The sequence below is a fragment of the Strongylocentrotus purpuratus genome, unplaced genomic scaffold, assembly GCF_000002235.5.
Source record: "Strongylocentrotus purpuratus isolate Spur 01 unplaced genomic scaffold, Spur_5.0 spur5_contig_847, whole genome shotgun sequence".
In the NCBI taxonomy this organism is placed as follows: domain Eukaryota; kingdom Metazoa; phylum Echinodermata; class Echinoidea; order Camarodonta; family Strongylocentrotidae; genus Strongylocentrotus; species Strongylocentrotus purpuratus.
The window spans coordinates 1,884,065-2,028,243 of NW_022145554.1; the positions used below are offsets into that span (position 1 = coordinate 1,884,065).

The window sequence follows — 144,179 nt, forward strand, 5'->3', positions numbered from 1 at the left end:
TTTAATTATACAGTTTACTAAAAATGGAAACCTAAATTTGGTCCGTTATCATACCATTTAAAATTTTAAAGTTTACTCACAATGTTCTATACCTCCTAAACACAAGTTGATTTTCAGCAAAGTTGCGACTTCTCACTAGATTTTTCATCAAATAACTGTCTGATATATATTCCAGAAGCTTACAAGTGCTTGCTATCGAGATAAAATGGGTCTATGGTCGAACCTTTCTTGACGGGGACTAATATTGACCTGGGCATAGTTTCACAAAACCGTCATAATTACAAGTTTGCCAACATCCTATTGAAAAGCATTTAATAAAATTAATACCTGTTGCAATGGGATGTCGGCATACCAGTAGATGGGATGTTCGGTGAAACGATGATCAGATCTTCAGCTGTAATCTCGAGAATTTGGGTTTTGAATCTGGTATGGGCCTAGAGCTTTTGATGTGTAAATGTTAAATAGCAATTTCTTAAACACCCTTGAGGTTGACTTTAATGAGTATTTCTGAGTTTTTTTGGGTTTTTATAACTATGAATGAATAAATGCACTACATAAAATACATACATACACAAACATCATACAGTTCAAACAAAAAACACATCCATACACAAAATCTAATGGATAACCAGATATTACTTGCAGTGCTTTATAAAATATATTTATTCATTCATTGTGAAAATCTATAGAATAATTCAACATAAATTAAAAGAACTGGTGTATCATTTGACATGAAAGATCAACATAGCATGATTCTAGAAGATGCTTAATTTTCTCTGAATGATTTCTTGACGACCACAAGCAATACATACTAAAGACAATACATTAATTGAATTGAATCTATAAAGACAAATAAAAAATGACAATAATACAACAATGAATGGACTTAAACAGTGCTCTGCCTCTACTACACAAAAACATGTTCATGATGTACACTACTTTGAAGCTTCCTCGGGTATTTCAAAGACCATTCAAGCAGGAATAACTTTGGTGAAGATCATTACAATAACTTCCTTCTCAATAGCTTTTTGTATATTCTTTAAAGTTTCATCACTACTGATAAATAAAATGCACTATGAAATATAACAAATGCGGGGGCTATTCCGAGTATTTTTAAGAAATTTATGGTGCACAGACATAAATCTAAAAAAAAACAAGGAAATCTATTATCACAGTCTATCAAAAGTTTTAGTACACAGGCTGACTGAAGATGTTAATTATTCTGTTTTTCTAAATCCCAGGAAACATTATAGTACCAAGAGCAAATTTAAAAAATGCATGATTCTGTGTAAATTTTGCAACTGTATTCCTTCTATTGAACAGCTTCATGCCACACATCTTCCCAATCATTGCTATTTCAGCTTGTAGCTACAATACATATTCTAAATTTTATGTAGGAAGTAAATTATACTTCCGTTCTTCTATGCATGTACAAATTACAAAATATGCTGAAGGAATTTTTGGAGTGATAATATCTTTCTTACAAAAGGCATGAGTGTCACTTTCAATACCGGTATTTTCTAGAATAAGAGGTGAAAAGTGTATAACTCGAGAGCTTAGAGAGTAGATTAACAAGTAACCAGGAAGTCTCGGGTATTGTAAATTGATTCATTTAATACATTAAATACAATAAAATTAATACAATAGCACGAATATTACCCAAACATGGACTAGTTGTGAAAATAACCCAATGTCTTATGCATGTTAAGTTATTATGATTTTGCAGTTAAATTTGGACTAAGCCACATGCATTCTATTTAAAATAGTTACGGTAAATATCATGTGTACATGTGCATGTACCTACTGTAATAAAGAGTATATGTATTAGAAGTGTACATTAAAAGCTACTTTTGGTCCAATTTTGCACTATATTTGAAGAATCTGCATAACATCCTAGCATTAATGTACATTTACATAGATCTCATACACATTACTCACATAGAAATCTAGCTTTACCTCTCTACCAACAGTGCTAATTTTAAATCTTAAAAGGGGGTGAGGCAAGGATAAAACTTAAGATAATATATTTTTCGTGACCAGAAGTTCAAGGCTGAATCCATTATATTACAACCTCATCCTTATATTTACTCAAGTTTCTGCGAGAGGTGGACCAATGAACTGGGACGAGACAACACTCACCACACTTACGTAAATGCTTGAATGACAAAATTCATGACTCATATAAAAATCTATATAAAATGATATATAAAAGGGAAGCCATTAATCAAAGCTTTCAGACCCCACCATAGTTCATAGCCATCAGGCTGTATCAACGATCCTCAAGACACACAGATGGACCTCTCCAGGGGGTGTTTCACAGAACTAATCATCAGTGACAAATGACAGTTTTTGTTATAAGCTACTGAAATCCTTGCTTCTGATTGGTCATAGCAGATTTGTCACTGATTCTTGTCATTTGTCATTAAGAAAGGGCTTTGTGAAACAGGACCTCTAGGACCATCCTCAGATGAGCTCCACGTAGTTTGCTGGGAAAAGACCAAACTCGCCACTGGGGGCCTGCCCCCTCCACCACCCTTCATCGATCTGCTCAATCTGCGTGATGATGTCACCGGGGTCAAAGGTCACCTCTGTATCATCCTCGGCCTGGTAGTCGTAGAGAGCCCTCGCTGTCATGCCCTGGTCCTGGTCCTGGCCCTGCAATGCTTCTAGGAGGACCAAAACAAAATGCCCAATTAGTCTATCGGTACTTCTTCTACTACTCATAGTCACATTTGTATAGGTCCGTATTCTACTGAAACTTAAATCCGACGCTGCATTTCAGCTCCTGTTCGTAATTGGGTTTGATAAAGGATACTAGATTGAGGTTAACGTTTTTGTTTGTTAAACGTAATCTTAGACCCAGGTTTGGGTTTAAATGAATTAGTAGAATATGGGCCATATTGACCATTTCATTTTTGGTCAGTCAAAGTTCTTTCAATCCTCAAATGGTCAAAGATGGTAATTTACACGGAGTATTCATCCCAGTGGATATAATAGAATAAATATCATTATCCTGCAAAAAATAAATACAGCACACAAAATAATCAAAAAGTCAATTTCTAAATTTTCTTTTTTGGTTAGGGGGGGGGGGGGGGGGTAGTTGTTGGACCATACTCGCCAAAAAGACTGCTGAATGCTGTCTAGAAAGCAAATCATATTAACAAGAACAGTTTAACAAGTTCCTTTTTAATCAATTTTCAAACTGAAAGATATTAACAACTCAAAGCCCTGCTTTAGTGACCCCCTGATATTCTCTGTGGCACATAAACACCATCCGTAATGACTGACCTTGGTTTTCATAAAGTTCTTGTTCAGGTTCCTCTGGGTAAGGATCCTGGGCTGGCGTCTGGTCCTGGTATGGGTCCGACTGGGCTTCTGGTTGGTACTGATCCTGCTCGGTCTGAACCTGGTCTTGATACGGATCTGAATAAGGTTCTGGCTCGGGCTCGTATGCTGGTTCTGGTTCTGGTTCCTGTTCGTATACAGGTTCCGGCTCATGTTCCGGTTCTGGTTCTGGTTCCCATACTGGTTCTGGTTCCGGTTCCCGTTCTGGTTCTGGCTCAGGGACAGGCATGGGAGGTCTGGCAGCAGGAGGTCTGACGGCGGGAGCACGTGATACTGGGGGTGGGGCTTCCTGGTCTTCTGTGACCGGCTCTGAAGAGCTCTGCTTCCTCTGAGATATCATTGCTGCCATTTCCTGTTTTTGAAAATGGTACAGACACTCTCAGTATCAACTAAGCACTAGGCCTTCCCTTTTTTCAGTTGCATTCCCTGAATGGCTCATTACATTTGAGAATATTAAATAATATCAATACGACTTGAAAACAATGAGCATGTATTGTAAAGCCAACCTTATTAATTGGGTCATAAAGTGAGAAGATGAGTACCGGTATGGTCATCAGGCAACTGTAGCCATACAAACGTTATCTTTTGACATTGTTTTCACTGTTTGTATCCTAAGAAACCATGCAATGTCTGTTTTCAATTATTATTTTAGTGAAGAATTCAAGACCCCCCCCCCCCCGCCCCAAGGAAATCTATTGTAGCCTCATCATCATACCCCTGTATCCTGCTCTCCCTCTCTCTTGCTCTCTTTCTCTCTTCCTTCCCTTCTCTTTATATCCTTTTCCTCTTTTCTTTTCTATCCCTTTTTTCAGGACTCCCACATGATCAAACTGGATACTTTAATGAATATTAACAGGTTTTGTAGAACATGACTGAAAAGACAACCCATCTACAGTGGTAATTCTCTTCTGTTTTGCTTGAGTGGCCTTTGATAACAGATAGGTTGACTGTATTCTGTGTCTCCATACATACCTTTTTCCTCTCCTCTGATTGCCCTGTCCTTCGTGTAGGAGCCGCATCTGATTCCTGTTTGTTTTCCTGTCAAAACATAATAATTTGGAAAGTCAAGGCAATGACCTCTCCCTTGCTTTAGGGCTCATTAACATAGGACACCTCAAACTGCTTCATTTGTTAACTCTTTATATGCCACACAACTAATTTCCCTGTGCCACACTGTATTTATCAATACAAGAGGGTGATACCTGATATACCAAAAGCTTCCAGATTATCCATGTTATCATTAGAATTTTTATATTCTTCTTCTCCCCCCTCCTCCCTCCCTCCTTCCCCTCCTCCTCCTCCTCCTCCTCCTCCTCCTCCTCCTCCTCCTTCTTCTTACTGCTATTTTTATTATCATTACTACTGATCTTATTATTACTATTATTGTTATCATTATTCTCATCATCATGATCAAAACTAAGAAGACTTACCCATCTTGACTGTTCTGCCTTGACAGCTTCTTCATGTGATCTCTGTTCTTGTCTCCTACAAGAATCGATAAAGGGGAAATGTCTTCATTACAGGTGCTCCATTCCTTCAATAACACTTAGCTTTGAACAATTGTCATAAACGAACTTTCACAAATAATTTTGGAATACAACTCTTTTTTTCACTTGCTAAATTGTGTTAGAAATACATTTCCCATTGGAAGAATGAACTAAGTATAGTGGATGCTTCTGTGTTCACATTCTGAAGCCAGATTTGGCGCCCACAGCAGGGAAGGAGTTAAAATCAGTGCTAAGCAACTGACACATATTCAAATGTATTTGATCGATCAGAATAGCAATATCTCTTTTCTTAACCCAATACAAATATACAGTTTGCCTGATTAAATGTCAATGGGAATTTCAAATATCTGAACAGCACATTCTGTAAAAAATGTCATCCTCACATCAACAGAAAAGTACAATTACAACTACATAGCAAAACTGCTCTCTACTTCTGTATATTTTTTCCTTACCATCTAACCCCCTCCCCAAACTAAACAAAAAACTAAACAAATATGTCAAACAATTTTGACAGCAAAATATGACTATCAAAGGGTACACAACCAGTCACTATTTCTAAGAAATAAGATGGCAAAATGAAATTTGAGTGTGATTGCACAGAAGACAGAAAATACAAACGGAAAGACCAAATACAAATTATCTCCAAACATTAGTCAACAGTACTTACTTTCTACCCTCAACATCTTTCATTTTCTCCGCCATTCTTTTCTCGCGTTCAGCGCCTTCCCTCTTTTCTCTCTCCACTCTCTCCTTATCAATGATGTCACGTTCTTGCTGTTTCTTGGCCGTCTCTTGCTTGACACGGTTCTTCTCATCACTCTGTTGAGGAAAAAAGATAAAGGAAAAGAACAAATGTAGATGAGGTAAAGAAAAGAAAAGGAGTAAAACTAGGTACATGTAATGCTATCATTCATAGTGAATGAATTCATTGACCAGTAACCAGGGGTTACGGAGAGAAACACGCATAAATTAAAATACATTAACTAGTAAACAGGTCTACTGCTCAAAAACATGGTGGTTTTGAAGAGGTTAAAGCCAATCTCCACTAGTTTGACCGGGAGGGATTAGACCTCCCTGCATGGTCACTGGCAAGTGGTTATCTTAATAAATCAGCTCTCAAATAACATAAAAAACTAGATGGAATTTTGACTGCGCGCAGTCGAAAATGATGCCTCCGCCATAGAGCAATTTAAACAAGTTTGGAGTTTAAATCTCCAGTGGTTCTTGAGATATCATGATAACAATCTCAATGTATGGAATTTCATAAGTTGACCTCTGTGACCCTTGACCTCTGACCTACGTGCTCCAAAATCTAATCAGATTGTCTTCCTATGGTGATACACACTATCATTAAGTTTGAAGTTTAAATCTCCAGTGGTTCTTGAGATATTATGATATGGTGATACATACTATCATTAAGTTTGAAGTGAAAATTCTCCAGTGGTTCTTGAGATATCGCGATACAATCTCAATGTATGGAATTTCATAAGTTGACCTCTGTGACCCTTGACCTTTGACCTACGTGCTCCAAAATCTAATCAGATTGTCTTCCTATGGTGATACACACTATCATTAAGTTTGAAGTTTAAATCTCCAGTGGTTCTTGAGATATTATGATATGGTGATACATACTATCATTAAGTTTGAAGTTTAAATCTCCAGTGGTTCTTGAGATATTATGATATGGTGATACACACTATCATTAAGTTCGAAGTTTAAATCTCCAGTGGTTCTTGAGATATTATGATAACAATCTCAATGTATGGAATTTCATAAGTTGACCTCTGTGACCCTTGACCTTTGACCTACGTGCTCCAAAATCTAATCAGATCGTCTTCCTATGGTGATACATACTATCCTTAAGTTTGAAGTTTTTACATCTCCAGTGGTTCTTGAGATATCATGATAACAATCTCAATGTATGGAATTTCATAAGTTGACCTCTATGACCCTTGACCTTTGACCTACGTGCTCCAAAATGTAATCAGATTGTTTTCCTATAGTAATACACACTATCACTAAGTTTGAAGTTTAAATCTCCAGTGGTTCTTGAGATATCATGATAACAATCTCAATGTATGGAATTTCATAAGTTGACCTCTGTGACCCTTGACCTTTGACATACGTGCTCCAAAATCTAATCAGATCGTCTTCCTATGGTGATACATACTATCCTTAAGTTTGAAGTTTAAATCTCAAATGGTTCTTGAGATATCGCGCTAACAAACTCAATACAAGGAATTTCATAAGTTGACCTCTGTGACCTGTGACCTTTGACCTACGTACTCCAAAATCTAATCAGATCGTCTTCCTATGGTGATAAATACTATTCCCGAGTCTTAAGTTTAAATCTTAAATGGTTCTTGAGATATTGTGATAACGGTCAAACGGGACGGACGGACGGACGTACGGACGGACGTACGGACGGACGTACGGACGGACAACCCGAAAACATGATGCCTCCGGCACCACCTTCGGTGGCGGAGGCATAAAAAGGGGACAATGTTGGACCAATGGGTACCGCTTAGTCACTGTTGGCTACATAGAGGGCGCAACTAGCTACAAGTAGTGCAGTTCCGCTTAAAGGAGAAACCCACCTCTGTATCTTGCCAGAATTTATCACTCCTCTTTGACTTGATTTCCATGGCTGCGTTGGTCTTCTTGTAGACGGATCCCACTGGTCCTGTCTGCCCAACATCTCCCGTTGGCTTCTCCTTGTGGAAGCCATAGTTGGAGCCGGAAGATTTGGCCACCAGTTTTAAGATGCTATCCTCGTCGATGTCATCTTCTGAGCGAGCATTTACGGTCACGTGGGCTCCCTGGAAGATAAAACAAAAGAATTAATAGGGAGATATAACCCCTGCCATGCCACCATCAATAAATCATACATGTACATGTATGCATAACTCATGCCCAATCAGATAATCTGGTTTCCAATAGACATCGAGGGCCCTATTTTTTAGAGGACCTATAACAATATTCTATTCATAATATGTTTTTAGTAGTGCCCCAAGGGAGAAATCACATAGAAAAATAGAAACTAACAATAGTTTTGTAAACAATAAACGGGAGGGTTGTCTGTGACTACATTACAATCCATTGATCAATTGCCAATTAGAGATACATATAGATTTAGTGATAACTCTCTTATTATTTGTCAGATATATTTCAAACTTTCTCCATTCTGTTTCTCAAATTGTCCTGCCTGAACACAAATGACCTCAATACAAAGTTTTTGATTGCCATTTAAAGAAATAATGATAGACAGAAACAAAGAAAAAATAAAAATATAATTGAAATACTAAACAAAAATGGTCTGCTCTCATCATACCCTGAATAAGTTGGCGACATCTTGGACATGTCTTGCACAGGTTCCCTTCTTGGAAACGGGGGCTCCATCACCGATCTGCAGATTAAAGACACAGCAAAAATATCAGATCATCACCTAACTTCTCTCTAGTACAGTCAAACCTGTCTATAGCGACCGCCCAAGGGGAACACAAAAAGTGGTCTTTGAAGACAGGTTCCTTTAGTGTATGTTTCAATAAGAAACCATTTTCAACGGAAACAAAAAATGTGGTCTTTGTAGACAGGTGTGACTGTATTATCAAAGAGTTTAAAGCAAACCAAGTTTGTGTCATGGAACTGCACTTGTGACAGACGGGCTGAAAGCAAATGGAAAGTGGCTATCATGCAGTAATATGGGGGTGATTGGAGCACTATGAACAAACTAACAAATACTTGTTGGAAATTAGGTGGTACAAGACAAGCTCCTGTGACAATTGCTCTGTGGACAATATCCCACACTAAACCAGGAATGCTAACTTTAACCCTAAACCAAATTTAATACCCAATTGCAACCCCAATTATAACCCTAAACTTTTCACGAAATAAAGCCTGGGGGATTGTCACCGGAGCAAATATTGGATCACCCAAAATCACACTCACTGAAAAGCAGAAATGTAAACGCACACAGGTTGGGACTTCTCCAGCTTGATTTAATTATCATTGGTAATTAAATAACTACATGTACAAGTACTATACACTTTCTACAAAAGTTGAGTAGCAAAGATCATTCATCTGTGGTCTTGAACACCCATTGCATGTTTCTGAAATTTCTGATACTTCTGATATTTCTAGAGCTCAACCTCTCTTTAAGTAAAAAAAAAAGGAGAAGGTGCATTTCAACATTTCAATTCTGTGACTTCATTTTGAGATACAGGCCTACTACTACTCACCCAGTTGATGAGTACATTCTTATGTAGATTGCTGTTAGGGTCAATGACCCTCAAGAAGCAATACTGGATCTTGGCGCAGTTCATGGTATCTGCCATCTCCTCAATGCCATCCTCTACAAAATAGAACACCAAATTTATAAAACCCCAAAAGAAATAATAATAAAAGGAAAATAAAACAAAACAATACAAAATCTGAATTCATAATCGAGTGATACACACTGCTGGAAACAGGTTATTAATGCTACAATAGATTCGTTCATGGACACTTATCTGCGCATTGGCAGATCAAGATCATCTGTACTAAATTGCAAAGCCCATCAAGACGAATACTGGATGTTTGTTTACAAAAATTATGTAATACTTATTTATTTATGTAATTCATGGTACATATATATATATGATACTCCTGCAGATTTAAGTGTTCTTCTCAAGAGGGTAACAAACAGGTATCCTTGAAGCACCTCCATCACTTTGGCAGTGATTAATCTTAAACGCATGGATATTTGAGGTCATTTGTATTTTGTAACATGTGCTCCATATAGATCTACAAGGGTCCATTTTTAACCATAAATTTGTCATAATGCAATTCTGACAAAAAAAAGAAATCACACATGAACATAAATTTTGCCCCCCCCCCCCAAATGAATGCAAGGTGAAGAGGAAGCTGCTGTTCAGAGCCTGACAATTCTCTTTAAGGATTTTACAAATAATTTTCTTCCTTTTGGTTGTCACCTCCTGCGGTCTGTAAACACACTTAAAAAAAAAAATATCTTTGAATTTTTCTTGCCAATTATTATAAATATTTTAGTAAAACTGTTTTTACTCTTTCTTTTATTCTATGAGGTGCAATCTGATCAATTTCATCATTTTGTTGACATTCAAGATTTTTTTCTTTTTAATATACAGTACGTGAAGTACTGTATATGAATGCTACATAATACATACCTCCCGTGTCATCTACCTTCAAGTCATATGTTTTTCCTTCGTAGCCAAAAACAGCCCTACGGAGGAGAGATGAAGCCAGAATTGTGATGAGAGGGAGAGAGAGAGAGAGAGAGAGAGAGAAAAGGGGGGGGGGAGAAAGAAGTGAGAAAGAGAAAATACAGGAAGTGGGAAGTGGGAAGACAATAATAATTACACTGAAGTACAAGTAGACTGATCACATCGTTTCTTCAGGGCGTGACCACACATAGGTACATTACTATATATCCTGGCTGTGTATTGAAAGCTGTTTTATCAATTCTCAACATTTCAAACACCACTGTACAAAACTCAACTGATTTCACTCAAAATCAGTACTTTAGTGACATTGATGAATAGCAGTAAAATACAATTTTTTCAACTTACTGATGTTAAAAAGAATAATTTAAAAATTCAAATTGTAAGTCTAGTGTCAAATTTGATCAGCCACAATGGTTTTATTGTGTGCATTAGTATGCAATAGTGTGTGGTGTGTATATTTGTGTATGGGTCTAATAATACCTGCCTCACAGCAAGTATGCAGTGCTAGAGGTCAATACGCATTAGCATTGACTCTTGAGCTCTCTATGCTTTGCTGGAGTGGGCGTGACCTCTAGTCTCTGTGTTAATTGATATTTGGATTATTATTAGGAGACAGGGTTAAGTAAACCGTAGGCTTAGTTCTTAACTACTGTACTACTACCATTATCAATATTATTATTATTATTATTATTATTTATATACTGGTAACTGCGTTTTTCCCAGAGCGGCCCAAAGCACTACAACATGCAACAAGAAGAATCTTACAAAAAATACTTCTTGCTCCAGAGGCCAAACAAATGATAATACTGTTGTAGCGGCTCTTACATTCGCCCTACTTACATTCGCCCTACTTTCACCGTACATTTATGTCTCCTGTATTTTTCCATCACGCTACTTATTTATATGCATTATTCGGGCCACGTGTGTATTTCTCTCCAATCGCGCATCGTGGTTCCGCACTGTTCACCCCGCGTATTTTCAACTCCACGAGGTTTTTCTTCACTCCCGCTTTCACCTTGGTCGAGTCAAGACGTCTCCGCAATTTCCTCTCCAGGCTGTATTCTTCTGTGCCTTTCGTCTTTTCTACGGCACGTCAACTCTTTCTCTGCCGTGTTCATCGGGCTGCAGTCTCCCAGTGCAGGGGTGATAGTGAGCACTAAAAAAAAAATAGGTTTTTTGTTTTCCCCTCAACCACGCCCCCCTTGAGTAAAAAAAAAAAAAGGCGATTCGCGGGGAAAAAACGGCATCTAACAACATTCCCCCCTTTCGAGTAAGAAAATCGGGAGAAAAAAATAGGGCAAAATAGGGAAGAATAGAGAAAATAAGGGGGGAATCAGGAAAATCAGGATAAAAAAGGGAAGAAAAAAAAAATCTGGTAAAAAAAAAAAAAAAAAAAAAAAAAAAAAAAAAAAAAAAAATTTTTTTTTTTTTTTTTTTTTAAATCGGGAAGAAAAAAAAAATCGGGAAAAAATCGGGAAAAATAAAAAAAATCGGGAAACCGATTTAAATCGGGTTTTTATCAGGCCTGCAGTGGAACGTTATAGTCAGGACCGACATGGCGCCTGACTCTCCGCTGGGAGCTGCCAGTTTCTTTGTTCCGGTAGCTCTTTCCACTCACGAGCTCATCATTTCACCGTAGCTCATCTAAACATTTCTTCATCAAAGTCCGGCGCATCAAACGAGCAACAATTACTACTCAGCACCAGTGCCGGCTTTGCATGTCTACATTTCTACTTGCCTCCGACATCAAGCGATTCACTGCTTCGTCGTCGAGCGCCACATCTCTTCTCTTCTCTTCTCTTCTCGCCTGAGAGCTTCAACCACATCTTTATCACGAGCGTCAGCGTCGAGATCCTTCACCGCTCTTCAGCCACGAATACGAAGCTGCATCTCCGCCTTCAAGCCTCCGCACATCATCGCGTGAGCCCCTTCCTTCGTTCTGAACTCTCTTCATCTTCATTGGACTTTCGACGCCATTTCTATTCTGTCGTAAGCTTTCATTCATTATGTACATCGCATTTATTCATGTTCATTCTCACCCTTAATCATTATGTAATCTTCGTGCAATATTCACATTTTCAAGTCTGCTACTTTTGCTTGACTGCACTTTGCAAGTGCATTGTCAGCTTTGTTCAGTACCCAATAAATTAACGAAAAGGGAATACTTTCTTTCTTGTATTTTATTGTCAGTGCAACCTTGTTTCCTCGTAGCTAAAATAAAAATAAGAGTTATGTTGTGTGACGAGTGAACACGCTCTCAAATATCCATTCACAATACCTCACACTCATATCTCTAAAGTGGTGACCCCTCGTTTACTTTGAAGCTTGGTTGTACGGATTTATTATTCCCAGACTTTTTGGACTTAGCAATGTTTTATAAAATGTCTTCATTCTGGATTATGTATTGAGTGTTTTTTTATGCTCTTGCATTTATACACGTTTATTCGATGCATACCATGTCAATACTCACTGTTCAATTTTTGGCAACTAAACAGCCGTTCGCATACCATGCTTGTTGTATTACATTCTTTCAACATGCCATGCTTGTACATTTCTTAGGCTGTTGTAAATTACTGCATACACTATACAATACATGCACTTTTACATATTTATCAGCCATTGATTCTTGTGACATTTTGTACTTTGCTCATGTATATCTTTTTCGCCTCTCATCTGTGTATTGCATACACAGCTTCAATTCTGGCAGGGGAGTAATGTAGCGGCTCTTACATTCGCCCTACTTACATTCGCCCTACTTTCACCGTACATTTATGTCTCCTGTATTTTTCCATCACGCTACTTATTTATATGCATTATTCGGGCCACGTGTGTATTTCTCTCCAATCGCGCATCGTGGTTCCGCACTGTTCACCCCGCGTATTTTCAACTCCACGAGGTTTTTCTTCACTCCCGCTTTCACCTTGGTCGAGTCAAGACGTCTCCGCAATTTCCTCTCCAGGCTGTATTCTTCTGTGCCTTTCGTCTTTTCTACGGCACGTCAACTCTTTCTCTGCCGTGTTCATCGGGCTGCAGTCTCCCAGTGGAACGTTATAGTCAGGACCGACATGGCGCCTGACTCTCCGCTGGGAGCTGCCAGTTTCTTTGTTCCGGTAGCTCTTTCCACTCACGAGCTCATCATTTCACCGTAGCTCATCTAAACATTTCTTCATCAAAGTCCGGCGCATCAAACGAGCAACAATTACTACTCAGCACCAGTGCCGGCTTTGCATGTCTACATTTCTACTTGCCTCCGACATCAAGCGATTCACTGCTTCGTCGTCGAGCGCCACATCTCTTCTCTTCTCTTCTCTTCTCGCCTGAGAGCTTCAACCACATCTTTATCACGAGCGTCAGCGTCGAGATCCTTCACCGCTCTTCAGCCACGAATACGAAGCTGCATCTCCGCCTTCAAGCCTCCGCACATCATCGCGTGAGCCCCTTCCTTCGTTCTGAACTCTCTTCATCTTCATTGGACTTTCGACGCCATTTCTATTCTGTCGTAAGCTTTCATTCATTATGTACATCGCATTTATTCATGTTCATTCTCACCCTTAATCATTATGTAATCTTCGTGCAATATTCACATTTTCAAGTCTGCTACTTTTGCTTGACTGCACTTTGCAAGTGCATTGTCAGCTTTGTTCAGTACCCAATAAATTAACGAAAAGGGAATACTTTCTTTCTTGTATTTTATTGTCAGTGCAACCTTGTTTCCTCGTAGCTAAAATAAAAATAAGAGTTATGTTGTGTGACGAGTGAACACGCTCTCAAATATCCATTCACAATACCTCACACTCATATCTCTAAACTGTAATTATGATCTAGAGTTAGTTTAACTTCATTGTACATAGAGGGGGAAAATGAGGGCATCACCATCATATCACTAAAAATTATGGCCGGAGATCGAGAGTGTGATAGACACAGAAATATGAGGTGAAATTAAGCAGTCCATACCCGGAAGTTGGCAACCATCGGTCATGACGCGCAATTCACACGGGTAATTTCCCCGTGACTTGAGCTCGCCGACAAGGCCAGCGCCCCTGGTTCAACTGTTTCCGCAACCACACAACATATTCACACACCTGTTCCTCTTTCAAACAGGAAAACCGATATCTCATCTCTTGGATTCTAACCAGTATGGTTATACTCACCAGTCTGTGGATGATTTGTCACTACAGACGTCCTTGTATGCTTTCATCAAGGCATCTCGATGTTTTACAAAACTGATCGACATTTTGATTTCAGAAATCTCTTCCTCCTCTTGATCTATCCTGTAATGTTATTCCCGTAGATGGCGCTTAATTGACATGTTCTGTCTTGGATCAGAGTGTATACTTAGCTTCTTTTCCGTATGTTTTTTACTACTTGTTTTTGTGTGATTTTGCTCTTATCTGCCACCGAACTGTCCAAAACTGCAGCCTTCAGATCCATTTTACACCGTCTTGTTAATTTCATATTCATAATCGCCTAGCTATAAATGAGATGTTAGATATAGGGGGCAAGTTCTACGATATAAAAGCCCCCCATGGATCCCCGCATGGATCCCCGCATGGATCCCCTATTATAATTCTCTCCTCTCTCTCATCTCTATCTCTCTCTGGGAAAATAGGATATCGGGGTCGGGGTGGAAGCTCCAGCCTCTCCCCACTTTTGATCAGTTTATTACACGTTTCAAAATGCGTTATACACATTCCATAATGCTTATGTACGCCATAATTTTGTTATAACAAAATAAAGATAATACTTTTGGGCTTCCTCGATCATGACTTAATTTGCATGAGATTAAAGGACAATCCAACCCTTGGTGTTATTGGTTTATTGTATTAATGCAGGACAAAAAAAAGAAAAAAGAAGAGATACAGAATGACAAAATTATGAATTTAATCTGACCAATGAAATATGCGATCACTAAATCTTTGCAAATATCAAATTGGGAGTATGGTCTGCGAAAAATGATGCAGCCTTAATTGGACAACTTTGTCTCTTAATTTAGCCATTCATCTTCTTCTACTTGTAATCATCAGGGCTATATATGCAGCCTAATCTGAAGATTGTATGTAGATTACCAGTTATGGAAGTAGGCACATTACACACCTTGTTTACATCCTGTTTGCGAGAAGCGTAGTGTATTAATGTGAATCGGGTGTGACTCTCCTAGTAAAGTAAGGATCTCAAGTCAACATTTTTTTCGAGGTACAGGGGTTTTTCCCACATATCCGAGCATGCATCAAAAACAGAGGGGAAGGGGCGCACTTAAACTCAACTCAACAACTTTTGATCTACAGTTTAGCTATGGTCACAATTTTTTTACAAAAATATCTAGACTTACTGCCTTCTAACGTGTCATTAATCATGTCTCACTCTTTCTCTCACTAATACTGGCATCATGACGACTCAGTAACATCGCCAGACTGACTCCAAACCAATCGACTTGTAACCATTTCAGATAATTGTTATTTGTTTCTTTGGTCTATCGTTTGTTAGGTGTCTATCTCAGTGTGACTAAGTTGTAATGTTAATAGTTGAGTGCATAATCAATCTGTTCAGGGTTTCTTTACTGCCGTCCTCTCCATTTAGAAAGTCCCTTATTCAAAGATTTGAAGAAAATAAAAGGAAATCTTACAAATCTTTCTTCTCTTCTTTCTCTCAAGAGCACCACAGCTGTCACTTCAGCCCAACAATCTTTTTTTTTTACTTTGCTACATATTTTCTATTTAATATATTCTATGTATACTTTGTTTTCAAGACGTATTGTTAACCAGCCTCCAAGAGACTAATATTTCAACATGCTCTGCTTCTAGTTAGTTCCTCTTTTCTTGTGCCATTACTATTATATTTGTTGTTTCTTTGTATATTTTTTGTAGTATACTTTATTCATTGTATTATGTTTTGCATGAGAAATAAAATCATTTGAATCATCTTTCTCCTCACAAACATCAAACACTCTACAATGTATAGTAATGACCTCTTGTACACACTCACAAAGAAAGGTCTTAGTCAGAACAAGAATAGTCCATATTCATCATCAGCATTTACATTTTATTTTACAAAATGGCAGACTCAGATTTCTGCCCAGGAAAATTGTTCCTCTTTTAACATATATGAGTAGAAATAGTCACTTTATACAAACAAATTTTACATTTACCATTTATGCATGATTCTTTGAAACTACTTTTCTCTAAATAATTGGAAAGAATTTAATGAAAAGAAGTAACATTTCAACATTGAAATGGAATGACACTGGCATTTTCTGGTGTGCGCAAATTCAAAGCAATGCCAAAATATCTTTATGATCAGTGCTACTACATGCATAACAAGACAAACGTTTTTCAATGAAATAATATAGAACATCACAAAGACTTTTGAGAAATTAACTCAAGGTCATGATAATTTTCTACAGCCTATTGTATTCAATTTGAGATTACCCAACATGCAATGTTTGACAGATGATGGAAAAGGCTTTTCAATTTGTCTTAGGTTGATTTTGGCGAGTTGTGTTGTAGGTTATGTAGATCTATCTTGTTTGTAAAGATTGGCAGGGGTGAGAGTTCAAAAACCTGTAAGTCCCATCACTTTTACAATGCAGAAAATCAACTATATTGGTAGATACAGCTAGCAGCAGGCACGTAGCCACAGGAATTTGAGTTCTTTAATAACCAGGGGTGATAGTGAGCACTAAAAAAAAAAATGTAGATTTTTTTCCCCCTCACCACGCCCACCTTGAGTAAAAAAAAGAAAAGAAGAGGATTCGGGGGGTAAAATGGCATCTAACAACATTCCCCCCTTTTGTAGAAAAATTGGGAAAAATAGGGAAGAATAGAGAAAATAAGGGGAAAAATCAGGACAAAATCTGGAAGAAGAAAAAAAAAAAAATTTGGGAAACCGATTTGCATTGGGTTTTTATCAGGTCTGAACAACAAAGAGAATTCTTGATTTTCTTTTTCCCCTACGCTTTAAAGTTTTAATCCTTGCGATGTGAACCAGAGCTCATATTGATAAAACATTACGAAGCCTACATGTCTGTTTGAAAGTTAAACTTTTGACCTCAACACAAAACTTTACATGCAAAATTTTAAGCTGTTAAGCTTACTAATAAATATCTACAACATAACCATTGCCAATTACGACAGGAAGTCAAGTCAGGTCATATTGCTGACGAAGGCTGCAGCTGACCCGCTGAAAATGTCGATGGTAAAGATTTCATATAAATTGCGTTAACAAATTTAACTTTCAAACATACTTATTACAAATACAGATGAACTTTTATGAATGAAGCCTACACATACAATTGTAATTGTCAAATATGTATTATGGCCTACATGCATGTAATAAGTTGACAACTAGCTTGGTATTATATGAATAAGAGACCAGGTGGTTCTCTTTGATCTCTTTGGTCAACCATGCATTCAATAGGTACAAATGCTATTGAGCTACAGTAATTTTGGCTGTGTTGTTCTCCGTGCCTGTGCAAAGCATGCAGCTGAACATCAGATCACCCATGTTAAAATTCTTTCTGAAACCTGTATAATCATACAGATTACCTCTCCTGATAAACCATTCCCTTGTTTTTACCTGGAGTAGCCTTACATATGCAAGACTCAAGTTCAATGTCCAATTGGAATACCGGTACATGCATATTTTTTTCAAGAAAAGACATTTCTCAATCTAGCTTTTAATATCTGGTCACAGGATCGATCACGAGGCAATCTCGTAACCCAAGGCATCCAGATTCTGATCCAAGAGTTGCAGTGACGACTCCCTAAGACGTGAGAGAACTTGTTTCAATTCGGGCTTCCGGAAGACCTGCAATGAGACAAAATAGAAATAGGTTGGAAACCTTGACACTATATGGCCCTTATTCTAAATAAAAGTCTAATAAAGGAAGTAAATCTAATATCTAAGTTTTCCTTTGGTTAAACAAAAGATTTCCTTAGGGTTTAATCTACTAGGTTGAAATTAGTAGAATTTGGATCCATGACACCAATCCTACCTACTTATCATAGAAGAAAAATAAATAATAATGGATCTTGTGGCAGATTAGCTCAACAAGTTATCAAATAAAGTCTTCTTCTACCTGCACATGTAATGTACATGTATATGTACTTCTGCTACTGCTACTACTAATTCAGGAAAAACCAATCCGAACAACATCAATGATATCTGTTTGATAAGCTTTACAATTTACAACTACAAATTAAGGAACATGGTTATTTGTTTTAATAATTAAAATTAACAATGTTGACTATCAGAAAAATTGCACTTTGTACAACTATAAAAAGAACATGATTGTTCCTTTTAATAACCCAAGTCACCAACGTTGACTATCAGAAACGCTCTTCCACATAATATGCACCTTGAGCACCCCACAGTGTGGATTTGGTGCTATATCAGTTACATTCATTATTATTGTTACTATTGTTAAAGTATGAAGTCATCCTTTTTCTGACCTTATAGAGCTGGTACTGCTCCGATGCCATGATGTCAGCTAGAACCAGGCAATGGTTGAACTGTCGCGTGGAATGAAGAACAGAATGTAACAGTAGACACATCTTAGGGATGCAGAGCTCTCTCAAGCGTTGCATCTGACTCAAGCGTACCTCATCCACTTCTTCGTCTTCCTCATCCTGAAAGAAAGGGATGAAAAAATATTCAATCATACAAAAAATGGGATTGACTGTAGAATATCCCAACAATAGGGTTTATGCATGGGGATGACCAAAGCATAGGTTTAGGGGAAGGGTCAGAATTAAATTTAGCTAGGAAATTTAACAGTATTCTCTGGATTTACATTAGCTTCATACCTGGTAAACTTTATGATGGGGCACTTGATTGGGTAATAAAAAGAGTTCATGCTTACAAAAGTCTGGTCGACCATCCATCCACCATCTACAAATAGAAGCACATTGTACATGGTGTCTGAGACTCCCTTGGTGAGTGCTAGCACTGTCTGATCCCATCTCTCCAACTCCATCTAGACAAAAAAAAGAGGATTGGAAGTATATTATGAAAATACATGTATATCTCTTTTATGAACAAACAGCATGTAGACACCAAACAACAAACAAACACTTGCAACTATTATTTAGTCTTGAGGAAAATTGCTTTAGAAATTGTATATAAGAAACACGTTTAATGCCAACAAAAAAAGCAAGTCACATGATAAAGATTTTTCCAGATAACGATCTACCTGTATTCATGCTGTTAAATTGCTTTATTTCAACAGGGTTCCCAGAAATAATTTTTTAAAAATTAAAAAAATCCCTGATTTTTCCTGATCGAGTTTAAAATTTGTAGATCATTATTTCACCCTATGTTTATTTTCAGTTTGAAACGTCTTCAATGAACAGTAGTAGCAGGCCGTAAAGCATAAGCAAACTCATCACACAACAGCTGTGCTGTTTGGCCGCAAGGCAAAATACAAAAGGCTGACCATCTTCTTTCATTTTTCTCCAATTTCCTGATTTTTTCCCCCAAGTAAAAAAAAAACTACAAATATTTTGCCCAATTGCCAGGATAGCTGAGATCTCTGTACAAGAAACCCATGGGTCACATCTTGAGAAAGTACAGATTATTTCTTTAAGGAATTGGACCAACCTCATATTCCTTGTGCTCATGTTCATAGCGCACTTTGTCGTGGAAGTTAGCGTCGTCCGGTAGGCAAGGAGGACCAGGCTTTTTGTTGTGGTAGTGAGCGAACCAGTCATTGTAGGCGTCAAGGGCATCCTAAACAAAAGCCAATTTCAATATTAATTCTATTTATACCTCAAATGCAAAACATAATTGTACAAACATTGTATACAAAAATACATGCAGTATAAACACAGGCAAACACTGTAAAGAAAAGATGACATGACAATGTGGCCTTGTATACATGTAAAAGAGCTTAATTCCAAAAGGAAGTATCCACTATTGACCAAAATTGATATTTTATAGATGAATATGTGCATCGGACCACATTGGAATTAAATGCACTGTATTGCATTGTTTTCTTTTCTTCAATAGGTACAAATTTTTCTTTTACAAATTTATGTTTCCAAAGAGACTAAATCCAGTACTGCAATTACCAATCTGTTCATTTAAACCACGTTCATCTCTTAAAAGCCTGAGGTGCATGTAAATGTAGAACAAGATTTTTAGAATATAAAACTTCAGCTTAAACACGGTATTGTGCCTTTTTGATGATTAACTGTATTAAGATTAAATGTAACGGATAGTCCAAAAGTATATTTCCTCAAAAGATAATATGTTGGAGAATGAGGCTTTGCATCAATTTCGGCTAAATTGATGCAATTTTGTACATTCACCATTTAACAATTACAATGCAAAGATATATGACAGAGGTCTTGAGATTACTATTCATACATCATTTGTGCATTAACAGTTACTTTATGTTCACAAAATTAGAAAAATAATTTGTTTCACCAAGTGATCCAACAAATACACTGACGACAACTGTTGTTGGTAATGGTGATCTTACCAAGTTGGCCTTAATGTAGAGATATTCCCTGATAGCATTGGTATCTTCAGCAGGTGGGGCACCAGACCCTGCCACGCCTACTGGTAATGGTTTCCTACTAATGATAACACTACAGTGATCTTACCAAGTAGGCCTTGATGCAGAGATACTCCCTGATAGCATTGGTATCTTCAGCAGGAGGGGAAACAGACCCTGCCATGGCCTTCCAGTTTCTGATGATCACATCGATGGAATCTTCTGGAAGCTTCTTGAAGACCTCTCTGGCTGCGTCGTGCTTCGTGGTGGCTAAAGGGGAGATGGAAACATGCATTAGAGAGACTTGGAAGATGGATACATGAATGGGGCTGGTCAGATGGATTGTTCTGCATTTATTAACATATTGAAATAACTGAGTGTAATTGAAAGTAATAATTCTGTTTATAATATGTATAATAATATTACATTTATAGAGCACATTTTCATTGGATACAAAGCGCATAAAAAAGAAATACATACAAAAAGAGAGCACATTATCATACAAAGCTTACATTAATTACAGATGGAGAGGTATATTGCAACAAATTAGAAAAGATATGTTTACAGATACCCCTTGAAAGCAGGGAGAGTATGGCAATTCTTTAGTAAGGAGTTCTAGGTTTTGGGGGTAATAACAGAAAAAGCCTGATCACCTATCACTAGTTTGAGGGACGGTGAGTGTATTACTAGTGGCTGATCGTGTATTATACATGGATGTGTGCGAGTGGAGTAGATCACCTGGGTATGGTGGGGCCTGATTATTGACATTATTTAAAGGTAAAGACCAGTTATGGTCATGCGATTGCATTGTGAAAGAAACGTTGTTGAATCGATCAGAAAAGGTTGATCATCTAGCATCTAGCATCTGCAAGGTTCTGGAATCATCAAAATGATAAGAAATTTGGCCCATTCTTCGTAAAGTTACAAGCACTATACACAGAAAGATGTATATGGGACTACCCTATATTTCTCACAGACCATGAGAGAAACAAATTTACCAAATATATGAATTAGTAGGCGGTTTCCCGGCAAATTTTTTATCATCATGTATTATTCAAAACATATTCTTTCACATGATTGGTAATGAGAGCTTCCATTTCATTTTTTGAAATTGGGGCGTTTCCAATACTGGTCTTTACCTTTAATATCGCGTACATGTATATGTGACATCAGCAGAACAAGGGTCAGTGGGTACTAATTACCTTTAAAAAAACCTTTCATTTGGTAAACCTCACTAAAATTTTTGTGGCATTATATGGGCTAAAGATGAGGGAATAACAGACAAAATGAAGAATAGCATAAACACAAAACCCAATTTGGACTTTTCTCTCTGGAACCATCTACTAACCAAGGAAAGTTCTGATGATAGCGTTGCTCTGCTTGACAGCTTCAGCCCTCTGTGATGGATCAAACACTAACCAGTCAATGGCTTCTATCTTACGACGATCCTCCTACAACAAAAACAAAATTCATCAAAAATTGTAATTATCTTTATTACTACTTTATAGTCTATGCAACACAAATAATCTCCCTGTGCCACAATGTATTTATCATGGGATAAATTATACTAAAGGCTTCAAGATTATGAAATGTTTACATGAAAGATTAATCTATACTGGTTTCAAAAGGGTCGTCATGGACCAGAAATGGTAAATTCTGCAAAGCCATTGAGATGCACAAAGTGTAATAATAACAATATTTATAATGATAATACATTACATTTATATAGCGCATCACATGAACACTTCAATGTGCTTAACAATGGTATTATTATTAACCTTGGTCACTAGATTTGACGTCTGAACATAAGTGTGCACCATATCCAATCCGGTCAATGGCGTGGCTTGGATCGTAGATGAATTACGTGTTAATTTAAATCCATAAAACTATAATTGTGACTGTATTTACCTGTGATGTAGCTGCTTCCAATGCTGCTGTGCGTACGATATCTGAACCAGGTTCCCCGTCTTCTTTGAATCTCAATGTCTCCACGACCTTCTTGGTGATTGCAGCTACATCCAATCCTGTCAAGACAAATGCATATTTTGAGATTTACAAAATGCAGAGTTTGTGAGGGGTATTTCCCAGACAAACATAAAACGACAGTAAATGAATGAAAAACAAAACCAAAAAAAGCGTCAAATCAATTTGATTTTACAATAGTTTCTGGGCGTGATGTTTTCTACAATGTATCAGTGTTAGGCATTTTTACACAATATATTCTTATCCAAAGCATGTTTAAAGAGGTGTTTTAGCATTTGAAACGTGAGCAACTAACCTTCATGTTTTGGTAAAATTTGTAACAAGCAACACCCCTTTAGACAGTAAGGCCCGAATTCACAAAGGAGGTTTACATTTAACCCATGGTTTAAACCTTCATTTACATTACCCATGGTTTAAAAATTAGCGCAAAATATGTGTACCTTGCCTTGCGCGCGTCTAATATTGGACCTTTTGACTGTGTCATGCTTATTTTGCGCTAATTTTAAACCATGGGTTATGTAAATGAAGGTTTAAACCATGGGTTAAATTTAAACCTCCTTTGTGAATTCGGGCCTAAGAGTTCAACAGACAGACAACTATGAAATCTTTTCTCTAGAATCTACAACTCTGCTGTTCTTACCGGCATCTTCAGCTAGCTGTAAGCAGTACTGTCTCTGATTCTTGTCATGGATGCCTGCAAAGAAAACATGGAATGATCAGTTGATGTTTGGGCGACACATGCTCTACCGGCAATTTTTGCAATCGCACTGGCCATGAGTATATGTGGCAAAGACACTTGGCTATTAGCCTACAGGACATGGCTAATCAAAATCATCTGAAGAAATGCCAATCAGAATCCATTGCATAGGAAAGTACTGGAAATTCAACTTCAGACTCCCCAGTTGTGGTATAATGTATGACAAATAAAAAGAACTGATGTGATACAGGACTTGCAGATTATTGATAATCTACAAAAATTAGCTTGTCACAATTATTTGATATTTGTTAACAATTAGCAGGACAATAGCATAAAACCCAATTTCTCTGTGAACCAATATTATGGTGACTAAAATCATTGTACAAACCTACAAATTAAAAAAAACAAAAATAAAAAAGGAGGAAAAGGAAACCAATAGATTTGATAACTCCTGCAAAATTATTTACCCCTTCTCCAATGATTTTCAAAAAAATTGAAACATCCTTCTTACCTTCCAAAAACTTTGCATACCACACAACCTGCAAATCAGCTGGAAGTTGTGAAACGTATATGGCAACCAGTTCAGTCTTATTGTCAGAGATTAGATCCTGTGAAAGTGGAACAAAAATATCATTTTATTAGTATTAATAGTAATAATAACAATAATAACAATAGCAAGAACAGTAGCAGGAGCAGCATTAGCAACCAGAACTGCATCTTTCTAAAATTTAGACTTGAATGCATGCTAGTATTATAGAAATATTGACTGCTACGAGAGGACTGGCTGTTTATATATGCATTTCCCGAGAGCCAGTATAGAAACAGCCAGTCCTCGAGTATTAAAGCAGTTGACATCCCTTTTATATGCCGAATTCAAACAAAAATCTACCAAGAATTCTTACCATATCTTTTTATCGAGTAAAGATTGGTTAAAACATCACAAAAAAACTGATAAATTGTCTGTTTATCACCGCCCGAAAAATGACTGAAATTTTCAATAAGTTGGGAATCGCAGACAAAAAGCACTATATGATGTCCGTGATTGCTCAAAGAACATTTTAACACGTAAACCAATGGGTATCGCATCAAGATTTTTATATTTTCCCAGTAACTGGAAATTTGCCGGGATTTTACTTTAATTTCTTTACGGGAATGGCTAAAATCACGAACTGCAATTTCGACCAAACAGATGGCTGGATTTCTTAAGTGAGGTATATAATGTAGGGCAGCAACATGCACAATCCCAACCAGCACATTTGATATCTTGTAAATTGCATTCCTGCTTGTTTACAAATTTGTGGCTCAGAAATTACTCCCTTGTTGATTTCATGTAGATTCCTCCTTGCCTGGAATGTACAAATAGTCAATTTCAACTCCTGAAGCAACCCTTTGAGTCAATTTCACTCTTGGTATTTCCTGAGTAATATACAAGCTGTCAATCAAAGGTACATGTACATGTAAGAGGTTTTGTGACCTACTTCTCCCTGAAACCAGTTATACCAGATCAGACCAGATCAGACCAGATCAAACACATTGTAATAATGAGTGCAGAACTTCCATGCTTGTACACACATGTATCGTCATTTTTTACAAGAATGCTACAAAATTAATCAATCAATTGATTTTTGACAAAATAAGGCCCAGAGCAAATGTCAGATCATCATGTCAAAGACATATATAAACATGACGTAAAAATGTACATGTTGGAATTGTGTACCTTGACGTAGGCCTCGATGACAGAGACGCATATCTCCTCTCTGGTTTGTAGTCCTAGAGAGCGTAAGGTGAGGGCTAGATGAGCCATGAAGCGGACTAGATGATGAGAAGGACGTGGGTTATTCTCTCTCAACCACTCACTCATTTCTTCAAGAAGGGCTAGAAGGAGAAAAATATGGTGTATAAGTGATTACTAGTTGTCTTTTCATATTCAGTTAAATTTTATTTAATGTTCACTATCTACTAGCCAAATTCATGGAGAAATCCTTTAACCCATGGTCCAACCCAAGGTTTCATTATCTGTGGACTAAAATAAGCACTAGGAAGCAAACAAGTCCTGTTTAATGGACTTGAAGCTGAACCATAGTTTTATGTACACCAATCACCTACAAAATAATTTGTGTTCAAATAACAAATAATTTGTGTACAGATAGAATGTATTAAACCAACCTCATAAATATTTACCTGGCTTTCAATGGGCTAATGATTAGGAGTAAGAATAACATAACACGTAACTTAGGAACTGTTGTGAAGTCTACTCACAAGTCACTTTTATATCAATTGAGAGTGTATTTAAACTTTCAAGGTCTCTCTTCAGAAGTAATATTGAAGCTCATATTTTAAATATAGTATTACCACATGGTACTTATAAAATATAGACAAAAATAACCTTTGGTTACTCGTACTCGTCCAAATTGACCAAGGTTGTTTATTATGATAAACAACCTTGGTATATTTGGTAAATTGGGACTAGTATGGTTACTTCACAGTGCATTCAGGACAGGGAAGTTGATAACTTACTATCAATATCACCCAGTATGATGTATTTCTGTATAAGATGAAGCTTCTCTTTGGCTTGGGCTTCTACTTTCTAGAAAGAATCAAAGAAAAATAATACATATGAAAGAAAACATAAGTATAGTACATATTCTTGCATTAAATTACAGTTAGATGTAGTGAGTCTTGGTGTCAAACTCTACTCTCTGGTCAGCCCAAAAGGATCATGTCGTCGGCCTTATGCCAAAAGGGCCTTAACCCGATTTTGGGGGTTATTGAGTTATTAACATCACCTTGTAGATTTAATCATTCTCTTTAAAATGATGTGCTTCACTTGTTGAAATTCGATTAATTTATGAAGATAATTATGAATTTCAAAAGGGCCTTAACGCGTATCTCATCTTTTTCCTTACAAGGTACGCCAAAAGGGCCTTAACCTACACGGCAAATCTTTTATCAATGACAGATTATTTCGTAATTTCCATTTAATTCAATAAATATCAGTAGAAACACCATTAAAAACATGATTAGTCTAGAATAGACACAATGTACTTAAAATAATCACTGAAAGCATATGTCATGAATTTAGATCATGAAATCTGAGTGAGATTTAAATTAGGTATGGATGCATGAAATGCGACCGACTCGTTGAAGTACGCAGATGTCAACGTATGGGACTGTGATGAAAAATAAACAACGAAAAAGGTGTTCTAAATGTACGATCTCTAAAAAATAACTTTACCGATAGCTGCATTATATCAATAAAAATATTCAGATATCAAAAATACTTTTTCAAACATTTTAATTAACCAGTTTTATCAGTTTTCGTGATCCAATAGCCGTAGGAGGGCCTTTCTGGCAGACCAAAGGTGTTGCGAAACAAGAAAATTTCCTTATGCCAGAAGGGCGCTAACTATGCGCGCGTACTATGCGCGCCCTTTTGGCATAACGACGCGTAGGTTACGCCCCTTTTTGGCACAATGCCGAGTAGGTCACGGCCCTTCTGGCATAAATATGCTGCCTTCAAGCCTTATGCCAAAAAGGCCCTAACATGTTTTTTGCACATAGCATGTACAATTCTGAATATTTTATAACACATTTAACACATTTCATGTAAAACTGAATAACTTAACATATTTATCGAAATTGGCTTCAAAAACAAAAAAACGACCACAAACTTTTGATTATTAGAGAGGCCAAAACCTTTAAACGCGATTATCTCGGAATGGCCAAAAGCAGTTAAGGCCCTTTTGGCATAAGGCCGACGATGTATGCATAGTAAATAGGGTTTCATGTACATTAGCGCTACTAGAAATGGCAAAATAGTAAAAAAAAAAAAAACTATTTATTTAGAAATTGTAAAACAAATCATTTTTAGTCGGACACATGTATTGTCTTGTATCTGCTGTTATAGTGTCTTTCATCTGTTGTCTTGAAAGTAGGAGGTCTTTATCTTTTAACACATGCTCCCCTACAAAAAAGATTGTATATCTAGATAAAGAATTCATCCATCAATGTTTACCCTTAACCTTGGATTTATATAGACTGAAAATTAGAGACATCCATGAGTAAGTGTCCCTGAAAAAAATTGTACTTATAGTGAAGAGAAAGTTAAGAAATAGAATAGCTCAGAATGTAAAATATGATGTGCATTTACATCTATCTATACATGTATAAATATGTATACAGGTTTACTAGAAATATGGGCTTCAATTGAAATGACTACATTACCATTCTATGGAAGGGAAAATTGACTTACTTGGTTTGGATGGGCATGAAGCTCTTGGAAAATCTTGGGTGGAGTGAGACTGCAAAAAAATAGTGAATAAAGAATATATTATCTATGTCAATCTGACATACAGATATCCCACTTTAATAGATTGATGTTGTTTGGTAGAGTTTTTCTCTTGATCTACCAACTCTAATGATCAGCAAGTGAGCTCTAAACTCACCCACATCCCTCTGTAGTAAGTACACATTGGCTCTGCATGATACATACATGACCTAAGTTTGGCTGGAACCCATCAATGAGTTCATGAATTCACGCCATCACGAGAACGGGACGAACAGACATTTGTATGAACGGACAACCCGAAAACATAATGCCTCCGGCTACCTTGTTGCGGAGGCACAAAAATGCATTGTTTGTGTGCTTTAGCGCTTCAGCTTTGTTTACATCTGGACCAAAGTTCACAGAGCCGAACCAGAAAAATTTGGACGTGATCATTTTGATACCTTTCTTTGAAGCTCAAAAATTCACTCTTTGGTGTAGAAGGGATTTGGGCAAGATATCTACACTAATAAATACACTTCTTCCTCATGCTTCGTCACTACGCAATGGGTTAGGTTACTTCAAACAATAATACTCCTGCTTACTCTTTGGTGTAATAGCCCTGGGGTAGAGGTTGAAGGGCCCTATCTGACCTCAGCTGGTCCCGGATCTCTCTCTCTACTTCCTGGTCGACTAGAACCTTGAAGTACCCCCAAAGGCAGTCCTCCCACAGGTCACAAGCCGGTAGCAGCTAAATTAGTTGAAAATATAGCAGTTCAGAGTTTTCTTATTTTCTAAATCAATCAGTTCTTCTTCTAAAATTGTCAACAATTAATCTCATTTTCCACTCCTTTATAGTTTGAAGAAAATAAAATGGTTATTAAATGAACCTTTATGAAAGAAATTGCAAAATCTAACTAAAAAATGCCAATTCATACAAAAAAGAAGTGATTTGATATTTTACAACGCATTGCTAATTTGTAGACTTTCATAATTAGTTACAATTAAAATCACTGCTATTATGGGTAATTCCTGGCACTTACGATCAAAAGCTAATGCAAAAACGTCATTAAGAGAAGACACTTTACTGCCAGAAACCCATTCCTATGGTAGAATACATTCTGTTTGTCCACAATGCCCTCCCTAACCTATTTGCCATACCTCTCTCAGGTTTCCACTAAGGACTGCATAGATGGCCCTCTCATACAGATGGAATCTCTCATCCTCGGCCATTCTCCAGCAGACATTCTTCCAGATGTCTCGGTACATGTTGCCTTCGATCGGGGCCAGGTCGCCTGAGGTATGAACTGAAAGAGAACATAAATAATGAATACATACTCCGATTCCTCACTGGAGAACGGAAAGAATGCTCTGCAAGAAGGACAATTTCTTTGTAGATTGTGCACTGACTAATGAAAGTGTCTTTCATCAGAAAAAGGCAGCATGACAAATTGCAACAAACATGTAAAAGCCAGACACTACTAGAGAAAATTGAAGAAAAAGGAAACTGTTTCTGCACTGTTGGTGAAATTTACATGAAGGGACACAAAAAGATGAATGCAAAAGGAATAGTAGTTTGTGATTCTGTGAATTAAAATGTCTTATCTCACATAACTGAATGACAGTTTAGGGAATACAGACACATGCATTAAGCTTAATCTACCTCTATGTGATCAAAATATGAATTTCAACAATTACACATTTTACGTTGTAGACATGTCTTTGTATGCCATTACATTTCCCTAAGCTACTCTAAGTCATCAAACTCACAAACCTGAGGTCATATTCCTATCATGATAGAGCCTCCATCCCTCTAAGGACGCAGCCCTCCACGCCTGGCCGGACTCCTTGCACAGTCTCTGAGCTTCCTCCAGCTTCCCGGCCCGGATGTTGGCGAAGACGTTCAGGAGCAGCCTGGTCTCGTCCTCCTTGTCCAGGTCAGCCAGAGGTCGGTTCTCTCGGATCGGGGCATCCGGGTCAAGAGAGGTCACCATCGTCTCTCTTGTTGATGACCCCGATACCGCCCTCTGCTGCAGGTCATGGAGAGTGTTTTCCCTGTAAAATAGAAAGCATTAACAATGATATTAAGGGATCTGTACCCTCGTTCAGTGAAAAGTGCCAAAGTCTACAGAGTTTCCATTTAACACATCTATTGTTGGACTACTCTTTGTAATAGTCCAGTTTACTTTCAAAATACGGAATTTCTCAAGAGTATTTTTCTTTTCAAACATGTACACTTACATGTGTTCATGTTTGCGGTCAAAATTGACGACTCATGTTTAACAATTATGTCAGCAACTCAAGGGATATCGACAGGTAATTAAGAAGATGCATTCTAAATTGATGAACAGATATAAAAAAAATACTTCCTAAACACTACAAGAAACTATAAGGGACAACACACTCACCAGCACACTGAATGCGAGTAGAACTGGACTTTATTGTACGAGAATGCAGACTGATCGGCAGCTACGCTTTCCAACCAATCTACAACGATCTGATGTTGTCTAACGACGGCGTCCCTCTCGAACAAAGAGTCTGCAATCTCTCTCTCGCTGAGGTGTTCGGTCTAAACATCATAGTGCGGGTAAGTATTGGAATGCAATGGGAAAGACGGTTAGTTGACATTGAGTATTAAAGGTAACAATGGAAAGTATCACTATCAACATACAATTGGCATCTAGAAAATAGTGACCACTCTAGAAAGAGTACCACATAAAAATGTTTTTTTTAACCCAAACTTATGAAATGGATCAAAATAAGTTGAGACACATCATACACATTAATAAAGTGTGCAGACAAAAGGATAATTATCAACCTCCAAAACCTGGTCAGGGTGGTGAGGGAACAATGTCTTTGCAGTTTTCTTTTCTTTGCCCTAAGCTCTCGCAAACTTGGCCTTGGTATCTTTCGCTACCAATAATGAAATTCAACCACATAGATTAGGAATTACTCATATATTTACTTATTAGAATATCAAGGCAAATTTCATATTGAAGGCATTGGGTTGTTCAATGTTCCATAACTATGTAAAAAATGTCTTGCTTTTGTTGGTTGCTGTACAGTTTTGGATGGGGAGAGGGGGGGGGGGGGGTGGGGTTAGAATCACATTATCATACTACATGTGATATTATTGTACATATGTTTTTAAATCTTTTCATAAATTGTAAGCAATTTTAGCCATCGGCTGCTATAATTTTGTTTAGTAAACAACGAATGAACAAAACACAACAAAATCTTTAAAATAAATAAGTAAATAGATAAATGACTAAATCTTCCTTACATGAATTCTATCGACAATGATAGAGCCAGGATCTTGATCTTCCGCAGACATTTGTCTGTCCTGATACAATGAACCAATCAGTCGCCATGTTGCTTTCTCCTGGGTCAGCAGGCGAAGCACTTGAAGTGTGCGGGAAAAGCTGCAAAAGATATGAAATAAAGTTACACATACAGTCAGTAATTGATACAAAAATCTATAACCCCAGGCAAAACTTTTCCACTGCCTTTAACAAAGAGATTCTTAGTCTTGCCCTTTCAAAACTTTTTTCATCTCCATCAATATCCTCAAATGATTTATGTGCATTTACAGAGTCCATTCCCAGCTTTTCAGTCTCCATTTCCATCTTTTTTTTTCTTTTTTCTTCTGCAATACATCCTTTGCTCCACGCTTACCTTTTGATCTTTTGTTTTAAAGATATTAACCAGAACAATTATAGTGTTACTCTTGAAAGAAAGGTAGTAATAGTAAGAAATCACAGTAATGCAACAAATTAGTCAACTGATGATTAAACTAATGTGCTTAATTAATGCAAAGTCATTGTGAATACGTACTCCACATAAGAATTTGTCATCAAGTCGATAGTTATTTTTGGGGTCAACAACTTCTGATTTTTAAAGCTTTAGATTTCAAGTTTTTAGAGAGATGATACTCCTCTGATGGACACTAAAATAGCATATAATTGTAATCTATGGGTTATAAGCTTTCTGTTGATATATAAATCTTAAGAAAAAAAAAAAATCTCTTACGACAGGGTCTTTAATTGCACAATTTTATCTTGTCTGATACCTTTTCTGACTGGGTAGAGTTTTGGTCATGAGTCTGTCCAGCATGGTGACCTGTTCATGACAGAGACGTTCATACTCAGACACCAAGGCAAAGACATCGGTCAGAGACTGGTGTTTCTTGAAGGCATTCAGGAACTCATCAAACAACCCTTCCGTTGCTGGAGATTGTATGTAAAAAGGAAAAATTTGCATTGACAATAAGAACATTGATACATATATGTACCAGCACATACATTTTAGCACTCTATTATTTAGTAGGATAATTGGACGAACAACTGAAAACAGACTGACATGGACACCATATTCATATAACAATACATACACTTTGAGTCCATAATATTGATTCACCAGAGTACTTCTGAAGAAAGTTGGCTATGCTTTTTATTCAAAACTCAATTTGATAGGAGACATAGTTTCTCACTTCTGGTATTTCACAAAAATTGCCCCAATTTTGTGGAATGACCCTCATGCGCTCACATGTCTGACTTTCTGATAAAAATGAACATCATCTCACAATTTCTGCAACCTCAAAAAGTGCAAGATATGTCTGTTACTCACCTAGTTGTCCTGGATCCTCTTGCAGCAGGAGATTCGCCCTGGTCATGTCCATGGTGACACCTGTTTGATCCAGCATTGAGTTATCATACTGAGGACTGGACAGCATAGAGGCTTGCAGGTTCCGGGTCGGTTCACCCATGGACATTGAAAGCTGCAATTTGCAAATTGAGTAATGGTACATTGTTGATGTGTTGTGCAATTGCAATCAATCTGATTATCAATGTCAGACTTGCTTCATAACAAATGCTTGATTGAATATGATGCGGTAAACCATGTTTCTTTTTTTAAATTGAATAATGGCATAAGAGTAACAGGTTTCACATTTCTGTGTCAACGTACTACCTTTGTTGCACACAGTTACTATTCATAAAAACATTATAATAACAGCTGTGTAAGGTATAATACTTTTTGATACAAAAATGAAAACTTTGAAACCTGCATGAAATTCATCTTAACCCCATAAATTATAACCACATTTTAACATTGGATAACAAATATTGGTATTAAGAAGAATTTTATGCCGAAGAATATTAGTGGGATGCGGGGGTTTAGCAGTAGATTACCTTGGCTGACGGAGTAAGAAAGGATCTCGCTGGTGTGAATCCAACTGTGTCTGAAACATCAAACTCTGATGTCATGGGTGGCTTCTGAGGTGTATCTGGCAAAAAGAAAAGGGAGGGGAAGGGCGGGGGTAAAACATTTTAAATCTGAACTATGAGAAAGAGGGAGAGAGAGAATAAACAGAGAAAATCCCACATGCTTTATTCTACATTTTTTCCACTCTACAAAGTACACACCTTCAAATATACTCAACACAATTTCTATTGGAAAGATATTTCATAATTTTGTTGGTCCAAATTCAACACAATATAGAGGAGAGAAGGTGGGTGGGGGGGGGGGGATAATTTTAGAAAGCGTTGCAACTGACATCAATGAAATAAGTTGTGCCAAAGGACTTTTTATCCTTCAATTTAGTACTTGGTATGTGATATCTGAATTCAGAGTAACTTCTTTACTAATGTTTTAGTATCCCGCTGAATACGAAGCCCAAGTCTGTAAAGAAATTTGAGTTTGAGTTGAGTTGAGGATTTATTATCCAAACGTTTCAAATACAGTAATATAACAACAATAAATGTATGTTTGATCATGACTTACATGTTCTGCGTTTCATCTCACTTGCAGGTGTTCTTGCTGTTTGGTTGAAAGGCCATACTCCTGGGGCGGGTGTACCCTGTAAGCCAGTTGCTTGCTCCAGCATTCCCATTGCTGTAACACATAGTCAAGGACAAACAAAACAAGGGTATGGTGACATCAGACTCACCGACTGACAGCTTACAAGACCAACTGCCTGCGAGACTGTAAACTGCATAGTTTCTGTGCTTTATAAATGTATTTAAAACTTTAGAAAAGTCGCTAGAAGTGCCAGAAGTGTCATAAGACCAACAATCTCAGTTTCCTGGGTCATTTGTCTACCAGACATTCGATCTTGTGGACCTGACAAGTTTTCTAATATTCATTTTTGCAGGCTGTATGAAAATCCACTGGAGAGTGGCCAAATATATTTACGTAATTTCCATAGATTCTCTGCCAACTTCTGTGGGTTAGTTTATACTGATACTGACCTCCTGTTCTAAGTGATACATTTATGTGCAAGCTGTACAAAGTATGCCATATCAAAATCTCTTTCTGCACTGTTTAATTGAACATGAGTGCTATTAAAGGTAAATTCACCAAAACAAGTTTGCATTGATTGCTCCTCAACTTGCTATTCCTATTAAGATCACAACCACACACAAAGATGATAATTCATTCCTACAAAAATGAATTGCAAACATGATTTCAAATGATTTTTCCTTGAAAATGCAAATAAGCTCTAACTTTTGCATTTGTAAGTGTAAAAGGAAGTATTATGGTTTTAATCAAAGAACAGTAAATATGACTTGATGAAATTCGTTTGTGAAGGATACATTTTCTGATGCGGTCATTCTGCAAGACATTGCTCCGCAGCTCTTCTCTTGGTTCTATCGATCTGTCTAGGATGCTGAATGAAAGATCACCTTGTCTGCAAAGAAGAAAAGACAAAGGAACGTTCTCAAGACAACTACTTGGATATTAATCACACCATATATGAGACAAGGTTATCATTTGAATATTTGTTGAACAGTATAACTGTCGACAGCAATAGTAGTTTCATGCCATGGATAATTAGAACGTAATGTTCAACAGTGTAATACGCATCTTAACATAATAACAACAACTTTTAATGGAATTTCCACTGAATAGACCAAGGGACAGATCTTGAAGCAAAGAAAAAAAAATGCTTCACAATTAAAGTACATATTGCAAAATTACTAATATACATATGTTTACCAAACAATTATAAATGCACCTCACGATTTCAACATTTTAATTTTGTCGTCTATCATTTTCCCTTTTTCTGGCAGTAAATATTAATAGTCTTTCTTATTTATCTTATTGTACAGGCAAAGTAATCATGACTATTTATGAAATGAGTTCAAGAATGGAGGCAAACAAATCGGTCAAATTAAAAAAACATGCATCATTCTTTCTACCACGCCTAACAGGCAAACATGTTTCTGTCAACAATTGAAAAGTTGATAACAGCTGGAAGTGATATTGCGCTGATGAGATACCTGCACCTGTGTATCTCTGTGATTTCATTAAAAGGAAATGGCGGCCCCCACGACTGTGTGATTCTTGGCATTTTGGTTGTCTTTTTGCTTATCTCTCGACTTAACATTCATTTTGTAGACCCTTTGTATAAAAGAAATACTTCCATGTTTTGGGGCTTGTGCATTAGTGATATGCACTGCACTCGGTTAATTCACAGTGAGCCAGATAATGAACTCAACAAGTATCCGATTGTGACTTAACTTTGGGTGCATTGCATATTCACTGTGAAATTTACTCGCAAACATGAATTATTTGTATTTAAACTTACCTCCCCTGACGTCTGTTGTCTCTCCTTTGATCAATAGACCTGTTCATTGTGTGTGGGTCAAAGGAGGTGTCTGGCCTCTGCGAATACTGAAGAATAAAAGCATGAATAAGTACATTTAGTAGGAATCTCTACTGCTCTGTAGATGAATGGTTATCTTTTACCAACAGTTGCCATGATTGTTTTTTGGAAATAAATTTGTTGTGAGTATGACGACTTGTGCAATAGTCGGGCGGAAACGTGTTCAGACAGCTTGAACTTGAAAATGAAGAAACAAGAAATAGATCTGATGACAAAACATGATGCAGAATAGGTGCATGAAGTTAGTGACTGTAATCTCAGATCCTCATTAAATTCATGCAAGTAATTCACATCATGAATTGATGATCTTTACGGTTGCTATCTTCACACAGCTCAGGTGCGTGTGCCTGCCCGAAACCCATCGTTGGCATGTAGATCTACTTGTAGTTGTATTCTGCAGAGGTTTGGTGTGAAACCTGTGAGAAAGTATAGACCTCTAGAGGTCTAACTAATGTCTTTATTTTTGGGAGAAATAAAAAGATAAGAAAATTTACACGAAACAGGTAGGAAGCGACTTTTATTAAATCATCATGATCATGACCATTATTTCAACAATTGTTTAAGATTTAGTTGCTTTTTGGTATGTTATAGGTCTAGGCCTAGTAATAGAAGAGTAAAGGAGCCGTAATCGGCCAGCTCCAGTTTTCGGCCGATTGGTTGGATGCAAGGTAAAATCACTCTAAAATACATCGCATAATAGCATAACACATATCCCACACATACCATACCATGCCAGTGTCACTGAAGAACCATATTTGCAATGAAAAATATATCCTAAAATATCACATTTTAGCGATGTAATCGGCGGTCCCGCTACCCGAATCTGAAAAATCGAGTATCTTACGCGTGTCTGTAAGAAATATGGGTACCATAAAATGAGCTTTATTTCAAGTATTTTTCAGATTTAGAGCCCGATTTTGTGCTAGTCGCAAGCTCAAAAGTATCTCATCGCATGTATTAAATCAATGCAGCCGCACACCGCAATGCAAACACGATATCTCTGTCTAATTTAGATTCCAATATCCGATCACCACAGTACTAGTTTTCGGCCTGGCGAGCTCCGGGGAGCTCCGGCGAGCTCCGGGATATCTGCTCCGCCCGCTAGTGCTATAGATCAGCACGGAAACGCACGGCGCGTGCGCGCGCTTCCTATTGACTTTGTACAAGCGGCCGAAAACTGGTACGCTATGCCGAAAACTGACTCCGAAACAGTGAAAATTGAAATGAATATTGTCATGGCAATTCGTGATTTTTTTTCTGGGATTCTTGTTTTCTTTAAATAATAATAATATTTGCTTCATGATTTGAACAAAAAATGATAATAAATAGGAAGTAAAGGGTCCTAAAAATAGGATTTTGTCTTAAGTGGCCGAAAACGGGCTCCTTTACTAGGCACATTCATGGGGCACTAGAGGGCGCTTCGGTCGCGTACGAAAATCTGAATAGCCTTGCTGCGGTGGGTCGGCAATAATCAGCCCAAAACTTGGATATGGGAGGTTGGAAGGATATATCTTTTTTATAATGTTATCCGGTCTTACCCTTAACCATCCTATGTTTAATCTATTTAGAAATAACATGCGAGTATGATAAAAGAAACATCGGGACCATTACTGAAGTAACTTTTAAAATATTAGCCTAGAAATGACCACCAAACGGAAAAAATTGACATTTTTTCCCAACAAATCTTCATAAAATCTGAGTTATAAACAAGTCACATCTAGGTACACTCATACAAATACGATTTTCTGAAAATTCAGGTATGATTTTTTAAGTTTCTTTCAAGTATATTTCTGCGCATTGCAGCGCCAATATTCTTCACTGCTTCAAAATCACCCTTGAATTTTTTTTTTGCAATGAATTTGATACGACGTCCGCGAGTGTTCCCCGTTCCTTGCGTGTTGAAAGTTTGGTAATACATAGTTTGCATTGACTCGCGCACGAAAAAATGGTCGAAAACAAAATGTCAATTGAAAAAATAAACAAGCTTTTGTACAGTTATAAGAGTTCTACCGAGGTTTCTTTATCGATTTAATTTATTATATAGTCTCAATTAGAATTCAGAATTATCTCACTGAAAAGTTAAGAAACCGACGATGTTCTCGATCGTAGTTATTTTCATTTTGCCAGCAGCCGATCTAGCGTTGTTTGGGCAAAAAGCTAGGCCGCTGCCTTCCCACCACGAACCTTTCTGAACCCGCTAAAATGGCGCGCTGCGGAGCTCCGAAGCTGCGTTGGTATCGCTGCAAACTCTCAGCCGGCTAGCTCCGCACGACGGACCATTCGCGGTATGGCGAGAGTGTGTGTGTGAGGTATGATTTTGGATTCGAGAACGCACGTAACGAAACCGTGCGCGTCATTTTCAGCTGTCGAATGTGTACGACGAATTTTACATGTACGATTTTTAGTACAGATACTTGGTCAGTTTTCTTCTTAAATCTTTGGTTTTACAACATTTAAAAATATAGTTTCTTCAAATCTGCTCCTGACTCGGTTCAGACTAATTGTCTGATGTGTTTTCAAGTCAATTTTTTTTTTGCATGAGTTTGCCTACCTTTACTCTAGATCTAACTTTAGAGGTCTAGCCTACTAGTACTAGTAGGCCCTACTACTAGTAGGGTGTCTGAACGATTTTTCAATTTTCAATTTGGGATCGTTTTTCACCATTTTTGTTTGATATTGGAATAAAAAATGTAATCAGAATAATACCTTTCAAATTTCAAGACTCACCGATGTTTCTATCAAAAGATACAGCCCCTCAAAAATTGTGCAATATTCATAGCATTTTGGTCAGAATGGACAGAAAAGTGGTTCACGCAGAGTTATAATTTCTGCTCAAAAGCTGCACAGCTAATGCACAGCACGATATGCAAAGTGTGGAGCAAGGGTATTTTCAAACTGTTGTAACAAATGATCCCTTGGGACTAGAGAAAAAATAAGTGCATGGATATATTCTTTACAGCTGGCCCAACTTATCCCTCGGGGGAGCAGTTCGTGAAATTGGTAAATCTCCGAGTTACCATGGAAACGATGTTTAAATCGCTGTTTTGAGCAAGATATTTTTAGAATTCCGGGGGTGGCCCCCTATGGGGAATATGGAGAAAAACCTGCTCTTTCATATGACACCACATTTATTGAGTTTCACCTTCAGGATCATTTGTTATAAAGGTTTGAATTTCTAATTTTTCATAAAACCATTGACCAATTTTGCTTGGTCGCGCAATGCATGTAGACCACATAGGGATGTGTGCAATCTCTATGGGAAAGATTTTAGCACACAACATCGGGTGCGCGATCAGACACCCTACTACTAGGCCTATCATCTATCTAGGGTATTTCCACGTTGGAGTCACAGGTCGAAAGTATGGTCATAGTTCTGAACAAGCGCCAAAACAATGACATGTCAGATCAGACCCAACATCATTAACATCAACAGTATACGGAAGAAAAGGTACTACTACTACTAGAGGTCTAGGTAGATCTACTGGTACTATTCTAGTTCTGTTTCATCAATCAATCAATGTCAACGATTTTTGTTTATCTTTCTTCTCCAGATGCACGACACTGACACTGACAGCACAAGCACAATTTATAGATCACCGTTAGTGTATCATCGTACCTTGTGCTTGTCTCAAGTGCGGGGTGTATAGTTCAAGCAAAAACCTTCTAGATACAACTGAGTAGGCCTACAAGAACTCTATGTGCAGCTAAAAACATTTAAACATCGATGTCACCACCAATGACATGGACGGTACATCAAAGTGCATGCGCGGGGCAACCCAATGTAACCAAGTTTGAAGATCAAGACAATAATTGGGTCAATTCATCACATTCTGCATTGTGAAACTAACCTTCCAAATATCTGCCATTGTAGTGTCACCTGGCTCAACAAAAGAACCAGAAGCACGGTCTGAAGGGCGACCAGCTGATTCTTTCTTTCGCACATTTTTCTTTCCCGCCGTGAATGTCGCCATTTTGCTTTCAACTCGTCCAATAAAATACGTGCTGTAAACTAGCTAGATGTTTCCGCTCCGATCCCATGCCCAATGATTATATCTCCTAATTAAGGGCATGATAGTGGGTGCTGACCTCACCTGGGCATCGGATATTATAGCTGCATAGACCTACTTTTAAAACAAAAGTGCCCCCACACTTTTCCCAAATTTTTCATTGGAAAAGTGCCCATTTTCTTTTTTAAAAACTGCCCCTTCGGATCCCCTTCTCAATACACGTGCCACTTTTCCTTAGTGGAAGTGAACCACCTATCGCTTTTTCATAAGTCCCCTTCACTTAATTTTTCACGAATGTCCCTATATTCACCTCTGATAAGCGCCCCTTTTCCTTCGACAACTGCCCTTTTTCCTATGCAATTAGCTAGCTTTTCTATCTCTGGTAAGTGCCCCTTTACGAGAAGTAGGCTTACCCCTTACCGCTTCTAGCTGATAAGTTTATTTTGACACAAGCCCCTTTTCCTTCTAATAACCATATTTCCTTCGGATAAGTACCCTCATTCCTTTTGAGCCTCTTCCCCTTTTCTAAGAGCCCTTTACATCTGATAAAAGCTCCGATTAAAATCCGATAGGCGCCCTTTTCCTTCAACACATATAAATGCCCCATAATTATATTCTCACAAAGTCACAAGTTCCTTTTTTCATCTCTTTTCCCCTTCTGATAATTGCCTACTTTTCATTTCTCCATAACATGCACCCCTTATTTATTACTAGTAACCTTTTTCTTTAACTTTCCTAGAGCTCACTCGCTCGCATTTATATTTGTGTTACTTATAAAAGATTTCCCCCCAGTCTTTCTTCATTACATTGTGATTAAAACTCATCAGGGTTTGTTTGCGTCCTCTTTTTACGATGTAAATGTTCGCACTGCAACCTCCCAAATCCTTGAATGCTCGCTTGCCCAATAGCTCGCTCGAAAATTAATATTCAGACCTTCACACCCACTGCAAAGTATGTTGCTTATGCTAGGAGTCCACTGGGCCGGCGCCAGTTGGCGCCAGTTTGCGCCAATGCAATTTACTGTGGCGCCTAGTGTCGCAAATAAGGTGCCTAGTGGCGTGTAGTGGCTCAAACTGCCTCCCAACTGGCTCGTGGTGGCGCGTAACGGCACCAAATTTGAATGTGGCGGCAAGAAAATTTTAAAATGTTTGAAATTTTCGTCGCGCCACTTGCATCGAGCAATCAGCGCCAAGTGTCCACCAAGTGGCACCAAATGGCGCGAACATATCGCCCTTTGGCGCAAACAATCCGCCTATTGGAATCCACTGGAATGTAATGGCGCGCGCCAAGTTGCGCCAATGAGATTTCGCGCCACATGGCGCCACTTGGCGCCAAGGGGCACCTTGTTTGCGCCACTACGCGAGCCAAACGGCACCCGATTGGTGACTACTTCGCGCCAAATGCCACCTGATTGCCCGCCATTCGGCGCCACTTGTCGCCTATAACAGCAGGGCGGCATCGCAGGACTTTCTCACAGTGATGGCGGCAGTTCCCCAAGCTCTAGGGATGAGGTTGTGCTGGGCATCCTCCTGGTCCAACATGCGGACGTCCAGTGCCTGATAGTGCTTCCTGATGAGGTTGTGCAGCATGACGGCAGCTTCAATGAGCAGGCGGACTGTGTCTGGTTCCTGTCTCATCTGGCCAAGGAAGCACTGGAACCGCAGAGCCAGAATACCAAAGGCATTTTCAACCACACGCCTTGCCCTGGACAGCCTGTAGTTGAAGAACTTCTGCTGTTGGTCCATGTTACGACGGCCATAGGGCTTCATCACGTACGTCCTCATGGCGAAGGCATCGTCTCCCACGAAGAAGTACGGCATAGGGTGCTCTTCATCATCATGGGGAAGAGGAGCTGGATCTGGGATGCCTAAAGTGCCAGCTTCAATGCACTCCTTCAGTTCACTGTTGTTGTAGATCTGGGCATCAGACTGATGGCCAACCCCACCCACATCGATCCACAGGAACTGGTACTTTGAATCTACCAGAGCCATCAGGACAACCGAGAAGAACTGCTTGTAGTTGAAGTAAAGGCTGCCTGATTTGTTGGGCTTCTGGAGACGGATGTGCTTTCCATCATAGGCTCCCAGACAGTGAGGAAGATTCCATCTGGCTTCAAAATCACCTGCAACCTCAAGCCAGCCTTCATTGGTTGTGGGGGGGGGGGGGGGGGGGAGATGACTTCTGCAGCATACTCATCCACTACCGCTCTGGCTATATTCAGGGACAAACTTCTGGATGGTTTCCTTGCCCACTCGGAAGTTGTAAGACAGCTCGGCATAGGTGGCCCCAGTGGCGAGATGGCGCAGGAAGACGGACAACTTGAGACCAGGGGAATGGCCTTCCTGCTGTGGGTGTCCTTCTTCTGCAAGTGGGGTGTAAGCCTGACCAACAGATCATCAAACATCTCTGGGGACACCCTGGTGTAGTTCTTGAACTTCCTCCTGTCATTCTCACTCAGCTCTTCCATCAAAGTGTGGTACTGTCCACGTTCGGCCCTCAACTGTGGGTGGAGCATGGGTCTAAACCATCAGTTGTGCTTCCTTTTCTTCTTAGGAGGCTCTTCTTCTTCAGGATTGGCCAGCATAAGTTGATAGGCAGTGGCCACCTCAGCATCTCTCATCATCTTCTGATGGAGCAGCATCATCACTCCAACATTATCAAAAGCCTCAGACATATCAAAATTGTAAATATTTAGTAGAGATGTTGTTCATACAGCAGCTGAGGAGGGTCTGAACCAGGTAGCCAATGGCCGGTATTTATTTAGTCGGCAAGTAGCGCCAAGCGGCGGCAAGTTCAAACCAATTTGGCGACCTTTGGCACAAACTAATCACCAAGTGGCGCAAAGTATCCGTCTATTGGCGCGAATGGCGCCAACAGGGTGAATTTTGGAATCAAATGGCCGTGTAATGGCGCAAACTGGCGCGAACTGGCGCAACATTTTGGAGCAAGCCGGGTGGCATTTGGCGCACGCCATATGGCACCCAGTTTATTCCACTTGGCGACACATGCCGAGTGGACATTAATTCGGCGCCACAGCGAGCCACTACGCGCCAATCACATAATCTTTGGCGCGAACTGGCACCAACTGGCGCCGGCCCAGTGGACTCCTAGCATTAAGCAGCATCTTGTACCACGTAATACGAGAGAAACAAATATTGATGTCATCCCTGGTAGTGTAATCACAGTCATGACGATGTACACGCATATACAGTCATGTTTACGAACGTCTAAATTATGTTCACTTTGAGGTTTCCCTCTGTATGTATCCCTTTCAAGTTATCCAGAAAGTGCCTTTTTTGTTAGTGCCCGCCCACTTTGGAAGACGCTCCGCCGCCCTTGGAAACAGGTCGGTGAGAGTTAGAGCAAAACCCGCTTAAAAATAAGAAAGTTATGAATATTTGATGGTGCGATCAATCAAACACAAATGGGCAACTCTGCCACGCATTTTGCGTGGTCGACGCCCATTTGTCCTGTACCAAAAAAACTTTAAAAATGATTTAATTGTCTATTATACATTCACCCTAAATATGATTATTACAAATTTGATTAAATGCAACCCCTGTATGAAACAAGTCTATTCAGTCCGCAATAACAAGAATATGAAAGCTTGCAGGATACGTCACAGTGTTGCCAGTTTGCGTTTCACTGATTAAGACAACTTCAGTTTAAATCGGATATTGCTCAAACTTTAAGTAATTTGTTTTTCCTGTTTTTCCTGCTTTTATGAAAACCAAAGATAATACCAAGGTGGACTTTCCCTTCCGCTCCCTTCTTGAAATGATTTTCCCAATAATTTATTCTTTATATAGATAACGCTTATAAGTCTCGGAACCTTTTTTGATCAATTAAAAGAGTCAAAGAGTTTGATCAATAAAGTTTGAATTTTTGTCAATATCATTTCATGAAAAGAGGTAAGAAAAGTTATTCCAACTTTATGGATAAGGTACACTTTACGAACAAAACGGAATGAATTGGGAAATCACATCATGTCAGATTCAGAAAATGAGAAAGCACAGTCATTCTACCAGCCCTCAAGGGGGGGGGGGGGGGTGGTTATTAAAGAAATGTAGACGCCATACAAAAGACTCTGCAGTGACTTACTAATGAAAATTGACGATTAAAGTTTATTGCCCAGAATATGATGAAAAAATGTTTAAACATACAACTTATAATTTCATATATTTGTTGTTGTTGTTGCTGATATTACAGCTAGAGTATTTTCCTTTTTTACAAATATATATACTTTCTTGTAAAAAAAACATGCAATAAAAGTTACAAGTACTAACAATCTGGAAAACGGATCCTAGCACATTCACATCTGAATACATAAAACGAAAGAAAAATAAACAAATGATTACTTACAATTCAGTTATGTTAATTAACATAGGAAAAAGGGCAAGTTTCTTTTTCAGCATGCGTTATTCATTCCATGATATGTGTAGAAAAGTATCATCATGAACTATTTTAGCTATTTTCCTTCTCTGTACAGTATAGATACGTGGAACTTCATGAAAAAGATGTGTCGAAATTGCACTTTGTAGAATGCATGGGATTCTATAATTTACTTGGCCCTAATGTAATGACGATGACATCGATCATGATTATCGAGACTGAATCTTTATGACTTGTAACAAATCATTTATGACAGTTGTATGAAAGCAACAAACACACAGACACGTGGTGAGTGATAATAATAATAATAATAATAATAATAGCCTAATAGTCCACTCTAAATTTTATTAAACCGAAACGGAAATTCTTTTTGCCCAATTGATCGTGAGCCCGGCAGCCACTGAGCAGCGCCAGATCGACGTTTCTCTATCCCTTATTGACGAACGCCAAACAAGGTAGCAACAAATCTCATCTTTTAACGTCTTTTGGTATGACGCGGCCGGGGTTCGAACCCACGACCTCCCGGTTGTGTGGCGGACGCTCTACTGACTGAGCCAACACTCCGGTAATAATGATGATAATGATGATGATGATAATAATAATATTAATAGAGTCTTGCAAAGAACCAATGTCTTGCACAATGCCACTCAAGTCGCTCCATAATAATCACCCTGGCTTTAGCACGGCTGCCATTACCAGATGAGGTACACATTTAGCCAGTTACCTCACCTTGAAGTTGATGGAATATAGCAAATGTAGATTAATGTCTTTATTGTACATGTATAATGAACGACAGCATTATGTGAACATACCACCAATAGGTCTAGTAATAATAATATAGTTATCAAAGTCCAATCATAATAAACGTATTAAAGTTCATGTAGGGATCTTTTACACTTTGTCCAAAGCAATTCATCGAGTTTTCCAAATGTGAAATTTGGTAATGCAATGTACAATAATATTGTATGCACGTACACATGAATCTTGACATGGGTTTAGCTCAACACTCCGGGTGCCGTATGTTAAACATGTTAAAGGAGCCACTCTGCGTGTGAAATAGTAAAATTATACTGTAACAAAAGTATACCGGTACTAAAAGAAAATGATGTTGTACTTATGTTTGGAAATCTCAAAATCCTACAGTCCCTTGGGAATGCATCCAGCATACTCGACACTTGTTTGAAAAGGCTGGATGGGGGCACAGTCGACTAGGATCGAGTAAAGGCATTGCCCCTGTTCCATGATTTCCAGGAAGCCATCATACATTGACATTATACATGATGATGATAGTCGACTGTCCTATGGACATTTTCCTTTTTCAGTAGAGCTCTTTTTCAGTAAGAGATTAAAATCACCTTCACCAAAATTTATCTAATGTATTCTAAAATACCACTGCTAAGAGGAAACCCAAGAAACATAAAACGAGAAGCATAATCAATACAGTCCTGTTTCTGTCGACGTCTTCCAAACGTTTTAGTGCTCCAGGGCGAACCGTTTTCAATGCTATCCCATGTAGGAGATCTTCTCTACATTGGAGGATCCTTTGGCGGGCATCTGGTCTAGAGTGTGGACCTACCATTCTGTTCCAAGGTGGAAATGCTGGACTAAAGTAAAAGTGGTAAGCCAGTTTCGGATCTGACAAGAGCAGACTCCAGAAACTTGGTAGAGCCCCGATTGCTCGAGCAAGCTCGTCGTTGTAGGTAGTCGGGAGGATCTAGAACAGAAATAGAACAGTTAATGATGGCGTTATTCATTTTAAATAAGCTGCTGATTGAGAAGAGTTTGTTGCGATATTACGAATCAAATTCACTGTGAAATGATCAGTGCAATTGTTGATATTATAAACAAAAACAATATCGCACAATAACGAAATTGGGTCGACTTAGAAGAAATACAAAATAATGTTCCTATGATCAATGAGATGTACGTCCCGACTGATGAATCAGCCCCTATAGACTATGCTCAAAATAGTGATCAATACAACGTAACAACAACATTCTGATCAAAAAGTGATCTCTTCGATAGGGGAAATATTGTTAAATGCAAAATGGAGGGTTTTTTCAGCGCTTATTCATTGCAGAAAATGGTATGAGTAGTACCAACAGAATCACCTATTTATTATGCATAATGGCTAGAACTGCAGCCTTCCAAATTCTGGAAACTAAAAAATGAATTGTGTGCTCATTATGTTTCTATACATGCTATAGACCCGCATGAAAAAAATCTCTAAACAAAACAAAAATCGTATAGAGATACCTTAGGTTGGTTTACACCATACTGTTTGACGACAGCGTCCTTTCTTCTTGTCACGTCCGCCATCATGTCTTGATGACTTGGTAGTTCAACCTCTTTCTTGAACACCTTGAGGGCGTACCGAACTTGCAGCTCCGCCGTCGGTCCTACTGCACCACGTGACCGGATGTAACCAATGGCCGCAAGCGTAGGGTGTGCAAGCCTGGGTGGTATGACGTGCATGTAAAGCTCTAATTGATTCGAGTTACCTGAACAAGACAAGAAATAAGCGCACTTCAATGAAATATTTATCACGTAAGACTGTTAACGCTCGTCTATGAGTTTGCCCTTTAAAATATACTTTGATAATTTTTTTGAATGATTGCTTTATCTTTTATTCTACAATGAAATCAGTTATTACTAAAAATAGTTTTCTGTCTGAGCAACTTCTTCCAAAGATAGGCAGAACTCGTTCTTAAAACGTGGAGGGGAATCATTATTGTACCTCAGATTTTGTGAGCCTTTAAAAAAAAAGGGATTTTCTTTTTTTCTTTTTGTTGTTTGAGGGGTAGAATAAAAGACAAGTGTCATGGGGACATTTCATAATTACCCCTCTGTCCTTGAATCGTGGGTTCCTCCGACTATACTTACAAACAGGCCGATATATTGTCCTTTGCTTGATAAATAAACATCGAATACATTATCAAACCTTGATTCTGTACATGAACATCTTACCCAATATATTTTCCTTCAGGAATGGAGTTGCTGGATTGTACCCCGTACCGTAAACGACACAATCTACATCATCCAAGTAAGAACCATCATCAAAGATGACCCTAGACCCTTCGAACCGTTGAAGACCACTCCGGACCACCACCTGCCCGCTCATGATCTTCATAGGGAGTTGGTCATTTATCATGACGCTGTTGCTATTGGCGGGATGCTTGCTGCTCTGAATCCCGAGTGCTCTCCAGTCTAGCAAGGACTGCATTTTGATCCCTATCAAAGGTTTGAAGATCCAGCTAGGAATCAGATCTCTCCATCTTTGATTAACGTATGCGTCAGTGGGCATCCTGCCCATAATGCGGGGCACAATCCAAGCACCATCCCGCATACTGATGTATACCTAGAATATGATATTGAAACAAGGACAAAAAAAAAGAATTTTTGTTATATCAGTGAGTGGTAGATCCAGTATCTTGTTAACAAAAATATGGAATGAAAATGACTGAATAGACAGAAGAAAGGGGGTGATTCCGGAAAAAAAATCACACAACATTACTGAGGAGGCAATTTTGTTGTGTACTTACGGTATGCCAATTTGGGTTTCCAAGGTGAGGCGGGAGAGGGCCGGGGGCAATGAATTGGCCAGTTGTGCCCCTCATTTTGGGACCATTTTGGGACCAATCTGTGGACTCTGGACATTGTCATATGGTTCTTTGGAATGCTAGATCTCTTAAGAAGAAGATGCACATGGTGTCAGACTTCGTAATTACACAACATGTGGATATCTTGGCACTCACTGAAACATGGCTCACAGGAGATGAACGTGATGGCCGGGTCTTGTCCGATTTCTCCAATGACCTCCCATCTCATGAGTTAATTAGCTCACCGAGAAGGAATAGATCAGGTGGTGGCGTTGGTGTATGCCTACATCGAAGCTTCAAAGTTCTTGGAAAGGACTTCGGAACTCTTGAATCCTTTGAATATCTTAACATTCTCATTTCAGCTGACCGTCAAAAGCCTCTTCGCTTGGTGGTAATCTACAGACCACAGAGAACTATTGATCGACGATCAACATCTTCCATCTTTCTTGATGAATTCGCTACCTTTCTTGAAGGATTGGCATCTGAACGCAACCATCTTGTGATATGTGGTGACTTTAATTTTCATGTCAACGATGATAAAGATCGAGAGGCTATGTTGTTTCTGGACTTGATTTCGTCAGCCAACTTGATCCAGCACGTTAACTTTCCCACCCATCAAAAGGGCCATACGTTGGACTTAATTCTTACAAGAGCGTCGGATGATGTGATTTCTAATGTTCACTCATCACAATTTCTTCCTTCAGACCACTCATCCGTCGGCTGCCAACTTAACATCAAGAAGCCGGATCCTATGAAAATTGACATCAGTTTTCGCAAACTGAAGGACATTGACATCCAAGCTTTCCGTGAGGATATTCTAGAGTCTGAACTTTATAGATCACCTGCTTCTGGTCTTGACCAGCAAGCTGTTCAATATAACAGGGTACTTCAAGCTCTACTTGATAAGCATGCCCCTCTGATTACTAGATGTGTAACTGCAAGGCCTCACTCTCGATGGTTTACCGATGATCTCCGTAAGAGTAAGCAGAGGGTAAGACAACTTGAGAGAAAATATCGTCTCTCCAGAGCCGAAATTGACCGCCAAATCCTGAAGGATGAATGTCGTCTCTACAGCAACCGACTTGCCATGGCTAAAAGGGAGTATTACTCTGAACAACTTGATGAATGTGATACCCATCAACTCTTTCAAAGAGTTGATCGTTTGTCTTCTACCTCCACAAGGATGGTCCTCCCGTCAGATGATGACCCTCGTCTATCTCTTGCCGATCGTTTCTGTAATTTCTTCAGCACCAAGATTGATGTCCTTGTCAGGTCTCTCGAGAGTCTACCTTCAAGTAATCTAGCCCATATCAGTTTTCGAAGCACTCTGCAATGTTTTGATGCCTTTTCTCCAATATCACAGGGCCAAGTTTGTGGACTGATCCTAAAGTCTCGTTCAACTTCCACCCGACACGACCCAATCCCTACTTGGCTGCTGAAGAAATGCATTAATGAGTTAACCCCGGTTATAACATCTATTGTGAATGCTTCAATCACCAATGGTCATTTCCCTGATTCTCTCAAACATGCTCACGTGACTCCACTCTTGAAGTCCACGAAGCTGAGTCCTGATGATCTAAAGAGCTACAGGCCTGTATCTAATCTTCAGTTCTTGGGAAAGACTGTAGAGAGAGTCGTGTTAAAACAAATCCAGGAGTATTTGTCCGAGCATAACCTATATTCTGAGATGCAATCAGGATACCGGCCATATCATAGTTGTGAAACTGCCCTGCTAAAAGTTTCAAATGACATTCTACTTTCCCTGGATAAAGGCGATGAAGCGATTCTGTTGCTGTTGGACTATTCTGCAGCCTTTGACACCGTGAGTCATGATGCCCTTCTAAGCCGTTTGCATGATAGATTTGGACTCAAAGACACAGCCTTGGAATGGTTTCGATCCTACCTCACTAACAGAACTCAGTCTGTTTTTGTTAGCGACTGTGAGTCACATGTCAGCTCTTCGAACTTCGGAGTACCCCAAGGATCTGTTATCGGTCCGTTAGCATTTACACTTTTCTCGTCTCCATTAGAGGATGTCATCAAACACCATGGCATATCGTGTATGACTTATGCAGACGACACTCAAATTTACCTCGTGCTAAAGAAGGATAACCATGCTGTTGCTCTACAAAGACTCAGTGCATGTTTTACAGACATTAAGAATTGGTCCATACAGAATGGATTGAAATTAAATGAAAATAAGACGGAGTGTATACACTTTCTTAGCAGACATAGGACGTGTAGTCCGATTGATGATGTATGTCTTGATGGTACTGACATAGAATGTTCTACAGGTGCTAGAAACCTTGGGGTCACATTTGATAATAATCTATCTCTGAAGACTCATGTGAACAATGTATGCAGATCTGCCTCATTTGCGTTGCATAAAATCGGTAGCATCCGTCAGTTTCTTACTAAAAAGACCACCCAGAGACTTGTTCAGTCACTGGTCATGTCTCGTATTGACTTTTGCAACAGTCTTCTGTATGGTCTTCCTGATGCACAAATTAACAAATTGCAGAGAGTACAAAATTCAGCTGCTAGACTTATTGCAAAGCGTCGTTCACGTGAGTCCATCACTCCACTGTTGAGGGAGCTTCACATGCTAAGAGTCCGGGAACGAATTGATTTTAAGATCCTCTTGCTGACTTTCCAATGTTTGACAAAAACAGCTCCAGTCTACCTTCAAAGGCTGATATCAGAATACTTACCCTCCCGCAACCTGCGCTCAAACAAGAAATCACTCTTAATAGTTCCTGCCACCAATACCCAGTCTTATGGTTCCCGAACTTTTTATGCAGCATCCCCTCAACTCTGGAACAATTTACCTCAATGTATAAAACAAGCAGATTCAACAGACAAATTCAAATCCATGTTAAAAACCTACTTTTTTGTTAAATAGCCTTTTTCATTTGCATATGCAGCCCCCTCGATTGTCCACTATCTATTATGTATAACTTAATATCTGGCTGTAATTCCTTCTCTTTCTATTTTTCTTAAGCGCTTAGAGACATATTTTGTGATAAGCGCTATACAAATGTTGTTAATTATTATTATTATTACTTGATAAACACTAGCGAATGCTCAGTGGACAAAGAATGATCTCTACATGACTATAGTCGAGATAGAGGAACTATATGCGACTGTGATGGGGATGAACAGACGATGAAACCCCTTTCAGTCTGCTCCCCTCCTCCCAGAACCCTTTACCCCAAAGAACTAGAGGGTTTCAACCCCAAGGCTAGGCCATGTGTCCTCCACTGGACAGGGCTTGCGTAGTGTCTCAAGAAGAAGAAGAAGAATGATTGCAGACCATGTTGGTGTGTTGGTTGGTATGTATATATATCAGCAAAAGTACACATTTTTACCTCACGTGTTTTTCGAGTGCGTTTCGAAACTTAAGTGAAAAGGGACATGCGCGAATTCCTGATACAAATTGCCCCTTTTTGTGAGTAAAATATGTCATCCATTTTAAAATAATTTTTACAAGAAATTATGGCCATTTCGTGATATCCCCGTAACCATAAGGATTAATAATATTTACCTTCTTAGCATGATCACTACTCAGAATGGCAATATCTCCGGCAGAATGTGAAGCCCCTGTAAAATAAAAGAAGTTGGACAAAATACAAATATTATCTAGTTCTCAAAATAAAATATTACCTAAACAATAATACATACAACCTGTCAACTTTGCAACGTTTATCATATGGTTTTCATGTTCTGTTTTGTTTTAATCTTGTTTCGTTTTTGTTTAACTTGGGATAAACATACAAAATTACCACCCGAAATATTGAAGGGTGTGTCAAGTCAAAGTCCTCTTTTATGCCGCCTGACAAGCAAGAAACACATTTTTAGAGCTCATGGTGGAAGATAGATTATTGGAGTGATATGCTCATATCCATGGGTGTCGATCCGTAACTGATACCTATTCATCAGGGGGGGGGGGGGGGGTGATCTATTCATTCATCCCCCCCCCTGATGAATAGGTATTACGTAAGTATCGACACCCATGCTCATATCTAAAGTACACACTATAGTTACATGCATGCTATAATCCAAAAACATATCTGTTTGTTCTGGGATATAACAATTGTTCTCTTTCATTTTCGTATTTTCTCTCGTACTAGTTTTTAATCTTTTTTTGTACAACGCAGACGTTATTAATGTGATTCCACCTTTGGCACTATAGGGCGCCTTGAACATTTGATTTTAAGTGGATTTGGTGTCTTATAAATGTTATATTATCAGTATGATCGCTATTATTATCATCATCATTACTATCATTTTTTGAAATTATCATTATCATCATCATCATTATCGTTGTTATTATGTTCACCATCACAAATTCACAATTATTTACCAACGACTAGGATTGTCTTGTCTTTGAAGTTTTGCCCACATCTGAATTGACTGCCATGTAAAATTTGACGACGGAACTCATTTTGACCAGGGTAATTCGGAACTATACCGGACGAGTACATTCCGGTACATACCATAACAGCATCAAATATCTGTAGTGAAAGAGAAAAATCGTATAATACTAGTATATAAAGCTGGTTCAAAGTCGGGAGTGATTTATAACAGCTCCATTGAGATATAAACAACATAAAAATTGACTTTGATAAAGGTTCAATTCAATTCAATTAAAATGAACATTTATTTTCTTCCATTCAATTCGACAACATATTTGACATCTGTTCAAACAAATACAATTTATACGTAGGAACATAAAATATAAGGATTGCAAACATCGTGGAGCTTCATATTAACTTCATATTTAAAAAAAAAAAAAAAAGGGGGGGGGGCATGATAATCGCTTGAACAGAATTCTGCCCCTTCACTGTTTACTATCTAGACAGGCTATCGACACTACTTTTAAAATATTATATTTTAATTAAAACCAATTAATTTCAAGTAAACTGATAAAGCTCCATTTTATTTGAAGCGTTACAGTTTCAGCTGATTGACACGGTTTTAGATCTGGAGGCGCTTACAAAATTACCTCTGATTGGGGCTGCCCATCCTCGTGTTGGGTACACACATTCCATCTTCCCGTTTCGCGAAAATCTGGAGTCTTCGTTACCTCTACGACTGTTGTGTTGAACTGGATATGCTTGATCAGATCAAACTCCTCAGCGTACCTAATATAATAATTCCTTACGTCTTCCCTCTGTGAAGGAATCAAGTTATCAGATCATAATTTATTCAGCGTTGTTTTCAGATATAGTCTAGAGAAAGAATGAGCAGATGCAATCCCTCAATCCAAAAAAAAAAAAAACGTTTTGCAATTTCAATTTCACTGATTAAAAATGGTTTCAATAGTTCTCACATTTAAAAGAACATTAACATTAATTTATTTTTCAATAAGTAAAGTTTAAGAAGTTTCACTCTTTTCTTATGATGCTTACGTTCTTTCTTTCATTATTATAAGAACCCGATGTTAATACCTTAAACTTACGGATTGGCGCGCAGACCTTTAGGTTCAAATTCCACATTAAACAATAATCATAATAGTTATGGTATATCATTGTGTAAATTAACCAAAGGATCTGTCCGCTCAAAATTTACATGCATTTTTTGTACACCTGCGTCATGCTGGGTGTTCCTTTTACTCCTATAAAATGCATTCAAATTGAATTGGATATACTTAATGCTTAAATAACTGAAGGTAACTTGACAAAATCATCAAGTAACGGAGTCATTTAACATGTCAAGCTCATGTTCTTTTTATTTTAAATTTTCATCATTGATGCGTTAATCATTGATGCGTTCTATTTACCAATGGATATGGTGGAATGTGTCTTTGAAATGAGAAATCACTGAAAGCCATCATCTCCTTGTTCACGTTTGTGACGAGTCCATCATAGATACCAGCTGGTCCGGTCGGATCGGATCCTACTTCTTCATTGTAAACCCAGGTGCCACCTATTATACCAGAAATTAATTCAAATGAAAATGAAAAAGCAGAGCAAGACTATAGACGAAAGTTACTTTTTTAAATACTTTAGGATATATATGCTAGGTGAAAGTAGAACATAATTATAATATATATAATTATGAAGTAGTACTTCACTTGAAGAAAACATCTGAAAACATATACAAGTACAATACTTTATAATTTGTTGATTGACTATTAAAGGGACAGCGCTTGTACCCTCTGAAAAAGGCGCTTTGTAAATCCAAATGTTATTATCATTGTTATTATTATTATAATTTGAGAAATCAAAAGAGATTAAGAGAGTAATAATTTGTGTCGCCCGGCCTTTCCGTGTTCCTCCTTACTGTTTCCTTCTACAGAGGTTGCAAAAATTGTTTCAGCCGGGAGTCGAACCAAGGCCTTAACCACCTTACCGCAGAGACGGGTCGGCCCCTCAGAGAGAAAAAAAAGGAATAATTAACCCGTTCTCGTGGTATATATAATGAAGTATATAGACTGCCAGAGGAAAATGCTGTAAGCCAACGACAGTTTGAGTGTTTTTAATGATATACGTTTCACAATTTTTCGAGAGTCTGTATGTGATATGTTATCAATTGATACACGGTATCGTGTATTTCGTTTTTGTTTATTTGTTTATTTTTTATTTCTACGTTTTCAAAATAATACATAATAGAGAAATTAGCTCTAATATACTATAGCATCGGCATATTCACACGGTCGATATATTTCTCTGGTATTACCTCAGTCGCACTGCGGCCAAACCGACTTCAAACCGACTCCTAACCGACCTATATAATATATCTGTTCTGTCTGTTGTCTGTTTGTTGTCGATCTTGTCAGTTTGACTATAAGGTACTATAAGCCTAGTCATTGTAATACAAACAGTACACTCGTAGGTAGGCCTTTATCACGCCTGGTATATCTCCCCCTATTGTTCATAGACCGGGTTCACGTCGGTTCACGTCGATACACGGCCGCTACGTGCACAATGTACAGTCAAGGAGATATCAGCTATTGAATTCTACGTGCATACATGCAGTCATACGGGACATTATTTATATATACTTTACCTAGTTGTTTGACCTTTTCGAAACACACGGGTTGTAGCCCTTCCTCGAGACATGTTTTTATCGCAACAAGACCGGAAACTCCAGCTCCTATGATAGCCACTCTCTTCCCGTTCATTTTGGCGCCGTGTATATTAGACCTCTTCCACTCCAACCAAATACAAGTATGAAACCGTAAACATCAAAATATAGTTTACCGGTGAGCCATCGCAATATTTTACTAATTTTTAGTAGATCATTATGCTTGCATCAGCACGTTCTATTCCAAGTGTATTATATGAAAAACAATATATCAATTTTGTTTACTCAATTCATGTCTACTAGCTAGCTCCAACCAGTGTTCGAGTACGTTGGAGTGGACTTTGTACCGATGTCGTTTCGAATCAAAGTTCGCACCAGTAGCGCAGGGGCTATTTTTAACGTTTAACTTTGAATCCGCGGCTCGAGATTTTATGCAGACGGCCCGGCCCCCTCTATTCGATAACGTTTGCCAAGCCTTCTGGAATGACCCCAAATCTCCCGATTACAGTTTTCTCTTATTCGTCGTTACTGTCACCATAGACGGTGGTAGGTCTATGCTGTCACTAAGCACCATTTCCTTGTCTTTCCCCCTTTCTCAGCCGACTTTTCTCTCCCCCACCCATGTATGTTCCCTCTCTTTGAAAGCACCCCTATATCTCCGGTGGAAACACAAATTCGGACCCTCCGACCGCGGAGTGGGAGGGAGGGAGGGAGGGGGGGGGGGGGGGGGTTCTTCTTTTGCTTTTCTCCTTTTTTTCTCTCATTGTCTCTGTTTCTTTTCTCTTCTCCTTTTTTTCTCTTCTTTTCTTCCTCTTTTTTCCTTTCTTTTTTTTGCGCCGCCAATAGGGGGGGGGGGGGGGGGGCGTTTCGGCCCCCTGGATCCGCCACTGCATTATGAATCCCGATTTTCGAATCATCAGGAAAGAGTTGCAATTCACCGATTTCAGATAACACACTGCGCGATATCGAGAGCGCAACATAACAGCTATCGTAAATCATCTCGCGAACACCCGCTGAGTTTACGAGGCGGCTTCGAAACTCGCTCAGACCATGGACCCTATGCTCTATGGAAAGCCGTTGGTGACTTTATTCACGTGCCCCAGACGTATGGAACGCGGCACACGTCTGCTAAATTGACCAATCACCGCCTGTTATTTAGCAGGCGCGTGCAAGGTGCGATAGCACACGCCTGTTACTTTGCCAGACGGATGCGCAGAACGCTCGTAAATTGAATTTTAAGACAACCAATCAAGTCCGCTGTTACAAAGCTGCTCAGCTCAGTACGTACGGCGCCTGTTCGCTATTACAAAACTGATCAGGTCAGTACATATTGGATAGGGGACATACCCACGGCCAGGCACGGATCCAGGGGGGCCGAAGGGGTCTCCCCCCCTCTCCCCCGCCAAAAAAGAGAGAGAGCTAGAGAAAGAAGGAACAGAAGTGAAGGGGAAAGAGGAGAGAAAGGAAAGAAAGAAGAGGAAAGAAAAGAGGGGGGGAAGAGATCAGCGGGGGGGGGGGGGGGGGGCGACTGAGGGCCTTGCCTCCGAGGCTGTTGCCCCCCTCCCCTCTCCCCCCAAAAAGAGAGAAGGAAGGAAAGGGAAATAAAAAAGAGAAGAGGAGTCAAAGGAAAGGGGGGGGGGGAGGAATAAGAAAAGTAATGAAGGAGGATTATCAGTTACGATTTTCTCGCCAACAATTTGTTTATCCTCAGGGGGGGGGGGGGACAAAAAAAAGAGAGTAGGAAGGGAAAAGGACAGAGGAGAGCTAAAGGGAAAAAAAAAAGGAAAAAAGAAAAGAAACAGGTGAAAAGAAAGGGAGGGGGGTCAGATGCAATTAATCCAGCCAACAACATGTGGTTCGGGTAGGGGGTGAAAGGCCTTTGCCTCCCCCCAGCAAACTTTAAAAAGAGAGAAGGAAGGGAAGGGGAAGGGAAAGAGATGAGAAAGGGAAAGAAAAAAAAAGAGGAAGAAGAAAGGTAGGGGAGATCAGTTGCGATTTTTCCCGCCATCAAGGTGTGGATCGGGGGCGAAAGGCCCTTGTCTCCCCCTCCCCCCTCAGCAAGAAAGAGAGAGAGAGAGAGAGAGAGAGAGAAAGAAAGAAGGGAAGGAGGGAATGGGAAAGAGGAGAGAAAGGGAAAGAAAATAAAGAGTAAGAGGAAAAGAAAAGGGGGAAAAGATAATTATGGTTTCGCGCTCATCTCGCCTCCCCCAAACGAGACCAAGCGCCAGATACGCCACTAGACACCACTGGCGTACTAATTCGAAGGGGGGCAGACTCCCCCTAAAGTGGTTCATTTTTAATTCGATTTCAGTGATTTACAAATGTCGTAAAATGACATGATTTTTTAGTAAATTATACTGTTTTATGAGTTTGTTGGAAAATGACGAATTCCGAAAGTTACAGTCAGGCGAAAAATATGCTTATTTTGAGGTCTGCAAGTCAAGGCTCGCGGAACATAAATTGGTGTGGAGTCTAGGGGCGGAGCCCCCGGAAGTTCAGGGGCAATGGGCATTCATTACGTTCAGATGAGCATATTTTGATACCTTATTAATGACACGGGTAGGACACTAATTGGCGTGGGGTCCAGGGGCTGAGCCCCCGAGGAAACTCAGGGGCTATCGGGGCATTCATTACGTTCAGATGAGCATATTTTGATACCCCGGAAACTCAGGGATTTTTAGACATTTTATAACTGTCAGATAAGCATTCAGGGGCACGCCTTAGGGCCCTAGGTGGGGTCAAGAGGGTGAAGCCTCCGAAATTTCATTTAATTACGGTCAGTTGATCATATTTTAAGACTTCATTATTTTGTGACACTGGCAGGTCACAATTTATTTTTCTTACTTCTCCCCACTTCTCTTGAATAAACTTTTTCAAAATAGATGGGGGACCCATGCCCCCGAGCCCCGCTGTGCCGCGAGCCTTTACATGTAGACCTCTAAATAAGCATACTTCTCGCCTGACAGTAACTTTGGGAATTCGTCATTTTCCAACAAACAGTAACTAGCAGTAACTAGGCTTGTAGTCCGGTCAGCTCCGTTTGGTATCCTGAGGTTTTGAGAATTCCAGTGTCATGGACAAACGAAAATCTTGAAAATTTTCATTGGCTAAAATTGTATAGTTTCTGGGTGCCTGGAGATGGTAGGTCCATAAGTTCTAATAAAAGCTTCGTTCACATATGCCTTCCGGTCACAAAACCTTATTATCTTATTTAGCTCAAAATCTTGGAAATCTAACTTCCTTACTTATTTGGAAAATAAATCGTGAAATATTGTATATTTACGAAAAGCTTGAATGTGGTATAACCTAAAGGGTAATTCCACTTCAAAATAATTCGCTTTCAATAGATGTAGAAAAACAAGAGGAGCAGAGCAGAAAAAATGAGTAAAATCGGATAACTAATAAGGAAGTTATGATTTTTTTTTTTAATATGAAAAACTATGGAAGAATGGAAAGCACTACACAAATTGCCAATTTGGTTATCAGTTTGTGACGCCATTGCCTCACTATTTATCAATTGCTTTATATATTTTTATCCCATTAATTTCCCTCTTTTGACTTGATTTCCCCATGCCTTTGCCCAGGTTATATGATTTGTATCGTTTTGCGGGCATGACATTTCACAAGATTTTTTATAAACTTTGAAAAATTGAAACTATTTTCAGAATATTGTATATTCATAATTATTGACTTTTATATAAATAATTTTTCAGAATTCACATTTTTCATGATTTAACTGAAAACAATTACTCTACATTAGATTATTATTGCATCCACACAAAAACATATTATTGTCAATATGACTTGGATGCTGGTGTTAGGAGATGAGATTCTCAGGGGGAAAGTGAGAAATGTATATTACCAATAGAAAGAAAACAATAAGAGGATAACGAGGCAATGACGTCAGGAGCGGATCCAGGGGGGTCGAGCGGTCCTTGCCCCCCCCCCCCCCCGCAGAGAGAGAGAGAGAGAGAGAGAAGGAAAAGAAGGGAAAGAGGAGAGAAAGGGAAAGAAAGAAGAGGAAGAAGAAAAGAAAAGGGGGGAGGAAGAGATCGGGGTTGAAAGGGCCTTGCCTCCCAGGCTGTTCCCCCTTCCCCCCCCCCCCCCAAAAAAAAGAGAGAGAGATAGAGAGAAGGAAGGAAAAGGGAAAGAGGAGAGCTAAAAGGGAACAAAAAAGAGGAAGAAGAAAATAAAAGGGTGAAAAGAAGGGAAGTTGCTGTTAATCCCGCCAACAGCGTGCGGAGCGGAATGGGGGCCGAAAGACCCTCGCCCCCCCGGTCAACCTATAAGAGAGAAAAGGAAGGGAAGGGAAAGGTAAAGAGGAGAGAAAGTGAAAGAGAAAAAAAAGAGAAAGAAGAAAGGTAGGGGAGATCAGTTGCGATTTTTTCCCGCCAACAAGGTGTAACGTAGGGGGGGGGGGGGGGGGGGCTCTGGTGTACTGATAGGGAGGCGGGGGCGGCTTTGGGGAAATAAAATTCAAACGTGGTTTATTTCTAATTCCATAACGGTGGTTTACAAATAATGCTAAAATGACATAATTTTTCCGAGATTTGTCCTCATTTTTTAGTAAATTACCTATATTTTTGTATGCGTTTGTTGGAAAATGACAAATTCCTAAATTTACAGCCAGGCAAGAAATATGCTTCTTGAGGTGCCTACATGTCAGGGCGCGCGGAACGGCGGGGATCGGGAGCCTCGAACCCCCCCCCCCCACACACACACACACAATTAACAAAAAAGTATATTAAAGAGAAATAGAAAGAAAGAGAGCAAGAAAGAAATAATGGTTAACTGCCAGTGGCACAAAATAATGAGGTATCAAAATATGCTCATCTGACCGTGATTAAATGCCTATAAAACCCCTAAGCTTTCGGGGGCTTTGCCCCCTGGATTCCACCTAGGGCCCTAAGGCGGGCCCTTAGATGCTCATCTGACGGTGATTCATTGCCTTAAACCCCTGAGCTTCCGGGGCCGGGGTGGGGCAGTGGGGGCGGTCCTCCCTTAAACGCTGGCCCCAAAAAACAAAAACAAAATAAGAGAGAGGAGAGCAAAGGAAGAGGACATAGGAAGAAAAAGGAGCAGACAAAGAAGATTTTCGAAGGATTAAAATCAGATTCGAGAACGGTTCAACGAATCGTCTTCTTTCTATAATGATTTAAAGGTACTATGTCCCTTTTGCAGCCAACCTCAAATTCTGTAGAACTTTGCAGGAATTATGAATATGTCATGTATGTCCTATCTGTGAAATTTAATGTTAGCAGTGTCCTCATATTCAAATTATGCAAGGAAACCTGTTTACTTGCTGGACTTCACTGTCAGACACTATTGAGTGACTGACTGGCTTTTTTCCTCTTTGGTAATAACATACATGAAAAGAGTTGTGAAGGGTACATGAGCATTTGTCTACATCAATAACCCACTTCTTTAGATGGCCAAGATTAAACTGATTGAATGTTTGCGCAGCATAAAACGTATGACCATTCGGTACAATTGTCTGAAAATCAAGACTATTACTTTTGGGCTCTATAGCCCTAAAGTCGATTTGACAACTAATAGTCGTTATTTTCCCACTTAAAGACATTTTCAAGCCCCACCTTATTTAGGGAAGTTCTAAATTAGTATTATCTTTCAAATGCAATTGGAATTTAACTTTTTCATTTTTTTGGCCTGCAAATGGGACATAGTACCTTTAATAAAATGTAAAAGCTTCCGCGCTTCGCGCAGGAGGAGGGGGGGGGGGCTGAATTTAGACGAGGATTAAGAGACGAGAACGGTACAACGAATCGTCTTCTATCTCTAATAATTTATTGAAACGTAAAAGCTTCCGCGCTTCATGGAGGAGGGAGGGGGAAGCTCGCCCGTCCCTGTACCCACCCCCCATTACGTCACCATGCTGGTCACCATTACGTACCAATATTTGGGTCGCATGATTTCAAATTTGGGCCCCCCCCTAAGAAATCCTGGATCCGCGCCTGAATGACGTCACAGACTCATGAGTGAGTTGCCAATTTGTCTTGTGATTTTAAAAGTTTTTCATGTCATTAAAAATCCAAACCTTTGAGGTTGAGGGTCGCTTTTCATAAACAATTAAATTAAAATTAAATTAGAAATAAACAAAATGATAATAAGAAAGCGAAATAATGAATAGGGAACGTCCCACGGCTGTGGCGTAGGCGCAAGGGGGGGGGGGGAAGGGGGGGTCGCCATATGGCCTCGATTATTTGTAGAAAACATTTATTGAAAACGTACAATTCTGAACAAATAAAGAAAAAAGTCGTGCCCCAATAAAGTACGCGACCCATCATCCTGCCCCTGCCCCCCCCCAAAAAAAAAATCATTACGACCACGCTACGCCATTCGGTCTACCCTCCCCGCAGTATTCCCTTGGTACGGTACGAGTAAACAGCGGGGGCTAGGGTACGTCGCCGCCCCCAGAAATAAAAAAAAAACACAAAGAAAATGCAATAAATTATCAATAATTCATTGCATTTGGCCCCGACCCCTAACATAACAAAATTCTCTATGTGGGCATGCCTTGAACCATAATGCATGGTCCTACAGAGTTCCTATTAACTAACATCTACATTATTATAAGAGCAGTTTCATTATCAAATCGAATAAACACTTACATACAGATAATGTTATATATGTTTTGTTCTTATACACATCATATTTATACCTAATATGGTGATCAGGGGCGTCGCTAGACCTTTTTCAGTGGGGGGGGGGGGGGGTGTAGAGGCCAACGATTACCGACAAAACTAGCCACCAATTACCGACAAAATTAAATTTCCAATATCTACAAATTTAACCCTATAAACCCGGGGCCGAAGGCTAAATTGTTTTTCCTATGGACTATCTATTGTACTTGCATATGCGCAAATGGTCATTTTCCACGACGACACAAATATACGAATTATTTCGTCAACTTAGTCAGCATTCATAGCTATCACGGAGCTAGGATCTTATTTTAGGGAGGGGCGGAAGCTTAGACGTTTCCTTAAATTATTAGGAAAAGAAAACTATTTATTGTACCGCTCTCGATTGTTAATCCTTGTCTGAATTCAGTTTCTTCCCCTACCGCGCAAAGCGCGGAAGCTTTGACGTTTCATTAAATGATGAGAAAAAGCAGACGATTCGGTGTACTGTTCTCGACTCTTAATCCTTATCTGAATTCAGTTCTCCCCCTCCCGCGCGAAGTTCTGAAGATTTGACGTTTCATTTAATTATTAGAGAAAGAAGACGATTCGTTGTACCGTTTTCGACTCTTATTAAGCCCTATTCATCTGAATTCAGTTTTCCCCTCTCGCGCGAAGCGCGGAAGCTTTGACGATTCCTTAAATTATTAGAGAAAAAAGACGATTCGTTGTACCGTTCTCGACTCGTCTAAATGAAGTTTTCCCCTTCCGCGCGAAGGGCGGAATTTTTCGGCGTTTCATCACAGTATAGAGAAAGGAAGACGATTCGTCGTACCGTTGTTGACTCTTAAACCTTGTTTGAATTCAGTTTCCCCGAAAATTTCAAACCTCTGATTTCTTTAGCTGATATTATAGGAAAGTGAAAATACAAGTATAGTAGTACATATCTCACCGACTTCAAACTTCTGCATTGATATAGTACACGAGGATCGAGCAAAAATACCGACACAGCTGACCTGACACAGCAACATATTTACCCGTGTCTTTCTTACTCCCTCGACAAGACGACTCCACCCAACAACCCCCTTCTCTTTACTCCCACTCCTCCTCTCTCAGGCTCTTACCTCCCCTCTTTCTCCTCTCTTTCATCCCCCGTTTGTTTTCTTTCCCTTTTACTCTTTTTTCTTCTTTTTTTCCTTTTCTTTCTTTTCTTTTCTTTCCTCTCCTCCCTCTTTTTCTCTTTTCTCTTTCTTTCTTTCTTCTCTTTTCTTTCCTTTATTTTTCTTTCTTTCCTTTCTTTTCCTTTCTTTCTTTTCTTTTCTTTTTTTCTTTCTTTTCTTTCCCTATCCCTCTGTTTTTCCCCTCCCCCTTTTCTCTTTTTTCCCGACGGCAGCGCAATTTTTCCGACAATATCCTGACAGGTGGGGGGGGGGGGGGATGTCGCACCCCCACCCCCCCCTTGGAGACGGCCCTGATGGTGATTCGTTATACCCTAACTTTAAATTAGACCTTCATTGTACCTAGGCAATCTCATCTAAACGCGCTAATCTATTATCCTCTCAGATTTAGAAATAATAATACTAACATAGAAATATGTTGTATTCCTCCAGCACACAACACATACATAATCTCAGGTGTAAATATCGTTTTAGGAAAACGAACTTATCAATCAATACTGCAATCTGCATGTGATTCACCTATAATTATTGCACTATTATTATGCTTCGACTACCCATATGACATATAACATAGAAATATAAAGGAATAATCATAAACTATATACAATTAAGACAAGAAATATAGACTAAAGAATATTAAATTGATTGTCTCTAAGAAATGTGATAACTTCCACTTATGCAATATACAGCAATACATGTTGTATTATAAGCCAATCAACATCCAAACATCAACCCTTAAATATAATTAGGCCTATGGGATAAATATGAGCAGGTTTATTCGATTGAAAACTACCAAATAATAATGGTCAGACAATCCCTTGTGCCAAGTAAATGCAAACTCTTCACAGTGTTTCCAACTTCTAATCTGATAAGCAAACATGCCTCCTATCACTAATCCCCCTGTCCTAGCCCAATGGAGAGTGTTGCTCAACAACACAACATTAACGAGAATATTGGGGGAGAAAGGGAGAGAAAGAGAGAGTGTGTGGGTTCCCCTACCACGAGTGAGGTTGACCTCTGTACAGAGTGACCCAAGAGAGATAAAGGAGAGATGGAAGAGGGGGAGAGATCTTGTTCCAACACTATGTATCTACACTGGATCATACACATTATCACAATGGCACTGTTGCATAGTATATCACCTAATTTGCTATTAAAGTAGGTTCTGAATGATAGACTGTAAATCTGGAAACTACCATTCATGATATTAGACTTACCTTTTCTTTATCAACCCTAGACTAGCTTTATAGTATTTAGAAACTCCAATACTAGGTGGAGGATAAACGTTAATCATATAGCAGTTCGGTACCTCGTTTATAATTTGACATACTATTCTTTGCATATCAGAAGGTTCCAACCTCATTGGAAGTACTCTTACAATTTATACTTCTTTTCTGACATAGAAATCAAAGTCAATACTTTTAAGAACGGTAAGAGTACCACGTGCGTCGATCACCACGTGCAAGGCACATTTTTGCTTGTCTGCGCTGCATGCACTCACCGTACACACACACACATTAAACTCCATATTAAACAAGATATCTGATTGGTCAATCGATTCCAGACGCATGCGCAGTAAACAGCATCCGTCTGGAAAAAGGCACACGTGTGCTAATAAAGTAACAGGCGTGTGCTATCGCACCTTGCACGCGCCTGCTAAATAACAGGCGGTGATTGGTCAATTTAGCAGACGTGTGCCGCGTTCCATACGTCTGGGGCACGTGAATAAAGTCACCAACGGCTTTCCATAATGCTCAGACCATAAACGTACATTATGCTCAGACGGCTCTCGCTTGCTAGTTCTCCATAGCTGGTAACTTCTTGCTTTGACTACACTGTCTACACACGTTGCACTTTAAAGCGGAATTGTGCTGTTGTATGTGGGTAAATATACGAATATTATGTTCACTTATAATAATATACTGTTAAGATAAAGGGAGAGCATCATCGAGAATGTTTGTGATTACAAAATATCACATGATTCAGAGAGGGTGATACAAATTAAGTGATAATGGCTGCCGCATCAAAAGCTAGGTGTAATGTTTGCAAAGCTCTTTGGAAGCGCTTGGAGACTTTATATCATAATGTGTTATGCGCTATAGAACGGGCTATCATTATCATTATATGACAACTGTTTGATCTTGTCAGTTTTAGGATGAAATTTTGAGCACGCAACAAATGACGCAAGTACTAGGATTTTACACATATACTATAATATCATGTATTTATGCTTGGGAGCAATTAGCCTGGATAACGTTTTTATCTTATTTGACTTCTTGGTTCTGTTAATGACGTAATCGTCTTTTATCCAAAAGATCATGGGTTGAAACCAAATCGATGATACGATTATAATGCCCTTTTGGAAATGCATGATTCCTCAATTTCACACTTTTGGGATTTGAAAAACAGGTTCCCCTGGACGATTGCACGTTACCAATCAACAAACCGTGCTTTCTCTGTAATTATCCACAGGTCAGAATATATCAAAGACATGGCATTCTCTAAGCAGCAAGATACGTCTGGGCAACTGGTCCAGCTTTCAAGTGCGAACATCGGATTCGCCCTGGATCTTTATCAAACTCTTCAAGATGAACGGAGAGGTACAAATCTGTTCTTCTCCCCTCTCAGCATATCGACCGCCCTGGCTATGACACAGCCAGGAGCCCGAGGTGATACAGCAACTCAAATCGCTGATGTCTTCCGTTTCAATCAGATAGACCAAGATCAACTTCATGGAACATTCAAAGAGCTAAACAACTTGCTTTACCAAACAAATTACGATTCTCAAATTCATTGCGCCTACAGGCTATATGGCAAATCTGGCTACAACTTCGTTCAGCCATTTCTTGAAGGAACTGCTTCCTATTATGGAGCAGCCATAGAGGTGGTAAATAACTTTGCAGCTCCAATTGCCACTCAATCAATCAATGACTGGGTTTCAAAGCAGACCGGAGATAAAATCAAAAACCTGATTGCTCCTGGAATCCTAAATGAACTCACACGCCTTGTCCTGGTGAATGCCATTTATTTCAAGGCGAACTGGAAAGCAACATTTTGTGCCCACAATACTAAAAAGGATAAATTCAAGGTTTTCGATATGAGAAAGAAGGTTTTCAAGAGGAAGAACGTTCCGGTGAGTCTAATGAGTCTAAAGAGTAGATTTGATTTGGCTGTTGACAAAACCAATGACTGTCTTGTGCTAGAGATGCCTTATCAGGGCAACAATCTGAGTCTCTTGATTGCTCTTCCCACCAAAGATGATGGCCTTGGTCAACTTGAGACGAAGCTCTCTGTGGACGTCCTGCAATCCTGGGACGCAGGGCTCGAATGGAGAGAAGTGGACGTACTATTACCAAAGTTCAAACTAGAAGCAACATTCCAACTGAAGGAGGTTTTGCAACGAATGGGAATGCCCGACGCTTTTGATGAGGATAGGGCTAACTTCGAAGGCATCTCAGGAGATAGAGAGTTTCACATCTCTGCCGTCATCCACAAGACCTTTGTTGATATCAATGAGGAAGGGAGTGAGGCAGCTGCTGCAACGGCTTTTGGGATGAATGCGATGATGTCATTCTCTCCACCAGGAGAACGTGAGAAGCCGATCCTGTTTCGAGCAGACCACCCATTTCTCTTCATGATTCGTCACCGGCCGACGAAATCGGTCCTTTTCATGGGACGAATGATGGATCCCTCATAGATTTCGACCCCCATGTCCACGCTATAAAAATAATTACATTTTCTGTTTTGGCAGTTTAATCGAATTAACAAAATCAAAGACTTTTCGTTCATTACGATGTTTTCTGAGCCACGCAAATAGCTTAGTGTTGATTAATTCCTTTGTTTATTCTATAGTGTGCATGCAATCAACTCTATAAGCTTGTAAATATAATCTATTACTTTGGAGAGATAAACTGTTTATTAATCAGGCCATGACGTCATAATATAAATGTTTCTTACCGTTTGATACCCAATGTCTCTTTTTCTTCAGACGAGAATCAAGTAATAGTTGATGGGTAGAGGTCACTGCTATCGTATGCCGATTACCACAGACTGGTTATATTGGTTTTAATTATTGCTATACAACACACTAAACATAGAACCCAACATTTGAAGTTATTTAACAGTATTAACAAGGGCAAATGCATAGGATAAAAAAATATGCGAGTGTTTGAAGAACAAAAAAAAACTACAACAATGTATTGTAATTTAACAAGGGTTACATAAAAACGCATAGCAAACTATATTCTTGACATATTATTATTTTGGGTATAAAGATTATTCATATACGGTACTCCCTTTTTTACACATTAGCCAGCCCATGGAATTTTTATTGGAAGAATGCGTCATAAAAAATAAAAAAGTAGGTACCTGACTAAAATTCAAAAGTAAATATCTGAAAATCCCAATTACATATTAAGTAGCTTTATTGCTTATTTACAGAATGTATTATGTGTGTAAATATTTGAACGGTATGATCATATAACCTTGTGCCCACTGACAAAAATTGAATCAAATTCTATATATATATATCTTGAATATAAAATGGAAAATGAAAAACTCAGCGTGTACGTGTAGATATATAGGCCTATATACAGAAAACAAACGATGTTCGTATGTTCATAATGCTTCATAATGCTTCATATAGGCTATGTTCATTTTTTTAGTTTATGTGTTTGAATCGTCAAAATGTACCTGCGAGTCTTCAGAATTCTGTCCTATAGGCTTTTACGAATCAATCGGGTCACGGCGCCTTGAATCGGGAAACACATCCCATGAGGACCACAGTTGCCCCTGATTCAACATACTTGAAGACACCCACCGTACAAAAGATTGTGGCAATTTACAGCCAGCACGCCGCCCCGCGATTCCGTTGTTTAGCAATAGCCTTGTACTGAATGAAATCGAATCAACTGAATTCAATTAATATCCGGTGGCTCTACTGGTGAATATTTGAAAGATACTTTAATGTAATGTCATTGTTTATCTTGAATCTAATAAAATATAGTTTTAAAATGGAAATTTTTCTCTACAAAATGTCTGTCTATATCTTCCCCTTTCGAAACCTATACACCATCATGAACATCGTCTCTGGCATTCTTTCTTTTTTCTTTTATATATTTCACCGGGTTTTGTTTCCTGTGTTTTCTTTTTCTCTTCATTTTCCCTCCACAAATGTCTTTTTTCTCCAGTGACCCACTCCGTCTTACATACAATACCACACGGAAACTAGCTGAAGATCGGACTTTCACTATAACTGCATCTAAATATTGGAATAGACTACCCTTAACCTTAATTCTCAGGCAATCACCATCTGTCCCTTCATTCAAAAAGGGACTTAAAACATTTCTTTTTTGTAATCTCGATTTTTAGGATTCTGTAAGTTTACATTTTCATTTTCTGTAGAATTCTTCTTGTTGTAAGCACTGTACGGGCACTTCTTACTCCTAAAACAAGAGGCAGCTAGGATGAAAAAAGACACTTATGAGAATGGGAAATGGGCACCTATCATAATATTTGATAGGAGCATTTATAAGAATCAAAAAGGGGCACTTACATAAAATGAAAATTTACATTAGTTGAAACAAAGGGGCATCCATCAGATTTTAATAGGGGCATTTATCGGAGATGAAAGGGGGCTTTTATGAAAAGGGGGAAGTAGCTCTTATTAATAAGAAAAAGAGGCACATGTATCAGAGATGAAAATGGGTAATTATGAGAAGGGGTAGGGGCACTTATAAGAAGGAAAATGAGCATTTATTAGAAAGGAAAAGGGGCACGTGTCAAAATAAAAGGGGGCAATTATTAGAGGTGGAAAGATTATACTCTACTCCATTGAGTAGTGGATTTATTGATATTATTAATTCGGAAATTGTTCGTTATAACAGTCTTCTGAGTGCAACATGTGACTGCTGGATAAGAAATGGGCCACCCGTAGACGATATGGTCCTGATCCCCGCCCAAGACAGCATTGTACTCAGAAACCGGAAGAAAAGTATACACCAAGAAGACACAATTTCATTTGGCATTTAGAATCCATGCATAATCAAAGAGAAGCAAAATAGAATAAAGTAGGATGTGAATGTTTAAACGTTAATTTTTTTTTTCAGGAAAAATGTCGAACCCTCCCTTAGTCAGGATATATCATGCATGGTATGGGAGGGGGGGGGGGAAACATTTTTGCCCCCCTCCAAAAAAAAAGCCACCCCTCAAAATAAAAGCAGTAAAGGAGTAAAGATGGTTGTATTTTTAACCCAAAAGAACATAACAATAATAAAAACCTGAAGTAAATCACATACCAAATTCCATTCAAAGAAAAGGAAAGTTAACGGAATTAAATTTCCTAAACATTTTATGATAGTGATACGCACATATCGTGGACATATTGTCTGTTTTTTTTTATAGGGGTGAGAAGACATGAGCCCCTGAACGCTGGGGTACTGATAGGGCGGGGGGGGGGGGGACGTTATCTCTTATTCGATACCAGTGATTTACAAATGTTGCTGAAATGACGTGATTTTCCGGTATTTTTTCTCAATTTTGTTGTAAGTCATACATTTTAATGCGTTTGTTGGAAAATTAGAGATTCCCAAATGTACAGTCGGGTGAAAAATGCTTATTTAGAAGCCTTTATGTCAGGGTCTGCAGAACGGCCGGGCTCGGGGGCTCGAGCCCCCTCACTTTTTGAAAAAGTTTGTTACAGAAAAAAAAAAGAAAGAAAGAGAAAATGAGGTATCAATATATGCTTCTCTGACCGTAATTAAATGCCTAAAACCCCAGAACTTACGGGGGCTCTGCCCCCGGACCCCACCAAGGGCCCTAAGGTTGTCCCCTGGATGCTCATCTCACCGTAATCATATACCTAAAACCCCTGAGTTTCGGGGGGCTCTGCCCCCTGGACCACATCAATGGGCTTAAAGAGGGCCCCTGGATGCTCATCTAACCGTAAATAAATACCTAAAACCCCCGAGCTTCCGGGGGCTCTGCTCCCTGGACTCACCGCCTGCCAGTGTCACAAATAAGGTATCTAAATATGCTTATCTGACCGTAATTTAATGCCTAAAACCCTGAGCTTCTTGGGGCTAAGCTCGTTGACCCCCTCAGGCCCTGCCCCCCGGCAATTTACACTCTACCTGATCGTTAATACTCCACTTTGAAAAACGTTCCGCGGGGCCTGCATGTAACGTGTAAGAGTGGTTGTGATGCAGATTTTTCTTCTGCCCCCCCCCCTCCAAACGTTTTTGCTCATTACGTCATTGCCCCTGGATGATGAGCCCCCTGGAATGTTTGCCCCAAAATCCCAAACTGCTTCCGGCGTGCCTGGGAGGGGTTGCAACCTGCCACACGCTTCTACCCTTTGGTTGCTTTGATCCATTGCCGAAAGTATTTTGGCACCTATCACCCCCCCCCCCAAACCACAGATAAAAATCGACACCCTTGGGTGGGAGGTTTCTGTGTGTGATTAGTATCAAGTATCATGTATCAAGTTTATTTGTCTTCTAGAAAACACATGTGACAAAATATAATCATAACAGTACAATGTAGAATAGAGAAAGACGAGGAGACCTTGGTTGAAGCACAGCTTGTTAAGGCCCCTTCATATGATGTGACAAAGATAACTGATTCATGAATACAACAACAAATATGGAATAAATAAAACTATTTACAAAATACTCTCAGAGAACAACTACCCAACGATGCATCGACCACAACATGGATGACTACAACAAGTATACCTGAAGATGCACACATCCACATCACACCGGGTGAGCTAACAAACTCACCGTGTGTGTGAAAAAATGTATCATAATTGAGCAAAAATCAACCCACCCATGGGAGGGCGATCTACTGTGGACCAACCCAAGCTGACACCAAATCGAGACATTAATGAGTTATTGCTCTCTGAGTACAGAGGTCAAGAACGACAAGTAGGAATATATGGTATTAGTGCGTGTATTTATTGGCGGTTTGCCAGGAAGGGGACATGGTCCCATGATCCTGAAATCCTGTAATCATGTGATCATGTGATCATGTGATTATGACGGATGCAATTATGTAAATATATTATGAGTCATACAGTGTACATATAGTTGGCCCATTTAGTAGCAGGCCCTAATAACTTTGACTACACACGTTGCATTTTGAAGTGAGTTGTGCTGTTGTATGTGGGTAAATATACGAATATTATGTTCACTTATAATAATATACTGTTAAGATAAAGGGAGAGCATCATCGTGAATGTTTGTCATTACAAAATAGCACATGATTAGAGGGTGATACAAAGTGATAATGGCTGCCGCAGCAAAAGCTAGGTGTATAATGTTTGCAAAGCTCTTTGGAAGCGCTTGGAGACTTTATATCATAATGTGTTATGCGCTATCGAACGGGCTATTATTATCATTATATCTGACAACTGTTTGATCTTGTCAGTTTTAGGATGAAATTTTGAGCACGCAACAAATGACGCAAGTACTAGGATTTTACACATATACATATAATATCATGTATTCATGCTTAAGAGCAAATAGCCTGGATAACGTTTTTATCTTACTTGACTTCTTGGTTCTGTTAATGACGTAATCGTCTTTTATCCAAAAGATCATGGGTTGAAACCAAATCGATGATACGATTATAATGCCCTTTTGGAAAGGCATGATTCCTCAATTTCACACTTTTGGGATTTGAAAAACAGGTTCCCCTGGACGGTTGAACGTTACCAATCAACAAACCGTGCTTTCTCTATAATTATCCACAGGTCAGAATATATCAAAAACATGGCATTCTCTAAGCAGCAAGATACGTCTGGGCAACTGGTCCAGCTTTCAAGTGCGAACATCGGATTCGCCCTGGATCTCTATCAAACTCTTCAAGATGAACGGAGAGGTAAAAATATGTTCTTCTCCCCTCTCAGCATATCAACCGCTCTGGCTATGACACAGCTAGGAGCCCGAGGTGATACAGCAACTCAAATCGCTGATGTCTTCCGTTTCAATCAGATAGACCCAGATCAACTTCATGGAACATTCAAAGAGCTAAAAAACTTGCTTTACCAAACAAATTACGATTCTCAAATTCATTGCGCGTACAGGCTATAATGGCAAATCTGGCTACAACTTCGTACAGCCATTTCTTGAAGGAACTGCTTCCTATTATGGAGCAGCCATAGAGGCGGTAAATAACTTTGCATCTCCAATTGCCACTCAATCAATCAATGATTGGGTTTCAAAGCAGACCGAGGGTAAAATCAAAAACCTGATTGCTCCTGGAATCCTAAATGATCTCACAAGCCTTGTCCTGGTGAATGCCATTTATTTCAAGGCGAACTGGAAATCGACATTTCGTGCCTACAATACTACACAGGATACATTCAAGGTTTTCGATGAGAGAAAGAACGTTCCGGCGAGTCTTATGAGTCAAGAGGAAAGATTTTATTTGGCTGTTGACAAAACCAATGACTGTCTTGTGCTAGAGATGCCTTATCAAGGCAACAATCTGAGTCTATTGATTGCTCTTCCCACCAAAGATGATGGCCTTGGTCAACTTGAGACGAAGCTCTCAGTGGACGTCCTGCAATCCTGGGACGCAGGGCTCGAATGGAGAGAAGTGGACGTACTATTACCAAAGTTCAAAGTAGAAGCAACATTCCAACTGAAGGAGGTTTTGCAACGAATGGGAATGCCCGACGCTTTTGATGAGGATAGGGCTAACTTCAAAGGCATCTCAAGTGAAGAAAAAGAGTTTTACATCTCTGCCGTCATCCACAAGGCCTTTGTTGATATCAATGAGGAAGGGAGTGAGGCAGCTGCTGCAACGGCTGTTGATTGATTGATTGATTTTTTTTGACTGATTTTTATTTTTCATGCAAAACATAATACAAAAATAATTATATCACAACAAATATGTAATGAAACGAAAAATATAGTGGAAATAGCACGAGAAAAGAGGAACTAACTTGAAGCAGAGCTTGTTGAAGTGTTAGTTCCTCAGATGCAAATTTTACAATAAAACATGAACAAAGTATGCTTATAGATCAATAAATAGACAATATGTAGCTAGGAAGAAGGAAAAAAAAGAGAAAAAAATGAGGATGAAAAAGAAAAGAAAAGAAAAAAAAATGAATGGAGGAAAATAGTAGAAGACAAAAACAAAAGCTCTAGAAAAGGGAGATTGAGAAAGAGATTGAGTCGAGAGTCAAACAAACCGAGATTCTATCATGTACATCTATATGTGTCTAAAAGTTTAGTCTTTAACTTTTAAAAAAAAATGCATAGACTAATATTTTGTTTAAGAGATGGATCTATGTTATTCCAATATACTGGACCGGTGTAAATAATTGCCTTTTGTGCGAAAGCTGTTCTCATTCGAGGAGTGTGGAAGTGATTCGACTGTCTTGTGGGGTATGAATGTATCTCGTTATTTTTTTGGAAAATGGAGGAAATCGGGAGAGGTAACTTGTATTAATCAGCTGGAACATAAAGATACCGAGGTACCAGGAATACGTGTCTTTAATTTTAAGAATTTTGTCTTGTTGAGATGAGGGGAAGGGGATGCGCTCGACCAAGCGAACGTGAGAAGCCGATCCTGTTTCGAGCAGACCATACATTTCTCTTCATGATTCGTCACCGGTCGACAAAATCGGTCCTGTTCATGGGACGAATGATGGATCCCTCCTATCGCCAGGTCCATGTTTTAAAAATAATTACATTTGTCTGTTTGGGCAGTTTAATCGAATAAACAAAATCAAAGACTTTTCGTTCATTACGACGTTTTCTGAGCAATGCGAATAGCTTAGTGTTGAGTTATTACTTGATATATTCTATATTGTGCATGCAACCCGGCCCCCCCCCCCCCCACTCAGGGGTCGGAATGACCGCATGCGTGTTGCCAAAATGTCCGGTAAAGGGGTATTTTTCGTGCGACAAAGTCCGGCCCGAGAATTGTAAAAAAAGGGGTGAATTTGATTTTTCACCTTGAGATTTCTTTGAAAAGGGGGTGTTTTTTCTTTTTTTCTCTCATCTTTTTGGACTCCTAAAAAAATTATTCCGAATTTAGGGGGGGGGGGGGGTACATTGAGCATTTTTCCTGATTTAGGGGGGTCTCCAAGGCAGCAAAAGCCCGCGAAAAGCCCGCGAAAGGGGGGTTCGAAAATGTTGGCAGTCCTCAGATAGGGGGTGCTTTCAAAAAGAGGGAACGAGCATATGCGTACCCTAAATAACACTGAGTGGGGGGGGGGGCGGGGCATGCAATCAACAAATCTTTTTGGGATGAACTCTATAAGCTTGTAAACATAATCTATTACTTTTGAGAGATAAACTGTTTATTAATCAGGCCATAGGTTTTGATACACATTGTCTCCTTTTCTTCAGACGAGAATCAAGTAATCGTTGATGGGTAGAGGTCACTGCTATCGTATGCCGATTACCACAGACTGGTTATATTGGTTTTAATTATTGCTATACAACACACTGAACAAAGAACCCACAATTTGAATTTATTCAACAGTATTAACAAGGGAAAATGCGTATGATTGAGACAACAATATTGTATTGAAATTTAACAACTATGGGAATACATAACGAGTGCATAGCAAACTTCATTAGATTACTAATATACGGTACTCCCTTTCTTCCACATCAGCCAGCCCATAGAATTTTAATTAAAAGAATGCGTGAATCCAACCCTTTTCCTCTTCAGCGTATCCAAAATGCTGCCGCTCGTCTAGTTACCCGCTCAAGACCTTATGAACATATTACTCCAATCCTCCGCAATCTCCACTGGCTGCCAGTTATTCAACGTATCCAATTTAACATTCTTCTCCTTGCCTTTAAAATCCGTAACGGTGAATGCCCCACGTACTTTTCCAGTCTCGTAAAATCCAAACCCCCCTCCTCCAGGTTGCGTGTTCAACTTCCTCTTACTTTCAACTAATTCCTGGCCCTCGTGTAAAAACAAGATACGGTGATAGAGCACTTTCTGTAGCCGCCCCCAGTTGTGGAATAGCCTCCCGTCCTACATCCAAAATGCTCTTTCTATATCAACTTTCAAATTAATGTTAAAAACCCATCTGTTCAAATCCATATCATGAATTTTGTCTTCTCTAAACATGTCAAATAAATAAATGATGTCATAGTACTAGTTGTTATGAAATAAGTCATCTTTAGCACAATTTAAGTTAGATTAATTTGATTCATTCATTTATCTGTAACAAACCCTTAATTTTGTAGCGTAATATAGCGTAACATACTGTAATTTTGTACTGAATAATATTGTGTAATCGTGGTGCTGTCGTCCCGGATTTTATTTCGTGTAAGGACATTGCTGCTGGGACAACAGCACCATAGCGCCTAGAAACAATGTATTAGGCGCGTTATAAATGTGATCTATTATTATTATTATTATTATAAACAAATAAAAAAGTAGATACCTGACTAAAATTCAAAAGTAATTACCTGACGATCCTATTTACATATTAAGTAGCTTTGTTGAATTTGATACTTTATTGCTCATTATACAGAATTTATTAAGTGTGTAATTATTTGAAAGGTATGATCATTGAACCTAGTACCCACTGACAAAAATTAAATCAAATTATACACATTTTGTATCTTGAATATATATATCATATCATGGAAGAATGAAAAATCAGCGTGTACTTGAAGATATACCGAAACAAGCGTCCATATGTTCATAAAGCTTCGTATATGATCATTTATTAGTTTATGTGTTTGAATCGTGAACATGTACCTGCGAGTCTTAGGACTTTTGTCCTATAAGCTTCTACTAATCAGTCGGGTCACGGCGCCTGGAATCGGGAAACACATCCCATGAGGACCACAGTTGCCCCTGATTCAACATACTTGAAGACACCGTACAAAAGATTGTGGCATTTTTCAGCCAGCACGCCGCCCCGCGATCCTGCTGTTTAGCAATAGCCTTGTAGGCATGTACAATTAAAGTATTATGAACTGAATGAAATCGAATCAACTGAATTCAATTAATATCCGGTCGCTCTACTGGTAAATATTTGAAAGATACTTGAATGTAATGTCATTGTTTATCTTGAATCTAATAAAATGTAGTTTTAAAATGGAAATTTTTCTCTACGAAATGTCTGTCTGTATCTTCCCCTTTCGAAACCTAACACCACATCGTCTCTGGCATTCTTTCTTGTTTCTTATAAATATACTGTATTTCAATGGTTTTTTTCTTTGCTTTCTTTTTCTCTTCATTTTCCCTCCGTAAATGTCTTTTTTCCCTCTTAATTATTTCACTCAAGCTATTCATTTGTATGCATTTGTTTAGGATCGTAGGCAGGGGCTGCGGATTGACTTCCATCCCAATAAACAAAATCACGTGAAAATCACGTCAATATCAAGGTATCGACTTGAGGAGAGTTACGTTCTTCAAACACCGGACATTTACGTAAATGTGTTTATACGTTTATTGCACTAGGTAACTTAAAATACACGTACACTAAATCACGCAATTGTCACTGCAATATCACCATTATAATAACGTGATTATCCCTACCTTGGAGACCATGGTTTGTAAACCTAATACTCCCGTGTTTGTTTGGTTATGAAATTACATCTTCATAAACGAAATTATCGCGTCACAGAAACACGTGAAGCGTTAGTGATAGTTTTAGTCAAAATATCTGCGTGAAATTCACGTGAATATTACGAGGCTGACTTGAGATGAATCATGTTCTTCATTCACGTGAAATTTACGTCGAAGAGGAAATATGTTACTGTAACCCGCGTTCAACCCAATAATTACGCAAATGTTACACAATAAATGAACCAAAATAATGACGTTCTCATCCCGTTTCTGAACATCGTGTCTTAGATCTTCCATAATTACGTCCAGGCGTGCCGGAAGCAGTTTGGGATTAAAGGGGATGGGGGGGGGGGGGGGGGTGTAAACATCCCAGAAGAGAAAGCTAGTTGCAACTGGTCCAGTTGATGAACCAGTTAATGCCAACTGGTAACCCTGGAAATTGAATTGGGCTAAATGATCCAGGCCAGTTAGAATTCAACTGGTCTAGCTGAGCAATTAGAACAATTTGGTAAAACTTCCAACCAGTTGAACAGCAACAACACTTCAATACTGGTACGTCTGTATTTCCAATGTAAAGGCATTGGTAATAAGTAGACTTACATAATTTAATTAATCGAAATTTTTTCATATACTTGTATTTTATTGAAATTATTTAGTTCATAGTTAATGTTTCCCTTATTCATGTTTAACTAAATATAATTTATACGAAGTAGCGAAATGTCCTAATAACTGGTAATTTATATTTGTAGTATTTTCGAAATGAATTGCATATAACTAAATCATCAGTAATTAAGAAATATGCTGTAAATTCAGATAATTGTTTAAAAAACATAGATCTGCACGCACCCATATTCAATATGCAAATTAATTGGTGTCAGCTGGTTCAACTGGAAATATGCCAAAAGTCAGACATCAATTGGTGCAACTGGAAATATGCACACTCCAGTTATCAACTGGTGCAATGAAAATATGCCAACAGTCATTTATCAACTGGTGAACATAGAAATATGCCAACAGTCACGGGATTATCACCACGGAACTAAAATGGTAACTGTGAAACCATCAAGACACCCAATAATAACTCATTTTTACACCTGGGAAACACGGAATACCCAGCTTATATTAATAATCCGTTTGAGTCACGAGATCATCACCGCGGAACTGCTGGCAACTTTGACTACCATTTAAATAGGTGTTTTTAAGACACTTAATAATGACTAATTTTTCACACCTAAAAGTCACGTATGCCCAGCTTAGATTAATTATCCGTTTGAGTCACGAGATCATCACCGCGGAACTGCTGGCAACTTTGACTACCATTTAAATAGGTGTTTTAAGACACCTAATAATTACTAATTTTTCACACCTAAATATCACGGATTCACAGCTTAGATTAGTAATCAGTTTTAACTACGTGATCATCACCAAGAAAGTTATGGTAACTTTGAAACCATTTTAAAAGGTGTTTTAAGACACCTAATAATTACTTATTGTCACACCTAAATATCACGTATTCACAGCTTAGATTAGTAATCAGCGTGAGCCACGTGATCATAACCAAGAAATTTATGGTAACTTTGAAACCATTTAAAGAGGTGTGTAAGACACCTCAGAATTACTAATTTAATATAACCAGAGATTCACGGACAGAACAATAAAAGGATTAGCCGGTGTAAGTAACGTGATTATTACCATCGACCTTGGATAACCTGTGAAACCAATCGATAAGGGTGCTTATAAGACCAAATAATTACGTATTTATCACCACAATCGGTTAACGGACAAAAAACTCGTTGCTTGGTCAAGTTGTTATTTGGTCATAAACACTTGATTTACAGAGGTAAGTGGAATCACGTTACTCCAGTCGCGTGATAAATTGGTGGATTTTAGGTTAGATGAAAACGTGAACAGGAGTACTTTTTTTGTTTAAATGAAGGCACGTGTCGATAACGTTTAAATCTAGTTCAAAAGGCACCATACTTTAAAATCACTTAAAATACACTCCCAAAAGAGGTTACTTTTTAGTGTTTTGTTTATTGGGATGGTTTGGGGGAGGGGGGGGGGGGGGGAATCACCAACAAAAAAGGGCACCTACAAAGGAAAGTCTCAATGCCAAAAACAACAACATTGAACTCAATAAAATAGCGCCTACCATTTCATATTTCTAACTAAAACGTATAGGTGGATGGGTAATCATTAAATATCAAAGCCTAATAAGAAATAGCATGGGAGAGGGGATAAGTCGAAGGTGCATATCGTAAAACCTAGAGGGGCGTTATGAGCTCTGACCTCTGTAAGAAGTATTGAAAAAAAAAATGAAGGCGCTCATTTCGCTTACTCGATCCCTCCCTTAGCCAGTACATATCACTCATGGTATGATAACGAACAATGCATATCAAAACTGCAACGATATCCCATTTACTTCCTCGATATTGGTAATTGTCTGTGTTTGTGCGTGGGTGTAAGGCTTGTGTGTGTGGGGTTTGTGCATGAGTGTGCTTTGTGCATGTAATTTGAGGAGGTTTAACAGGAAGGGGACATCGTCTTTTGATCCTGAAATCCTGTTATGTATATCATGTGATCATGACGGATGCAATTTTGTAAATACATTATGAGTCATACAGTGTACATATACAGTAGTTGGTCCATTTAGTAGCAGGCCCATAATAACTTTGACTACACACGTTGCATTTTGAATGGGGAATTGTGCTGTTGTATGTGGGTAAATATTCGAATATTATGTTCACTTATAATCATATACTGTTAAGATAAAGGGAGAGCATCATCGTGAATGTTTGTCATTACAAAATATCACATGATTAGAGGGTGATACAAAGTGATAATGGCTGCCGCAGCAAAAGCTAGGTGTAATGTTTTCAAAGCTCTTTGGGAGCGCATGGAGACTTTATATTATGCGCTATCGAAATGGGCTATTATTATCATTATATCTGACAACTGTTTGATCTTGTCAGTTTTAGGATGACATTTTGAGCACGCAACAAATGACGCAAGTACTAGGCTTTTACACATATACATATACTATCATGTATTCATGCTTGGGAGCAATTAGCCTGGATAACGTTTTAATCTTATTTGACTTTTTGGTTCTGTTAATTACGTAATCGTCTTTTATCCAAAAGATCATGGGTTGAAACCAAATCGATGATACGATTATAATGCCCTTTTGGAAAGGCATGATTCCTCCATTTCACACATTTGGGATTTGAAAAACAGGTTCCCCTGGACGGTTGCACGTTACCAATCAACAAACCGTGCTTTCTCTATAATTATCCACAGGTCAGAATATATCAGAGACATGGCATTCTCTGAGCAGCAAGATACGTCTGGGCAACTGGTCCAGCTTTCAAGTGCGAACATCGGATTCGCCCTGGATCTTTATCAAACTCTTCAAGATGAACGGAGAGGTACAAATCTGTTCTTCTCCCCTCTCAGCATATCGACCGCTCTGGCTATGACACAGCTAGGAGCCCGAGGTGATACAGCTACTCAAATCGCTGATATCTTCCGTTTCAATCAGATAGATCAAGATAAACTTCATGGAACATTCAAAGAGCTAAACAACTTGCTTTACCAAACAGATTCCGGTTACAAACTTCATTCCGCCAACAGGCTCTATGGCAAATCTGGCTACAACTTTGTTCAGTCATTTGTTGAAGAAAGTGCTTCCTATTATGGAGCAGCCATAGAGGCGGTAAATAACTTTGCAGCTCCAATTACCACTCAATCAATCAATGATTGGGTCTCAAAGCAGACCGAGGATAAAATCAAAAACCTGATTGCTCCTGGAATCCTAAATGATCTAACACGCCTTGTCCTGGTGAATGCCATCTATTTCAAGGCGAACTGGCAATCAGAATTTTTAACCTTCGATACTACACAGGATACATTCAAGGTTTTCGATGAGAGAGAGAAGGTTCCGGTGAGTCTAATGATTCAAGAGGGAAGATTTGCTTTGGCTGTTGACAACACCAATGACTGTCTTGTGCTAGAGATGCCTTACAAAGGCCACAATATGAGTCTATTGATTGCTCTTCCCACCAAAGATGATGGCCTTGGTCAACTTGAGACGAAGCTCTCTGTGGACGTCCTGCAATCCTGGGACGCAGGGCTCAAATCAAGAAAAGTGAAGGTACTATTACCAAAGTTCAAACTAGAAGCAACATTCCCACTGAAGGAGGTTTTGAAACGAATGGGAATGCCCGACGCTTTTGATGAGGATAGGGCTAACTTCGAAGGCATCTCAGGTGATAGAGAGTTTCATATCTCTGCCGTCATCCACAAGGCCTCTGTTTATATCAATGAGAAAGGGAGTGAGGCAGCTGCTGCGACGGCTGTTATGATGTTGGACGGATGCCCTCTACCAAGTGAACGTAAGAAGCTGTTCCTGTTTCGAGCAGACCACCCATTTCTCTTCATGATTCGTCACCGGTCGACGAAATCGGTCCTTTTCATGGGACGAATGATGGATCCCTCCTAGATTTTGACCGCCATGTTCACGCTTTGAAAATAATTACATTTTCTGTTTTGGCAGTTTAATCGAATAAGCAAAATCAAAGACTTTCCACGCTTTAGAAGTAATCAAATTTGTCTGTTTTGGCAGTTTAATTGAATAAGCAAAATCAAAGACTTTCCACGCTTTAGAAGTAATCAAATTTGTCCGTTTTGGCAGTTTAATCGAATAAACAAGATCAAAGACTTTCCACGCTTTAGAAGTAATCAAATTTGTCTGTCTTGGAAGTTTAATCGAAGAAACAAAATCAAAGACACTTCACGCTTTAGAATTAATCAAATTCGTCTGTTTTGGCAGTTTAATCGAATAAACAAAATCAAAGACTTTTCGTTCATTACGACGTTTTCTGAGCCACGCAAATAGCCTAGTGTTGATTAATTACTTGATATATTCTATATTGTGTATACAATCAACAAATGCTTTTGGGATGAACTCTATAAGCTTGTTACCATTATCTATTACTTTTGAGAGATAAACTGTTTATTAATCAGGCCATGACGTCATAATATAAATGTTTCTCACGTTATGATACCCATTGTCTCTTTTTCTTCAGACGAGAATCAAGTAATCGTTGATGGATAGAGGTCACTGCTATCGTATGCCGATTACCACAGACTGGTTATATTGGTTTTAATTATTGCTATACAACACACTAAACATAGAACCCAAAATTTGAAATTATTCAACAGTATTAACAAGGGAAAATGCGTATGATTAAAAAATATGGGAGTGATTGATTTTTTTCTTCTTTTCAACAATGTATTGTAATTTAACAACTAAGGGGTTACATAACAAGCGCGTAGCAAACTATATTCTTGACATATTATTATTATTTTGGGTAAAAAGATTATTCCTATACGGTACTCCCTTTTTTACACATTAGCCAGCCCATGGAATTTTTATTGGAAGAATGCGTCATAAACAATAAAAACATAGGTACCTGACTAAAATTCAAAAGTAAATACCTGAAAATCCCATTTACATATTAAGTAGCTTTGTTGAACTTGACGGATACTTTATTGCTCATTTACAGAATTTATTATGTGTGCAAATATTTGAACGGTATGATCATATAACCTTGTACCCACTGACAAAAATTTAATCAAACAATATATCTTGAATATATATCATGGAAGAAGGAAAAACTCAGCGTGTACGTGTAGATATACCGAAACAAGCGATGTCCGTATGTTCATATAGGCTATTTTCATTTTTTAGTTTATGTGTTTGAATCGTCAAAATGTACCTGCGATTCTTCAGAATTCTGTCCTATAGGCTTTTACGAATCAGTCGGGTCACGGTCCCTGGAATCGGAAAACACATCCCATGAGGACCACAGTTGACCCTGATTCAACATACTTGGAGACACCGTACACAAGATTGTGGAAATTTACAGCCAGCACGCCGCCCCGCGATCCGGCTGTTTAGCAATAGCCTTGTAGGCATGTACAATTAAAGCATTATGAACTGAAAGAAATCGAATCAACTAAATTCAATTAATATCCGGTGGTGATCTAATGGTGAATATTTGAAAGATACGTTAATGTAATGTCATTGTTTATCTTGAATGTAATAAAATGTAGTTTTAAAATGGAAATCTTTCTCTACGAAATGTCTGTCTGTATCTTCCCCTTTCGATAAATAAAATGTAGTTTTGAAATGGAAATTTTCCTCTACAAAATGTCTGTCTGTATCTTCCCCTTTCAAAACCTAACACCATCATGAACATCGTCTCTGGCATTTTTTCTTGTTTCTTTTATATATTTCACCGGGTTTTATTTTCTATGTTTTCTTTTTCTCTTCATTTTCCCTCCATAAATGTCTTTTTTTCTCCAGTGACCCACTAGCTGGATATAGGACTTTCACTATAACTGCATCTAAATATTGGAATAGACTACCCTTAATATTCAGGCAATCACCATTTGTCCCTTCATTAAAAAAGGGACTTAAAACATTTCTCTTTTGTAATCCAGATTTTTAGGATTCTGTAAGTTTTCATTTTCATTTTCTGTAGAATTCTTCTTGTTGTAAGCACTGTTGGGGCACACCTAAAACAAGAGGAAGGAATGAAAAAAGACACTTATGAGAATGGGAAATGGGCACCCATCATAGATTGATAGGGGCATTTATAAGAATTAAAAAGGGGCACTTATATAAAAGTAAAATGTACATTAGTTGAAAAAGGGGCACCCATCAGATTTTAATAGGGGCATTTATTGGAGATGAAAGGGGGCTTTTATGAAAAGGGGGAAGTAGCTCTTATTAATAAGAAAAGAGGCACATTTTAAAATAAAAGGTGCACTTATCAGAGATGAAAATTGGTAATCATGAGAAGGGGTAGGGGCACTTATAAGAAGGAAAATGAGCATTTATTAGAAAGGTAAAGGGGCATGTGTCAAAAATAAAAGGGGCAGTTATTAGAGGTGGAAATATTGTGCTCTACTCCATTGAGTAGTTGATTTATTGATATTATTCCTTCGGATTTTTTGGTTATAAACAGCCTTCTGAGTGCAACATGTGACTGCTGGAGAAGAAATGGGCCACCCGTAACCGATATGGTCCTTCTCCCCGACCAAGTATTGTACTCAGAAACCGAGAGAAATGTATACAAGTCATCAAGAAGACACAATACGGTATTTAGAATCCATGAATAGTCGAAGAGAAGCAAAATAGAAGACTGTGAAAGTGTAAACGTGAATGTTTCTAGGAAAAATGTCGACTTGTGAATTTCAAAAAGTTTAAAAAATAAACGTCGTCGTATTTATTAATAGTATTATTCAAATAACATGCCAGAGAAATTGAACTCAATAAAATAGTGCCTCCCATTTCATATTTCTCACTGAAACGTATTGGTGAATGGGTAAATCATTAACTATCAAAGCCTAATAAGAAATAGCATGAGAGAGTGGATAAGTTGAAGGTGCACATCGTAAAACCTAGAGGTGCGATATGAACTCTGACCTCTGTAAGCAGTATTGAGGAAAAAACATGAAGGCTCTCATTTCGCTTACTCGAACCCTCTCTCAGCCAGTACATATCGCGCATGGTATGATAACGAACAAAGCATATAAAAACTGCAACAATATCCAATTTTCTTCCTCGATATTGGTAATTGTCTGTATTTGTGCGTGGGTGGGAGGTTTCTGTGTGATTAGTGCGTGTATTTTTTGGCGGTTTGCCAGGAAGGGGACACGGTCCCGTGATCCTGAGATCCTGTAATCATGTGCAGGGGCGGCGATTTCTTTTCATGACCGGGGGGGGGGGGGGGGAACGAAATGCGGGGAACGAGGGAAGAGTGACGTAATGAGCAAAAACTTTTTTTTTTTGGGGGGGGGGGGAGAAAAAAAATCCGCATCACCACCGCTCTTACATTTTACTTGCAGGCCCCGCGGAACGTTTTTCAAAGTTGGGGGGGGGGGGGGGGGGGGGGGGGGGGGGGGGGGGGGATCTAAGTATTTTCGATCAGATAGAGCAAATCAAGTGGGACGTAAATTAGCGCGGGCTCTAGGGGCAAAGCCCCGGCGGGGTCAACGGGCGGAGCCCCATGGAGCTCAGAATTTTTAGCCCTTTAATTAGGGTCAGATCAGCATATTTTGATACCTTATTTGTGACACTTGCATGCAGGTCACTAATCGGAATGGGGTCCAGGGGGCGAAGGTCCCTTGGCGGGATCTAGGGGGCAGAGCTCTCGGAAGCTCAGGGTTTCAGGCTTTTGAATATGGTCAGATGAGCACCCGGTGGACCGCTTAGGGCACTGGTTGGGTCCAGGGAGCGGAGCCCCCAGAAGCTCAGGGAAAATCATGCCATTTCAGCAACATTTGTAAATAAGTCACTGGTATCGAATTAGAAATAAACCACGTTTAAATGTTATCGGGTGGGGAGGGGGGGGGGGGGGGGGGTAACTGCCCCAAGCCCGAGTGAGTGAGCATAGTGAACGAGAGGGGTGAAGGTGACGAAAGTGACTACCCCCTCACAGGTTTTGAAGTTTTTGTATTACAAAATTATATTCCTAGGGTATGAAAACAAACATTATATTTTTTTCACACTTCACCTTTTTACAATATTTACATTTTGAAGGATATTATGCGAGGGAGCATAGCTCCCGAGCTAGAAGATTTTTGTATTTGTATTTGTCTAAACGCCGCACTCTTGGGCCCTCCAAAGCCCAATAGCAGTCTTTAGTCAGTATTTGCTGTACATTATTTTTTAGCACTTTTTCAAATTTTCCGGGGGGGGGGGACGACCCCCCTACAAAAATTGAGGGGGGGGGGGGGGACGTGTTCCCCCTCCCCCCGGGATCGCCGCCCCTGATCATGTGAACATGTGATCATGACGGATGCAATTTTGTAACTATATTATGAGTCGTACATGTAGTTGGGCCATTTAGTAGGAGGCCTATAATAACTTTGACTACACACGTTGCATTTTGAAGTGAGTTGTGCTGTTGTATGTGGGTAAATATACGAATATTATGTTCACTTATAATAATATACTGTTAAGATAAAGGGAGAGCATCATCGTGAATGTTTGTCATTACAAAATAGCACATGATTAGAGGGTGATAAAAAGTGATAATGGCTGCCGCAGCAAAAGCTAGGTGTATAATGTTTGCAAAGCTCTTTGGAAGCGCTTGGAGACTTTATATCATAATGTGTTATGCGCTATCGAACGGGCTATTATTATCATTATATCTGACAACTGTTTGATCTTGTCAGTTTTAGGATGAAATTTTGAGCACGCAACAAATGACGCAAGTACTAGGATTTTACACATATACTATAATATCATGTATTTATGTTTGGGAGCAATTAATTAGCCTGGATAACGTTTTTATCTTACTTGACTTCTTGGTTCTGTTAATGACGTAATCGTCTTTTATCCAAAAGATCATGGGTTGAAACCAAATCGATGATACGATTATAATGCCCTTTTGGAAAGGCATGATTCCTCAATTTCACACTTTTGGGATTTGAAAAACGGGTCCCCCTGGACGGTTGCATGCCTACTAATCAACAAACCGTGCTTTCTCTGTAATTATCCACAGGTCAGAATATATCAAAGACATGGCATTCTCTAAGCAGCAAGATACGTCTGGGCAACTGGTCCAGCTTTCAAGTGCGAACATCGGATTCGCCCTGGATCTTTATCAAACTCTTCAAGATGAACGGAGAGGTACAAATCTGTTCTTCTCCCCTCTCAGCATATCGACCGCCCTGGCTATGACACAGCTAGGAGCCCGAGGTGATACAGCAACTCAAATCGCTGATGTCTTCCGTTTCAATCAGGTAGACCAAGATCAACTTCATGGAACATTCAAAGAGCTAAACAACTTGCTTTACCAAACAGATTCCGGTTACAAACTTCATTCCGCCAACAGGCTCTATGGCAAATACTTCGTTCAGTCATTTCTTGATGAAAGTGCTTCCTATTATGGAGGAGCCATAGAGGCAGTAAATAACTTTGCAGCTCCAACTGCCACTCAATCAATCAATGATTGGGTTTCAAAGCAGACCGGAGATAAAATCAAAAACCTGATTGCTCCAGGAATCCTAAATGATCTCACACGCCTTGTCTTGGTGAATGCCATCTATTTCAAGGCGAACTGGAAAACAGAATTTCGTGCCAAAAATACTACAAGGATAAATTCAAGGTTTTCGATATGAGAAAGAAGGTTTTCAAGAGAAAGAAGGTTCCGGTTAGTCTTATGAGTCTAAAGAGTAGATTTTATTTGGCTGTTGACAAAACCAATGACTGTCTTGTGTTAGAGATGCCCTATGAAGAAAACAATCTGAGTCTATTGATTGCTCTTCCCACCAAAGATGATAGCCTTGGTCAACTTGAGACGAAGCTCTCTGTGGACGTCCTGCAATCCTGGGACGCAGGGCTCGAATGGAGAGAAGTGGACGTACTATTACCAAAGTTCAAACTAGAAGCAACATACCAACTGAAGGAGGTTTTGCAACGAATGGGAATGCCCGACGCTTTTGATGAGGATAGGGCTAACTTCGAAGGCATCTCAGGTGATAGAGAGTTACACATCTCTGCCGTCATCCACAAGGCCTTTGTTGATATCAATGAGGAAGGGAGTGAGGCAGCTGCTGCAACGGCTGATGAGATGAGGTATGTGAGCTATTCAATTCCACAAGGAGAACGTGAGAAGCCGATCCTGTTTCGAGCAGACCACCCATTTCTCTTCATGATTCGTCACCGGACGACGAAATCGGTCCTTTTCATGGGACGAATGATGGATCCCTCCTAGATTTTGATCGTCCACGCTTTGATAAATAATTACATTTGTCTGTTTTCGCAGTTTACTCCAATAAACAAAATCAAAGACTTTTCGTTCATTACGATGTTTTCTGAGCCACGCAAATAGCTTAGTGTTGATTAATTCCTTTGTTTATTCTATAGTGTGCATGCAATCAACTCTATAAGCTTGTAAACATAATCTATTACTTTGGAGAGATAAACTGTTTATTAATCATGCCATGACGTCATAATATAAATGTTTCTTACGTTATGATACCCATTGTCTCTTTTTCTTCAGACGAGAATCAAGTAATAGTTGATGGGTAGAGGTCACTGCTATCGTATGCCGATTACCACAGACTGGTTATATTGGTTTTAATTATTGCTATACAACACACTAAACAAAGAACCCAAAATTTGAAATTATCCAACAGTATTAAGAAGGGCAAATGCATAGGATAAAAAAAATATGCGAGTGATTGAAAAATAAATATATACAACAATGTATTGTAATTTAACAACTAAGGGGTTACATAACAAGCGCATAGCAAACTATATTCTTGAAATATTATTATTATTTTGGGTAAAAAGATTATTCATATACGGTTCTCCCTTTTTTACATATTAGCCAGCCCATGGAATTTTTATTAGAAGAATGCGTCATAAAAAAATAAAAACATAGGTACCTGACTAAAATTCTAAAGTAAATACCGGAAATCTCATTTACATATTAAGTAGCTTTGTTGAACTTGACGGATACTTTATTGCTCATTTACAGAATGTATTATGTGTGTAAATATTTGAACGGTATGATCATATAACCTTGTGCCCACTGACAAAAATGGAATCAAACTATATATATCTTGAATATATATGGAAAAATGAACAACTCAGCGTGTACGTGTAGATATACCGAAACAAACGATGTCCGTATGTTCATAAAGCTCCGTTTTAGATGTAGGTATATTTACCAATTAATAATAACAGATTCAAAGAAGCTGTTAATGAAATTAGTATTGAATGCCCATGTTGTGATATGCATGAGTCTGGTGATGAATTCTATTATGTTTTTGTATGCCCTTTTTTCTGAAAGGAAAGAGAGTTATATTTAGGTCGCAAAGTAATAGTTAAACGCCCTTGCACATCACACATGTTGAATTTATTTTTATGTTCCGGTATAGGACAGCTGAAGAAATTAGTACTCTTCTTAAGGATAATAATGTCATATTTTGCTGGTCTATATACAGGTAAATCTGAACAATCCAATCATATGTCACCCATAAAAAGGAATGTTACAACCCGAAGTGGTAGGTTAATTAAGCAACCAACAATTCTTGATCTGTAGTACAGTCTTTCTTTAGGTCAAGTATAGTTTTGATGGTTTGTTTGTTCTTTTGTTCATTTTGTTGTTAGTATACTTTTTGTTTTTGTTTGTCTTATTACATTATATTCCATTATGTTTTTGTTTGTCCAATGGATGATTATGCCGTATTTTGTTAGTCTGCATAAATCTTAACAATCCAATCACAACTTACTTACATGTACAAAAATGAAACTTATAATTTCTTATATAGTTAAGACAATAATGTATTTTTTTAAAATAATTTTTTGTTTTGATCTTTCTTTTTCTTCGTGTTTGTATTTAGATTGTTCATGTGGTATTCTCCACTTTTCATGTATGCTTGCCATATTGTATAATATTGTATTTATGTTTAGCATAGGCTAGGTTTAGATCATTCCTATTTATCGTTATACTTTTATATTGTTGTTTTGTTGTATTCTGTATTCTTTGTATTATTAAGCTTTGTTTGTATTCTTTATTATGTATCATTATCATGACATGTACATGTGTTGTACTCTCATACCCCAGACGGGGGTCGAATGAGTCAATAAATTCTATTCTATTCGTATATGTTCATTTATTAGTTTATGTGTTTGAATCGTCAAAATGTACCTGCGAGTCTTCAGAATTCTGTCCTATAGGCTTTTACGAATCAGTCGGGTCACAGCGCCTGGAATCGGGAAACACATCCCATGAGGACCACAGTTGCCCCGGATTCAACATACTTGAAGACACCGTACACAAGATTGTGGTAATTTTCGGCCAGCACGCTGCCCCGTGATCCGGCTGTTTAGCAATAGCCTTGTAGGCATGTACAATTAAAGCATTATGAACTGAAAGAAATCGAATCAACTGAATTCAATTAATATCCGGTGGCTCTACTGGAGAATATTTGAAAGATATTTTAATGTAATATCATCGTTTATCTTGAATCTAATAAAATGTAGTTTTAAAATGGAAATTTTTCTGTGCAAAATGTTTGCCTGTATCTTCCCCTTTCGAAACCTAACACCACGTCGACTCTGGCATTCTTTCTTGTTTCTTTTATTTACTGTATTTCAACGGTTTTTTTCTATGTTTTCTTTTTCTCTTCATTTTCCCTCCATAAATGTCTTTTTTCCCTCTTAATATTTCACTTAAGCTATTCATTTGTATGCATTTGGCGAGGATCGTAGGCAGGGGCGGCGGATCGACTTCCATGGTTTGGGGGAGGGGGGGGGGGGGAGCACCAACAAAAAAGGGCACCTTCAAAGGAAAGTCTCAAAGCATTACACCGTTTTACGGTTAGGGGCGCCATTTTAATTGGCTTTGAAAACAAAGCCAATGACCTAGAGGTCATGTATTTATGCGTAAATTAAGATTGCGCCCATGCAAATTATGATGGTATCACTGCCTACGCGCTGCGTTGTGCGCGCACATCATCATTTGCATGGGCGCAATCTTAATTTACGCATACATACCACTGACCTCAGGTTATTGGCTTTGTTTCAAAGCCAATTATATGTCTGCGCATGCGCAATGATGTAACCGTAAACTGGTGTATTGAAATTGAACTCAATAAAATAGTATAGTATTAATGACTGCTTTGAGAGAAATAGTTGTTTTTATTCGTTCAAGGGAAGGTTAGAATTGTGCTATTGCCCGAGGCGTGCCGAGGGCAATAGCCCAACTGTAACCTTCCCGAGAGCGTACAAAAACAACTATTTCTCGAATATTAAAGCAGTCATTAATACTTTTATATGCCAAAAAAAAATGAGTCGACTTGGGACACCACAATATCTAGTTAATCTGCACGGTTGTTTTTTATGTAGTATGAGTAGACTAAAAAATAAAAAATAATTTTTTTTTGTCGAGGATTCGATCTCTTGCGCACCAACGATGATGTGACTAAAAGCACGGCCTTAGACCGCTCAGCCATCGCGCACTGATACCAATTCTATCAGTTTTCTCTGATATATACATTAAAATGGATTGAAAACGGCTTCGCGTGCTGGATGCTTCGCGGCAGCTCTATTAAACGGGCCCTTCTTTTACTTTTGCAATGCACTGACACGAACTTAAATTAAGATCTATCGGCAGATGTTGTTTTTGGAAGTATATTTTCGTCTTCATGTCAACAATGCAAGATAAAATTGTCGGTAAGATCGATCGAGATTCAATTGTATTGAAATTACCGACCAATTCATCGCACACGTACGGTATCCTCGATCGCTCAGACCATTTTTTTAACATGTAAACCTATGGGTATTTCACCGAGACTAAACTTTTTTCCCGGTAACCATGGTTACTGGGATTTTAGATCTATTTTTTAGAACTATTACATGGGTTTGGAATTTTACCGGGAATTTTACAGGAATAGTTAAAGTTTATGAATGCAATTTCGACCAATCAGATGGCTGGATTTCTTAAGTGAGGTATATAATGCCTACCATTTCATATTTCTCACTGAAACGTATTGGTGAATGGGTAATCATTAACTATCAAAGCCTAATAAGAAATAGCATGAGAGAGGGGATAAGTTGAAGGTGCACATCGTAAAACCTAGAGGGGCGATATATGAGCTCTGACCTCTGTAAGCAGTATTGAGGAAAAAAAATGAAGGCTCTCATTTCGCTCACTCAAACCCTCCCTTAGCTAGTACATTATCACGCATGGTGTGATAACGAACAATGACAGGAAGGGGACATGGTCGTTTGATCTTGACATCCTGTTATGTATATCATGTGATCATGACGGATGCAATTTTGTAAATATATTATGAGTCGTACATGTAGTTGGGCCATTTAGTAGTCGGCCTATAATAACTTTGACTACACACGTTGCATTTTGAAGTGGAATTGTGCTGTTGTATGTGGGTAAATATTCGAATATTATGTTCACTTATAATAATATACTGTTAAGATATTAAGGGAGAGCATCATCGTGAATGTTTGTCATTACAAAATATCATATGATTAGATCAGAGGGTGATACAAAGTGATAATGGCTGCCGCAGCAAAAGCTAGGTGTAATGTTTTCAAAGCTCTTTGGGAGTGCATGGAGACTTTATATCATAATGTGTTATGCGCTATACAAGAACGGGTTTTTATTATCATTATATCTGACAACTGTTTGATCTTGTCAGTTTTAGGATGAAATTTTGAGCACGCAACAAATGACGCAAGTACTAGGCTTTTACACACATACATATAATATCATGTATTTATGCTTGAGAGAAATTAGCCTGGATAACGTTTTTATTTTATTTGACTTCTTGGTTCTCTTAATAACATAATCGTCTTTACAATTATAATGCCCTTTTGGAAAGGCATGATTCCTCAATTTCACACTTTGGGAATTTGGAAAAACGGGTCCCCCTGGACGGTTGCATGCTTACTAATCAACAAACCGTGCTTTCTCTATAATTATCCACAGGTCAGAATATATCAGAGACATGGCATTCTCTAAGCAGCAAGATACGTCTGGGCAGCTGATGCAGCTTTCAAGTGCTAACATCGGATTCGCCCTGGATCTTTATCAAACTCTTCAAGATGAACGGAGAGGTAAAAATCTGTTCTTCTCCCCTCTCAGCATATCGACCGCTCTGGCTATGACACAGCTAGGAGCCCGAGGTGATACAGCAACTCAAATCGCTGATGTCTTCCGTTTCAATCAGACAGACCAAGATCAACTTCATGGAACATTCAAAGAACTAAACAACTTGCTTTACCAAACAGATTCCGGTTACAAACTTCATTCCGCCAACAGGCTCTATGGCAAATCTGGCTACAACTTCGTTCAGTCATTTCTTGAAGGAACTGTTTTCTATTATGGAGCAGCCATTGAGGCGGTAAATGACTTTGCATCTCCAATTGCCACTCAATCAATCAATGATTGGGTCTCAAAGCAGACCGAGGGTAAAATAAAAAACTTGATTGCTCCCGGAACCCTAAATGATCTCACACGCCTTGTCCTGGTGAATGCCATTTATTTCAAGGCGAACTGGAAATCTAAATTTTATGCCGAAAATACTACTCATGATACATGTACATTCAAGGTTTTCGATGAGAGGTATAAGGTTCCGGTGAGTCTTATGAGTCAAAAGGGAAGATTTGCTTTGACTGTTGACAACACAAATGACTGTCTTGTGCTAGAGCTGCCTTATGAAAGCCACAATCTGAGTCTATTGATTGCTCTTCCCACCAAAGATGATGGCCTTGGTCAACTTGAGACGAAGCTCTCTGTGGACGTCCTGCAATCCTGGGACGTAGGGCTCAAATCAAGAAGAGTGAACGTGCTATTACCAAAGTTCAAACTAGAAGCAACATTCCAACTGAAGGAGGTTTTGAAACGAATGGGAATGCCCGACGCTTTTGATGAGGATAGGGCTAACTTCAAAGGCATCTCAAGTGAAGAAAGAGAGTTTTACATCTCTGCCGTCATCCACAAGGCCTTTATTAATGTCAATGAGGAAGGGAGTGAGGCAGCTGCTGCAACGGCTTTTGTGATGGCAGGAGGCGGTCCACGAATAGAACGTGAGAAGCCGATCCTGTTTCGAGCAGACCACCCATTTCTCTTCATGATTCGTCACCGGTCGACGAAATCGGTCCTTTTCATGGGGCGAATGATGGATCCATCCTAGATTTTGACCGCCATGTCCACGCTTTAAAAATTATTACATTTTCTGTTTTGGCAGTTTAATCGAATAAGCAAAATCAAAGACTTTCCACGCCTTAGAAGTAATCAAATTTGTCCGTTTTGGCAGTTTAATCGAATAAACAAAATCAAAGACTTTCCACGCTTTAAAATTAATCAAATTTGTCTGTTTGGGCAGTTTAATCGAAGAAACAAAATCAAAGACACTTCACGCTTTAGAATTAATCAAATTTGTCTGCTTTGGCAGTTTACTCGAATAAACAAAATCAAAGACACTTCACGCTTTAAAAATTATTACATTTTCTGTTTTGGCAGTTTAATCGAATAAGCAAAATCAAAGACTTTCCACGCCTTAGAAGTAATCAAATTTGTCCGTTTTGGCAGTTTAATCGAATAAACAAAATCAAAGACTTTCCACGCTTTAAAATTAATCAAATTTGTCTGTTTGGGCAGTTTAATCGAAGAAACAAAATCAAAGACACTTCACGCTTTAGAATTAATCAAATTTGTCTGCTTTGGCAGTTTACTCGAATAAACAAAATCAAAGACTTTTCGTTCATTTCGACGTTTTCTGAGTCACGCGAATAGCCTAGTGTTGATTAATTACTTGATATATTCTATATTGTGTATACAATCAACAAATGCTTTTGGGATGAACTCTATAAGCTTGTTTCCATTATCTATTCCTTTTGAGAGATAAACTGTTTATTAATCAGGCCATGACGTCATAATATAAATGTTTCTTACGTTATGATACCCATTGTCTCTTTTTCTTCAGACGAGAATCAAGTAATCGTTGATGGGTAGAGGTCACTGCTATCGTATGCCGATTACCACAGACTGGTTATATTGGTTTTAATTATTGCTATACAACACTAAACATAGAACCCCACATTTGAAATTATCCAACAGTATTAACAAGGGCAAATGCATAGGATAAAAAAATATGCGAGTGATTGAAAAATAAATATATACAACAATGTATTGTAATTTAACAACTAAGGGGTTACATAACAAGCGCATAGCAAACTATATTCTTGACATATTATTATTATTTTGGGTAAAAAGATTATTCATATACGGTTCTCCCTTTTTTACATATTAGCCAGCCCATGGAATTTTTATTGAAAGAATGCGTCATAAAAAAATAAAAAAGTAGGTACCTGACTAAAATTCAAAAGTAAATACCTGAAAATCTCATTTACATATTAAGTAGCTTTGTTGAACTTGACGGATACTTTATTGTTCATTTACAGAATTTATTATGTGTGTAAATATTTGAACGGTATGCCGGATGATATAACCTTGTGCCCACTGACAAAAACTGAATCAAACTATATATATCTTGAATATATATATCATGGAAAAATGAAAAACTTAGCGTGTACGTGTAGATATACCGAAACAAACGATGTCCGTATGTCCATAATGCTTCATATAGGCTTTGTTCATTTTTTAGTTTATGTGTTTGAATCGTCAAAATGTACCTGCGAGTCTTCAGAATTCTGTCCTATAGGCTTTTACGAATCAGTCGGGTCACGACGCCTGGAATCGGGAAACGAATCCCATTAGGACTACAGTTGCCCCGGATTCAACATACTTGAAGACACCGTACAAAAGATTGTGGAATTTACAGCCAGCACGCCGCCCCGCGATCCGGCTGTTTAGCAATAGCCTTGTAGGCATGTACAATTGAAGCATTATGAACTGAAAGAAATCGAATCAACTGAATTCAATTAATATCCGGTGGCTCTACTGGAGAATATTTGAAAGATATTTTAATGTAATATCATTGTTTATCTTGAATCTAATAAAATGTAGTTTTAAAATGGAAATTTTTCTGTGCAAAATGTTTGTCTGTATCTTCCCCTTTCGAAACCTAACACCACATCGTCTCTGGCATTCTTTCCTGTTTCTTTTATATATTTCAATGGGTTTTTTTTTCTTTGCTTTCTTTTTCTCTTCATTTTCCCTCCATAAATGTCTTTTTCCCTCTTAATATTTCACTCAAGCTATTCATTTGTATGCATTTGGTGAGGATCGTAGGCAGGGGCGGCGGATCGACTTCCATGGTTTGGGGGAGGGGGGGGGGAGCACCAACAAAAAAGGGAACCTACAAAGAAAAGTCTCAAAGCCAAAAACAACAACATAGAACTCAATAAATAGCGCCTACCATCTCATATTTCTAACTAAAACGTATTGGTGGATGGGTAATCATTAACTATATATTACATATTAAGTAGCTTTGTTGAATTCGATACTTTATTGGTCATTATACAGAATGTATAACGTGTGTAATTATTTGAAAGGTATGATCATTGAACCTAGTACCCACTGACAAAAATTGAATCAAATTATATACATTTTGTATCTTGCATATCATATCATGGAAGGATGAAAACTCAGCGTGTACGTGTAGATATACCGAAACAAACGATGGCCATAATGTTCATAATGCTTCATATAATTATGTTCATTTACTAGTTTATGTGTTTGAATCGTCAAGATGTACCTGCGAGTCTTAAGAATTCTGTCCTATAGGCTTTTACGAATCAGTCGGGTCACGGCGCCTGGAATCGGGAAACACATCCCATGAGGACCAAAGTTGCCCTGGATTCAACATCCTCGAAGACACCCACCGTACAAAAGATTGTGGTAATTTTCGGCCAGCACGCCGCCCCGCGATCCGGCTGTTTAGCAAAAGCCTTATAGGTATGTACAATATGCATAATGAACTGAAAGAAATCGAATCAACTGAATTCAATTAATATCCGGTGGCTCTACTGGTGAATATTTGAAAGATACTTTAATGTAATGTCATTGTTTATCTTGAATCTAATAAAATGTAGTTTTAAAATGGAATTTTTTCTCTACAAAAAATAATGTCTGTCTGTATCTTCCCCTTTCAAAACCTAACACCACATCGTCTCTGGTATTCTTTCTTGTTTCTTTTATATACTCTATTTCAACGGTTTTTTTCTGTGTTTTCTTTTTCTCTTCATTTTCCCTCCATAAATGTCTTTTTTCCCTCTTAATATTTCACTCAAGCTATTCATTTGTATGCATTTGGCGAGGATCGTAGGCAGGGGCGGCGGACCGACTTCCATGGTTTGGGGGAGGGGGGGGGGGGGAAGCACCAACAAAAAATGGCACCTTCAAAGGAAAGTTTCAAAGCATTACACCAGTTTATGGTTAGGGGCACCATTTTAATAGGCTTTGAAAACAAAGCCAATGACCTAGAGGTGATGTATTTATGCGTAAATTAAAATTGCGCCCATATCACTGACCTCAGGTCATTGGCTTTGTCTCAAAGCCAATTACATGTCTGCGCATGCGCACTGATGTAACCGTAAACTGGTGTATTGAAATTGAAGTCAATAAAATAGTGCCTACCATTTCATATTTCTCACTGAAACGTATTGGTGAATGGGTAATCATTAACTATCAAAGCCTAATAAGAAATAGCTTGAGAGAGGGGATAAGTTGAAAGTGCACATCGTAAAACCTAGTTGTGCGATATGAGCTCTGACCTCTGTAAGCAGTATTGAGGAGAAAAATGAAGGCTCTCACTTCGCTCACTCAAACCCTCCCTTAGCTAGTACATTATCACTCATGGTATGATAACGAACAATGACAGGAAGGGGACATGGTCGTTTGATCCTGACATCCTTTTATGTATATCATGTGATCATGACGAATGAAATTTTGTAAATATATTATGAGTCGTACATGTAGTTGGGCCATTTAGTAGTCGGCCTATAATAACTTTGACTACACACGTTGCATTTTGAAGTGAGTTGTGCTGTTGTATGTGGGTAAATACACGAATATTATGTTCACTTATAATAATATACTGTTAAGATAAAGGGAGAGCATCATCGTGAATGTTTGTCATTACAAAATATCATATGATTAGAGGGTGATACAAAGTGATAACGGCTGCCGCAGCAAAAGCTAGGTGTAATGTTTGCAAAGCTCTTTGGAAGCGCTTGGAGACTTTATATCATAATGTGTTATGCGCTATACAAGAACGGGCTATCATTATCATTATATCTGACAATAATGTTTGATCTTGTCAGCTTTAGGATGAAATTTTGAGCACGCAACAAATGACGCAAGTACTAGGCTTTAACACATATACATCATGTATTCATGCTTTGGAGCAATTAGCCTGGACAACGTTTTTATCTTAATAGACTTCTTGGTTCTGTTAATTACGTAATCGTCTTTAATCCAAAAGATCATGGGTTGAAACCAAATCGATTATACGATTATAATGCCCTTTTGGAAAGGCATGATTCCTCAATTTCACACTTTTGGGATTTGAAAAAGCAGGTTCCCCTGGACGGTTGCACGTTACCAATCAACAAACCGTGCTTTCTCCATAATTATCCACAGGTCAGAATATATCAGAGACATGGCATTCTCTAAGCAGCAAGATACATCACTGGGAAACTGGTCCAGCTTTCAAATGCGAACATCGGATTCGCCCTGGATCTTTATCAAACTCTTCAAGATGAACGGAGAGGTAAAAATCTGTTCTTCTCCCCTCTCAGCATATCGACCGCTCTGGCTATGACACAGCTAGGAGCCCGAGGTGATACAGCAACTCAAATCGCTGATGTCTTCCGTTTCAATCAGATAGACCAAGATCAACTTCATGGAACACTCAAAGAGCTAAACAACTTGCTTTACCAAACAAATTACGATTCCCAAATTCATTGCGCCTACAGGCTATATGGCAAATCTGGCTATAACTTCGTTCAGTCATTTCTTGAAGGAACTGCTTCCTATTATGGAGCAGCCATAGAGGCGGTAAATAACTTTGAAGCTCCAATTGCCACTCAATCAATCAATGATTGGGTTTCAAAGCAGACCGAGGATAAAATAAAAAACCTGATTGCTCCTGGAATCCTAAATGATCTCACACGCCTTGTCCTGGTGAATGCCATTTATTTCAAGGCGAACTGGAAATCAACATTTCGTGCCCACAATACTAAAAAGGATAAATTCAAGGTTTTCGATATGAGAAAGAAGGTTTTCAAGAGAAAGAAGGTTCCGGTGAGTCTTATGAGTCTAAAGGGAAGATTTGATTTGGCTGTTGACAAAACCAATGACTGTCTTGTGCTAGAGCTGCCTTATGAAGGCCACAATCTGAGTCTATTGATTGCTCTTCCCACCAAAGATGATGGCCTTGGTCAACTTGAGACGAAGCTCTCTGTGGACGTCCTGCAATCCTGGGACGCAGGGCTCGAATGGAGAGAAGTGAACGTACTATTACCAAAGTTCAAACTAGAAGCAACATTCCAACTGAAGGAGGTTTTGCAACGAATGGGAATGCCCGACGCTTTTGATGAGGATAGGGCTAACTTCGAAGGCATCTCAGGAGATAGAGAGTTTCACATCTCTGCCGTCATCCACAAGGCCTTCGTTGATATCAATGAGGAAGGGAGTGAGGCAGCTGCTGCAACGGCTTTTGGGATGAATGCGATGATGTCACTCTGTCCACCAGGAGAACGTGAGAAGCCGATCCTGTTTCGAGCAGACCACCCATTTCTCTTCATGATTCGTCACCCGTCGACGAAATCGGTCCTTTTCATGGGACGAATGATGGATCCCTCATACATTTTGACCCCCATGTCCACGCTATAAAAATAATTACATTTTCTGTTTTGGCAGTTTAATCGAATTAACAAAATCAAAGACTTTTCGTTCATTACGATGTTTTCTGAGCCACGCAAATAGCATAGTATTGATTAATTCCTTTGTTTATTCTACAGTGTGCATGCAATCAACTCTATAAGCTTGTAAACATAATCTATTACTTTGGAGAGATAAACTGTTTATTAATCAGGCCATGACGTCATAATATAAATGTTTCTTACGTTTTGATACCCATGTTTCTTTTTCTTCAGACGAGAATCAAGTAATAGTTGATGGGTAGAGGTCACTGCTATCGTATGCCGATTACCACAGACTGGTTATATTGGTTTTAATTATTGCTATACAACACACTAAACATAGAACCCAAAATTTGAAGTTATTCAACAGTATTAACAAAGACAAATGCATAGGATAAAAAAATATGCGAGTGTTTGAAGAACAAAAAAACTACAACAATGTATTGTAATTTTACAAGGGTTACATAACAAACGCATAGCAAACTATATTCTTGACATATTATTATTTTGGGTATAAAGATTATTCATAAACGGTACTCCCTTTTTTACACATTAGCCAGCCCATGGAATTTTTATTGGAAGAATGCGTCATAAAAAATAAAAAGTAGGTACCTGACTAAAATTCAAAAGTAAATATCTGAAAATCCCATTTACATATTAAGTAGCTTTGTTGAACTTGACGGATACTTTATTGCTCATTTACAGAACTTATTATGTGTGTAAATATTTTAACGGTATGCCGGATGATATAACCTTGTGCCCACTGACAAAAATTGAATCAAACTATATATATATCTTGATTATATATCATGGAAAATGAAAAACTCGGCGTGTACGTGTAGATATACCGAAACAAACGATGTCCATATGTTCATAATGCTTCATATAGGCTATGTTCATTTTTTTAGTTTATGTGTTTGAATCGTCAAAATGTACCTGCGAGTCTTCAGAATTCTGTCCTATAGGCTTTTACGAATCAGTCGGGTCACGGCGCCTGGAATCGGGAAACAAATCCCATGAGGACCAAAGTTGCCCCGGATTTAACATCCTCGAAGACACCCACCGTACAAAAGATTGTGGTAATTTTCGGCCAGCACGCCGCCCCGCGATCCGGCTGTTTAGCAATAGCCTCGTAGGCACGTACAATTAAAGCATAATGAACTGAAAGAAATCGAATCAACTGAATTCAATTAATATCCAGTGGCTCTACTGGTGAATATTTGAAATATATTTTAATGTGATGTCATTGTTTATCTTGAATCTAAAAAAAATGTAGTTTTAAAATGGAAATTTTTCTCTACAAAAAATAATGTCTGTCTGTATCTTCCCCTTTCGAAACCTAACACCACATCGTCTCTGGCATTTTTTCTTGTTTCTTTTATATACTGCATTTCAACGGTTTTTTCTGTGTTTTCTTTTTTTCTTCATTTTCCCTCCATAAATGTCTTTTTCCATCTTAATATTGCACTCAAGCTATTCATTTGTATGCATTTGGCGAGGATCGTAGGCAGGGGCGGCGGACCGACTTCCATGGTTTGGGGGAGGGGGGGGGGGGAGCACCAACAAAAAAGGACACCTTTAAAGGAAAGTTTCAAAGCATTACACCAGTTTACGGTTAGGGGCGCCATTTTATCGGCTTTGAAAACAAAGCCAGTGACCTAGAGGTCATGTATTTATGCGTAAATTAAGATTGCGCCCATGCTAAAAATAAAATCACTCTTTAATCGTCTTTATAAACCGAGACCACATTTCTTAGATCAGTTTGCAACTGTCTTCTGATAATGGCAGTACTGCACCAACAGACTGTATCACCGCACAAGGTATTTGGACCGCAGTAGAGTGCCAAGGGAATTATACAGGAAATATATCGGCTATACATATATAATATCGTACGCCATCGTCGTCAGTCTACTGAAGGCACTGACCTATTGGTGTTTCGCTTGCATTACGCGGATGAAGATAGCAGAGAACTATACTTCAACTCTTACAATGGAGCAATGCAAGGCTCCGAAGGTGTATAACATTAATCAGTTCGTTGAAATTGGACCTGGGTAAAGATCTATGCTCACAACTACTTTTTCGACATGCCTACACTGGTTGCGATTCGACTTCCAGGATGATCGGAATCGGAAAGAGAGCAGTCTTCCAGAAGCTTGTGAAATACAGCCCCACATAAAAACCCAGTGCTAGTACATTCCTTCTTCCAATTAAGTCAGCCACAGGAACTAATTGAGGAACTTGGTATCAAAGCAATGTCTTTCATGTCTGGTTGCTGCTGTAGCTGAAGTGACTCAGTTGCATCATTACGATACAACTTGCTTATCAAGAAAATTGCCAATGCGACTCCCTCCTACGCCAGCCTCCGCCGACTTCCACTCCCTCAGAACATACTACCAAGTCATGGCGTGGATAGAGAGTGAATTATAAGACATGGATGTCACATACTGGGGCTGGAAATTAGAGGACAATAATGTTGAATACGGAGGCTGTACCTAGTAATCTTCTTGATAAGTTGATTCATTGCAACTCCTGTACTGCTTGTGGCATACGTTGCTGTACCCGCATATGTTACGGACTACCATGTAACAGTGTGTGTGTATACCTTGCCAACTTGATGAATGCCGCAATCTATATAACGAGTCACTTGATAGTGGAGCAGAAGATGATTTTTCCTTACTAAAGTACATTCCTCATCAAAATGAAGGAACATGAAGATCTGCATGTGTATGCGCTGTAAGATCACATGAACAACACGAGGTTTTAAACATTTTTAATTGTATGGTAGGTATTATAAATGTGTGTCTAGATATTAGTAGTAAGTTGTTACTTTGTCTTTGTCACACCCCCTCCCTCGGTCACTCTCTCATTGTTGACAATGACCTGTCAAAAATTGAATTGACCCTCTTGCTGGGGGGGGGGGGGGGTGGGGCCGATGACACCATAAGGGTGAGACAAACATTATAAGTTCATTTCCTGATTATAAAGTGCGCCCTCTATTGAGAAATATTAGTGGTTTTGTGGCCCTTTGGACGCCATATTGGATTTCGTGGTTCCCTGAACCACTGCTTAACGTTCTAACTTATCCTAATGGTTTCTATGACCCCGAAAACCATAGCATAGACACCCCAATTATGTCTCTCGGATGGATAATAAGTGACTTATAGCCATTTTTATGTTATGGCGGCCATTTTGGACGCCATCTTGGATTTGGGGGTTTCCTAGACCATTACAAACCATTCCTACTTATCTCAATGGATTCTCTGACCCCCAAAACCATGGGATAGACACTAAAATTATGTCTCTAGGATGGATAATAAGTGATTAATGGCCATTTCTAGGTATCGGCGGCCATCTTGGACGCCATCTTGAAAATAATAGCTTTCTGAACCTTCGATTTTGGTCGACTTTTAGTATGTTATTCCTGAGGTCAAATACTACTAGAAACCGTTGAAAAACCTTTTGTTGCAATTTTTTTTGGGTCAAACCATATCTTGACCTGACTACTAGCCCCCCCCCCCCTCCCTGACTGAGCATTTCCCTACAAGAGTGAAGATTGATGTTACAAAACAACAATGTAAAGAAACTGTAACAAATGTGACAGCACAGAACACAATTCATTGAAGATGTTTTTCAAACAATTGCTGCCCATGCAGTCAACAGTCATGAAGCACTGCATGTCCAGAAAGTATTAATTTAAATATGTGGAGGACATCGGTGCATTGATTGGTCAACAAGGCTATGCCTCGGTAACATAACAGTTATTTTGGGAAAATCATATAATTTGTCTTGTCAATAGCCAATGCTATAAAATTTACACAGAACTCGCAATCATTTCTTTTCAGAACATTCACTAGAACTCTCTCTCTTTGAAGACCAATCAAGCAGAATGTAATTCACAATATGGTCTCTAATATTTTATATACTTATGAAACAAATGGGCATGGCTGAACTGTGTACAACAAAGCTATTGAACAATGCTGCTCACAATGCAAAGAGAATCAGGAAAGCCATCATAAGACAGAAGAGACCCATGGCTTCTGAGAGGGCAAAGCCAAGGATGGCGTATGTGAATAGCTGTTGCTTGAGTGATGGGTTGCGGGCATAGCCGATGATCAAGCTTCCGAAAACTGTTCCGATACCAGCTCCTGAGCCAGCGAGTCCTACGGTGGCAGCACCTGCGCCGATGAACTTACCTGCGGCTTCTACATCACGTTGTGGTACAGACGTCTGGAAGCCACGGCTCACAATTTGACTAACAAGTGTCTCTGGACTCTTTACACTCATTGCACTGCTAAGCCCTGCTAGGCTGCTGTATGAGGCTAGTGTCCTCTTTGAACTGACATCTGTATTGCTAGTTGCTGCACAGAGGGTCTGGCAATTGCTCTTGAAATCCTTGCAATCAGAGCTTGTGAAGCAGAAGAACAGATCTTTGCACAGCTGTTCATTTTGGATGATTTTTGGTCGGCAGACAGGCCAAGAACTTGAAAAAAACTGAGGGGTACCGGCGTTCTTGAATTGCTATGATATCACTTCCTACGCGCTGCGTTGTGCGCGCACATCATCATTTGCATGGGCGCAATCTTAATTTACGCATAAATACCACTGAACTCAGGTCATTGGCTTTGTCTCAAAGCCAATTACATGTCTGCGCATGCGCACTGATGTAACCGTAAACTGGTGTATTGAAATTGAACTCAATAAAATAGTGCCTACCATTTCATATTTCTCATTATATACCTCACTTAAGAAATCCAGCCATCTGATTGGTCGAAATTGCATTCATAAACTTTAACTATTCCTGTAAAATTCCCGGTAAAATTCCAAACCCATGTAATAGTTTTAAAAATTAGTTCTAAAATCCCAGTAACCATGGTTACCGGTAAAATAGTTCTAAAAAAATAGTTCTAAAATCCCAGTTACCATGGTTACCGGAAAAATAGTTCAGTCTTGGTGAAATGGTTTGAGCGATCGAGGATACCGTAAGTGTGCGAAGATTTGTTCGGTATTTTCATACAAGACAAGACAATTCCAAACAAGACAAAAATGGCTAAAGAAACTCTCCCAAGATTTCAATTTATCAAATGCAAAACTCGCTGACAGCAAGAACAAAAAGGGTACGTGAAATTATTCATAAACATGTTTGTTAAGTTGCTGAAAATGCTTAGATCTAGTAGTAGTCAGGGTGTCTGATCGCGCACCCGATGTTGTGTGCTAATTCTTTCCATAGAGATTGCACGCAATGCAGTCTCTTAGCAGTCTACGTGCATTGCGCGACCATGCAAAAAAAAGTCAAGTTTTTTTCTTTCAATTCGAGATTCAAACCTTTATCTGTTGTGATCCTGAAGGTGATACTCAATAAGTGAGGTGTCATATGAAAGCGCAGGTTTTTCTCCATATTCCCCAAAGGGCTGGCCCACCCCCAAAATTGTAAAAATATCTTGCTTAGACTAGAATCTAGATCTAGTCTATACTCTCAAAGATACACTCATAAAAAACAACCGTGCAGATAAACTAGAGAAAGGCCAAGGTGGTGTCATAAGTTGACTTTTTTTTCGGCATATAAAAATATTAATGACTGCTTTATTATTCGAGAAATAGTTGTTTTTATACGCTCTCGGGAAGGTTACAATTGGGCTATTGCCCTCGGCACGCCTTGGGCAATAGCACAATTGTAACCTTCCCTTGAGCGTATAAAAACAACTATTTCTCTCAAAGCAGTCATTAATACTATACTGAAACGTATTGGTGAATGGGTAATCATTAACTATCAAAGCCTAATAAGAAATATCACAAGAGAGGGGATAAGTTGAAGGTGCACATCGTAAAACCTAGAGGGGCGATATGAGCTCTGACCTCTGTAAGTAGTAAAAAAATGAAGGCTCTCACTTCGCTTACTCGAACCCTCCCTTAGCTAGTACATTATCACGCATGGTATGATAACGAACAATGACAGGAAGGGGACATGGTCGTTTGATCCTGACATCCTGTTATATATATCACGTGATCATGACGGATGTCATTTTGTTAATATATTTTGAGTCATACAGTGTACATGTAGTTGGTCCACTGAGTAGCAGGCCTATAATAACTTTGACTACACACGTTGCACTTTTAAGCGGAATTGTGCTGTTGTATGTGGGTAAATATACGAATATTATGTTCACTTATAATAATATACTGTTAAGATAAAGGGAGAGCATCATCGTGAATGTTTGTCATAAAATTACAAAATATCATATGATTAGAGGGTGATACAAAGTGATAATGGCTGCCGCAGCAAAAGCTAGGTGTAATGTTTTCAAAGCTCTTTGGAAGCGCTTGGAGACTTTATATCATAATGTGTTAAGCGCTATACAAGAACGGGCTATCATTATCATTATATCTGACAATAAAGTTCGATCTTGCCAGTTTTAGGATGAAATTTTGAGCACATAAGTACTAGGCTTTTAACATATACATGTTTGCTGACGATGCAACTCTGTATGTTAGTGGTAGTAATCTAGAATCGGTTAAAAGTCAACTAAATTCTGCAATGAATGAAGTCTACAAGTGGACAGTGGGTGCCGATTGATGATACTCTGACATTCAAATCTGATGTTACTTCTATTGCAAAAGTCATGAAACAAAAACTTGGCTTAATTAGAAGAAACAAGTATATATTTAATGTTGATCAACTTAAAATATTATATTGGGGATTTGTTCTCCCCCATGCATTATATTGTTCAACCGTCTGGTCACCTTCATCCGAATCTAACTACAAAATATTAAACACGCTACACAAGCGCGCAGCATATATTGTAAGTGGATATACTTGGGAAACCTCATCGGAAACAGTTTTTTGAATACTAGCCTGGCTAGCTACTCTAAAAGAACTGTTTAACAAGTCAATATCATGCATGGTGTATAAATGTGTAAGTGGGGTAGCACCATCCCAGTTATGTAAATTTGTAAATTTGTTCTAAATGACAATGTTTCTACACGTGTAATACGAATCACTAACAGGTTGTTATTACGTATTCCTCAATGTAAAACTCAATTTTATCAGAGGACATTCGTACCGGTTAGTATAAATGAATGGAATTGTTTGTCTGATGAATGCCGATCTGCCCAGTCCTTAGCCATTTTCAAATTTTGAAAATGGCTAAGGACTGGTAATATCAAACCTGGCAAATATTACTCATTTTTTGTTATGAAGGTGAAATAGGGGGGGTTGCAGTGAGGTCAAATTCATTTTATGCTTGATTTTAATGTAATTTGTATTTTGTAAACAGGTGATAAACAGGTGTGTGTGTGTGTGTGTTAGCCTTCGTTACCCCTGTCATTTATATATATAATATTGTTCATTGTCATTTTTATGTTGTTTTTAAACAGAGCCCTGTTGTAAACCAGCCTATTTTAATGTTTTTAACAATGTTTCTTAATGATTATATAGCTGAACATGATACTATGTATGAAAATGCGAAATAAAATAAATGTAATATCTTGTATTTATGCTTGGGAGCAATTAGCCTGCAGTGGATAACGTTTTTTTTAATCTTATTTGACTTTTTGGTTCTGTGAATATTGCAATCGTCTTTAATCCAAAAGATCATGGGTTGGAAACCAAATCGATGATAATTATGATGCCCTTTTGGAAAGGTATGATTCCTCAATTTCATACTTTTGGGATTAAAAAAAAGGGTTCTCCTGGACGGTTGCTTACCAATCAACAAATCGTGTTTTCTCTATAATTATCCGCAGGTCAGAATATATCAGAGACATGGCATTCTCAAAGCAGCAAGATACATCTGGGAAACTGGTCCAGCTTTCAAGTGCGAACATGGGATTCGCCCTGGATCTTTATCAAACTCTTCAAGATGAACGGAGAGGTACAAATCTGTTCTTCTCCCCTCTCAGCATATCGACTGCTCTGGCTATGACACAGCTAGGAGCCCGAGGTGATACAGCAACTCAAATCGCTGATGTCTTCCGTTTCAATCAGGTAGACCAAGATCAACTTCATGGAACATTCAAAGAGCTAAACAAATTGCTTTACCAAACAAATTCCGGTTACAAACTTCATTCCGCCAACAGGCTATATGGCAAATCTGGCTATAACTTCGTTCAGTCATTTCTTGAAGGAACTGCTACCTACTATGGAGCAGCCATAGAGGCGGTAAATAACTTTGCAGCCCCAACTGCCACTCAATCAATCAATGATTGGGTTTCAAAGCAGACCAAGGGTAAAATCAAAAACCTGATTGCTCCTGGAACCCTAAATGATCTCACACGCCTTGTCCTGGTGAATGCCATCTATTTCAAGGGGAACTGGGAATCTAAATTTCGTGCCCACAATACTACACAGGAAACATTCAAGGTTTTCGATGAGAGAAAGAAGGTTCGGGTGAGTCTTATGAGTCAAGAGGGCTCATTCGCTTTGGCTGTTGACAACATGAATGACTGTCTTGTGCTAGAGCTGCCTTATCAAGGCCACAATCTTGGTCTATTGATTGCTCTTCCCGTCAAAGATGATGGCCTTGGTCAACTTGAGACGAAGCTCTCTGCGGACGTCCTGCAATCCTGGGACGCAGGGCTCAAATCAAGAGAAGTGAAGGTACTATTACCAAAGTTCAAACTATAGAAGCAACATTCCAACTGAAGGAGGTTTTGAAACGAATGGGAATGCCTGACGCTTTTGATGAGGATAGGGCTAACTTCGAAGGCATCTTAGGTGATAGAGAGTTACACATCTCTGCCGTCATCCACAAGGCCTTTGTTGATGTCAATGAGGAAGGGAGTGAGGCAGCTGCTGCAACGGCTGTTGTGATGGCATTTGGTTGTTCTCTACCAAGAGAACGTGAGAAGCCGATCCTGTTTCGAGCAGACCACCCATTTCTCTTCATGATTCGTCACCGGTCGACGAAATCGGTCCTTTTCATGGGACGAATGATGGATCCCTCCTAGATTTTGACCGCCATGTCCACGCTTTGAAAATAATCAAATTTGTCTGTTTTGGCAGTTTAATCGAATAAACAAAATCAAAGACTTTTCGTTCATTACGACGTCACTTTTCTGAGCCACGCAAATAGCCTAGTGTTGAATAATTACTTCATATATTCTATATTGTGCATACAATCAACAGATGTTTTGGGGATGAACTAAATAAGCTTGTTACCAGTATCTATTACTTTTGAGAGATAAACTGTTTATTAATCAGGCCATGACGTTATAATATAAATGTTTCTTACATTTTGATACCCATTGTCTCTTTTTCTTCAGACGAGAATCATGTAATCGCTGATGGGTAAAGATCACTGCTATTGTAGCTGATTACCACAGGCTGGTTATACTGGTTTTAATTATTGCTATACAACACACTAAAACATAGAACCCAAAATTTGAAATTATTCAACAGTATTAACAAGGGCAAATGCATAGGATTAATTTAATATTGAAAACAAATATAAACAACAATGTATTAAAATGCAACAACTATGGGGTTACATAACAAGCGCATAGCGAATTTTATTCTTGGCATATGTTATCGTGTGTAAAAAGATTACTAATATACGGTACTCACTTTCTTCCACATTAGCCAGCCTATGGAATTTTAAAGTTATATTATTGCCTGAAAATCCCACGTACATATTAAGTAGCTTAGTTGAATTTGATACTTGATTGCTCATTATACAGAATATATTATGTGTGTAAATAAATAAACGGTATAGTGGTAAGCTGTAAAATTGGGAATATATGGGGCAAGTAGAACTGCATATAGATAATACAGTTATTATGCTGCAGTGTTCAATGTAATAAGAGCTGATATTAATTGACAATTTCTCCAAGTGTAATTCATCGATGCCGCAGGCTCATTTTTTGTGTGTTTCACACGGCAGACAATACAGGAGTGACAAATATTGCCACAGTATTTGTATTTTCAATAATATGAGAGGATAGGCCTACATTGCAGTTTTAGTATACCTGGTAATTTTTCATTCTACGTGTATAGTTAATACAACTATATAGCGAAATGCACTAGCATGCACGAGCATATGGCCTGCAAAAAAAATGTTGTACTGCCGTTTAGGTGCCAAAACATGGGTCGGTCGGTCGGAAAACTTTTTGTTAATACTTTTATTTCCTTTTCCCACTTTGGGCAGATATTTTTCAGTTTTGAATGCTTTAAAACATATTTTTTTATTCATTAAACATTTGTTTCTCTAACAACGGTTAACAAAAATGTTTCTTATAAAATGTACACATGTGCTTTGTCGTTCTTTCGGATGTCGGCTTCGTAAACATAAACGTAAACGTACTCCACCCGTTATCTAATGCCCATATAATCTACACTAACCAACATTAAAAAAATATCGCTCTCGATGGGACCTACATAATACAAGCTTTGCTTTTTAGTAGATCCCCCACTTTATTGATTGATTCATATGATTGTATTATCTGTTATCACTATTATCATGTACCTTATGTTTTCTATATTGTATGTTTAGTTATAATAATTGCCATTGTTTATTATGTTCAATTATATTATCTTTGATAAAGTGAAATATATAAACTTGAAACTGAAACATTATGTAGGCGTATACCGCAAAATACATATATATTTTTATCTACAAAACGGACATTTCGTATACATATTGTAGATCAGCACTTAGAAGAAAAACAGAAATAACAAATATTTAAAAATAATTATATATCATGCGAAAAATTACTGATTAATCTCTTGCTATAGCCTATTGAAAATATTTTTTAGTTTTTGATGGTTAGGGGGGGGGGGGGGGGGGGGGGGGGAGTGAGAAAAATCTTACAAATTCAAATTCAAATTCAAACTTTATTGATTTCAATCCAAACAGATTAGACAGTAATGTTGTGTCATTAAACTTTTGATAGAAAGGAACATATGTGGATGAAAATGTGTTGTTATGGTGCAATTTCAGTAGGAACCTAGCTGACGTGACGATGGTACGCTGAGAGAGGAAAAGAAAATATAACACGTACGACAGATGTGACAAAAAGATGATGCCATAATTAAGAGAAAGGAATGACGAATATTTCATGGAAAGATATGTTGGTGACAGAAAGCAGTAGTGAAGAGGAAACTCGAGACAAGAAGAAGTGGAGGGAGGAAGTGTCATTATGAGGCGAAAGTCAGTATAACTCCTCATTCGAGGGGAAATGCTGACTTGAAATAATGAAAACGATGGGAGTACACAAACTACAAAATAAATCCAACAAATGGGGATGTTACTTTTATTATACATGTACATTAAAGGCCCACTGCACTACTGGTAGCTACTTGCGCCCTCTATATAACAAACAATGCCTAATCGGTGACCATTAGTCCCCCATGATCCTCTTTTTCTTATGTTAACTGAGAGCTGAGTTGATGAGATAACCACCTGTCCAGTGACCTTGCAGAGCGGTCTAATCCCTCCTGTAAACTACGGCAGATAAGCTTTAAAGTAAATAATCGAAACGTGAAACATTAAAAGCGAATCGTGCGAGAAAATAAGCCTATGAGGCTATGACATACATATGAACATGTAATATAGAAAATGTATATTTATGAGTATTTTACATTTATATTTACGTTCTATGATAATAAAATATTGAATATGCATAGTAATAAACAAATATTGATCAGACCTCTTGCATGATGCCGTGTCTATGGGAGGATAGATATTAATAATGATATTCACTGTTATATAGCGTTTAATACAATGTCTCTAATCGCTTTACAAATATACTACACTATCGTTCATATAGTTGGAAGATTTTTGTTTTACCCCAATTTATGGAATTATTTTTAAAATAAAAACAAAAATAAAAGATCTAGATAATAGTATACATTCTCAGATTTTATTGAATAATGATTTGCCAATGTGTGTTTTCGCGACTGCTAAAGCATGTGTATGCTCCTATGCTTATCAACTAGGGTACCTACGCCCTTAAGTCATAAATGACAGTAATGAGGATTAATGCCCCACAAAAGGGCACTAATATAGCACATCGACACGGTTTTGATCCTGGGGCCTAACAGTTACGAGGCCATTGCTTTTTCACTGAACCATGACTGTACGCAGCGGGGGCTAGGGTATAGGGGGCAGTTTCCATAAATAAAATGAAAACATGAAAAATGCAATAAATTTTCAATAATTTATTGCATTTTACGCCGGTCCCCAACATAAACCAATCCTCTGTGTGCCCATGCCCGAGCCATAATGCATGGTCGTCCAAAGGATTTTTTATGTTGGGGACCGGGGTATTTATTGCATATTCCGTGTTTTTTTAAAAGAATATCAGTGCTTTGCTGGGATTCGAACCCTCGACCTTCGCATCTCCAGTCAAGCGTCTTAAACCATTCGGGCACGACACTCCCACGATATCAAGATAGATCAACAGCATCAAGGAGAAGACAAATCACATAGTTTTAGAAAGCCCGATAAGGAAACAGTTAATACACAGGAGAAATTATTAATACGGTTGAAATGAGAATAAGGGGGGAGGGGGTAGTATGCTATTTAGGTTATTGGAAAGTCTAGTGCCTTTAAGATACTATGTCCCATTTGCAGGCCAAAAAATATGAAAAGGTTAAATTCCATATGCATTTGAAGGATAACACTAATTTAGAACTTCCCTAAAAGAAAAAAAAAAAAAGGGGGGGGGGGTTCAAAAAGTCTTTAAGTGGGAAAATAACGTCTATTAGTTGTCGAATCGACTTAAGAACTATATAGCCAGTAAGTAATAGTCTGATTTTCAGACCATTGTACCGAATGGTCGTATGTTTTATGCTGCGCAAAGATACAATCAGTTAAATTTTGGCCGTTACAAGAAGTGGGTTATTGATGTAGACTAACGGTCATGTACCCTTTAAAGCTCATTTTATGGATGTTATTACCAAAAAAGAAAAAATAGCCAGTCAGTCACTCAATAGTGTCTAACAGTGAAGTCTAGCAAGTAAACGGGTTTCCTTGCATAATTTGAATATTAGGACATTGCTAACGTTTAAATTTCACAGATAGGACATGCATGACATATTCATGATTCCTGCAAATATCTACAGAATTTCATGATGGCTGCAAAAGGGACATAGTATCTTATAATACATGTCTGCGTCTTTAACAAATCGTGACCTTCCAGGACATGCAATATTGCTTATGTGCTTCTTTGGTAAGAGATTCGTCATAGAAACATCTACATGATATATATATATATATATATATATATATATATATATATATATATAAATCTTCTTGATCTATGTTTAAACGTAATAAACTTAAGATAAACTCTATGACCATAATAATATTTATGTCCATAATAGTACTGCTAGAAGGAAGCTGATGAAACACAAAGCTACAAGCCTCATCGGGATTATCCTGGTCCTCTGGAGTTCTTTCTGTGCTCTCGGGCGAACCGTTTTTAATGTTATCCCATGTACCATATCAGCACCACTTTGCAGTATCCTCTGACGGGCATCGGGTCTAGAATGTGAACCCATCAACCTGTACCACGTAGGATAGACTGGACCAAAATAAAAGTGGTACGCCAGTTTAGGGTCCGACAACAACAGGCTCCAGAAACTTGGTAGAGCCCCGATTGCTTGAGCAAGCTCATCGTTGTATTTCGTCGGATGGATCTGGACAAGTAAAAGACGAAACGTTAGTGCAGCCGGATATTATGGGTGGACAATTAAAGCTGATCGGGGAATATGGCTATATTTAAGTAGTTACACATTACTGCTAATACTATCAATAGTACGTGACTGAACAATCGTTTAATTCAACGTTATTGAAAGACGCATTAGAACTACTATTACATTTTTGACGATTAGTGTACCACGCATCTGGAATGCTAGAGCTGTTAGTCTTGCACAATAATTAAAGTCGAAACCAAGGAACAATAAAGAAAGCTAAAGAGGCACAGCGCGCGCAATGGGATGCGACTATTGGCTGCCGCAGACAAACTGAATGCTGCTAGCCGTTTCTTCATTTTTTTTCAGAAAAAAAAATCTTCTAGACCAAACGTCTACGCACTAAAGTGGTGCATGACTCGTTCGGCATAAGTAAATCTATCTGACAAGATAGAATTAATTTCTCATGACCCAACATTATATTGATCTCTTAAAACGGGTCTCCACTACTGAAATCGCCGCCCTTTCTCAGTGAATGGCGCACAGCGCCATCTCTCGGTGAGGTGCCCATCAATGAGATTTTCGGGGAGCTTCCGTTTCCGCAGTAGGCGTGCTCCACGCACTGACCTGGTAGAGCTCACACAACGTCCACGTGACGTGTGCAAAAAATGGTGATAAGTGGCGCGCCGTGCATTGCGGGTGGAGGTCGGTTTTGGCGCGCCAGCGTGCAGCCAGTGCAGCTACCTAGCCTAACATGATTTTATCTGCCTAGCACTAGACTCTAGTCCTACTCTCCAGCTCTCTGATCTCGATCTCTGTCTGTTAGTTTCCATCTCTCTTCACTTATACCGAGCCGAATAACCCAATCCTTAACTAAGGCACAGGGCTCATTCAAGCCTGAAAACTTAATCCATATTTACGACGAAATACAAAGTCCAGAGGAAATATCTAGTACCCCGATCAGGAGCAAATGTCAGATCTGGACTTGGACACCTACCTTGGGCGTGTCTTGATTGTATTGCTGCATCACTCCATCTCTTCTTTTCTTGATATCCGCAAGCATCTCTGAACGACTTGGTAGTTGAAGTTCTTTCTTGAACACCTTCACTGCATACCGACTTTGTAGTTCTGCTGATGGTCCTAAGGTACCACGTGTCACGATGTAACCAATGGCCGCCATTGTTGGGTGCTCCAGTCTTGGTGGTATGACGTGTAAGTACAGTTCCAATTGACTGGTACTACCTGCAGGAGTCATACAATAAAATTACCGTCATGGGAATGTGGCTTAGCATATCATTGAATCTCCAGAAACCAATTAGTAGTATAGACCATGGTTTAATAACTCGTCGTGTGTAGCCATTGTGTTGCTTGATGCTTATTATGGTATGAACATCTTTTTAATTTTCGAATTAAGTTTGAGTAGTGGAATGAAGGATGCCCGTGTGAAACGGGTAGTGCACTTGTCTCATCACATTCAACAGTCATTCTACAATAACCATCCTTTTCATCATTCTCACATGTCATGATTTTGTGCTTGCGAAGATTATCTGCAAACCGTATCAAACTTTTACATTTATTTCAACATGACATTAATTTTCTTCCATTTCTTTTTTCTCTATCAACAGAAAAGTTAGGTGGGACAATTCCTTAGTATGATTTTCCATGTTAAATTACTATTTATAAAAACACAAAGAAACCTTCTATACTCCACATTTTGGAGAGTTGCAGAATATCATGCACACGTACAGACTTTGTAGCAGCAAACCACTTGAGGAATTCAATAGATCAGTGTTTATAAACAATACATATTTCATATGAGGTACCCTTTAATTCTTGGGATGGGTGGGAATAGAAGTGATTGTATTTGAAAAATATCTGGCTTTGACTGCTTGAACAATATTTATGAGAAAGTTCAGGCAACACCACTTCTTTAACAGTGTTTGAAGGGGACTTTGGCTCATAATTTCACGTATTTATAAATGTGTTTCGAAAAGCAACTTGGGGATATCATGAAGTTGCCTCCAAATCTAATTTCGAGGAAAGTATCGATCAGATGTCATTTTTTTGTATTGGTTAGCTTGATGTCCCAACCACTGTGGATAGACATCTCGTGATGCACTTGTGCGTTTTTTGTTGCTGTTTTGTTGTGGTTGGTTTTGTTTGTTTGTTCGTTTGTATTTTCTTTCTTCCTGAAATGCTTCAAACTCACCTGATATGACGTCATCTTCCATGTATATTCTGTGATTGTACCCTGTGGCGAAGACAACACAATCCACGTCCTCCAGGTAAGAATCATCATCAAAGATGACCCTTGAACCTTCAAACCGTTGAAGACCACTCCGGACGACCACTCGGCCGCTCATAATCTTCACCGGGAGTTCATCATTCATCATGAAGCTACTTTTAACCGGATGCGTGCTGCTCTGAATGCCAAGTGTTTTCCAGTCCTGCAGGGACTCCATTTTGAGTTTGAGTAAAGGATGGTAGATCCAGGCTGGAATCGCCTCATTCCACCTTCGGTTGATGTAGACGTCAGTGGGCTGCTTCCCCGTGATGCGAGACACGATCCAAGCCCCATCCCGTAGACTCAAATACACCTAGAATAATACATTAGAACATGAAATACATTAGAATCATGAAGAACAAAAAAATAACTGCTTTGTACATTGTATACACTTTAATTAATGAAGATAATGATGTGTGAGTGAAGGGGATTTCATATCGTGTGAATTTTGAAAAGAGAAGTGCCACATACATGTAGCTTTAAATCCTTAGATTCCGTCATAATATCTCACACCGTCATTCGAACCATTTTAGATTGTATATTGTATGGGTTTATTAGGAAATCGCCTGGAGATAAAAAGGTCGAGTGTTCGAGCCTCGGTGCGGCAATAGTGTCTATTGGCAAGGCATTAAAGCAATTTTGACACTGGGTACCAAGAGGAAAACGAAGGAATTCCTCCAATGCTGTGAGTACCACGAAATCAGTAGCTTCGGGGTAATATCGGTGAGCCTTGAGTTACTTGCGTTATTGATGTGAGGGCTATAAAATCTATCAAAAATTAACTCTTTCCCAATTGATAAAATGGTAATAATATCTTACTGCGTAACATAGCATTTCACATGAAATAGTTTTTTCCAAAGGATTCGAGATTATTTAAGTGTTTCCAGTGAAAAGTTAATCTATACAGGTGGGTTTCATGCAGCTGTCCAAGACCGGAAATGCAAACATCTGACAATAATTGATTGCTATCTTTTGTTCAAATCAGCACGCGTGGCATACGAGCGACTTTGTCCTTTGCACATGAATGTGTCAAATGAAAGGTTGAATTAATTTTGGCGGTTGAGACCAATACTACTGGTGGTAAAATCCTGTTGTCTGGTAAAGTACAATTCGAAAATGAAATGGCATGAATATGTTCCTGGTTTTCAATCTTAATCGCATGATAATACATAAAAGACAATTTTACAATGAACTTTGAACCTATATAACTCCATAAATGGATGATGAAGTCCATCATATCAATACCTTCTTAGCGTGATTACTACTCAGTACCGCAACATCCCCTGCAGAATGGGAAGAGCCTGTATTATAACGACACAACAAAACAACATTAGCATGACAAAATTCAAGACAAGTCAACGTATTGCTGCATAAAATCCTGTTTATCCAGACTCTAGGGGATAGGAAGGTTCCACAATGATTTATCTTATGTTTTAAAACAGAAATCATATTCGTTTGCTTGGATCTCCCGCATGATATCCAGCCTTGCCCTCTTAATAACTTCTAGGTCCCCCTTATAACAATGGCTGTACCTTAGAAATTTCAACCACCGGTAGGAATACATTTATCAATGTTCATTATTGACAAAGAGGAGCGGATTGGCGCAAAAATTGCCACTGTGGGATCGCAAAGGGACTGGTCCTCCCAAGCAATAATTTAAAGTCAGAGTGTTCGATTTCCTGCTATGGCACTGACGTCCTTTAGGAAGAAGTCACCGAAGAGAAATATAATCAAAACATCTTCCCGAAATTAATACAAATCCATCGGAGTAGAAACTTTTTGATAAGTAAATACGGAAGCAACGTTTAGTATTTTCATTATTATAATTATTATTGATAGCATGATAATAAAAAAGTCATCATAATTATTATTGTTATCATTATCTTTCATTGATGTCGCTGTTACTTTTATTAAGATAATGATTATGATGATTACTATCATCATCATTAATTTTCAATTTTATCTTCATTATCGTCATTATTATTTGGCCTATCTTTAATACGTTTATACTTCATTTTCCATGAATTTATCATGATCATGAATGAAAATCCACGTACCAACGACCACAATCGTCTTATCCACAAATTCTTCCCCGCCTCTGAACTGACCGCTGTGCAGGATTTGACCTTTGAACTCATTTAACCCAGGATAGTCTGGAATTTTGCCGGATGAATATATTCCGGAACACATCATGACGGCATCGAAGGTCTTTGATAAAAGAGAAACATCTAGTTAGGTGGGTCACGAAGTAAGTTTTTAAAATTCTAATCATGTATGAAACGAAAATCGTTTGTGAAATATAGTTAAACTCAACAAACGAAGTGCGGCCTCTCTATAGAGAGGTTCTACAACACGCTTTTTTATCATGGGAGACAAAATATATAGCCACTTTATACAGCTGGCGTTTATAGAAAGGTGGCCACTAAAGACAACTTTGACTGAATTTGTATTATCTAGAAGTTTCTAGAAGTTGAAAAATAACTTTATTGGATATGAATCCTGTGACCTTCATTATAATATTACGTAGCCTATACAGTTAAAAACAAAATTATTCATTCCCCTTGTAAATTTGATGTTTTTTTTCGTTACTCAAGAATGAAAGGTGGACTGGTTGAATTAGAACCTTTGTTAAATACTGTTAGATGTTAGCTTTAATATATAAAATTCTAAAAAACACAAAAACAATTGGGACAAATTAATTTTTCACAAGCTTAAGCCCATCTGCACTAGTGAACAGGAGGGATTAGACCACCCTACAAGGTCACTGGGCAGGTGGCTATCCCATCAACTCAGCTCTCACGAAAAAGAGGATCATGGGGGACCAATGGTCACCGATTATGCATTGTTTGTTATTTAGAGGGTGCAAGTAGCTATAAGTAGAGAGTAGGGATTTAAATAATTACAAAACCTGGTAAGGGTATGAATAATTTAGTTGTGAACTGTATGTGTTGCCATAGTAGCCTTTGTTTGTAACATATCGTATCAAGATGACTGCATTTACATAATGATGATTATAATGCGACAGGAAATGAGAAAATACTGGTTGGGTTGCCTAATTGATTTAAAATAAAAATCCCCAATGCTCTAGCGCCTTCCATTCCGGAAGTGGATATTAGGAAACGCTGGAATAGTTTAAATTTAGATCTAGTTAATGCACTCAGTGTCTACAGAAACGAAAGCGGTCTGGACAAGTATTTGGAACTGAATATAATCATAGAGGCTTAAAGGGATTGGGTATTTTTGTCTCAGATTTTAAACGAAATCCTGGATTTAGCACATGCTGCAATCATAATTATAAACCTTTAGGTCAGTCAGGAATCCCATGACGTTTACAAGCAGATTGACCGTAATTATCAAGATATTTATGATTTGGAATTCGAAATTTCAAAAAGCATTTTCCCTACGTTTTTGTATAACACTACAGTCTATTAGGGAAAATGAGCATGGTAAAACTCAAAGATTTTAAATCTTTTGAGGCACTTCATGATCATTTTGAAGTGCAACTTTTTAGGATTTCAATATTACACCATATCAAAGACGCTGATGACACGTAGGGCCATGCATCTCAGATTTGGCATTGTTAAACAATGCCTTTAAGCCTGCGTTCCCATAAGTATCATAAGTAAGTGAGTGGTAAGTATAATTATAGAAGCTCACTTCTGTCTTGGGTGTTCGCCTTGGGCCTGGGTGCACACATTCCATTTCCCTGTCTCTTTAAAATCCACTGCTTTTGTCACTTCTATGACCGTCGTATTGAAGTGGATATGCTTCAACAGATTGAAGTTCTCTGCGTAGTTTTGTAAATATTGCAGGACATCGTCACTCTGTGATGGAATATAGGAAAAATGTGAATAAAACATTGCGCAATATTTCGACCAGCAATAACTTTGATAGTTTTCCATAAATTACGGCAGACAAATGTGATGTTTTTAATATTACCTTATTTGTAGAAATACAAATGCAAAGGAAATACAAAACAAGTGCATATTACTTTTTTTAAAGAATAAAATGCAGCCCTAAATGAAACCCTATGCGCAGCCTATGTTGTTTGGAGCCGGTAACCTGGACGACGAGCGAATATGACATAATCACTTTGGTACTCTATATACTCTATATCAGCATGATCACCACTCGGCCTACACCCATACAGTACCCAAATGATTTTACAAATACAGGAAATTAAAAGACCTAGGCTATTATACCTAAAATTCTGTACTCGTGTTTTCTCTTGAATATGAATCACGAAAAATAGAAGTAGTTACTCCTAAAATCTACCTTTAGTCTTCAGTATTGTATTATTTAATTTTACTACTTCCATATATTTGTATCTGTATCTCATTAATTGTAGAAAACAAAAAAGAAAGAAAATAATCACAACTCAGTTTTTCTATCTGCGGAGATGTTTTATATGAATAAACCATGTCAAATTAAATCAAATAATAAAATAAACCTCTAAACAACCGTATACAATTAAAATGCCGACTTTTACAAAGTAAGATTTTTTTTTACCACGCATCACAAATTCTCATTAAATATATTACTCTTACCGTTAGAAATGGTGGGACATGTCTTGGGTATGAGAAGTCACTGAAAGACATCATCTCCTTCGATACGTTGGTGAATGAGTCCTTTATAGATACCGGCAGGTCCCGTCGGATCGGGTCCTACTTCGTCATTGTACACCCATAGTCCACCTATTGTACCCAAAGAGAGAGAGAGAGAGAGAGACAGAGAGAGAGACAGAGAGAGAGAGAGAGAGAGAGAGGGGAGGGGCACACACAGACAGAGAAACGTATATATTATATTCTCAATATCATCATTTGGGAATGGATCAGAGTATGTTGAAATGTCGGTCAATTCGTCATCATTATGATCCACCGACTTCGTTTATTGTTAATAATATACCGCCCTCGAATTGAATCTGGCCTGTCTACGTAATCTAAGTCAGGGACCCAGGGTCGATTTTCGGTGGATATATTTTTCAACAAACTTATAAAATCATCACGGAGGGCAGAAATAATAAAGATGCACGCACCATTATTCTGTATTTTAAATTTTCACTTTAACATAAAGGCATATAGACCAAAACGTTGGTCTATATTATTATATTCGATACTATAATTTTAACTAAACCTACATGTCCCCTGTGCTCGAAAATAAACAGTGATTTGACCCTGACCTACACACGAAGTGCACGTAAGTCACAAATCCCTCATTTGTATTGGTTATCTAGATGGCACTTCAAATAAGGATTCTCTTGGAGCACATGGGTCGTCTTAATTTCACCCCTCCCCGCCCTTCCACCTTCGCCCTTCGCTCTCGACTGTGAGAGCTGGATATAATGCGTTTTGTGTATGATACGCTCTTTAGATGGTTGGTCTTTAGTTATACTGTACTATGCTTTTAAACTATTTAAAACCATTTTATGCGTGTCTAACTACAGCTTACAGACATAGGACGTAAATACAATCAAAACCATTTTGCAAGTTAAATACCTGACATAAGCCTACGAAGTGTTTAGTCCTTTTCAAATAAAAGGGTTATAGCCCTTCATCGAGACATCTTTTCTTCGTATCAGGACGATCACCATCTCGAGGACAACCGCCCCCTGGAAAATTACCCCCTAGCACAATTACCCCCCCCCCCCAAGGACAATAACGCCCAAGACAATTGCCAAAAGACAAGATATCATGTGCGACTCCCCCTACACGCACTCCAAACACACACACGCACCAACACGGGGGTTGATAATAGATTGTATTTTTGGATGGTAATTGATATATGGGGTAATTTTCCAGGGGGGGGGGGGGTTATTGTCCTGCTGGTAATTGGATGGGGGGGGGGGGGGGGGGTGATTGTCCCTGTTCGTTTCGGATGCGTAATACAAGCGTACGTACAAGACCTTTTCCAGTAGAGACGAAGACAAGTATGAAGTCAAAGAGTTAATATTGCTCATTGATAATTAGGTTCACATCGATCCACAATCTAGCTACGTGTATATGTATAATGAATTCTACAAGCATTCATGCATAGTCCAAAAATAAATTAAACTTTACCTAGTTCTCTTGCCTTATCAAAGCATACTGGCTGTAGTCCTTCCTCCAGACAGGTTTTGATCGCAGCAAGACCGGAGACCCCAGCTCCTAGCACAGCTACCCTCGTTATGTCCATGGTTTCTGTGGCGTCTGTAACACACACTTTCACATTGAAACATGTAACAATGATACCGGTACTCTTCTTATTCTCGCTGTGCTTATTTCCTTATGATCCTTTTCCTGTGTGTATTCTCGCAGTGTACGTATAGTACTTTGTACTATATGCCTGTATTCTCGCAATATAACACGTACCAGTGTGATTATATACGTGTATTCCTGCAGTATAAGTACTGATGATCATATTACTTGATTGGTTCACGTCATAACCTTGGCAGCCTTTAGGATCACAAGATTAAAAGGCTAAGTGCCATTGGAACAAACGTTTCAAAGTGAAACTGAAAGTTTTGTCACGTAGTCGACGTATAGGGTACCTAATCTACGTTGTACAAATCGTTCAGATACGACTTGAACTTTGTGTATTCGGTTTGTTTGAGCTCGATATAGGCCCTATGTGGTCCACCGAGGTTGCATATTGTTCAGAATTACTGGTGCTTGCCATGAATTCTTGCTCGATTTCTATACACTTTTTTTGGACAAAATATAGAGATTTTGAGGTCCCTTAAAAGAAACTCTCTGGAATAGATTGCAAATGCGTTTGGGAGCTACATGCATTTGTAGCCAGTTGGGAGCTACCTCGGGTCGGATGGGCAACATTGCTAGCAGCTAGCGCTCAATCCCGCTTCCTCGCAGAAGTCGTTTTCGCCCTCTATATCAACACAATTCAACAAAAGAGGCTGAGCCCAAAGAAGAAGAAGGAGTTTGAAAGTCATGTCGGGCATTTATGGATTAGAGTCTTGCCAAAAGACGTTAGTGCAGGACTGAGATTGGAACCTTCAACCCTAGGATTAAAAGTCAAGGGAATGAACTACTATACACCACAACACCGCAACCGTTTTGCATGGGGAATATGAAAATTCAATAGTCAACGGGTAAAAGAAATACGGATAGTTTCAGACAAGAGAGATTATATTTTAACCCTAAAAAGGCCGGGCTATTTAAGGTCTTAGTACGACGAAGCGGCCGATCGCCGTGAAAATTTGCACGCATGTCAAGTGAAGTGTATAGAATATTATGATTATTTCAATTTTTTGAAAAATTCACTCATTTGCATATTTATGGTAATTTATGCAAATAAAGTCATACAAATCACAATTTTACCCATAAATCATATATTATTCATATTTAAGCATTCGTTTTCACTACATATATTCATTTGACCATTCTGAATAATAATACGACAAAAAAATTGGAAGAGCCAGCTTATTTTTATGTTATCCCTTATTTTTATAATTTCTTATGTATTTCATTGTTTTTTTAACTTATTTATTTCATTGTTTTGTTGTTTTATTTCATTTCTTACTACAATTCAACTATTTTGACTCCCAAAACAACCACCTAAACTTTAAACAAGACCTCATAACCCATGTTTGATCTGTTTTCAGGAAAAATGACTTTCCCATATGTTTTGTACACAAATCATGAAAATGAGCGACTTTCGGGCTGACATGCAAAGACAAAAGGTCACGTAACCGTACGTCCGATTTTCAAAAAAATTCTTTTAAAAGTTGCGCAAGACTTTAAAGAAAAAAGTCAGCGAGCGGCGAGGCGCCATCCATATGCGTTCCCGAGCAATCAGAAAAATCGTGGAGGGGGGGGGGGGCATGATGCCCCCGGCCTTATTAGGGTTAACATGGAACAATGTATTTGCCTCTTGTATTAAAAAAAAAAAAAATTTTTGTTGTTGTTTTTAGTTTATGATGTTTTTTAAAAATGCATTTCGTATTTCTCTTGATGTAAACGCACTACCTCTTCGAATAAGTTAATAAATCTTTACTTGTTCCAATTGGTCATCTAGATGTTCCAAACACTTTAGCTGAGATTTTCGTCCTAGCTAAATGTAATTTATCCTCTCGCAAAAATGATGTTTAATAGTCACGAGCTTCTGAATTTCACGAATATATAGGCTTTTACGTAATACGTCACTGAAATATTTGCTTATTTCAATAAGCAACACACAGGCCCGCCCCCCCCCCCCACTCAGGGGTCGGAATGACCGCATGCGTGTTGCCAAAATGTCCGGTAAAGGGGTACTTTTCGTGTGACAAAGTCCGGCCCCAGAATTGTAAAAAAAGGGGTGTATTTGACTTTTCACCCGGAGATTTCTTTAAAAAGGGGGTGTTTTTTCGTTTTTTCTCTCATCTCTTTGCACTCCTGATAAATTATTTCGAATTTAAGGGGGGTATATTGAGCATTTTTCCTGATTCAGGGGGGTCTCCAAGGCAGGAAAAGCCCGCGAAAAGCCCGCGAAAGGGGGGTTCGGAAATGTTGGCAGTCCTCAGATAGGGGGGTGCTTTCAAAAAGAGGGAACGAGCATATGCGTACCCTAAATAACACTGAGTGGGGGGGGGGGGGGCGGGCACACAGGAGCACTAAGGATCTGGAATCATCTGACACGCTAAACAGTCAATACAACAGGAATAACCAACTTCAAGGAGGCTGCTTTACCCTCCATCAGAATGATGCAGCCCCCTGTTGGTTCCCACATCATATAAGCTTACTAGCTTGGTTTTTACTTGCACTGGCATATTTTACTGTAAATTAACGAGTGCTTTGTCCACACACCATTCCTGCAATTCATGACACTCCTTGTAGTTACTCGCCTCACCTACCATCCCAGTATAGCTTCCTGAGTGAGCTGCCAAAGGGATTACCCAACCAAAGACCAAGTACAGGCAAAGTGGAACTGTGAATTAATCTTACATAGACATTACTTTAATGTATGAAATCATCAAGTTGATGAACACGTAAATTATAAAGTTGATTTTTGTGTCGGGAAAGTTTATTCTAAAAGACACATAACCCTCTCTCTTCTATTTTCTTACCATTGATTATAAGCTGTCATTGTAAAGCCGATGTTTGAAACAGTAGTCTGCCATTTGTATGCATAAATATTGAAGAATATTCTAGAGCCTAGAGCCGACATTAGCCGGTTTTACTGCGATTATTGGATTAGGCCAATACTTGAATTCCTTCGTATAAGTGCCTTCTTCGAAAGGTCAGAATTTGAAATAGGTCACGTGGTGTACAGGTTCAATCCAAATTGGTTCAATCCAAACTAGGACACAATTATGTGTAAAGTAACTTCTTCACTTTCTCTTTATATTTGAATTTCCCTGAGGAAAAAAACTATTCTGCCTTCTGAAAATTCGGACGACAAACATTATTTGTATCTGATCCATCGGCAATAATGCAACTTTGATTTTTAATCTGACCTTTCTTGATGATTAGCATCATAAATATGTGAACTTTGGCATGTACACTAACAATCTGGCATAAGTCACTATAGATTGTATTATTTTATCATCCTTTGCATTTTATGTTTTTTTTTCATGAATTGTTGATTTACGTATATTAGGCCTAACAAATATATAATAGAAGTTTCATGAATATCAACAAACTATATGCCAAAAGTCAATTCTAAATTCATGGCTTGAAATCCATTTTGTAACTCTTTGCCTCTGTCCATCCCCCTCTCTCTCTCTCCCTCTCTCTATCACTCCCTCTCCCCTCTCTCTCTTCCTCTCTCCTTGTCAATCTCTATCTGTAAAGTTTGACCGTCTTACTTCATGGAATTTAATTCATACTTTTATTATGCGATTTAAATCAATCTGTTGACAGTTATGGTAATTTAACTACTTTTGTAATTCATTTCCCCCAGTAAAAAATACAGATATTGATAATATATCTAGAATAATTGGATTAATTGCTTCAAGGATTTATGCAATATGGGATGTATATTAATCTTTATACAATATACATATATTTGTGGATCTGCCTGTGCCTTGTTCTTTCTCTATCTCTCTATTTCCCTTTTTAGGCATTAAGCCTACATATACTTTAAAAAACCTTATGTAAAAAAAAGGCACCGAGTCATGCATGTACCGGTACTTTTTCTTCACTTTTATCAATCACAATGACTTTTATTATTGTTACGTCCTTCACCATTACAACCACTTCGATCAAATGTTAGTTTTATTTATGGGAACCTACAATCTACAAGCTGAGCTTTTTAACAGGTTCCTCACAATTCACCCTGTATAACCTTCTATGCAATACAATTAATTTCGACGTCTTTTCAAAGAATTATTTATACGTATAATGTGACACTTTTAGTATATTTCATATCTAATTTTGTCAATTATGTGAATTCTTTTTTGTGAAATGTGAAACAAATAAACTTGAAACTTGAACCTGAAGTATGGTATAAGTAGTATAATATTTGACACAACACTGTTGATTTGTTTTCAATGTACACTCGTATAAATCATCAATAATTTATATTAAAAGTCTACACTGCCGCATCATGGTAACCGCGACCCCTTTTTTCTGGGTCAATTCATTTTATTTGTTAGCTCTGCTTCAGATAAATCACAGGCTCAGAACAAAAGAGGATGATTGAAAGAGCACATGTACTGCACGTATGTTATATACGCTGTCGCTCATAACGTTGGAATATTTTTTTTTACCCCAATTTATGGAATTATTTTGACAATGATTTATTCCTAATAGATCTAGATAATAGTATACATCCTCAGATTTTGTTGAATAATAATTTGCCAGTGTTTGTTTTGCGTGACTGCTAAAGCATGTGTATGCGAATATGCTTATCAACTAGGGGACCTACGCCCTTAATAAATGACAGTAATAAGGATTAATGTCCCACAAAAGGGCACTAATATAGCACATCGACACGGTTTTGATCCTGGGGCCTCACAGTTACGAGGCCATTGCTTTGCCACTGAACCATGACTGTACGCAGCGGGGGCTAGGGTATAGGGGGCAGTTTCCACAAATAAAAAACACACAAAGAAATTGAAATAAATTATCAATAATTCATTGCATTTACCCCGGTCCCCAACATACAAAAATCCTCTGTACAGCCATGCATTATGGCTCGAGGCATGGGCACACAGAAGAATAAAATCTGAGGATGTATATTATTATCTAGATCTATTAGGAATAAATCATTGTCAAAATAATTCCATAAATTGGGGTAAAAATAAAATATTCCAGCGTTATGAGCGACAGTGTATATATTTTTGTCTTTCTTTCATTCAATGATAACGGCGATTCGGCCACCCTTCGCTTCGATATCTATCCATCGACCCATCGGTCGATCGTAGAGTAAGACATGAGTGTAAGATGACGAAAACGGTTGCCTGCGCAATATAAGATTCTATAAATGGAGGCCTTCTACAAAAATGTCACGATCGGCACGGATTGGGGATCAAGCTTCATTAAATGTAGCAAACAATATCAGAACGTGACGGCCATGGTTCATAACATGCTGATGTAGACATGGGATGATGGGGATAGGTTGAGAGGGGGTGGGATGGGGGTTATGAGGATGATGGAAAGAGAAACAGAGAAAGAGAGAGAGAGAGAGAGGGGGGGGGGGGAGGGGGAGAGTGCCCTAGAAGGAAATAAAATAAAGCTGACGACATGTGCAGCTAGCTAACGACGGATGTCGGCTGACCATGTCCAATTTTTGGTTACTACACCACCATCCAACTATCTCCCCTGAAACTCCCTCGATACTCGTCAGCTACGACCCGCCCTACACGGCATATTCATAATGACCCAATTTCCTTTCTTTTAAAAACTACCCGTCTGACCAATGAGGCTCCTTCCCACAAACTCCCAGGTTGGTGGCTATAAAATGAGACGCCCAAACCCCGCCCCACCCACCCCTCCCCGCCCACACCCCTCAACTTTGTATTGTCATTGCGGAGCTTGAGATTACGGAGAGAGAGAGAGAGAGAGAGAGAGAGAGAGAGAGAGAGAGAGAGAGAAAGAAGAGAGAGAGAGAGAGAGAGAGAGAGATGGGAGAGAAATAAGAGAGAGAGAGAGAGAGAGATGCGAGAGAAATAAGAGAGAAACAGAGAGAGAGACACATAGAGAGAGACCAGAGAGACAGAGAGATAGACAGAGGAAGAGAGGAAGAGAGAGAGAGAGAGAGAGAGAGAGAGATAAGAGAGAGTGCGGGGGGGGGGGGGGGAGGAAAGAAGGGAGAGAGATAATTAAACGGGAAGCACTTTTTCGCTCGTTCCCGATAATTTATATGCAATGAGAAAATCCCGCCCTCTAACGGTATTACCTTGGGTTCAAAGTAAGTTCATATCAGTGTGAGATCGAATCCAATATGAAGCATATTTTGATGGAAGGTTTACTTGTTCATCACAACTTGTAGGTAAAGCAATCCTAAAGAAATCGAACGTCTTTTTAAGTAGGTTATTTTGGGATGTGTATGTCAATATTATTTAGGTAGACTTTCACCTAGGATATATTGTAAATCCTTTGTGCCGACAGTGGCCGAAATAATGCACAATTTTTTTCGAACGCAAAAAACACTACATTTATGACGTATATAGCTCTTACGTCGGAAGGGATTCAGAAAGGAAACAAAATATGGACCAAAGGTAAACAAATATAAAATTACCTATCGATTAAACTTCTATACAGCAGACCCACGTCCATGAACTATCGCAACGTTTTAGCTGATGTTGAAGAGAGGGTTCTTCAATAGCCGTATACTCATTCAAGTGATTTCTACATGACATGACGGTATATCGTTTTTTCTGACCTTTTACCACTTTCGGACAATGAAACGAAATTCTTCCGTTCGTTGAACCTGCCCTTGGGGTGACTGTAAAGCATTTGAGTAAGATAAAGAGGCACTCAAGAACTCCCTAGGGGCGTCCTACTTTTCGCTCTCAAGGCAATGACCAGTTTACCCGTAACTACTCGAGAGAGAGATCGTCATGCCCATGGTAATAGAATGCATGAGGTTATTGCCAAAACAGTGAATTAAGAAACATGTGGGGGCAAAGAAGAGTGAGTGGTGGAGAGATGGAGAGAGACAGGAGATAGAACATGATACATTCAGAGGGAGAGCATCAAGAGCGAGGGAAAGGAAGAGGAGAGGGAGGGAGAGAAAGATAGAGGAAAGGGAGGGAAATATTGATGAGAGGGAAGAAGAGAGAGAGAGAGAGAGAGAGAGAGAGAGAGAGATATATATATATATATATAGCATGATTTTATTCACCACAGTTTTTATATATATATATATATATATATATATATATATATATATATATATATAGAGAGAGAGAGAGAGAGAGAGAGAGAGAGAGAGAGGCGGAGGAGGGGCAACACTTTCGATAGTTTTTAGTACAAAAAGAAAAATCGATATAAAATAATGTCAAGCTGTGACCCAAAAAAGCACACTTTAATATGGTTATAAAAGTTGCCTTTAATAAAACGTTGTGCCTCACAATATAACCTTTCCATTTATTCAGGGTTTTCTAGCACGTGCATTGGGAATAGCCTAGCCTTTTCAAGCATTACATTTATTGATTAATTTACTCAATTTTTCTCATTTTTGTATTTTTTTTCTTTTTGTCATCAGATGGTTTTGATCATATACCGCATGTTAAGATTCTAGGCCTTTGATTGTTAACAAAAAAGATTTACAACTATTGGACGAAAGAAATTTTAGGTCCAATATTCGCGGACTTTGCTCTACACTGCTATTATATATGTTCAGTTTCTTTCTTTTTAAAATCTGAGGTGCATGTCTCCTTTTGACGACACGTTGATCGTCAGAAAGAGACAACATTCTTCCGTCTCTGCCATAGTAATTAGGAAATAGAAAACAGCCTTTCTGGCAGGAAAACATCACTCAGGAAATGACCATACGTGAGTTTTTTTATCTTCCCAAACCTTTCAACAATCTTTCACTAAGTGTAATGGCACATGTAAAGTAGCCCAGGGTTGAACTTTGTAGAAAGAGTAAGGACGAGTTTTCAGAGATGAATGGATTGACGGAAAGGACAATTTGATGAGACCCTTTCTCTGAATGTGAACATTTATTACAAAGAAAGTGAAAATGAACAGAAGCACTAAATACATTTGAAAGAAAAGTAGGACAGAAGTGGAAAAGCAGCAGGAGAGTAGATCGTTTCTCGGTATGATACAACCAGGATCGCATGTTTCCTGACACTGTCTTGTTCGATCCTTGCAAGGCGCAGCTTGCATGATGAGAAAATCAATTCTAATTTTGGTCTCGAGGCCAGCCCCAAAGAAAACTGTGGTGAATAAAATCATGCTAAACGTCTTTTATCATTTCACAACCTAGCACACACTTAATTGCAAATCGATTTCCCCGCCGAAGTTAAAGATGAAGTTGAGTTCTGGTCATGCGATTGCATTGTGAAAGAAACGGTGTGGAATCGACCAGAAAAGGTTGATCATCTAGCATATAAGAATTTGTGTGTATTACAAGGTTCTAATTTGGCCAAGTCTTGGTAAAGTTACGAACACTGTACACATAAAGATGTATATGGGACTACACGAACACGTGGCGTAAAAATCCTACCCTGGATTTTTACGATGTCACATGACATATTAAGAATATGAAGGCATTTGAAGAGCCATGCTTTTCAGGGAACATGTCTTTTCTGATGTTCTTCCACACTTGCATAATAAGAATGATAACGCTCACAAATTATGTTTCACCTCTTCCCAGAACTCAACCTTCTCTTTAACGGCCTTTGTTCCTTTCTCGCAATGCCCTTACTCGTATCCATGCTGCTGGTCCTTATTTTCAGTAGTTTTCTTTTCCACTTGACCGCAAAACACTTGAGGATACGAGTAGTCCACTTCCCTGTCAATATGCAATAGGCGATTTAAAGGCGGCATGAATAATTGAACCGTGACTGGAATATCAAATTTATCGTTGCCAACACTTATCGACCTGATGATTGTATAACATCATGGCATGGGCAAAAAAAACGCAAAACATATGGTGGGAAGAATGCTAGCGGAGTGATGATTGAGGATGGGTTTGAATGGAAGTTCAGAGGCAGATATAGGAAAATATAAGTAAAGAGGATGGAAAAGAGAAGAGATATGTTTCGAACTTGTCGAATGATGAGCCACCGAAAAAGCATCGATTGTGCCCAGGGTTTGAAATAAAAATGCACTAAGGCAATCAGTCTATGGATAAGAGGAGATAGACGAGGATTATCGCTAAAGCTATGACTTAAAATCGGATTGCACAGAGGATTGCGATTAATGAGCTGTCGTGACAGTTTTTATGAAGAATAAGATTGTAATATTTTATTAATTTGCGATTCCACCCCATCCTAGAAACAAATATGTTGCATTCCATCTTGTGACGGCAAAAAAGTTGACCTGATCGACCTCCCAATCCTTCCACCAGCCCACACATATATACACGCACATCCTCACACACACACACACCCACACACCTAACTGTTCATACGCGCATACATTCCCGTCCACCCTGACCACCAAGGCATCCTGGCATTTATCTTTGCTGTATAACTTTTATTTTAATCTGACCCAGTATTCCCAAAATGCTATATGAAAACATACTTAATGATGAAATAAAAAATTGGCTTTGAATCGAAATAAATGGAGAAATTTAAGTTAGATAGAGTATAGTAAGGGGGAAGGAGACAGATACACACAGGGACAGAGAGAAATAGAGAGAGAGAGAGAGAGGGAGAGAGAGAGAGGGGGGAGATAAAAGAGAGAGAGAGGGAGAGAGAGAGGGGAGAGATAAAAGAGAGAGAGAGAGAGAGAGAGAGAGAGAGAGAGAGAGGGGGGAGAGAGAGAGAGAGGGAGAGATAAAAGAGAGAGAGAGAGAGAGAGAGAGAGATACAGAAAGACAGATACAGAGACGTAGATGCGCCATAACGAGATATGAATTCTTATGTCAAAAGTGGTTCAATGGAATGAAAGGGAGTATGAGGTAATAATTATGACAATATGCTTTCAATACCGACACTTAGATATATATATATATATATATATATATATATATATATATATATATATATATATAAAAGTGCGAGAATTCTCAACTCTGACATAGAGAGAGAGAAAGAGAGAGAGAGAGAGAGAGAGAGAGAGAGAGAGAGAGAGAGAGGGAGGGGAGGGGGGGGGGGGGGGGGGGGGTGGTCAGGTCAATTGGATCTGTTTTATTGATAAGAAAAACTAAATAACGTCTAAATATAGGCTTTCAGCACAAAATCAAATAACACGAAAATGTGTTAAATAATACAAGACAATATATTGAAAGCAATAACATACAACAACAAAATAGAAAAATAAAAAAATAAAATCCTTCAAATGAAAAGCTACCCCGAAGGGGTTTACATGCACCGGAGATAAGTCCAGTAGGGAAAGAAGAGTTTTGATGAAATCCGTACCAAAAGAAGTTCATTTATTTTTTCCCATGTCCCCTCTAGAGGAATCGCGACCGTGCATCTATTGCGATGACGCCATTGGTCCATATCGTGTAGTCACGTGTGAAAACGCTTCTTCATATAGCCAGCAGGCGACACGCATCGATTCGATCTGTAAAATGTCATCTTAAAAGGCTGATTTACTCGCTCGATAGGAGAACTTCTAATCAAGTCCCATGTCTAACGTCATCTTTTCATTTCTCAGTTCGCCTTCAATAAAACCTTCATCTGTTCGTGTTTAATATCTATGTTTTCTAATATTCATGCGCAGCGCGATGACTGTGTGCTCATAAAAACATGAAAATAACAAATTATGGAACATTCGATCTGTCTCTTCTTGTGAGGATTATATAAACCATTTTGTATTCCAGATTTGTAAACTGAGTGAATAGCTAAAATCATAGAGAATCGTTGAAACAACATGGCAGTGGCCTTCCCCTTTGAATCAATCCCTAAGTATGACGTCATGACCGTGGTGCTTGTCTGACCTTTTAGTGTTTTTAAAACCTCGAATCTTGAAGTTGTTTTTCCGGGTGTAATTCGATCTGTTTACATCCTTTTGATTTAACCTACGCTTACATTTCCCCGAATTGGACTAGAAAGTACAACTCTTATTAGTCCTTATCACTTTCTCTCCTTTCATTTTCGATCATGATCACTACAAAGCGCTGTTTGTACAAAGCATTTTTCTTATGGGTCGCTTAAATAAAAGACAGACAGACCATACTGATATTGTTCCTAAATAAATAATATCATAAAACTTAACTTTAACGAATGAGCTAAATAGTTATAGGATATACGGCACCCACTAACGTTTCAAGAGGGATGCGGAGGAGGTTTGGGCTTAGGGGCGTAAACCCTCTTTGAAAACAATCTCCAAGCCGCCCAAATCTTGATTATGAAAACAAAATGAGACAAATGTAGAAAGTGATTGCAAGAACCACCAAGCCGCCCCCAGAATACCCCAAATAGTAGACGGTTCATAATCAAACGACGAGTTAATGTTACCAAAAAATACATTTTTTATAACGAAATATCATTGTCGAATCGTTAAAAAACAGAATACATGACGTCTATATAATATCTGCACAATTCATTGTGCCTTTTGCTGGGACTTGAATAAAGTTTTGTTTGCACAATATTTTGTTATAATTTGTTTCTTCTTATTTGACCTATTAGATAACCTTACAAATTTTACACAAACAGACTCAGCGTGTTTTCAAGAATTTCTAGAATATACGACGCTATATTTATCCAAGGTTCTGTAGTAGATGTACACGTACAACCAAACAATGATGGAACAGAAAAATGACAGAAAGGTTAAGGGTGAAAGAGAGAGAGAGAGAGAGATAGAGAGAGACAGAGAGAGAGAGAGAGAGAGAGAGAGAGAGAAAAAAAAATCGAATGTTATAATCACAAGTTATTTATAAAGAATCACAACAAACATACACGAATTCGAAACTTGATGGGCCTGTGCTATCAAATTAAAAACTGATTGTTTTACTTTTAATAGCATTGTTTTGTGATACCCTCAGTCTCTGTAATACAATCCCAAGTCGTACGCCCCTCCTTGACTTTGCTTGAGGGTATTTAGGAATGGTGCATTATGGGGTAGACATATTTAATTCTCATTAATGTTCACAAGCACAGCGGTTACTAAAAGCGAGAATTTTTGATTTACACGCATTAAAAGTGATAAATATATTTTGATCGAGATTAAAAATGTATGTTCATATTCTGTCTAATTGCTTTATGTGTGAATGGCCGTTATGTATTAAAAAAAAACGAAATTCATTTATTTTGAACTCATGGGGTTGATGAACCCTTTCAACAGAATTTGATATTCAAAGGGGTCCACAAAATAATAACAGTAAAAGAACAGTTACAAATCGATATTTACGAACGTGAGAACTCCCCCACCCCACAAAAAACAAACAATACATGAAGATATACGATATCAAATGGGGGATAGGATTACAATTGAATGCATTGTGGGTTCAGTTTCACGAGAAAATGTTTCCATTTAAGGTTCATTGTAAATTTTCCAAATTGTTGAAATGTAAACGTATATATTGGAGCAGATATCCTAATAAAACTCCGTAATGATGAATCCCAATATCTCAGACATCCTTTCCAATAATTCTTTATCAGACCTAAACGAAAAGTGTTGGTTTGCCCTTTGCGACCGACCCAAATTTTTTTAAATCTACGGTCGGCTTTTTAATTTTTTTTTTTTTTTTGGAACCGTTTTTTAGAGAAAAAAAAAATATTCAAAGCTGAGAAAAATCAGCCAGAAGACGGAGAAAAAAAGAGGGGGGGGGGGGGGGGGGCGGGTAGTGAGCACATTTTTTTTTTTGGTCCTCGAAAATTTGAAAATTTGCACCCCCCCCCCCCTTGAGCGCCGGGGGGGGGGGGGTGGCCATCTCCAAAAAAAGGTAAAATCAACGTTAAAAAATGTAAAAATACACATTTTTCCCAGGGGGGGGGGGGGGCAAGCCCCCCGCCCCCTCCTGGATCCGCCACTGAATATATTTAATGTGCTTCAGACTCAAAGGCCCGAATTCACAAAGGAGGTATGACGCGTTTCGACGCGTTTTTACAAACCAGGTTTGTAAAAATGCGTCACATGACGTACATAAACCAAGGTTTGTCGACAAACCTCCTTTGTGAATTCGGGCCAAAGACTTCCAATATCGTTCCCCAACTTTGAGACATAAACTATCCTATCAGGGGCTACAATATGGTTGGAGGGAGGGGGAGGGGCGCTGGATCATTTGGGAGATTTTATGGATCCACATTAAAAGATCACTTTTACGTTTTTGAGGCGGGACAGGAAGACCGTTCCAAACCCTTCACCGATTCGGTCATTAACTATTTTTGTACGTCGCCTCCTCTCCTCGATTGAGAAATCTCCTCGATTGAGGAATTGTTGCCGCTTTCAGACTTATACACTCACCACGTCACACCAAGCGCCGGAAGATTAAAATCGGTTACAGTCTTTTGGTGTTGATTTTGAGGATACTTTCTTTATTGTAAAATGGCGATGCAAAACAGAAAAAAAAAAAAAAGACATCAACAACAATATCAACATAAAAAATAAATTATAAAACAAGAAACAAAAAATGAAAACAAAACAAACTTACAAAATTGCACAACGACATCAACAACAACAGCAAACAAAAAATCACGTTCACACTTCTGTAACCATTGAGTATAATAAATATAAGACAGCAAATGTCAAAATTGATTGTTATTATTCGTAAGACATAATTGTTTCGATACCTTTCATCTTCAGAGACGGAAAGCTTTTAATTATTCAAAACACGCAGGTATGACAGAAAATGAACTCCAGGAAATTCGGTCATATATCACCATCATAATAGGCCAATGTCAGAAACATGTCAACGACTATGAATTGGCAAAATCCAAGTAACTAAATTTAGGCATATGCCTTTGTGGAGCACCTCGATACAAATTATTTCATTCCCTGGTTTTACGAATAAATGTACCTCTATAGTCAGAATTCAAACTGCATACATTAGTTGTTGCAAGGTAGGGCAAACATTATGGCTTACCAACACGTTATGCGATTTGCATTCTGATTTTTAAAAAATTACATTATTCGTAATAGGTGAATACAACAACAAATTAACAGTGTATGCTCTTGGAGAGCAAAATAATTATTCTGTTCTATTCACTGACATAATCGTTGACATTTTCCTGACATTTTCTTCTTCATTAATGGATCCAAGGCCTCGCTCCCCTTTGGCAATTGACGGAAACGTACCATCTATGTATATCTTTAACCTTGCTCTTTCTCTTTTGAGACATGAAATCGATCATAATATCTGTAAAGCGCTTAGAGACGACATTTCGTATTATGTGTTAAATAAATTAGTATTTTGTATTATCATTACAGCCTGCTCTTATGAAATACAGTTTAAAGGAAGGCTACCCCTTCCTCCTCCTGACATATATTCATAAATATGGTAATTGTTCCTATATGTTTATCTGAAATATTTCACTCTAACACAATCATCACCATCATCATCATCATCACCATCATTATCATCATCATCATCATCATCATCATCATCATCAATATCACCATCATCATCATCATTATCACCATCATCATCATCATTATCATCTTATCACCACCACCATCATGACCTTGACCATCATCATCATCATCTCCATCATCATCATCATCATCATCATCATCATCATCATCATAATCATCGTCACCATCATCATCATCATCATAATCATCATCATCATCATAATCATCATCATCATCATCATCATCATAATCATCATCACCATCATCATCATCATCATCATCATCATAATCATCATCATCATCATCATCATCATCATCATCATCTCCATCATCATCATCATCATCATCATCATCATCATCATCATAATCATCATCACCATCATCATCTTATCATCAGTATCACCATCACCATCATCATAAACACCACCATTATCATCATCATCATCACCATCATCATCATCATCATCACCATCATCATCACCATCTTCATCCTCACCACCACCACCACCACCATCATCATCAGCATCATCATCACCATCATCATCAGCATCATCATCACCATCATCATCATCATTATCATCATCATCGTCACTACCACCACCGTCATCATCATCACCCCCATCATCTTCAACGTCATCATGAACATCATCATCATCATAATCATCATCATCACCACAACCACCACCCTCAATTTACCTTATACCGTCCTCAAAGGCTTCGTTTAACAATGTTAAATCTGAGATGCATGGCCCTTCATGTTTTCAGTGTCTGTGATATGGTGTAATATATATAATTGAAGCCCTACAAAAAATTGCGCTTCAAAATGATCATGAAGTGCATACAAAAAATAAAAATCTTTGAGTGACCGGTTTTACCATACTTTTCCCCCATTAGACTGAAGTGTTATAAAAACCGTTAGGAAAACGAATTTTGAAATTAAAATAAATATCTTGATAATCAAACAGGCGATCGGCTTGTACATGTACAAGTCATGGGGTTCCTGACTGACCTAAAGCTTTATAATTATCATTGCAGCATGGGCTAAATCCAGGATTTTGTTTTAGAATCTGAGACAAAGATACCCAATCCCTTTAATACAATCTATATACCTTTGCCTGGGTCTTCCTGTCCTTCTTATTCCTTTCTCCTATATCTCTGCTACCCATCTGATCAGTTCATCTACGTCTTTTCCTCTTCACGTGTCCATACCATCTCAGTCTGCTCTCTCCAATCGTCTCCCTTATCCATGTCGCTTTTACTTCCTGTCCTAAAACATATGTGAGGGAAATAAACCACAATATGTCAAATATATCCTCTAAGTACTACGGGGTCGGAGAAGGTTGTCATTGTCTAGATAATGTGACGTATAGGAAACGGAGTGGTAACATTAGAATAAACATTGACATTTATAGTGCTCTTCTCTGAGTATCAAGAGTGACAAAGAATATGTTATCATTCTTATTTTGTTTATTCGGCAAAGACAAAATCAAGAAATAGTGAATACAAAACAACAGCAATATTTGAAGTAAGTCGCATGGATGCCGGGAAAAGAAAAACAATAACGCAATAACTTAAAACTGTCTTTTATTCCATTCCACGTGATTTCACATAAATAATTAGCGCAAAATAGCAAGCTACGACACATAATGAGTTGCAAGTATATCAGATTACAGGAAAAGAAAAAGAGAGCAATTGATTTCACCTCCTCTTAGATTACGGACTTCAGGGATCCTTTTCACAAATCTTCTTTTCGATGACAAATGACAAAAATCAGTGACAAATGTGCGGATAACCAATCAGAAGCAAGGATTTACCTAGCTTATAACAAAACCTGTCATATGTCACTGATGACGAGTTTTGTGAAATGGGGGTCAGGAATCAGAATGCGAGTTGCATCCACGAGATTAGAAAACAAAATAAGTTTCCATCTGTCGAACTCTACCTCCTTTTCAAAGAAAACTAGATGGATAAGAAGATGAATGAATGAATAAATAAATGCATGAATAGATAATAAGATAAATAAATACATTAATAAATGCATAAATAGAGTAAATTATAGAGTGAATGAGTAAGTGAATAAAGGAATGACAGAATTATAACAAATGAATAAATACATGGCATGAAAAGTAACAAATAGATATATAATAAAGAAACAGGGCTTCAACCATAGTTCAGGAATATGTATTGCTGATTCAATACAGGATTGTATACAATTTTAATGCATTTTCTAGGCCCATACAACTTAAATACTAGGATTTTTCAATCTAGCTCAGCAAATACCCATCTTATCTGAAGTTGCTAGATGGGGGAAATAAGCTAATTTGCTCTGCTTAAACCGCTGTCCACGATTTTAATCAAATGTAAATCGGAACGAAGCCCGAAGGCTCAGCTACATTTCGTCTCATTGTACAGCAAGCACAGAGTGGCCCAAAAAGAACTCAAAATCTGAGACCCATAATTTCATTAATGTTATTGGGTTTTCTTTTCTTGGGTAGCATAGTCTTTTCGAGTAAACATACATCAAGATCATCAATTTTGTATGAGGCTGTTTGATTTTACGGCTGTTCTTCTTGTTCTCCTTCTCTCCTCTTTCTTCCTTTTCTCATTCTTCTTATTCCTCTTCTTCTTCTTTTTTTCCTTCTCCTTCTTCTTCTTCTTCTCCTTCTTCTTCTTCTCCTTCTTCTTCTCCTTCTCCTTCTTTTTCTTCTTCTTCTTCATCTTCTTCTCCTTCTCCTTCTTCTTCTTCTTCTTCTTCTTCTTCTCCTTCTTCTTCTTCTTCTCTTCTCCTTCTTCTTCTTCTTCTTCTTCTTCTTCTCCTTCTCCTGCTTCTTCTTCTTCTCCTTTCTTCTTCTTCTTCTTCTTTTCTCCTTCTTCTTTTTCTTTTTCTTCTTCTTCTTCTTCTTCTTCTTCTTCTTCTTCTTCTTCTTCTCCTTTTTCTTCTTCTTCTTTCTTCTTCTTCTTTTTCTTCTTCTCCTTCTTCTTGTATTTGTTCTTTTTCTTGTTATTCCGTTCCTCTCTTTCTTATTCTTTCTTGTTCCACATGCAAGAGGTCGTAACAGGGAGGCCGTGCGCCTATCCAACTTTTTTATTGTCATTCTTAAAAGCACATTATATTGGCTTTATCGTACCTCTCGTTTTCTTGATCCACTTCCTTTTTGGAAACTTAGAATCAAGAACAGAGTCATTCTTGATTATGAATTTCACAAATTACAAAACAATTTGGTGTTATTTCATAAGATATGGTCGTACAATAATGTACTCTTTCTTTCAGATGATATTGATCTCACATGGTTGATTTAATTGTTGTTTGTGATAAGTCTGTCTTGAGAAGAAGCTCATAGTTGGAAGTTATGAATTCCCATAATTTAATCGTTTTGAAACACTCTATGGATGTGTAATCATTTGTAATCAGTGTTTAGTACAATTTATGTTTTTTCTCAATTTCTACCGTCGAAATTATTGTTTTTTTATGAATTGTTTAATGGTTACTTTCTCATGTATTACGTACTACTTGTTGTTGATTATTGGTATATGATTCACAAACACTTATTATATTAAGTGCATCACTGTTATTTTTTTATCTGTTTTAATTATTATATGTATTGTAAATAAAGTTTTACTTTCAAAAGTCAAAAAGTCTTCTTCTTTTTCTTCTTCTCCTTCTTCTTGTATTTGTTCTTTTTCTTGTTATTCCGTTCCTCTCTTTCTTATTCATTTCTTCTCTATCTCATTCTACTTCTTCTTTTTCTCCTTTTCTTCTTCTTCTTTTTGCTCTTCCACTTGTCTTTCGATGAGATGTCGATGGAAGCCAAGGCAGTGGCATTTCCAGCATCTGGTGGAACCAACTTGACATAATCCTTTTAACAATCATCCCAGTTTAAAGTCTGAACAACATAATGTTCATTTATTGTACGGTTAAGTGCACGCATCCAGCTTTTCCCTATTTACCGTATCTGTTAATTTGTAATCTGGCGCTGCTCAGTGGCTGCCGGGCTCACGATCAATTGGGCAAAAATTGTTCATTTCGGTTAATAAAATTTGGAGTGGACTAAAAGATTATTATTATTATTATTATTATTATTACCCCACAAATAAATGCATGGGCCTAAAGGAAGTTTTCAACTGATTATATTTGTTTCTTTAAAGGGTTGAATGATCCCTCGAGACTTCATCGTAGGGCAATTTCATGCATTGCCGGACCGCTGAACCCCTCGACGTTCGTCGTTCGAGTCCTATCGTATCTCGCCCAGGGACGCAAAGAGCAAGTAGCATCGTTGGCCCTGTTCAGATATGAAGCGGCAAAACCGCGGCGGTTAAACAAAATGGATGAAGTAAAATGTAATACGCTTCACATTTCTGTAACTTATACGTCCACGCTTTAATGGTAACTTCGCGTATGACCTTTGTGTGGGCGCAGTTCCTATTCTTCTATACATACACAAATACCCGGCGGTGTTTTTTTTGGAGGCGGTTGACCGCGTCATATTTGAACAAGCCTTACTTAAAGGTAATACAAAGTGTTGGTATGGGGTCATGAATTTGGTTCAAATGAACATATATTGAAAGCATATGCGATCCTACAATATCCAGTGATCGTTGTCGTGGTTGAAATCGAGTCTTAAGTTATGAAATTGTAAATAATACACTCTTTATGTTGTATAGCTCCCTCTCAAGGTCAATATATAAATTAAGCTATAAAACAATGTTTCTTGACTAAAATCGACTGATTAGCTATTCCCGTTTGGAAACTATATACCACAACAACATATTCTGAGATTTACATGGTCGCAGCTACCATTCTATGGCCGTAGGCGCTATTTAAAATGTATCAAAATTTACCGGGAGCACCTGTAAAATTTTATATTCAATTTTTCTCGGAAGTTGAAGTGTTTTAGGAGCTAAATTTTCTAGTGCTCATAATACATCCACAGTGGCATCCAAATAAATCAAAATTGTAAAGAATCACTTTCTACCCAATTTTCAAAATTTCAAACTTTGTATTTACCTTTTCCCGCAAAGGAGATGGACACAGTTTCGAGACGCACGTGTATGACCGAATGACCGAAGTTATTGCCTTCGAAACATGATGTCGATGAAATACAGTCTGTGCACGATAGACAAGGTGGAGTAGGGAAGAGAGAGGGAGGGGAAGTATGCGTGAGCAAAGAGAGAGAGAGAGAGAGAGAGAAGAGAGAAGAAGGAGAAGAGTGATAACGGAGAGAAAATGAGAGAGAGAAGAGAGGAGAGGGAAGAGAGAGAGAGAGAGAGAAAGAGAGAAAGAAAGAAGGGGGAGGGGTGGAGGAGGATGGGGGAAGGCTATGGGAGTAATCACATTTTATGAAGAAGTAATATATACCAAAAAAGATGGGGCCAAGTTTCAGTCTGGTTAGGTGTGTTTGCGTGTGTGAGGGGGAGGTGGGGGGGGGGGGGGTATTCATTGTACTTCAGTCAGTATTGAAAGTGATCTTATTTGATAATCACTGAATATACGAGATAAGGATTTGACCTCGCAACGTACATGCATCTCCCGCTACCTTGTAAATATGTATGACTAGAGACTAAGACTAAGTATGATACGCGTCACATTTCTGTGTCTTATATGTGCAGGGGTGTTTCATAAAGATGTGCATAAAGTTACGGATGACTTATAAATTATTTGAATATGAAGAGCCAACTGGGATGTCCTAATATAAGTTTTTCCTGACATTATAACAATGTGTGACTGTATTTCCCATAATCTCATTTAAATTGGAGCCCAAAATACACTTTACATTAAAATGTTTTGTTAATAATGATAAGGTTAATCTACATCTGCATATTTTAACTTTAGCTTATGAAATTAAAAGGATTTGAGAATCCCAGTCAGCTCTTCATATTCAAGTCATTCGTAAATTCACGAGTAACTCTACGCACAGCATTGTGAAACACCCCAAGGACCTTTTTTTTCTCGCTCAGTGGCCATTTAAAACGCGGGTTTTTGCGGCGGTTTTAATACCAGGTCATATTTGAACAAGTCTTTACTGTTTTCATTTGGCTCTTCAGTTTGTTTCAATCATAATTCCATTAAAGGTCACTTCGGTACCTTGATATTTCAAAGCATCAATAAATTGCAGTTGAGCAGACGACATGCGGACATATTTCCAATTTCTAAATGAGTCAGATGAATCTTCTTTATGTATACAAAATGACGAGTTCGATCCAAGAAGACTCTAAATCCAATTTTATCGTTTTCGAGTAAATCAGGGATTTTCCATGTACCATTTCGTTTTTGTATATAATAGGGTTCTTGCCTTAAATAATTTTCATCATGTTCATTAGTGTTACCAAATCTAGCAATACATTTTATTTTTACATATTTTGTATTCTGAATTTCTGTGGGATTTAGCGTCTTTTGAAATTAAACTTTAACGATTCAACATCAACAAGATACAAAAAACGTTGCTAAAAGAAACATGAATTGCTTTCGGAGGTTTCATTTAAAAAAAGACTCAATATCCAAAAGTATTCGTTAAGAATATTTAAATATGTTAAATGTTTCAAAATGTCGAAAGGATCATCTCGAGTGGTAAATGCACTGTAATGATGTACCTTGCTTAGAAATGGTTAATAGAATAATTTCCTAATCGCCATAGTGGAATTAGCCCAATTTGCAACTTTAAACACAACTTGGATTTATCGCCTTTTGAAATGAAGCTCTTCAATACACGCGAATAAATATTTATGAAGAATACGCGGCGATGGAAATAAATTCATTATTTTTTTCTTTTTTCGTTTTGCCATTTTTGAGCGCACCGGAAATTGCCATTTTTTCAACCAGCAGGCCCATTTCCTCAAATTATCTATTTTTTCTTATGTCTCTCTTGTTTGTTCTCAGATTTGCTATATGCATGCAGTGATCGCTACTGCAGGTTGACGTAGTCACATAGGTGGTTTTGTTGTTGTTATTTTGTCCTTATTCTTGTTGATGTTGTATCTGGTGGTGGTGGAGGGGGTTTTTTGTTGAGCAGTCATGCTTAATTGCCTCTTTGAGGAAGGTTAGCAATTTTTCAGTTTTTAAACCATGAAGCGTTATGTTTGCAATATATGTATATACATGTACATATGTATATTTGTTTAGGGGCGGAGGGGTTAAAAGATATCAGCAAAATCATTTATCTATACGATCATGGTGTATTTCTTTCTAATCTCATTTGTCGAAGGATATTATTAGTGCGGGATTCGAACCGCGTACCTTGTGGTTGACAGTCCGGAGATTTGTCCTCTAGACCTGGAGGGCGTTTCACAAAACTTGTCATCAGTGACAAATGACAGTTTTTGTTATAAGCTACTGATATCCTTGCTTCTGATTGGTTATCAGCAGATTAGTCACTGATTTTTGTCATTTGTCATTGAAAAAAGGCTTTGTGAAACACCCCCCCCCCCCCAGAACTCTTCTAAACACGAGTTGATTAAGCTAAGAGTTGGTATATTAAAGGTATTACAAAGTTTTGGGAAATTTGAAAATTGGGTGGATAGTGATTCTTTACAATTTTGATATATTTGGATGCCCCTGTGGATGTATTATAAGCCCTAGAAAATTTAGTCCCTAAAACACTTCTGCTTTCGAGAAAAATTGAATATAAAAATTTACCGGTGCTCCCGGTAAATTTTGATAAATTTCAAATAGCGCCTACGGCCGTACTATGGTAGTTGCGACCATGAAAATCTCAGAATATGCAGTTGTGATATATAATTTCCAAATAGCCAATCGGTCGATTTAAATCAAGAAACGTTGTTTTTAGCTAAATTAATATATTGACCTTGAGAGGGAGCTATACAACATAAAGAGTTTATTATTTACAATTTCATAACTTTAGACTCGATTTCAACCGGAACAACGATCACTATATATTGTAGGATCGCATATGCTTCAAATACTTTCATTTAAACCAAATTCATGACCCCATACCAAAACTTTGTATTACCTTTAACAAAAGGTTTAAAATTCTATGTTTTGTTTTAAATTGCGAATGATTGTTAATTTTATAAGTACATGTTCATAACAAAAAATAAAAAAATCAGGTGAACAAACTCATCATGTTGATTTTTTAATTAAGACATTCTGATATAAAATATGAACGCCTAATCTATACTCGTGGGTGAAGAATAATACAAAAAGAAAAGTCAAGAAAATGGGAATGCCCTTTGCCTTTTGAAACACTTTCGCTTAGAACGACATAAAACAAATGACTTTAGACGAACCCTTCCAAAGTATAAGACCATTTAAGCTCTTCAGAAGGTGCACATTGAAGAAAACGTGTCAAAGATTGCGTGACATTTACAGATATTTTCCTCTCGTTTGAGTATTGTATTCACGAATCCGACCTGATTACATCGGAGAGACCTTTAAGAATTCGAATCATCTTTTTGCTAATATCCCAGGCAAGTCAGAGATTTGCCCCGGCCACGCAGATTACATCTTTCTTGTATTCAGCCACTGTTCACGAACATAATGGATGATTTGTGTTGAGGGATTATTATTTTCCCTCGCGCAAGATAATGTGCAGACACCAAAGCATATTTCCAACAATAATCCCTTTGGAAATGAAATGTCGAAAACAGGAATGGAATCTTCTGGGCATGTAATATATGCCAGTACAGATGAAATACAGGCAAAAAGCGAAATGGAAATAAAGAAAGAGAGAGAGAGAGAGAGAGAGAGAGAGAGAGAGAGAGAGGGGGGGGGGGGAGGGGGGGGGGGGCTGGTAGGAGGAAGAAAGGGTCATCCAAATTAAAAGAGAAAGAGGGAGCAGTAATTTACGTGTATAAAGAGACGGATAACAGGACACAGGCGTCGAAAGGAAGAGAGAGAGAGATATATTGAGATGGGGAGAGTGAGGGAGAGAGAGATGAGAGAGTGAGAGAGAGAGAGAGAGAGAGAGAAAACAATCGTCACCATAAAAGGCAACATGTCTAGCGATGCCGAGAGTCAAAATGATATCATCAGTGTTAGGATCCTGTTAATGAGTAATTCCATAACCCATTCACGTATTGCTTGGTTCAAAGGCGACTTTTCCATGGACTGCGACCGCTGCTACTCTTTTAGCTTTCAATCGGCACTGATGTTTTAGGCGAGAAAAAAACAATATAGCTCGAAACAAACACCCTTCTCTGTCTGTCTATGTCTGTCTCTTTTTCTCTCTATCTAACACATACACACGCCCGCACTGAGTGACACAATACTTTCTCCCCCACTCTTTTTCCGCCGCTCTTTTGTCTTCTCATCTAACTGAAACTTCAATCAATGGGTTTGTCCTTTTCCACTGCATTCACTGTCTGAATGGCTGTGATTACCTCTTCACGTTTTTCCTCTGAAATTTAATCAAATTCAGAAAGGATTCCTTTTTACGTTTATAAAGGATGGGCCTAACAATATATTAAGCTCACTAACAAAATCAGTGATTTGGCATACATTTTCTTCCTAAAGTTCTTCGTAAACTTGCTATTGTTTCCTCACGTTATTATTGCAAAAACCTATTTGTCACTAAATGCATAATTCAGAAAGAGTTAAAAGCGAACATGTGATTGAGGGCTTTTAAAAATAGCTTTAGATATACATCCACTGGTTTTTGGTGGTCAGTCGAAAATCACGAGTAATCTATCACGAGCAGGACACCAACAGAAGATCGTACGATTCATATCAT

General features: G+C 38.5%; 7 protein-coding genes and 4 pseudogenes across 8 annotated transcripts; 6 read left to right on the forward strand and 5 right to left on the reverse strand.

The window, feature by feature from the left end:
- Window positions 1–635: 635 nt before the first annotated feature.
- On the reverse strand, window positions 636–14,376 carry LOC587603 (drebrin-like protein A). The gene is made up of 10 exons (XM_030993039.1): window positions 14,245–14,376; window positions 10,037–10,092; window positions 9,092–9,204; window positions 8,185–8,259; window positions 7,451–7,672; window positions 5,521–5,672; window positions 4,776–4,830; window positions 4,318–4,383; window positions 3,289–3,697; window positions 636–2,666 (listed from the first exon to the last, which is right to left on the reverse strand). The coding sequence occupies exons 1-10, from the start codon at window positions 14,325–14,327 to the stop codon at window positions 2,464–2,466; spliced, it is 1,434 nt and encodes a 477-aa protein (XP_030848899.1). The 5' UTR covers window positions 14,328–14,376; the 3' UTR covers window positions 636–2,463.
- Window positions 14,377–17,038: 2,662 nt separating this feature from the next.
- Window positions 17,039–39,203, reverse strand: LOC115918000 (nuclear pore complex protein Nup107-like). 2 transcript variants are annotated; one of them, XM_030993051.1, is made up of 24 exons: window positions 39,044–39,203; window positions 35,118–35,203; window positions 34,123–34,217; window positions 33,311–33,421; window positions 32,719–32,813; window positions 32,156–32,306; window positions 31,599–31,755; window positions 30,813–30,951; window positions 29,938–30,098; window positions 29,304–29,584; window positions 28,691–28,836; window positions 28,135–28,280; window positions 27,518–27,566; window positions 25,783–25,852; window positions 24,983–25,140; window positions 23,777–23,873; window positions 23,209–23,262; window positions 22,494–22,609; window positions 21,934–22,036; window positions 20,695–20,855; window positions 19,688–19,816; window positions 18,951–19,064; window positions 18,541–18,717; window positions 17,039–17,896 (listed from the first exon to the last, which is right to left on the reverse strand). In XM_030993051.1, exons 1-24 carry the CDS (start codon window positions 39,164–39,166, stop codon window positions 17,789–17,791), a joined length of 3,027 nt encoding a protein of 1,008 aa, XP_030848911.1. In that variant the 5' UTR covers window positions 39,167–39,203; the 3' UTR covers window positions 17,039–17,788. The 2 variants fall into 2 exon arrangements, with proteins under 2 accessions (XP_030848911.1, XP_030848918.1); XM_030993058.1 differs by lacking the exon at window positions 39,044–39,203 and adding an exon at window positions 38,812–39,004.
- A 5,436-nt stretch (window positions 39,204–44,639) lies between these two features.
- On the reverse strand, window positions 44,640–54,671 carry LOC589488 (dimethylaniline monooxygenase [N-oxide-forming] 5). The gene is made up of 8 exons (XM_030993064.1): window positions 54,205–54,671; window positions 52,976–53,121; window positions 52,199–52,366; window positions 51,557–51,707; window positions 50,738–50,793; window positions 46,562–46,952; window positions 45,851–46,095; window positions 44,640–45,308 (listed from the first exon to the last, which is right to left on the reverse strand). The coding sequence occupies exons 1-8, from the start codon at window positions 54,317–54,319 to the stop codon at window positions 44,976–44,978; spliced, it is 1,605 nt and encodes a 534-aa protein (XP_030848924.1). The 5' UTR covers window positions 54,320–54,671; the 3' UTR covers window positions 44,640–44,975.
- Window positions 54,672–63,869: 9,198 nt separating this feature from the next.
- On the forward strand, window positions 63,870–66,443 carry LOC115927308 (annotated as a pseudogene).
- A 4,353-nt stretch (window positions 66,444–70,796) lies between these two features.
- On the forward strand, window positions 70,797–74,961 carry LOC115926943 (leukocyte elastase inhibitor-like). Its single transcript, XM_030992538.1, has 4 exons — window positions 70,797–71,113; window positions 71,196–71,859; window positions 72,574–72,715; window positions 74,824–74,961. The coding sequence occupies exons 1-4, from the start codon at window positions 70,810–70,812 to the stop codon at window positions 74,959–74,961; spliced, it is 1,248 nt and encodes a 415-aa protein (XP_030848398.1). The 5' UTR covers window positions 70,797–70,809.
- A 3,289-nt stretch (window positions 74,962–78,250) lies between these two features.
- Window positions 78,251–81,048, forward strand: LOC115917949 (leukocyte elastase inhibitor-like). Its single transcript, XM_003730927.3, has 2 exons — window positions 78,251–78,317; window positions 78,893–81,048. The coding sequence occupies exons 1-2, from the start codon at window positions 78,292–78,294 to the stop codon at window positions 80,091–80,093; spliced, it is 1,227 nt and encodes a 408-aa protein (XP_003730975.1). The 5' UTR covers window positions 78,251–78,291; the 3' UTR covers window positions 80,094–81,048.
- Window positions 81,049–85,174: 4,126 nt separating this feature from the next.
- LOC115918051 (leukocyte elastase inhibitor-like) lies at window positions 85,175–94,187 on the forward strand. Its single transcript, XM_030993093.1, has 2 exons — window positions 85,175–85,503; window positions 91,465–94,187. The coding sequence occupies exons 1-2, from the start codon at window positions 85,190–85,192 to the stop codon at window positions 92,336–92,338; spliced, it is 1,188 nt and encodes a 395-aa protein (XP_030848953.1). The 5' UTR covers window positions 85,175–85,189; the 3' UTR covers window positions 92,339–94,187.
- Window positions 94,188–96,082: 1,895 nt separating this feature from the next.
- On the forward strand, window positions 96,083–98,244 carry LOC115927322 (annotated as a pseudogene).
- A 3,440-nt stretch (window positions 98,245–101,684) lies between these two features.
- On the reverse strand, window positions 101,685–102,551 carry LOC115926959 (annotated as a pseudogene).
- Window positions 102,552–103,746: 1,195 nt separating this feature from the next.
- LOC590873 lies at window positions 103,747–107,711 on the forward strand (annotated as a pseudogene).
- Window positions 107,712–111,280: 3,569 nt separating this feature from the next.
- On the reverse strand, window positions 111,281–116,258 carry LOC115927334 (dimethylaniline monooxygenase [N-oxide-forming] 5-like). The gene is made up of 5 exons (XM_030993114.1): window positions 116,002–116,258; window positions 115,190–115,245; window positions 113,870–114,257; window positions 112,658–112,902; window positions 111,281–111,666 (listed from the first exon to the last, which is right to left on the reverse strand). The coding sequence occupies exons 1-5, from the start codon at window positions 116,135–116,137 to the stop codon at window positions 111,337–111,339; spliced, it is 1,155 nt and encodes a 384-aa protein (XP_030848974.1). The 5' UTR covers window positions 116,138–116,258; the 3' UTR covers window positions 111,281–111,336.
- Between the last annotated feature and the right edge of the window lie 27,921 nt (window positions 116,259–144,179).

Bases quoted from the DNA above. Each gene is read 5' to 3' on its own strand.
- LOC587603 (XM_030993039.1), bottom strand. From the start codon at position 14,327: ATGTCGATCAGTTTTGTAAAACATCGAGATGCCTTGATGAAAGCATAC. The intron at 8,260-9,091 runs GTGAGTAGTAGT...TTTAATCTGCAG, and splicing joins AGAATGTACTCATCAACTGG to ATCGGTGATGGAGCCCCCGT. The intron at 3,698-4,317 runs GTATGTATGGAG...TTTCAAAAACAG, and splicing joins AATCAGAGGAGAGGAAAAAG to GAAATGGCAGCAATGATATC.
- LOC115927334 (XM_030993114.1), bottom strand. From the start codon at position 116,137: ATGATGTGTTCCGGAATATATTCATCCGGCAAAATTCCAGACTATCCT. The intron at 115,246-116,001 runs GTACGTGGATTT...GTTATAATACAG, and splicing joins TAAGACGATTGTGGTCGTTG to GCTCTTCCCATTCTGCAGGG. The intron at 114,258-115,189 runs GTATTGATATGA...GTATTATTCTAG, and splicing joins GTAGTAATCACGCTAAGAAG to GTGTATTTGAGTCTACGGGA.
- LOC115918051 (XM_030993093.1), top strand. From the start codon at position 85,190: ATGGCATTCTCTAAGCAGCAAGATACGTCTGGGCAACTGGTCCAGCTT. The intron at 85,504-91,464 runs GCTCTATGGCAA...TTCCGCCAACAG, and splicing joins AAACTTCATTCCGCCAACAG to GCTCTATGGCAAATCTGGCT.
- LOC115926943 (XM_030992538.1), top strand. From the start codon at position 70,810: ATGGCATTCTCTAAGCAGCAAGATACGTCTGGGCAACTGGTCCAGCTT. The intron at 71,114-71,195 runs GCGCGTACAGGC...ATTATGGAGCAG, and splicing joins TTACGATTCTCAAATTCATT to CCATAGAGGCGGTAAATAAC. The intron at 72,716-74,823 runs GTCCATGTTTTA...TCTACTAATCAG, and splicing joins TGGATCCCTCCTATCGCCAG to TCGGGTCACGGCGCCTGGAA.
- LOC115918000 (XM_030993051.1), bottom strand. From the start codon at position 39,166: ATGGCGACATTCACGGCGGGAAAGAAAAATGTGCGAAAGAAAGAATCA. The intron at 30,099-30,812 runs GTAAGGAAGATT...TATGATGTTTAG, and splicing joins TCATTGTCGATAGAATTCAT to ACCGAACACCTCAGCGAGAG. The intron at 20,856-21,933 runs GTTAGTAGATGG...TCTCCCCTTTAG, and splicing joins TATCATCAGAACTTTCCTTG to CCACCACGAAGCACGACGCA.
- LOC115917949 (XM_003730927.3), top strand. From the start codon at position 78,292: ATGGGGAATTGTGCTGTTGTATGTGG. The intron at 78,318-78,892 runs GTAAATATTCGA...AATTATCCACAG, and splicing joins AATTGTGCTGTTGTATGTGG to GTCAGAATATATCAGAGACA.
- LOC589488 (XM_030993064.1), bottom strand. From the start codon at position 54,319: ATGAACGGGAAGAGAGTGGCTATCATAGGAGCTGGAGTTTCCGGTCTT. The intron at 46,096-46,561 runs GTAAGATGTTCA...TGTCTTGTTCAG, and splicing joins CCTGAAGGAAAATATATTGG to GTAACTCGAATCAATTAGAG. The intron at 45,309-45,850 runs GTATCTCTATAC...TTTCTGTTCTAG, and splicing joins ATGGTGTAAACCAACCTAAG to ATCCTCCCGACTACCTACAA.